This window comes from Eretmochelys imbricata, chromosome 1 (assembly GCF_965152235.1).
Source record: "Eretmochelys imbricata isolate rEreImb1 chromosome 1, rEreImb1.hap1, whole genome shotgun sequence".
NCBI classification, from domain to species: Eukaryota; Metazoa; Chordata; order Testudines; family Cheloniidae; genus Eretmochelys; species Eretmochelys imbricata.
The window spans coordinates 276386540-276530718 of NC_135572.1; the positions used below are offsets into that span (position 1 = coordinate 276386540).

General features: G+C 43.1%; 3 protein-coding genes across 3 annotated transcripts; 1 reads left to right on the forward strand and 2 right to left on the reverse strand.

Annotated features, from left to right (window-relative positions):
* Positions 1–1864: 1864 nt before the first annotated feature.
* Positions 1865–25436, reverse strand: AMDHD1 (amidohydrolase domain containing 1). Its single transcript, XM_077807685.1, has 9 exons — positions 25300–25436; positions 15075–15181; positions 13187–13251; positions 10522–10799; positions 6470–6695; positions 5168–5292; positions 3207–3300; positions 2398–2558; positions 1865–1970 (listed from the first exon to the last, which is right to left on the reverse strand). The coding sequence occupies exons 1-9, from the start codon at positions 25434–25436 to the stop codon at positions 1865–1867; spliced, it is 1299 nt and encodes a 432-aa protein (XP_077663811.1).
* A 5172-nt stretch (positions 25437–30608) lies between these two features.
* On the forward strand, positions 30609–64105 carry CCDC38 (coiled-coil domain containing 38). Its single transcript, XM_077807686.1, has 14 exons — positions 30609–30675; positions 30960–31054; positions 33702–33876; positions 34866–34933; positions 35912–36252; positions 44530–44798; positions 45836–45961; positions 46789–46900; positions 48154–48217; positions 48588–48739; positions 50780–50915; positions 56150–56355; positions 61362–61455; positions 63995–64105. Exons 1-14 carry the CDS (start codon positions 30609–30611, stop codon positions 64103–64105), a joined length of 2016 nt encoding a protein of 671 aa, XP_077663812.1.
* Positions 64106–64846: 741 nt separating this feature from the next.
* On the reverse strand, positions 64847–67070 carry SNRPF (small nuclear ribonucleoprotein polypeptide F). The gene is made up of 4 exons (XM_077807687.1): positions 66943–67070; positions 66649–66774; positions 65793–65857; positions 64847–64957 (listed from the first exon to the last, which is right to left on the reverse strand). Exons 1-4 carry the CDS (start codon positions 66943–66945, stop codon positions 64891–64893), a joined length of 261 nt encoding a protein of 86 aa, XP_077663813.1. The 5' UTR covers positions 66946–67070; the 3' UTR covers positions 64847–64890.
* Positions 67071–144179: the final 77109 nt, after the last annotated feature.

Consider the following 144179-nt stretch of genomic DNA (forward strand, 5'->3'; position numbering starts at 1 on the left):
ACAAGAACGTCTGTGGGCGGGGGGGGGGAGGAAAAAACAAGGGGAAATAGGTTACCTTGCATAATGACTTAGCCACTCCCAGTCTCTATTCAAGCCTAAGTTAATTGTATCCAATTTGCAGATGAATTCCAATTCAACAGTCTCTCACTGGAGTCTGCTTTTGAAGTTTTTTTGTTGTAATATCGCAACTTTCATGTCTGTAATTCCTACCTAAATGCCTCCAGCTTTCACCCTGACCACACCACACGATCCATTGTCTACAGCCAAGCGCTGCGATACAACCGCATTTGCTCCAACCCCTCAGACAGAGACAAACACCTACAGTATCTCTATCAAGCATTCTCACAACTACAATACCCACCTGCGGAAGTGAAGAAACAGATTGATAGAGCCAGAAGTCACCTACTACAGGACAGGCCTAACAAAGGAAATAACAGAACACCACTAGCCATCACCTTCAGCCCCCAACTAAAACCCCTCCAACGCATTATTAAGGATCTACAACCTATCCTGAAGGATGACCCAACACTCTCACAAATCTTGGGAGACAGGCCAGTCCTTGCCTACAGACAGCCCCCCATCCTGAAGCAAATACTCACCAGCAACCACATACCACACAACAGAACCACTAACCCAGGAACCTATCCTTGCAACAAAGCCCGTTGCCAACTGTGCCCACATATCTATTCAGGGGACACCATCACAGGGCCTAATAACATCAGCCACACTATCAGAGGCTCGTTCACCTGCACATCCACCAACGTGATATATGCCATCATGTGCCAGCAATGCCCCTCTGCCATGTACATTGGTCAAACTGGACAGTCTCTACGTAAAAGAATAAATGGACACAAATCAGATGTCAAGAATTATAACATTCATAAACCAGTTGGAGAACACTTCAATCTCTCTGGTCACGCAATCACAGACATGAAAGTTGCGATATTACAACAAAAAAACTTCAAAACCAGACTCCAGCGAGAGACTGTTGAATTGGAATTCATCTGCAAATTGGATACAATTAACTTTGGCTTGAATAGAGACTGGGAGTGGCTAAGTCATTATGCAAGGTAACCTATTTCCCCTTGTTTTTTCCTCCCCACCTCCCCCCCTCACAGACGTTTTTGTTAAACCCTGGATTTGTGCTGGAAATGGCCCACCTTGATTATCATACACATTGTAAGGAGAGTGATCACTTTAGATAAGCTATTACCAACAGGAGAGTGGGTTTGTGTGTGTGTGTGTGTGGGGGGGTGTGTGGAAGAAAACCTGGATTTGTGCTGGAAATGGCCCAACTTGATTATCATACGCATTGTAAGGAGAGTGATCGCTTTAGATAAGCTATTACCAGCAGGAGAGTGGGGTGGGGGGAGAGAAAACCTTTTGTAGTGGTAAACACCCATTTTTTCATGCTTTGTGTGTATAAAAAGATCTTCTATACTTTCCACAGTATGCATCTGATGAAGTGAGCTGTAGCTCACGAAAGCTTACGCTCAAATAAGTTGGTTAGTCTCTAAGGTGCCACAAGTACTCCTTTTCTTTTTACTCTAGTCTATAAATCTGACCTGAATCTGAACACTAGCTCATTGCCTTTGTAGGGTATTTTTGTTCTCTTTGTTTCATGTCTCTATTTCAAGAATGCCTTATGTTAAAGGTATAAATAATAGGTTTGCATTTGCTATGAACGAGGGTTCAGTGGAAATGCTTAGTAAACTTTATTTCAATATAGAGCAAGTAAGCTGAGCATACAAATAATGTACCAGTAAAATAGAAATCCAAGTTGTCTGTTGCTCTTGGGTAACTGAATCAGTATCATTTTGATGTTAATATCCTTCTAAATTATCACCCATCTTTCAGTAAGAACTTAGTAGCCCATAATTCCTTCGTTTTTGTAGATAACTTTTCCTTTAACAATAACATACTCAATCAATTCTTGATGTCCCCCAAACTGGTAAATCAAGTGCTCCCATCTAAAAAGACAGTAAAACATTTATGTAATATTAATATTTTCACAAAAGCAGATCACATACAGAGCATATATTGAACAAATGGGCCAGCCTGAATCACGAGAAGCAAGTATTATGTTTTGAACCTTTGTCTCAGTATTAAAGTAAGACAGTAAGCTGCAGATGCACAAATCAGTATAGAATTCCTTGTACTGTTTCCATGTAATAAGTGCTTTCAAAATAGTTGTGGTATTAGGGTTTATGAGTAGATAATCTTAAAAATCTTGGTCCTATTCTCTACTGGAGTTATTTATACCTACTGAAAATGAGTGCAAAGTCAGTGTAAAATGCTACTAAAGTACAGGTGTAAGTGACTCCACAAGGTGCAACGCAGTGGAAAATCAGGCCCCTTATGTTAAATTAGGTTTTAAACAACAATTTAAGTACATACCTTGATGAATTAATGATAACGAGATCTCCCTGTTTGCCATTCTCTATAGAGCCATGCATATGGGATCTTCCAAGAGCATAAGCTGCATTAATGGTGGCAGCTGCTAAAGCCTCTTTCATTGACATTTTCATGTTTACACAGGCCAAGTGCATTACCATGGGCTAATACAAAAATAAAGGGGAAAAGAGGAGTTACCAATAATGAAATAGGCTATCTGCCCATTCTGTAACGCTGGGAGGCCCAAAGCCCCCAGGCAGGCTGACACAGGTAACTGGTCTCCTGCATCTTGTCCATTCTAAAACAAGAACTGGGAACACAGGATGCTCCTTCCTCCTCTGTAACTGGCCAAGCCTCCCAAAGCAGATGTGAAAAACGTGAGCCTCTTGGCTTTAGAGGTGGTTCTGGAGAAAATACTCTGAGTCAGATCCTCATCTGGTGTAATTCGTCTAAGCCAGTGGCTCTCAAACCTTTGTTCTGTTGACCCCTCTCACATAGCAAGCCTCTGAGTGTGACTCCCCTTATAAATTAAAAACACTTTTTTATATATGTAACAACATTATAAATTCTGGATGCAAAGCAGGGCTTGTGGTTGAGGCTGACAGCTCATGACTCCCCCCATGTAATAACTGCGCGACCCTCTCGGGGGTCCCGACCCGCAGTTTGAGAACCCTGATCTAAGCTGAAGATCTGACCCTCTGTCTCGTTATTAAGAAGACTCCCTTTAAGTGAGCAAGAACTACCCATGCGTTGTGACAGTAGAAGACTGTTAACCATTTCGTGTGCAATAATATGCATTAAGAATGGCTTACCATTGAATAACAGTATGCATTAGGGTTAAAATCACTGCCAAGAGCAACTATAACTCCTTCTTTTAACATTTTCCTAGCTTGAGGTTGCTTCAGTCTAGGAAAAAGAACAGATTTGTCAATACAGTACATTTAGCTATTAAGCTTTGAAGTACACCAGGAAAAAATCCATGTATTATTGGGTTTGTATACAGGGTGTAACCAGATTAGCTTATCACGTTGGAAACCAGAAGCAAAATTCTGCTCTCAGCTACCCACCTGCAACCCCACTGATTTTATAGCTGGAATCTGGTACCTTGTGCTTTTGAAGCTGCTGTAATTTTGGTGGCAGACACTCTCAAATTAGTGCAGTGATATAAAAGACCTGACTCATTGTTTAGGTGCTGGTGCTCCCTTTTTTCACTTCCCCTGCCCCTTCCATATTTCTTAGATACACAGATCTGCAGGAGTAAAGAGCTGCTAACAAAGGTCAAACTGATCTTGTTGTCCTATACTTTAGCTGCACAGCTTGGACTCTTTAGACCAAACCCTGTGAAGTACTGAACAACTACAATCCTCAGTGCAGCCAGTGAGAGCTATGGGGGCCTGATCCTGTGAGGTGCTAAGTACTCCCAGCTACCCTACCAATGAAGTCAAAAGGAGGTGAAGATGTTCAGCACATTATTGGAGGTACTCCCCACTTCTCTCAGTATCAGATCCTTCTTCTGGTGCTAAGTGCCTCTAGCCCTGTATTAGCTAGTCAAATGACGTCCTCAATCCTGAATTTGGCTTCTTGGCAGAATCACAGAGAGTTTTTGTATGAGAATGAAAAGGTGATATACAAACAACAATCCAATTCAAATGGTTCTCTGACACAACAATGGAGATATTGTTTGGTTTTGATTTTCAGTTTTTTGCTGGTTAATTTAGGATACGTCCACACTGCAATGGGGAGGTTCAGCTGCAGCACGTTTAGGCAAAGATGCGCTACCTTTGATCTAGCCAGCTCAAATAACAATAGCAGGGAAGCTGTGGCAGCCTGGGCTTGTTGCTTAAGTACACCCTCAGGGTCTCAGGGGGCTAGCCCAAAGCACCACCCATGCTGCTGCAGCTTCATTGCTATTTTTAGTGCATTAGCTCAATCAAAAGCTAGCTTGGACTTGCCTACCACGCTGCAGTCATGCCTCCTCGGTGCAGTCACACCCAGGACCAGCTCAAGGCACCAGCAAAGCAAGCACATGCTTGGGGTGGCACAATTCTAGCTTATCTTCTTTTTTTTTTTTTTTTTTTGCTTGGACAGTTGCGCTCTCGGAGCTTGGGAGAGCAAATTTTTTGCTTGGGGTGGCAAAAAACCTAGAGCCGGCCCTGGTCACACCTCCCGATTGCAGTGTAGACATACGCTTGTGGACACACAGGTTGCCCATTTAATTGGTGTTTATAGATCTGTATGTTAAATATCTGTCAAAAGCAACTAGAGCTTTTGAGAAAGTACCTGATGTTGCCTGGGTAAAAATTAAACAAAATTGCTAAAATTTTACACACACCCTTTTCAGCTTGTTAGGCGATTAGTCATCCATTTCCTTAAGTCAGATATAGAAGAAATTTTTGCAAATGAGCAAATGTATATACTCCAAATAAAATTTGGATTACTGAAAACAAATCCAGTTTGCAAGGTGACATCTTCAGTTAATGCCTAGCTGCTTTAGTTAATGCATCAGATAGGTTAAGACCAATTGTAGATTGGGTTGCTGGGGACCGATGTGAGTGCATCTCAGAAATAGGGCATTGACTAGATTTTATGGGACCCCATAGTAAGTAAGATGTATGGAGGCCCATCTAGCCTTCTTTACGGGCGTGGCCATTTTCCGTGGTCCCTGACTGAGTTAAGGATGATAGAACCTTCTGAAATATGAGAATCTTGAGCCAAAAGAATGCTCCTGCTGTTAGTTTTGACTGTAATTTCCAATCTGTCAAAATGGCATTACCTCAGTATGTAGGCAGTGGTTGGTAAAAGGACAGCCGCACACTTTGCACTTGCCATTGCAGCGATGCCTTCATCACTAATTTCTTCCAGGTGACTTATAGCCTGGGCTCCTAGTTCAGCTCCAAGCTAAGTGGATTATCACGAAAGATTTAACAGAAAAATTACTAACAGATACCAATGAATCACTGAAGCTACATTCTTACTATCAATCTGCTTGGACAGGCAATTCATTAGGATGCTACCTAAGGCCTATTTACAAAACCCTTGTTTAAAAAATTCAAAGAGTGATCTCTGAAGAATAAGTAATTTTAAGACAAATTTTACTGCAGTAAAACTTTCATGAAGTTATTTATGTAAAGTTAAAGCTATTAATCCTTTTTAAAATGTAATCAAAAGAATCTGGTCAGACTGATGCCCTGAACAGAGTTTTTTACTGTCTCCATGAATATAAACAATTGTACAATTATGAATAAAATTATAAACAGGTTTTGTGCAGAATAGAGTTGGTGGAAACTGATATTCTTAAGGAAATGGAGCAACTGACCTATGCAGTTCTAGAGGTACCCACTGTAAAGAATTCTATATTGGTCCAGACCGATCCTCTCCAAATACAACAAAAATAAGCGTTGACAGACTAATGAGGGAGGATTAGAAGGAGGCCCTGCTCAAATGATGATGAAGTATGGACCCTGACACCCCTTTACAGAATTGCTGTTATTTGCTGCTGCCAGCGGGAATGTCTGTACTGTTGGGAAGATATGAACTGCATGACTGAGGAAAAAATAAATATTTTTTAAAATAGTGTATCAAAATCTATACTTTGTACCAGGAATGAACAGGGTCACAGATAGATATCCATCTTTCCTATTGACCTCGCTACCAGAGGATAAGCTAAGTCAATATTTGAAAAGCCAGTAGACAAGTTACCAATAAAGGTCAAGGTTCCACATCTTTAACTCATCAACTTTGCACATTGGTGGTACTTGCGATTTATTTCACGAACTACTTATCATACTTTTCTAGAACAACATATTGATTTGGAATATTGCAAATCTCTCAGAGCATCAGTTCTCCCAAAGGCAAGTCAAAAGCAAAAATGGCTTAAAGAAAAGGAGTCCTTGTGGCACCTTAGAGACTAACCAATTTATTTGAGCATGAGCTTTCGTGAGCTACAGCTCACTTCATCAGATGCATACCGTGGAAACTGCAGCAGACTTTATATATACACAGAGAATATGAAACAATACCTCCTCCCACCCCACTGTCCTGCTGGTAATAGCATGCATACAGAATGAAGAAGTACCTCTGCAGATTTCATTGGATGGAGTTCATCACCATGGAAGTTAATCTGTAACCCTATCCCTTTTCCAGCCTGAAGAATTCTTCTGGTACAATTCAGATCAAAGACACCTTTCTCACAAAACACATCTATGTTATTAACATGTATTTCACCATTTAGGTTCAGCTCCTTCAGTTTAGGGAGATGGTTACTGATAATGTCATCTGTGGCTTCAGTAGCATTTTTCCCTCTAATGAAAAGAAAATGTTATAAAGACACAGAATGATTTAGTCTTTGAACCTTGGAGTACTCTAAATTCATGTATGTAATAACTATATTAGTTAAAAAAGGTGTATATACAAAAAAACCTCAGACATTTAGCATATGACAAAAATACAGTTGACCATATATTTTTATCTTTGTTGCTAATGTGTCTGAACATTTCTACACCACTGAATTTTACTTCAATTGCTGCCTTGTTTTTAAGACTAGTGTATTATTTAAATTTTAAAAACAACAATGCAAGAGGAAAAATATTGTAATTCATATAACACAAACATGACTTAATTCTAATATCCTTTTTAAAGGATTATGCTATATCCTCTTATTTGTAAGTCAGATTTCTTTAGATGCCAAACAATTTTTTTTGCCCTTTAAAAAAACATTCCTCTACTTTTCTATTTATACATTCTGAACGGCTTACATTTTATCCTTAAAAGTGACTTGCAGACACTTAAAAAAAAAATCATAACTCAAGTGGTAGAGACCAGAAATATCAAAGCTAACAGGGGCATTCAGCAAAAAACTGAGTTTAAATTTACTTTTTTTTTTCTTTTCTTTTTTTCAGTCCTTCACAGTCACAGAGAGCTGGTTTTGTCTTATCGAGGCATTCCAGCAAGGGACTATGCTGCTGTGACTGTCACAACCACTTTGGAATGCCATTGATACATGAAGATTGCCTATAGGAGATCAGTAATGGCCTTTTTAAAAAAAGCTATATAGGGCTTTTTATTTCTTTGTACCTTTGAGACAGAAAAATAATAATTATAGCACTGAGGCTAAAGATCTGCAATGACATCTCTGCCCTTAATTCAGCCACTGTAAAACAAACAAAAACAACACTGCACCAGCCCTGTACACATGCTATATATGTTTGACGTCTGGAGTTGTCTGTTGGAGTTTTACAATGGCAATAATGTCAAGGAGTCAAATTCTGCTCACATTTACAAATGAGGTTGCATGGCTGTGAACCAGAACAGAATCTAGCCAATTGCCTTTCTTTTGTTCACTTGTTGAAACAGTTGTTGGGGTTGATTTGGCTTTTGCCTTGTCCAGCCTTCTCTCTTTTCCTCCTTTGGCTCAGCAGTTTGTGGAGGAAGGTGGATTAAAGATTAACTCTAAAGAGCCTTTAGAAAAGAGAGAAAAGACAGGTACGATTCTACTCTTTTTGTTCTACTTGCTGTAATGCCTGCAAACAGATACACTGAAAGACTGCCATCGTTCTAATAAACGGCATTGGAATTCACTTTCAAAATGTCTGCCCAGTGTAGAAAATATTGCTGACACTAAGTATTCATAAATCATGAGCCAGGGATCCCAAAAATCATGAGATTGAGTTAAAAATCATGATTAAAATAATATGGTGGATTTTTGTTTGCCTTCTGGGTTTTGAGCCTTTACGGTTTTCCAACTTTTTTCCATGAAGGCTGGAAACTTAATAAAAAGCAAAAAGCTGAGATTCTCATGATTCTGGGACCTGGAAAATACCAAATATTGCAAGACTCGCTATAAAATCACAACAGTTGACTACACTTGTTGGTGCAAAGAACCTCTGGTGATGTTTCTGCCATTAGTGGTCATAATTTGTGATGTGATACTACCTTGACACAAATGTAGAAACTGGCAAGAACATGACTTAACAGGATATTACACAATTGCATTGTAACAGCTACTGTGACAGCTCTAGGTTTTAATGAGCATTTCTAACTGTAACTAGGTGACATTATGCCATGGTTTTACTCTGGATTAAGGGAAATTATTTTGAAATGGTTTAAGATCATAAGATTTAAGATCATAAGATTTTGCTTTGGTTACGTTAGCCTAAGGAGTATTATAGGAGTGGTCTATTTTACATCTGTATAATTAAGAATGATCAAGGAGTGCCTAGAGCAAAGGATAAGTGCTGTTTTATAACAGATGTGTATAAAAGTGTAAGGCTTTAAACAGAGACAGTGGTTTTGAGGTTAGTTCTTTATCTTTGTTTAAAAGTTTCTATAATTTATACATAACTGCACCTTTTTTGTGTGGAATATACGGATGAAAGAAACATGGCATGAACTGAGATAGAGGTCTTGGAAGACAACAGTTTAACAGCCATTATGGTGTAAAGCATTTGAGGTCTGGACCTCAGACCTGCAGAATTCAGGAACTGGAAACTTCTAGAGACAGGAATTGTAAACAGAACTGAGGAAACTCTTAAGAAGCCCAAACTGGGTCACCATAGACTATGCCATGTACTGATTTGGCTTCAGGCAATTAAAAGTTGATTTTCTGAAACCCAGGACTTGATTGATACACTGCTGTAAACCAGAAGAGAATCTTCACTGACTTTGTTGAAGTTAGACCTGATTTACATCATCAGAGTGCAGAATCAGGCCCTGAGGCTTGAAACTATACCCATGTTGACAATGAGAGTTTGTAGCTGCATAACACCTGGGCTATTCTGAGATAAACTACTGCTATCTGGAATGCCAACTGATTAATTTTTAGAGCAGCTTGAAATGATTTTGTTAAAAAAATGTTTTTGACAAAAAATGGCTTTTTGACCATTTTGGTCAAAATTCTCCAGGTTTAAAAAACAAACAACAAAAAACCCATTGAAGAGAAACTGAAAAAATTTTGTTTAAAAATTCTGATTAAAAAATAAAATTACCAAAAAAATCCACCCTTAAAAACTTCTTACGAGAAGTTTAAGAACATACTAAATCTAGGCGAAATAGGTTAATAATTGATTAAAGCAGGAGAAGCTGACATGAATGTAATGGGAGATGGGTAGGTGCCGTTGTGCAGTGACCTCTTGGAGGTGCATCATTTTAGGGCATTGTTGTATGTGATTTCTACATTTTTATGCATTCTTCTGTTACGTCTGTTTTTCACCAGGCCCACTTCTCAGTTTGTCAAAATGTGCTACTTTTATTTGTCCAAGACCATTTGTCCAGGACATCTGCTGTCATTCTTTATGACATTTAACTGTAATTTAGTGAAGTCTCATAAACCCAAGTAGTTATCTTTTTCACTGGAAATAAAAATAAATTAAATAAAAACTATTAAAGGAGAAATAGTGGGTTGTTTTGACCAACCAGAATGTGTGCTAATAATCCAATTATTTAGATAACCAGACTGTGCTTCCTGTTGGCAGTAATACCTAAACCCCGGGCTCACACTCACTCACAGGATACAGTGATTAACTGGTCGAATGGAAGCACATCAAGTTGTTGTTATACTAAAACTTCTGATGATTAAGTATTATAATATTGTTTTCTCTTAGCTAGTTAAAATGAAAAACAGACAGTTTACGGTCTGATGGCAGTAGCAGATCCAAGCAGAAAGACTTTCTGAAAAGGAGTTCCTGAAAACTTCCATACAGCTTGGAGCTGGTAACCGCAAAGGATGGCTACATGCCTATTGGCTGAATCCAGTTGATTTCTGTTTAAAACCTAATAGTCTGGCTTTTTTCATAACTGACCACCACCACACCAGGATGCTCCCTCACTTACTTCTACGTTCAGTTTAGGAAAGCATTACTTTGTTGAACGCTGTTATTTCTAATATTGTACACTTTGTTGCCATTTTGGGGAGAACAAAAAACGAACCCTCAAAGCCACCAAACAAACTGTGTGAGGAGGCCAAATTCTGCTGCAGATTCACCCCACACCTGGCGCTGTTGTGCCTCATTTATTTCTGTATAATCTGCCACCAATTTGTAGTTTATTCACTCAGGAGCTGCACTCATGTTTTATGAAATAATATGAGAGTATTATTGTTTAAAAGAACAAGAAAAAAATAAATCACATTACTTAGGCACAGAATGAGCTCCACAGTATGTAGAGGAAATGTTGCTATCCAGTAACCGTCTAGCCTGTTCAATCACCCTGAGCATTTTAAGCTCAGTTTCTAGGTTTAAACCATATCCACTCTTGCATTCGACCAAAGTGGTTCCTGTTCTGAGCATACGCAGCAGTCGGTGTTTGAAAGTATTGAACAGCTCCTCTTCTGAGGCTTTCTGGGTATGTTCCACAGTAAAATGTATTCCCCCTCCAGCTTGGTGAATATCCATGTAGGAAGCACCTGCCAGCTAAAAACAAAATTCTCATGAGTGTTCTATTCACCTTTGTCAAGGGATTCTGTGAGGTGCATGTGGCCTAATCCACAGTAGAGAGGGGACAGAAAAAACATCCCAGTGATGGAACTAGGAGGGGGAAACTTCATAAAGGGATCTTCCTGAAGATTTCCTTCCCCTGAGTCTGGAAGAGGTTATCAGCTCTAGTCTGGCCTGCCATCACAGATTCATTTTCATGGGAAAAAAGGAACTGAAGTGGAGATGAAGTTGATGAGAAAAGGTAACATGGAAATTCCCCCCTGGGCCGTGGCCCCTTTGCGCCAGCCAAAGCAATGAAAAGGAATACCTCCATGGCAGGAAACTCTCTGGGAGCTTCAGAGACAGCTCTATGGACAATTGCACCTCTCTGGAGCAGCTGGTGTTTTGGGGTGGGCTAGTGACATAGAAATTCTGCCTCACTGCCATTGCACAAGGCACAAGTAAGGGCAGCACTCGGGGTTGCCTCAGATCATATAGGGGACTACATAGGGAGACACGTTCCCTGCACCAGTGCTGAATCTGGCCCCCAAAAGACTCTGGCAGTGATGTCATGCTGCAAAAACAAACAAAACAAAAATCTATTTCAGTGCTGAAGTAAGTATTTAACACAGCCTCTTCCAGTAAAACTGGACAAGAGTGTCCATTGTAGGAGGGCAGGACTGTGTCTGATGCTTAGGTTGCACAGAACCATCTCCAGAGATAGAAGAGTTGCAGAAAGGAGTGATGTCATTTAGAACTGTGTTTCTCAGCAACTGGTCTGTGGACCAGTGCCAGTCCTTGAGATCTCCCTGATGCAGTTTAGCAAGTGAGCAAGCTGGTCCCTACTACCAAAAAGGCTGAGAAACACTGCTTTAGAACATCAAATCCCCTTTCTTAAAGCAGATTTAAAGGCAAACCCTAGAATTCATATCTGCTTGTAACTTCGGTGGTTTTAAAACAGGGGACGTGGGAAAGGGAGGAAGAAAGAACCAAGACACAATGAACTGGACTTTGGCCTACCCAAAGTAGTTATTACTATTGGTTTTGTTGTCTATTTTACCGTTGACATGGTTTTACCCAGCAGTTGTATTACTTGAACATTATCATTTTTTAGCAGGACCAGCTTTAGGATTTTGGAGGGGACTCAAGTTAGGATAAAGTCATAGGAGGCCCTTTCACCATATTGTGATGCCATGATTAAATTGTATCATGATTAAATTATCCCTCCCTGTCTTTCCCTCTCATGGAATCAATTACACAGCAGCTCTTATCGCTCTAACAGCATCACATGACACCCCTATTCATCTTGATCGATTGGTCCTTCAACCCTCACGGAGAGAGCGCCCAATCATGTCATTTGTGTTCTAGCCAGTCCCTCGGCCACCCGCTGGCCAGGCTGTCGGTGGTGCCAGATGCCCGATTGGCGTAGCGCACCGCAGCCCAGAACCCCTGAGTGATCCGCCAGCCTCAGCTTCCCAAGCAGCTGGGATTACAGGTGCTTGCCACCACACCCGGTGTGACACCCCTATTATTAAATATTAATCATGTTTATTACACTGTTGCCTGTAGGCCAACAGAGAATGCAGCTGCACTGTGCTAGACCCTGTACAAACAGAGTAAGGAACAGTTCCTGCCCTGAAGACCATACAATCTCAGTAACATATAAACAGCCATAAATTAATCACCCCCACCCCCAATTTGAAATCATACCCTGATATTCCAAAAACAAAACATGCCACAGAAAAAACAAGCACTGCAGAGCTGGAAACATTTTATTCCAAAGCTATTAAGGTGCTTGCATTTCCTCCTTCCCTCCATCCTATATAGACTTGACATGTCCACTTGGGCTTTCCAACCTCCCCATCCATAATGCAAACTTCTGGCAATCCATCGTAGGCCCTCATCTCCATCTTATACCCCCATTTGGGTTACATCAGAAACAAATTCTAGGTGTATGAGTAAATAAAATAATTTTCATTTTTTATATTATAAGGTTTTCATTTCTTTAATCCCTTCTTTTTTCATTTCCCAATTTCATTCTCATTTTCCTCACTATCGTTTTATCTCCCTTTTATAAGTTTTGTTCTCTTACTTCTGTCTCCCCTATTTCATATCCCCTCCGCCACTGGATTGCTCTCTCTTTCCTTCTTCCTCTTGGTCCTTGTTTCCCCATCTCTTTTCCTTTGGCTTCAACCCTCTCTCTTTCTCTGTTCTTGCTCTCCAAAAGCCGTTGCTCCCTCTCCCATCCTAAATTACATATGATATAACTGATCTTACTTTCCAGAGATGAGAAATAGAAGTGTAGAGAAAGCAGAGATTGTTGTGTATGAAAGCAAATATGATGAGAAAAAAAAAACAACAATTCTGTAATTATGTGAAATTACCTTCATTGCAAACTCATGAACCCTGTCACCAGCCCACACTGGATGGGTATGTGCATCTACCAAACCTAAAAAAACCCAACAACAATAAAATAAATACATATTGCAAGATTTCATTGTTTGGGAAAAGGAAAAACTTGAGAAAGGGCAAACAAATTAAAGGGACAGTATCAACTGAAGAAAAAAACCATACTACACCATACTTCTGTTTGAAAAATGTTTTTACCTTATATTATTGCAAAAAACACCTATGATTACTATAATGAAGATATTCAAGAAAAAAAGTCTTTTTTTTTTTTTTCAGGGTGTTTTCGTCTATCTGGCAGCACTCGGTGTAGAGTTAAACTGTTTCTCCTGTATAGTAAGTCTGTCAGTCATGCTCCCATTTTGTTTGTCTGGGTCATTTGCACAGTAACAGGAGAGAGAGAAACATTTCTTAAAAACAGGAAAATTGGCAAGAGGATTTACAAGGAGGTGTATACCTGAAATAATTTCAACTAACTTCAAAACAACTGACTAGATTTCATGCTGATGTCCCTTTAAAAGTGCAAGCTGCATATATTGGGCTTGATCCTGTGGCACTTATCCTAGCAATAGACCACTGACTTCAGTGGGAGCTTTCCTTGTGTTAAGATTGTGAAATTAGTCTGGGTGAGTGCCAGAGTCCGTGTCAGAGAACACAGATGTCCAGCAGCTTAAATGCCAGTTCATAAATACAAGACACTTGATTTACTTTACACTGTGTAAAATGTTCAGAAGCACCTATGTAATTTATGAGCCTAAATCCCATTGACTTTGACCCAAATCACCAGTCTGTGTGCAGGGTGGGGAGAGTAGGCTCCACAAGTAGACAGGGAGGGGAACGAAAAGGGTGGGGAATTTGTGGAGCTTTGACTCTGCCACTCCAACATGCCAACTAGCTCACCTGAGCTAGCATGGAGTGGGAAGTAACTTGTTATTGGAACAGGAGAGTAGTGGATAATTAACCATTGGAACAATTTACCAAGAGCTGTGGTGGACTCTCCATCACTGGCAATTTTAAAATCCAGACTGGGTGTTTTTCTAAAAGATATGTTCTAGTTCAAACAGGAATTCATTCAGGAAAGTTCTATGGCCTGTGTTACACAAAAGGTCAGACTGGATGATCACAATGGTTCCTTTTGCCCTTATAATCTATGGATCCTCATCAGATTCCTTTCCCTCAGAGCAAAAGGGAAGCCAGGAATAGCCCTGTGTGACCCTTTATAGTCACAATTACCTGCTTGGACTGTTCCAGAACAGGGTGAGGGGTGGAAATAGCTACATACTGCCCCTTACTCAGGTCTCCAGTGAAGTGCCAATCTAGGCCTTACATATTACATAAAAGAGACGTTCATAGTATTTTATATCTGGGCACTTTACAAAAGTTAAAATAACAGTGAAAACAAATAGGTGGCTGTGAGAGAGCCAGTCACTCGGCCAAACCAAAAATGGGCCAACAGAAAAATAAATAACCCAAGGAGAAAGAACAGCTGAAAATGACAAAAGTAAACAGGCCCAAGTGAATAGACTTTGCAACAAGCATTGTAGATGGCCAGAGGAGTAGTCCAAGGGGCGTTCACAGAGTTGCATAGAATTGGTCTCTGAACCAAGAAGGCCCTGCCCTTCATCTGATTCAAGCTGAATCTCCAGAAGGAGAGCAAAGGCACTGTTAATGGTCTCAACTGCCTGGGGATGATGTGAGGGGAGGAGTTAGTTGCTCAAATACCAGGGGCCTAACTTATGTATGGCTTGACCTCTACAAAGAAAAGAAGTTTGGGGAGCGTTTGATTAACTGAGGAATCTGTGCTTTGTCTATACACACGGTCAGCCACTCTGATTTGCACTATTAACGTTAAGAAAATACACCAACCTGGCAATATGCATTTCCCAGAACAGTCAATTATTTTTTCAAATGATGCTTCTGAAAATTGCTGGCGAATAACATCTGCATGGCCTACAGCTTTTACACAGCCATCTCTGCAAAAAAACAAAAAAACAAAAAAAAAACAATGCACAAACAAGCCTGAGTGAATTTGTTTAAAAAGCAAACTCAGCAAGTTGTATTTAGGAGCTCCTGAGGCATCACCCTTTCAGAGAGGTGATGGGGTCATTGTCTTCAGGACTCTGAAAATGGACAGGGAAGATTGTTTGCTAATCATGTGGATGCCTTGAGATCTATGAGGAAATCCTATGGACCTCAAGGTGTCTGCAAAGCCTGGGTCATCCCCATGCCCTGCTAGCGTGGTTCCCGTAGGATGATAAGTTGCGGGCCCTTTCTGTTTGTGAAGTAATATCTGTATGTATCCTGTAACTCAAAAGGCAAATGCCAATGTATTCATTAGCCCAGTATATTCTTATTACCAAATCAACAGCATCCTCAAGTTGTTATGTTACTGAAATAAGAATGTAAGAAGAAAAAAATGGCCATGCCCCGTCAGACCAATAGACCATCATCTATCCCAGTATCCTGTCTTCCATATATATGTATATTATAACAGAGAAAGAGAAAATATATTTTAAAGATGACCAAAAAATTGATTTTCTTTTTGCCACAAGAGAAATCATTAACTGATGCTTTTCATTTGGCAACAAAATGATATATTACATATAAGATTTAAGGCCTTGGTCTAATGTCATTTTCCATTATTGATATTTTAGTATAATTACATATCACATAGCAGCTCCCTTATTTCAATCTCCATGCATGAATTTAGTGGTATTCTTGCCTTGAAAATGCTGTGACCATGACAGGAATCTTACCAAGTGTACCAAGACACGGTGCGCATTCCCAAAAGTGAGAGAAGAAAAAACAGCAACAGTAGAGAATATGTAGTTTCCCCTCTGTACATTTGGTGCATACGCTGCAGTTCTGCTCAGGCAGCTTTAATTTGCTGAGCTGGCAGCTCTGACGCACATTACCTGAGGGCTTATGCAACTTGGCCCATTACAAAGGTTACATTTTTCACTTGGATGAGCTATTTTATACCAATACATTTTTCTTCCTCATCAGACATTCAGGTCTTTGCTATTTTCCACTCAATCTGTCAAACATACTAATTTTGACCATTGCAAGACCCCCTCCCCCATCTCACTCAATAATTGAACTTTCCATTTTTCTGGCAGAATTTCATGGCCATAAGAACATAAGAATGGCAATACTGGGTCAGACTAATGGTCCATCTAGCCTAATATCCTGTCTTCTGACAGTTGCCGGTGACAGATGCTTCAGGGGAAATAAACAGAACAGGACAGTTTATCGAGTGCTCCATCCCCTATCGTCCAGCCCCAGCTTCTAGCAGTCAGAGGTTTAGGGACACCCAGAGCATGAGGTTGCGTCTCTGACCGCCTTGGCTAATAGCCATGGACAGACCTATCCTCCACAAATTTATTTAATTCTTCTCTAAGCCCAGTTATAATTTTGACCTTCGCAACATACACTGGCAATGAGTTCCACAGGTTGACTGTGCATTGTATGAAAAAGTACTTCCTTATGTTTGTTTTAAACCTGCTTCCTATTAATTTCATTGGGTGACTCCTAATTCTTGTGTTATTTGAAGGGGTAAATAACACTTCCCTATTCACTTTCTCCACACCATTCATGATTTTATAGACTTCTATCATATCCCCCCCTTAGTTGTCTCTTTTCTAAGCTGAAAAGTCCCAGTCTTTTTCATCTCTTCTCCATATGGAAGCTGTTTCATACCCCCAGTCATTTTGTTGCCCTTCTCTGTTCCTTTTCCATTTCTAATATAGCTTTTTTGAGATGAGAAGACCAGAACTGCACACAGTATTCAAGGTTTGAGCATACCATGGATTTATATAGTGGCTCTATGATACTTTTTTTCTTATCTTCTATCCCATTCTTAATGATTCCCAACATTCTGTTTGCTTTTTTGACTGCCGCTGCACACTGAATGGATGTTTTCAGAGAACTATCCAAGATGACTCCAAGATCGCTTTGGTGAGTGATAACAGCTAATTTAGACCCCATCATTTTGTGTAGGTATAGTTGGGATTATGGTTTCCAATGTGCATTACTTTGCATTTATCAACTTTGAATTTCGTCTGCCATTTTGTTGCCTGGTCACCCAGTTTTCTGAGCTTTTTAACTCTTTGCAGTCAGCTTTGGACTTAACGATCTTGAGTGATTTTGTATTGTCTGCAAACTTTGCCACCTCACTGTTTACTCCTTTTTTCAGATCATGTATGAATATGTTGAACAGTACTGTTCCCATGGGGGACCCTGCTCTTTTACCTCTCTCCACTGTGAAAACTGATCATTTATTCCTATCTTTTGTTTCCACTCTATTAACCAGTTACTGATACATGAGAGGACCTTCCCTCTTGTCCCATGAGTGCTTACTTTCCTTAAGAGCCTTTGGTGAGGGACAGTGTCAAAAGCTTTCTGAAAGTCCAAGTACACTATATTAACTCGATTACTCTTGTTCACATCTTTGTTGACCCTCCTTAGATAGTTCTAATAGATTTGTGAGGCATGATTTCCCTTTACAAAAACTGTTGACTTTTCCCCAACATACTGTGTTCATCTACCAAGTATGTGTCTGATAATTCTGTTCTTTACTATAGTTTCAACCAATTTGCCTAGAACAGAAGTTAGGCCTACCAGCCTGTAATTGTCAGGATCACCTCTGGAGCCTTTTTTAAAAATCAGCATGACATTAGCTATCTGCTAGTCATCTGGTGCAGAAGCTGATTTAAGCAATAGATTACATATCACGGTTAGTAGTTCTGCAATTTCATATTCGAGTTCCTTCAGAACTCTTGGGTGAATCCCATCTGGATCTTGTCACTTATTACTGTTTAATTTATCAATTTGTTCCAAAACCTCCTCTACTGACACCTCAATCTGGGACGATTCCTCTGATCTCTCATCTAAAAAGAATGGGTCAGGTGCGGGAATTTCCCTCACATCCTCTCCAGGATGTGAAGACTGATGCGAAGATACTGATATGAAGACTGATGGAGGATGAAGACTGATGCAAAAAATGAATTTAGCTTCTCCACAACAGTCTTGTCTTCCTTGAATGCTTCTTTAGCACTTCGATCCTCCAGTGCGTCCGCTCATTGTTTGGCAGGCTCCTGCTTTTGCCGTACTTAAAAACATTTTGCTTTTAATGTTTGTGTCTTTTGCTAGTTGCTCCTCAAATTCTTTTTTTGGCCTGCTGATTACACTTTCATAGAATCATAGAATCATAGAAAATCAGGGTTGGAAGGGACCTCAGGAGGTCATCTAGTCCAACCCCCTGCTCAAAGCAGGACCAATCCCCAATTAAATCATCCCAGCCAGGGCTTTGTCAAGCCTGACCTTAAAAATTTCTAAGGAAGGAAATTCTACCACCTCCCTAGGTAACGCATTCCAGTGTTTCACCACCCTCCTAGTGAAAACGTTTTTCCTAATATCCAACCTAAACCTCCCCCACTGCAACTTGAGACCATTACTCCTTGTCCTGTCCTCTTCTACCACTGAGAATAGTCTAGAACCATCCTCTCTGGAACCACCTCTCAGGTAGTTGAAAGCAGCTATCAAATCCCCCCTCATTCTTCTCTTCTGCAGACTAAACAATTCCAGTTTCGTCAGCCTCTCCTCATAAGTCATGTGTTCCAGACCCCTAATCATTTTTGTTGCCCTTCGCTGGACTCTCTCCAATTTATCCACATCCTTCTTGTAGTGTGGGGCCCAAAACTGGACACAGTACTCCAGATGAGGCCTCACCAATGTCGAATAGAGGGGGACGATCACGTCCCTCGATCTGCTCACTATGCCCCTACTTATACATCCCAAAATGCCATTGGCCTTCTTGGCAACAAGGGCACTCTGCTGATTCATATTCAGCTTCTCGTCCACTGTCACCCCTAGGTCCTTTTCCGCAGAACTGCTGCCTAGCCATTCGGTCCCTAGTCTGTAGCTGTGCATTGGGTTCTTCCGTCCTAAGTGCAGGACTCTGCACTTATCCTTATTGAACCTTGTCAGATTTCTTTTGGCCCAATCCTCCAATTTGTCTAGGTCCCTCTGTATCCTATCCCTGCCCTCCAGCGTATCTACCACTCCTCCCAGTTTAGTATCATCCGCAAATTTGCTGAGGGTGCAATCCACACCATCCTCCAAATCATTTATGAAGATATTTAACAAAACCGGCCCCAGGACCGACCCCTGGGGCACTCTACTTGACACCGGCTGCCAACTAGACATGGAGCCATTGATCACTACCCATTGAACCCAACAATCTAGCCAACTTTCTACCCACCTTATAGAGCATTCATCCAGCCCATACTTCTTTAACTTCCTGACAAGAATACTGTGGGAGATCGTGTCAAAAGCTTTGCTAAAGTCAAGAAACAATACATCCACTGCTTTCTCTTCATCCACAGAACCAGTAATCTCTTCATAGAAGGCGATTAGATTAGTCAGGCATGACCTTCCCTTGGTGAATCCATGCTGACTGTTCCTGATCACTTTCCTCTCATGTAAGTGCTTCAGGATTGATTCTTTGAGGACCTGCTCCATGATTTTTCCGGGGACTAAGGTGAGGCTGACTGGCCTGTAGTTCCCAGGATCCTCCTTCTTCCCTTTTTTAAAGATTGGCAATACATTAGCCTTTTTCCAGTCATCCGGGACTTCCCCTGTTCGCCACGAGTTTTTAAAGATAATGACCAATGGCTCTGCAATCACATCCGCCAACTCCTTTAGCACTCTCATCCGGCCCCATGGACTTGTGCACGTCCAGCTTTTCTAAATAGTCCCTAACCACCTCTTTCTCCACAGAGGGCTGGCCATCTATTCCCCATGTTGTGATGCCCAGCGCAGCAGTCTGGGAGCTGACCTTGTTAGTGAAGACAGAGGCAAAAAAAGCATTAAGTACATTAGCTTTTTCCACATCCTCTGTCACTAGGTTGCCTCCCTCATTCATTAAGGGGCCCACACTTTCCTTGGCTTTCTTCTTGTTGCCAACATACCTGAAGAAACCCTTCTTGTTACTCTTGACATCTCTCGCTAGCTGCAGCTCCGGGTGCGATTTGGCCCTCCTGATTTCATTCCTACATGCCCGAGCAATATTTTTATACTCTTCCCTGGTCATATGTCCAACCTTCCACTTCTTGTAAGCTTCTTTTTATGTTTAAGATTCGCTAGGATTTCACCGTTAAGTCAAGTGGTCGCCTGCCATATTTACTATTCTTTCGACACATCGGGATGGTTTGTCCCTGTAACCTCAACAGGGATTCCTTGAAATACAGCCAGCTCTCCTGGACTCCTTTCCCCTTCATGTTAGTCCCCCAGGGGATCCTACCCATCCGTTCCCTGAGGGAGTCGAAGTCTGCTTTCCTGAAGTCCAGGGTCCGTATTCACACTTGACTATCCGGAGTTTATGCTCCTTTCTATTTTCCTCAGTAGGATTTGACTTTCAATTTTTAAAGGATGTCTTTTTGTCTATGATTGCCTCTTTTACTCTGTTTGGCCACGATTGAGGGGTGGGTTTTTTTGTTCTTTTACTTTTTTTTTTTTTTAATTTGGGGTATACATCTAGTTTGAGCCTTTATTACAGTGTTTTTAAAATTTTCCATCCAGTTTTCAGGCATTTAACTCTTGTGACTGTTCCTTTTAATTTCTTTTTAACTAGCTTCCTCATTTTTGTGTAGTTCCCCATTTTGAAATTGAATGCTCCTAGGGTGGGCTTCTTTGGTATTCTCTCCCTCCTCCCCCTGATGTTAAATTTAATTACATTATAGTCACTATTACCGAGTGGTTCAGCTATATTCATCTCTTGGACCTGTCCTGTGTGCCACTTAGCACTAAATCAAGAATTGCATCTCCCCTTGTGGGTTCCAGGACTAGCTGCTCCAAGAAGTAGTAATGAACAGTGTCCAGAAATTTTATCTTTGAACCCCTTCCTGAGGTGACATGTTCCCAGTTGTTACGGGGGTAGTTGAAATCCCCAATTATTGTTGGGTTTTTTGTTTTTATAGCCTCTCTAATTTATCTGAGCATTTCACAAGCACCATCATCATCCTCGTCAGGTGGTCAATAGTATATTCTACTATACTCTTTTTATTGAAGCATGGAATTTCCAGCCAAAGAGATTCTATGGTACTCTTTGATTCATTTAAGATTTTTAGTATATTTGACTCTATGTTTTCTTTCATATATAGTGCTACTCCCCCACCATTGCAAACTACAGTGTCATTCCTATATATTTTGTACTCTGATATTACCATGTTCTATTGATCATCATCATTCCACCAAGTTTCTGAGACGCCTATTCTGTCACTATCCTCATTTACTACCAGGCACTCACGTTCACCCATATTAGTATTTAGACTTCTCACATTTGTATACAAGCATTATAAAATTTGTCAATATTTAGTTATCTGCCTTCATGTGATATAATTGAACCGGACTCTCTTTCGTTTGACTGTTTCTCTTCAGTTCCTATCTGTACTTTATCAACTTCTATCCTCTCCCCTTTACTAGGACATAGAATATCCCCTTCAATAAATCCTCCCTTAAGGGATGTGTCTGTTCCAACAGTGTGCTCCTCCGCACCTGTCAGCTTTCCCCCAGCCCTCAGTTTAAAAACTCCTCTACTACCTTTTTAGTTTTACATGCCAGCAATCTGATTTTGTTTTGGTTTATGTGGATCCCATCCTTCCTGTATTCGCTCCTCCTTTTCCAAAACATCCCCCAGTGCCTAATAAACATAAATCCCTCCTTTGAACACCATCATCTCATCCATACATTGAAACCCTGAAGTTCTGCCTATCTAACTACCCCTGCATGAGGAACTGAGCATTTCAGAGAAACTGTGGTCCTGAACTTTAATCTGTTTTCTGGCATCCTAAATTTGGCCTCCAGGCCTTTCCCTATGTCATGGGTGCCTACATATACTATGACCACCGACTTCTCCTCAGTACTGCCCATAAGTCTATCTACATGTCTCGAGAGGTTTGCTCCCAGCAGGCAATTTACCATGTGGTTTTGCCAGTCTCAGAAATCCAACTACCTATATTTCTAATAATCAAATCCCCCAATAGTCTTACCTGTCTCTTCCCAATACAAGGGGTTCCCTCCCTCAGAGGGGTATACTCAGTTTGAGCGGATACCATAACATTATCTGGAAGGAGAGTCCAACTATGGGATTAATTATGCTTAATGATCAACAGTAGTTTTTATTTTCTTTTAGCTAACTAAAACTATTGCACTGTTGTGGGTTAGCAAATGTACAGCATCCCTTCAGTCAGTAACTGCAGAGCATTCTTGTCCTCCAGAAGACTCTTGCTGCCATTGTCTCCCTGCCTACACCTGAAGGGTACACTTGCCCCCTTGGAGGATGTAAATAGCATGACGTGGAATCTGCAAGAGTTGGTGTATTTAAGGTTAGCTTTCACTCCCACAGGGATGATACCCGGAAGAATAGACTTTCCTTGGCCAAACACTGGCCATGGAACTTCACTCCCCCATAATCGTGTGGTACTTTAGAGGAGGGGCTTCCAGGGGCTTTGGAGGTGGTGGGGCAATTCTGCATAAGGTTGCCAACTTTCTACTCGCACAAAATGGAAAACCCCTGCCCCACCCTCGGCCCCACCCTCCTTCGAGGCCCCGCCCTTTCTCTGAGGCCCTGCTCCCATTTACTCCATCCCCCCTCCCTCTGTCGCTCACTCTCCCCACCCTCACTCACTCATTTTCACCAGGCTGGGGCAGGGAGTTGGGGTGTGGGAGGGGGTGAGGGTTCCGGCTGTGGGTGCGGGCTCTGGGGTGGGGCCAGGGATATGGAGGTTGGGGTGCAGGAGGGGGCTCCGGGCTGGGATTGAGGGATTTGGAGTGCAGGAGGGGGTTCTGGGCTGGGACAGGAGGTTGGCGTGTGAGGGGGTCTGAGGGCTCTGGCTGGGGGTGCGGGCTCTGGGGTGGGGCTTGGAATGAGGGGTTTAGGGGGAAGGAGGGTGCTCTGGACTGGGACCGAGGGGTTCAGAGGGTGGGAGGGGGATCAGGGCTGGGGCAGGGGGTTGAGATGCAGGAGGGGGACCAGGGGTGCAGGCTCTCAGCAATGCTTACCTCAAGCAGCTCCTGGAATCTGCATCATTTCCCACCTCTGGCTCCTATGCAGAGCCGCGGCCAGGCGGCTCTGTGCACTGCCCCGTCTGCAGGCTGCCCCATCTGTAGGTGCTGCCCCCACAGCTCCCATTGGCTGCGGTTCTTGGCCAACGGGAGCTGCAGAGCCAGGACTTCGGGCTTGGGGCAGGGCAGTGCGTGGAGCCCCCTTGCTGCCCCTACGTGTAGGAGCTGGAGCGGGGGATAAGCCGCTGCTTCTGGGAGGCACGCAGCGCGCGGAATGATGGCAGGCAGGGAGCCTGCCTGAGCCCTGCTGCGCTACTGACCGGACTTTTAATAATAATTATTCCAGAATTTACCTTACTTTTCAGCATACTCGTTTAAAAAGAGTTTGTGTGTCCTGTCTCACCTTCAGCACTCCGACACTGAAGTTTTGGGCATAGCAACTTAAGGCACAAGTGTGTTGGCACACTTAAGCCAACGGCTGTCTTTTAAAAACAACAAAGTAACCTTCAGAGTAACAGCCGTGTTAGTCTGTATTCGCAAAAAACAAAGGAGTACTTCTGGCACCTTAGAGACTAACCAATGTATTTGAGCATAAGCTTTCATGAGCTACAGCTCACTTCATCGGATGCATACTGTGGAAAATACAGGAGATGTTTTTATACACACAAACCATGAAAAAATGGGTGTTTATCATTACAAAAGGTTTTCTCTCCCCGCACCCCACTCTCCTGCTGGTAATAGCTTATCTAAAGTGATCACTCTCCTTGTATGATAATCAAGGTGGGCCATTTCCAGCACAAATCCAGGTTTTCTCCCCACCCTCCCCAACAAAGCCACTCTCCTATTGGTAATAGCTTATCTAAAGGTTTCAGAGTAACAGTTAGTGTTAGTCTGTCTTTGCAAAAAGAAAAGAAGTACTTGTGGCACCTTAGAGACTAACCAATTTATTTGAGCATGAGCTTTCGTGAGCTACAGCTCACTTATAGCTTATCTAAAGTGATCGCTCTCCTTACAATGTGTATGATAATCAAGGTGGGCCATTTCCAGCACAAATCCAGGGTTTAACAAGAACGTCTGAGGAAGGGGGGGGGTAGGACAAAACAAGGGGAAATAGGTTACTGGAAATGGCCCACCTTGATTATCATACACATTGTAAGGAGAGCGATCACTTTAGATAAGCTATTACCAACAGGAGAGTGGCTTTGTTGGGGAGGGTGGGGAGAAAACCTGGATTTGTGCTGGAAATGGCCCACCTTGATTACCATACACCTTGTAAGGAGAGTGATCACTTTAGATAAGCTATTACCAGCAGGAGAGTGGGGTGCGGGGAGAGAAAACCTTTTGTAGTGATAAACACCCATTTTTTCATGGTTTGTGTGTATAAAAACATCTCCTGTATTTTCCACAGTATGCATCCGATGAAGTGAGCTGTAGCTCACGAAAGCTTATGCTCCAATACATTGGTTAGTCTCTAAGGTACCACAAGTACTCCTTTTCTTTTTTCAAAGTAACTTTGTTTCTCAACTGGAATCCCCCTTGATTAAAAAGCTAAGACTCTGGATTCCAGTCCGCAGTTTTTCTTCTCGTCAGAGTTAATCCACAACACGAAGAATAACATTTTTCCCCCTTATTTTCAGCAACAAGCAATGAGTAAAATTTTATTGTGGAGTCAGATAAAAAGCCTCCTTTTCAGTGGAATCGCAGTAATTCTAACGCACTTGTGGCACCTGATCACACCAAAATGCCGGGTCGCTGTCTGAATTGAAGGCGAGCCTGCAGAACTGAAGAATTTGCCTTTTCAAAAGAGGTACGGAAGAACTTTATGCACCAGACTTTATTTTCTGAACCCGAGGGCTCCCAGGACAACGGAGAGCAGATCTGGCTGCATCAGGCCAGGTGCCTGCTCAGGTCCGAGCCTGGCCGGGGGCTCAGGGGACACGCGCACAGAGCTTATGCTCAAATAAATTGGTTCCTCTCTAAGGTGCCACAAGTCCTCCTTTTCTTTTTGCTCACAGAGCCGACTTACGTGCCGATCACCACGCTGGCATTGTCCAGCACGGCCAGGTCTTGCATGCCCGCCTGCAGCAGGTACTTCTCGCCTTTGGTGCAGACGAGCACCAGCTGTTGGGCGTTGTCCAGCAAGAGCCTGTGCTCGCCAGCCATGTCGGGGCAGAGACAGGGGCGGCGACAGCCCCCGCAGACCCTGGACCTGCACAGCAGCCGCAGCCAGAGGCAACCAAGGCCAGGAGCAGCCCAGCGGACGGGAGCGGGGGTGAAGCCCGCGCTCAGCTCCAAGTCTCCTGGGCAGCGGCCGAGCGCGGGGCAGCGCTGGCAATGGAGTCCCTTGGCTGGCTTCTTGCCACCCGGAGCGCTGCCACCCTGCGGGCGGAGGGGCCGGGGCTGGAAGCTCCTGGACTGCGCGGGGCCAGAGAAGGGTCCAGCCCCCGGGTCTGCAAAGCCCCTGGCCGCTGGCTTGAGGGCGCGCGGGCTCCTCCCGGCCCCCGGGGCGCGGGACGGGCGCGGAGGGGGAGGGAAGCTGAGGCACGCGGGGGCGGGGGCGTTTCTCGTTCTGCTCAACAGTCTCCAGGCGGGGCCCCGTCCCCGTCCCCGCGGGTGCCCCTGTGCTCGGCTGCGCCCCTCCTGGCCCCGTCGCCCGGTGAGGGAGCTGCGGCTGGGGGGGCGGGGCGCGTGTGTGTCTAGGCTCTGGCGGGAGCTGAGGTTTGCGGGGGGAGCTTCCCCGCCTTCCCTTTGGTGCTCTGTGTCCTGCTCCCGCCCGGCCTCCCCCTCTGCCAGCCCGTCGTTAGCTACACGTCCCTTTTCCCTTTGAAGCGCGTAACTGCAGAGAGGCGAGACTAAATGCGCCCCCACTGTCGTCAGCAAGCCCGGGTTGAGGCCTCAGGAGTGGCTGGGGCCGGGCTCTGCTGAAGAGTGGGGGTGAGGATGGCTTAGGTGGCTTGATTGTCAATGGTGCTGCCCAGGGTGTACTTGTGTGTCTCTTTGTGTCAGGCCTGGGTTTGGGTAGGGGTTCCTCTACTGCAATTCAGAGCACCACCAGAAGGGCTGTTGCAAATGGTGCTGGCTTGTAATATCCCCAGTGGGGCCCATTGGCCGGTTGGGATTTGCTAGAGTGGAAGTGCGGGTTCTGGCCACATGTCCTACACCGGCTCTGTGTCAGCTGGAGATTTGCCCTTGTTAGGCAAATCCCACAAGTGGCCGGTTAATCCGGCTTTGTGGTGTGAATGGAAATGCAGATATCACCGGCTTATTTTCATGTTACAGTTAGACTGAGGCACCGGGAATGTTTTGATTCTTAATTTGGAATGTTCACCCTTAAAGTTCCTGGCCTGCCCAGAGTCACAGGAACCAGCCCCATGTGCGCCTGATGCCCCTTGCCACACTTGGTTAAGGAATTATCATTTATCTGATTTCCACCAAGATTAAAAAGAAATGTTCTATTTTACTGCCCCCTATAGAGCTGGAGACGGGAGAATTTTAGCAGGAATTTTTATTCACAAAATGAACATTTTAGGTTTTCTCCTCTCTTCAAAGAAAAGAGAACAATATAATGCTGTGGACAAAATCTTCTAATTTAGGTGTCTAAAGTTAGGTTTCTAATTCCACATTTAGACCGAAATGAAAATGGCCTTATTTCCAGAAGAGTTGAGCACTTACAAATTCCACTGAGGTCAATTGGAGCTCTGCGGGTGCTCAACACCTCCGGAAATCGGGCAATTTTTATTTAAGCGCCAAAATCTAACTTTAAGTACTTAAGTTTAAAACCTTTCGCCATGTTCTCCTTGTGCTATTGGTGGGCACAGACCTTCTTAAATGATTACCACCAACCATGTCACGTATAGCTATCATTCGCTCTTGTTCAGGGCAACATGAATGGGATGGCAAGGAATTCAGCAGATAATGGAGAGGGCCATCAGCAAAGGCCTCAGGTCAATATAAATGTACCTTCTTGCCAGCCAATCATCTTCCAGGATTCTACAACATTCTCAAAACTTAGAGGTGGACGAGGTTTATTAGATCATCCACCCCATCTCCCTGTTAATGCAGGATTGTTCCATGCCATCCATATACTAGTGCTTTGTCCAGTCTACTTTTAGAAGTCCAGAATAATTGGGCTTTCCCAGCTTCCCCAGATATAATAATTTTATTAAGATAATGTTGAAGTAAAAAGAAAACGGTACAGAGTTTAAGCATAGAAGTTTCTGGTTATCAGGGAATAAGGTACAGCTTATCAAGGGGTGTGAAATTCGGTTTAGGAAGGGGTGGCGTAAGGAATACGTAATCTGCAATCTCCCCGATTGGGGGTAAAAGTTTAACCGGTCAAAGTACAGACATTGTGATATGGGGGTATGTTGTCCATATAATGGCTATGTTCAGGTGTGGAGTATAATGAGTGGATACGATGATGGGGATGGATCTACCCTCATTTGGTGGGATTTAATGTTCAGTGAGTTTATGGTTCCAGTTCATATGGTCCAATGGAAAAAGTCTCTCAGTCCCTTTCCCATAGTTGATGCACGATGTTGTACCGGCTCACACCTCCTGGTACTGTCGGTGGCCGGTGATGTGTTCAGTGTAAATGTCCCTGGACCATCGGATGGTGTCCGAGACCATGATGCGCCGCATGAGCCATGCGTAGCGTTGACCGATCCCACAGGTCCGCAGCACACGCTCGTTGCAGGGGTCCCAAGCGCCCAGGGCTCCGACGATCAGGGCATCCATCTGCACCTCGTAGCCCTTTGCTCTCAGGGTGTCGGCCAGAGGGGCGTATTTTTCCAGTTTACGAGCTCGGGCTTCGCGGAAGGCCAGGGTCCTGTTCTCAAAGGAGACCGTGATGTCGATGAGGATGATCTTTTTCTGGGCCTCGTCGGTGACTACCACGTCAGGTCGCAACTGGCTGTCAGTACCGGGGATGGCACAGTTCATGGCGACCTCCCTCAGGCGCAGTGCGATGGCTTTCACTGGGTGGTTCACAGCCTAACACATCTCACCGGCAGGAAGATTTTCTTGGTATTCATCCTAAATTTTCCACTTCTGTGTTTCAACTTTTTGCTTTTAGGCAGACCCCTGTAGATCACAGTACATCATTTCTTCCTTAATTTGTATGCCCATAAAATATTTGTAGACTACAGTTGCATTCTCCTGTTTAGTCATTGCTTCGTTCTTTTACGTTTTTTTCATATAAAGGTCCTGAGTATTTTTGTTGCTTTTCTCTAGACTCCCCCCAGTTTGTCAATATTTTTCTTGTAACATGTAAATTAAAATATAATAATATCAACACATTTTTATGTATATAAACTTATATGTTTATATACACAAAAAGGGGCAGGTGTGCTAGGCTTCTTGGATGTGCCTTATTGAGCTAACCCTTCTTCAGGTGAGACAAACTGTGAGGTAGGGACAAATATTTTGAAGGTAGTTTAAATTCTTTAGCAATTGACAGTGTTTGGAAATCTTTTGTGATGTGGCATCATTCTCCCCAGTGGTGAGCCTGGGTAGTGATGCAGAGGCAGGGCTTCCTTATAAACATTTTTCCCCTTGAAGCAGACAGCGGATTAGCTGCTGGGTTGGTTGAGGATTAAAGGAGTGTGGGCTAGATTCACAAAGGGGCTTGGGCATTATGATGCTCAGGGTCATAAGACCTAACTTTTAGGTGCCTAGAAAATCACAGGAACAACACTGTGGTTTACAAAGCCTGAGTTAGGCACCTAGGCTCCCTATACAATAAATGGGGAGAGATAGGTGCCTTAGAATGTGATCCAGAAAAGCCAGAATACTTAGTAGGAAGCTGTCTAAACTAGCCAATGGGAGATGTCAACAACGGGTGTGTGCAAAGCCCTGTCCCTCTCTCTCAAAGGTAGGCACCTCCCCCAGCTTGGACTTGTGCACCTATCTTTGCTAGCAATTCACAAACTGGGAACCCCTCTCCTGGAGTCAGGAGGCTTTTTATGGCATTTTCTTGTGAGAATGAGTTAGGCAGGTGCCTAACTATACACAAATGGCTAGAGGAGGAGGTGCTGCTGCTGCAGCCTGCTTTATAACTTTTGGCCCAGTGGTTAGAGAACTCACCTGGGATGTGGGTGATCCATTTTCAATTTCCTTGTTTGTCTGATGAGGCGAAAGGATTGGAAAAGGGTTCTCCCACTTCTCAGGAGAGTGGTCAAACCATTGAGCTCTGGGATATTCTCATGGGGGCTCCCCAAATCAAATCCTGTAGAAGCTGTTCTACTGTAGATTAAATAATTAAAGAGTCATTGGACCAGAGAGAGACAGACTAACTCTGTAGCCTAGTGGTTAGGGCACCCACATGGGAGACCCAGGGTTCTGTCTCGCTGCTCGGCTCCAGTGACTCTGTTTATTCACAGGGAAATTGCATCAGCAGGAGAGATTGAGGGTGTTCCACTTCAGACTATCCCATAGCTCAGTGATTAGAACACTCTTGAGACATGGGAGAACCCCATTTAAATCCTTTCTTTCCCTCAGGCAGAGGGGAGAGTTGAATATGGGTCTCCCCCACCCTGGGTGAATTCTCTAGTCACTTAGCCAAAAGTTTGAAAGTGGGTGGTGTCAGCAGCATCACCTTCTTCTCTGGCCAGATTTGGAATGTGACCTGAGCAGGTAGGCAGCATCTGAGCACAGCTACCACCTTGGGCCCCTCACACGAGACAGATGGGCGAATGCCGTTAGTGAATCCCTCTGGGGCTTAGGCGGGAGATAGGCACCTGGACACTTTAGAGTGAGGCAGCAGTGCTCATGCTCAGAGGTAGAAACATAGGTGCCCCGTGAGGTTAGGTCCCTACAGAATAGGGGTGGGAGTTTTGTGAATCACAGTGGAGCCTAACCTGGGATTTAGGTGCCTAAGATTTAGGCACCTAAGTGTGGGGTTTAGGCACCTGAGTAACTTTGTGAATCCCACCCTATGTCTCTGAGCTGTTCCAGGAGTTCTCGCTGGATATTCTGGCAGTCTCGGGTGACACTATTTTATGCATTAAAATAGAAATTGATGAGAGACCCCACAGTGGTATGTACTGCTAAAACTGCTTCAATTGGTCCACAGATATTTTGGGTCCAGTGTTCAACAGGCCTCCATACTGTGCTCACAGAAACTTGCAAGTACATCCATGTATGTGCATAAAACCCAAATCTGTGTTTGTGTGTGTTCGTATTTAATCATGTGCCTTACTACTCAATTTGTGTCTATGCATAGACCGAAAGACAAGCTGGCCTCAAGCCTTTATCAGATTTACTATTCTAATGCTCATGCTTTTTTTCCCACTTTGTCTATTTCAGCAGTTCCGGAAGGAATTTCAGAAAGTAGGGATGGCATCAGTAGCCTTATTTCCACCGTCCCAGTCCCAGACTCCGAGATTTCAGAGCGTTAGTTTTGGTAAAAAAATGTTTTGATTAAATAAACACCATACGTGAATTTTGTGTAATGCTTAACAACTGCGAGAAGGGGCTTGTTGTGCACTAAGGGTGAGATTCGCTGTATGTATACGCAAGAGGATAGGGTGACGGGTGCCAAAGGATAGCACACTCTAATTTCCTGAGTTTGACGGGTTTGAATCACAAGCTTTATGTTCCACTAAAACAGCTTTTTGGACTGAATTTTACATGGTGGTGTTTTAAAAGGTATCAGAATATAATTTTTTTCCCTTTCATCTTTTATAGACTACGACACTGATAATCAAAAGAAGACTCCTTTTACAATTGTGGACTGCAAGCCATTTCTTTACAGAGACATTGAATGTAGGGCCAAAGAAGAGGTATGCGTTTGTGTCAGTTTTAATTGCCAGAGCTTATGCTAAGTCTACGTATGTTATTAATTTAATGTACTTTACCTGTAACTGTCAAGTCCCACTGTTTAGGGGGAAAGGAACTCATTTCACCAAACAAAGCAATTAAAGTGGTGAAAAGTCTGCAAATACATACTCTTCCACACCCCACCCCCTCCAAATTAGGAATAATGTGAGGGAAAATCAGTTTAGTACAATGTGTTAAAATCTTTTGTGGAGGTAAATACTGCATTTTAAATTTCTTTTTGCTGATGATGGATGTGTATATGTAGTATTCCTGCAATAGTTTCTCAAAGGAAGTACATGCTTTCAAAAGAGTGGAAAAATCAGGCTGCCCCAGATATAGTCATCCAGTAGCATATTTCTAGAACAGTCAGCCTAAGAACTGAAGTATGGTTTCATGGGTAAGGCACAGAACTCAGGGTAGAGTGTTCTGAGTTGTAGTCCAGACATTGCCATGGACTTTCTGTGTGACTTTGAGTAAGTCACATAATAGCTCTGTGCCTCAGTTTCCTCATCTGTAAATGGGGTTCATAATGTTTTATTTCCATACTACTTTATTGTATGGCTAAATTTATTAATATTTGCAAAATGATCTGAAGTTCACTCGTACAGGAGGAGACTATGGGAGTCCTGAGAATTGTTTTTTGTTTGTGAGTTTTGTTGAATGGTCTTTAAGCTTGTGTCCTAACTGTAAAAGTATTGTAGGTCACTGACCCATCAGGGCTGACCACAGCCTTTGGGCTGGTCTGAATTCAGAAATTGCATTGATTTAACTAAACTGGTTTCTAAATTTCTGGAACCAATCCAGAATTTGTTATATACACTCTTGGACTTAACATTATTTCAGACCAGTTGGGTTTTGTGTAAAATTTACTTTCTCAGTGTAAAATATTTTTGTCATAACTTCACAAAAGTAAAACTGATGGAACTCTGTGCCCCATTCCCATTGTGCCCAGAAACTTTGAGTGCCTCAGACCCAGGAGAATAGAAAAAGAAACATTCTCCCTCAGGCCAGCGTTCCAAAGCCACCCCTCATCGTCAAGTTGTCTTGTTCAATTTTTTTGTAGGTCCCCCTGCTCCCTACTGATTTAGATCCCAATTCAGAAAGGAACTTAAGCATGTGCCTAACTTGAAACATGTGATTAGTCATAAGAACAACCATACTGAGTCAGACCAATGGTCCATCTAGCCCAGGATCCTGTCTTCCGACTGTGGCCAAGGCCAGGTGCTTCAGAGGGAATGAATAGAACAGGTAATCATCAAGTGATCCATCCCGTCGCTCATTCCCAGCTTCTGGCAAATAGCGGCTAGGGACACTTTAGTTTAGATCATGTTTTTGCATGTCTCAGGGCATGTCTATACTGCCCCGCAGTTTGGACTAAGGGAGTGCAAACGGCAGTACGCACCAAAGTGCTGTGCTGTAACTCCCCTGTGTGGACACTGCAGGTGCAAACTTCCTGCATTAGTGTGAACTCAGGACCTATAAGTTTGTATTTGCACAGTCCACACAGGGGAGTTGAGTTACAGTGCAGCACGTTGTTGCACACTGCTATTCACATCCCTTTAGTTAGACCTGTGTGGCAGTGTAGTCATGCCCTCAGTGAAGTCAATGGGCGTACTTATGTGCTTAAGTATCTTGTTGAATCGGGGCTTTTGTGGTGTCCTGGGTGCCAGCGGTCTGCCCAGCATAGAATTATAGTTCAACCTGTTATAACTCCCAGCAACAGCTGATGCTTTAGTTGCTTCTCAGCTAGACTTTATAGCCTTTTCTGACTGTTGTTCTTAAGAATATGAGGGCTTCAAAAGATTAAAAAAATCCAAATCCAAAAGCTGACCCTAAATAACTAACACAGAAAACAAAGAAACACACACAACTCTTGTGTTGTTTTCCTGTGTATTAGCTATATAACTTTCTAATCAAAGATCAAAAGACTTGTTAGGAGTACATGCTACATAATGTATGTACTGTAGTGCATAATCTTGCACTGGTGAAATGACCAGTTCTTCATCTCTAATTTCTATGTTTCTAATAATAAATAAATTAAATAACTTAAATAAATTTATGAAAACTTATTCTTTTAGTGACTTTTATGCAATGTACTTTAAAGATGAATTCACATAGCATCTTAAGTTAAATATCTAATATGACTATATGTGTATGAATATTCATAGACACTCTGTTCTTCTGAACTGTTTCAGCAAATGGAAAGAGTACTTATATATTAAGGGCCATTACTGTGTACAAGCTAAGGGCCAGATTCTACCACGCTTACTCACACTGAGTATCTTACTCTAACTGTATTGTAGTTCCATTAAGACCAATGGGACTACTTACAGACTAAGACCACAGGCCTGCAGACTTACACACATGCTAGACTTTACCACCGTGAGTGGTTCCATTGGAATCAATGGAGCTGCTCATTAGTAAAGTTAAACACATGCATAAATCTTTACAGGACTTGGTAATAAATGGAATATGGGTGACAGAATAGGGCCCTGAGTTATTATTTATACAGTGCTGTAGATGTATGGTATTTTACAGAAAGATAAGTCCCTACCCAAGAGCTCATAGTATCATTAATAAACACATTTATCTGAAAATCTATAAATGCAGGATAAAAAGGCTCAACAGAATTTGAAGGTCCATGAAAAGAGCACATTTTCATCAAGAGCAAAGTCTCGAGACTCTGTGAAAAAGATGGACTCAGTCATTGAAAGAGAGACCCGGGCTACAATAGATAAAGGGTATATTACTTCTGGTCCCAACTGGGCTCTTACTTTTGCAAAATGTGAGTACGTTCTTTTAGTTTTACATTTTGTTATACACATGTCAGAGTTGCTTACCTTGGCATAGATTTTCATGTATCATACACCTAAAATCTGTCATTTAGGACCAGGTTTTGTAACTGGATCCCTGTCACTGGACCCCTGCACCTGCATAGAAACCCATTGATTTCAGTGTAGCTCCATATAGGCAAAGGGATTTGGTTGCAAGATCTGATTGTTGGGCACGCAGGTCAGTTTTCAGGATTCTGGACAAGGATTTAGACTTGCATCCAAATTTTGAAGAGAGTGAAAATGTTGCATCCCCATCTCACCACCACCACCACAGTCTGTAACTAATACAGTGGTGCCCAAACTTTTCCTGTCATGCCCCCACTTACCAGTAATGGAATCTGTTTGTGTCCCCCCTTCCATTACTGCACAGCCATGGCTTCCTCAGCAGAGAGCTTGGGCTGAAGGCAGAGCTGAAGGCAGAACTGGGGATGGGGGAGGAGCTGGCGCTAAAGGCGGAGCTGGCCTGGGGACAGAGAAGGAATGTGGGAAGGGCTGGATTGGGGGCAGAGCAGGAGGCAGAGTGGAGCTGTGGCTGGGTTGGAGCTGGGCTGGGGGCAGAGCGGGGCTGGGTGGCACTCCCTCCCCACCCCCTTTGGGAGCTGACCTGAGCCCCACCATGTCCCCCCCTCCAATATTCCCCTGAGCCCCTTGGGGGGGCACACCCCACAGTTTGGGGGCCACTGTACTAAGAATTAGTCTGCTGCAAAATGTTGTTCCTTTATGTGATGTGCTGTTTTCAAAATTAGAGCATTGGGAAGTCTAGTCAATTAATTCTTTGAAACTAATCCCAGTAAGACTTCTTATAATGCCATTTTTTGCTTATCAAACTAAATAAGATATAAACATGTATTGTAATTCTTTGAATGCAAATGTAATTTATGGGAAGAATAATAGTAACATCATCTGATTAATTTTAACAACATTTAAATTCTCTTAAAAGGTTGCCAAAGTGACAAACAGTCTTTAGCAGATTATATCAAGGAACAGAAGGAGTTGTTTCTGCTGCAGGTACCCTAAAATGTTGTTGTTCTTATGGTTGGTGCTCTCTGAAAAATGTAGTTATAAAAGCACACTACATGAAATAAAAATAGTGCAAGTAACTAGATTAGAATATTTCTGTTTATCTCTAAGTCTGAATTTTTGTGATGGTAAGAGGCACCTTGACCTGAGGTTCCACATTAGTGTGCATGTCTAACCCTGCAAACACAGTAAGATTACTCAATGTCATCTAAGTCACTGGAACTACTCATGTGAGTAAAACTAACTCACATATTTAAGTATTTAAAGGACTTGGCCCTGAATTTGGTAAAAAAGTTGAGTAAGGCTCACATTCATCATAATAAAAGTGTTTGGATGGGCTGCTTTTTTTCTACAATTACCAATTCAGTGACAAGTCAGACCTTACTTGGAAGTTTTGCCAAACTGATATCACTGGAGACAGAAATTCTCAGTATAGAAGAGCAGCTACATCACAAACTACAGTGCAGGTTTTTCCATACCATTAACTTTTAACTGCTGTTCAGGCTGCATGCCTCCAGCAGCACTGCAGCTCTGCCCCCTGGACAGGGTACCAGCACAGGGTCATTTTGCCAGCTCTGTACTGCCCAAGGAACTCTCTTACACTGAGGATAGTCCCAGGGGAAAGCTCTGCTACCTCTAAGGTCTCGTTCTGTTGCCAAAACTGCATGAAGGGGCCTTAGGACAATGGAGAATCAGGCTTGGTATATGTAGTGAAAAATATAACTATTGGATTCTTGATTTTGTATTTCTTTACACTGTGTTTAAATCTGTACATTGAAATACGGTAATATATTTTGGACATTACTTCATGCTGTATTTCCTTGTCTGAATTAGAGCAGCTATTCCTATCTCTCTGAGCATGTCTTGCTGAGTTTACTTTGCTCCCCGAAATAATGAAATACAGATACAAAATACATTTGGACAGCATTTTGTACATAACATTTCCCCACTCTCTTGTTTTCCTAGTACGCATTAAAAGTAAAAGAACAAACTATAAAGAAGCTGGAGAAATTAGCAATGCAAGCCGAGAAAGAGGCCACTTCTGCCGAAGCAAAGCTAGAAGAGGATACAATTGCATTTGAGGAATTTCTGAAAGAAAATGACCGAAGTTCTGCAGATGCACTTAACATGTTAGAATTGCTATTACAGTTAATGTTTGTTTCAATTTTTGATCTACCGAAAACCATACACCTATGTCTCTGTAATATTTCCATGTTACTTTTTAGTGCAGCCCAAGAAACTAAATCCAAAATGGAAATGGTTGCAGATGTAAAGTCTGCTATTAATGAACTCTTCGCTATTAAAAGGTGAGACTTTTATGTTATAAATGTACTTCTCTTTTTATGGTAACAGTGGTGCAGATTCTCCTCTTTTGAAGAACACTCTGGGGGGAGCAAATCTTTGAGGTTCACCCACTGCCACATTGAGCTGTTCTGTAGGTGTACAGTTTGGGCCTGTCCCTCACACCTGTTGATCCCCATGAAGTGAGTTAAGGGCAGCAGAGAGTTTCACAGACCTAACTGTTTTACAGCAGTACAGAGTATGATACTGTATCTTCATTTTAACAGACCAAACTCCTTTAAATGGATAACCAAAGATAGTAATGGGGACAAGAGAGGAGCTGGGAAACTGTACCTTCAGGCCTGTAGGTTTGCAAAGAGGCAGTAGGCAGTGCCAGGATTTGACCTGGTCAGGTCTGTGAGGGGTGATGGTGTTCACTGCCACCCCAATGTCAGGTGCTATTTTGCTAGATTGGATTTCTGTGTGTGTGTGTTTGGTGTGTTTTTTTAAATATTTTCTTTGTGTGAACTGTGTATTCAGTAGAGTATGTGTGTGTGTATGTATGTATGTATAAGGATAATATTAGGGATTCTCTCAGCTTGGGACATGCACAAGTTAAGAGGGTGGGGACATAGTGTTGCTAGCAAAGCTGTTAAGCTGGTAAAAAGGACAGTCTGCCCTGGATCTAGTTTGTGAATGTTTTCTGCTTACTATGTAAACTTTAGGTTTTAGTATGAAAATTGTCTGAAGCAAAAATTGAGAATGGGTTCATAGTTCTTTTTAACAATGGCTCACCAGAGTTGAGATCTGTACACAGAATAATGTATGGGAATTTAGTTCCTGTTAAATAACCCATCATTAACATAATACCATTCACTTTCGTGGGGTTAAAGTAGGAATGAATTTGTCTCTCAGTGCTTCATTTTAAGTCAGTCAAAATATCAGTCATTTTGTATAGCTGATGATAAAAGCTGGAAGATGAAACCACGTGTCAAAATACTTAAGTATAACTTAGTTTTATAGAGTTCTTCATTTCACACTCTAACGCTTTTTGAGAGAACTTTACAAGAAGAGAGGCACCTGAGGATTCCACTCCCCAGGAAGCTGAACCTTCATGGGATGATAAAGGAGAAAGTGAGAAATCCATTCTCATGTTAAAAATGACTCCTGTTTACCGAGTAAAGGCCCAAGTGGTCCTTGTTTGTCCTTTCACTACTCACTTGGGTACAGACTCCCAGGGATCTCAGTCAAGCTACTTCCACAGTGAGGTACTTTTAGCCAGACCCCTCTTTGGTTGTGTGGTCCCCACGCCAGGATGAATAGCATGTTACTTCCTCCCTGGAAACAGCCAGCAGTAACACCAAGCATGCATAACAAAAATTAAAAAAAAAAACAACAAGGAAATCTCATTCATTGATATAGGCAAATGTATGTTTCTGATGTGAGAGGAAAGAGGAAAAATGTTTGTATTGTACCCAGCACAGTGGGTCCCTGACCTGTAGATGCTACTGTAATACAAGTGTAACCCTTCTGCACATCAGAGTTGGCAGCAACAAGGGCCAGGTTCAGTATCTAGGGGTTCCATTCCAATAACACAATGGAAAACTGGCTTGAGCCCCCACCCAGTGACCTGGGACAAATATATACCACCCCCGCTGGGCGCCTCTAAGAGGCAATACTTCCCCTCTCGCAAGCACAGAGTCTGAGTGTAGCAAAAGTCTTTTAATAACAGAGAAACTGGGGATCCCACAGCAGCCAAAGTGACCATTTGGGCAGCTATGGGCTCATGCTAGGCGGGATGGGTGTGCCTATGCAAATGAGATCAGCCCCTGAAGTTCTTTTCCACAACTTGCCACAACTCACCACCAGATGTCAGGGTGGAGCTCATCCTGACTGTGCTTACACAAGTATAATGACAATCACAAAGTTCTGGTAGTCTCAGCTATACTAGAGATTCTCCAGGATGCTTGGTTGGAGTTGTACAACTAAGCACCATAGAAACATGAGTACTGGCCATAGAGGCATTCTGTGGGGAGGCACACTGGCTTCTCCATTTGGGTATCATCAGATGCCAAGATTAATCAGAACGACAGGTTAGACAAACCAATGGCTGGCCTTTCTAGGCACGCTCAGAAAAGCAGGTTTTTTAATTGGTTCCCCTGTATGAAAACCACAGCGCTGTTGTTGAGGAAAAGGCTATTCTTATAGCTCCAGAAATCTTTCTGTTCAAGATGAATTTCTCTTTCCACAATTCCTTGGTCATAGTTCTTCCATCATTTTGTTCTAACCTTTAGCGCTCCTATGGAAAGTTGTGCCATAAATGGGCATTTCTAGTGCTCTAAAGATATATCTCAAGCATATATGGAGTACACATGCCACTTGTACCCTGTTCATCTCATTCTATCCAAAATCCCTTCAGAGAAGGCCGGATTAAGGCATAAAATAACTAAGCTACAGTTTAGGGCCTCGCAGTATGAGGGGCCTCTAAAAAAGAAAAAACTGACTCCATTTCAAATTTTATCAACATTGGTTGATAAATAAAGGAGATATGGGAAAAGAAGATTCTTTCTAAATATAGTCATTTTTGTTCAAATATGACAAAAATATACACATCTGGCTACACAAATACCTTTACCATACCATTACGCTTCACAAATTGTTCATTATTGACAGGCAGGAGGCCAGGGCTTAGAAAAAAAAGATAACTGCACTTGTAAAATTAGTAGTTCTGCAAGTAAGTCTCCTATCAGCCTCCTAAGGCAGCGGTTTGTTGGTCAGCTGCTACTGGTAAAATTCTGACCGTGCCTTCATAATTTTTTAAAATAAATAAATAATCTAACTGCCGATAAAATCAGGGAAAATGTGATGTCGGAGATGGCAGTGTCGTGAAGCAATCCTGCCAAGCTCATACTCCTATGGGACTCGTCCTTGGAGTGATGTCATGTATAGCATCCCCTTTGGCTGGTAATAGCCAGAAGGCCACCGTCTTTTGTTTACGGTCCAGCACACTCGGTCATAGAGTGCCTTCGTTCCTGTTTTTCTTCATTTTCTTAAGTGTTAGTGTGTTCTTTCTTCTTTTGATCTGTACATACGTACAATTGTATATTTTAGCGTGCACACCACTTTCTGCTTCACGCGCTATCCATGCTTCACATGATTGAGTTTGCAGGTGATCATCTTATGGATTTGGGTCTAGTGGATCTTGAGGAGGATACATTTGTGTTGGCTTCCTTCTGTCAGTTTCGGGAACCTTCACAGTAAATATCAGAGAGTGCTGACGAAAGGATAAATAGAGGGTTTTGAGAGAAGTGAAGGAAGATATACATATATTTCAAAATATTCTGAGTACTTGGTGAGCAAGTTATTTCAAACTATGTGCATTTATGATTAATAGGCTATTAAAGCCTATAATATTCATTATATTTGCTTGAATATGGGCTAGTTTTTCTCACTTTCTCAATGCCTGTCTAGAGATTACCTGTCTTTTTTCTGGTAAATTCTTTCTCTCTTTCGCGCATATAGCTTGTTGTGACTCTGTGTGTCCGAGATGTTTACTCGAGATTAATTAGTGGTCCTGGGGGAGACAGAGGATAGAGAAGCAAACATGAATAGAGATGTCTGCCTAGAAAATTCTGCAAGAAAAGCTATCTGCCCTAAGCATTCTGTGCATCGAAAGTGACACACTCCATAGCTTATCATTTGCTCACCAAAAATCACAGAAGAAAATGTTTTAAATTTCAGTGTTAAAATGAATGTGATGTGCAAACAGACATACTGCAGGCTGTACTGCTTCCGTTAGGTAAGCTGGTCTGTGTAACTGTAACTGCTTTTGTGTTGATGTAGATATAAAGTTTTCATATCTACTAATTAAGAGATCATAGTCGAAAATATGTTAATTTGAAACTATTTTATAATGCAAACAGGCATATTGCAAGATGCGTTTTAGTTAATTATTATTCTATTTTTACAACTTTGCCTTTGTATATATGCAAGTATAAAGATTTTGTGTTTATATATTCAATGTCCTCTCTGTGAAAATAATAAATTATTTTTTTTTATGGTATGGGGCTTGTTACACTTGACATAGCTTAGGGCCTCAGAATGTCATAATCTGGCCCTGTCTTCAGATCTCAAAGTTGCTACAGGCAACATGTTAAAATCCTGCACCAGTTGGCATGCTAGGCATCTGGGAAGCTATTCACAGAAGTCCCTAGTGGCACTGGGGGAAAAGTATCTGCACCTCATCTGAGGAAGATTTGCAAAGTAAGTTTCCATTCCTTTGCAGAGGCATCTTTCAGTAGGAAGTTGCTACTGGGCTGGTTCCCACCTAATTCCTTGCTTTATATGAGAGTAACTTCCTTTCCTGCCTATTATTCTACTATAATAATAATAATTAAGACACTACTTATCTTCCTACACTTCTGTGATTCAATTCTTGCTACTTCCCATTGTTGATGAATTAGGAGAGAAGCTTTGCAAGAGAATGAGAAATTTCTTATCCTGATAGGTTTCAGAGTAGCAGCTGTGTTAGTCTGTATCTGCAAAAAGAACAGGAGTATTTGTGGCTCCTTAGAGACTAACAATTTTATATGAGCATAAGCTTTCGTGGGCTACAGCCCACTTCATCAGATGCGTAGAATGGAACATATAGTAAGAAGATTCATATACATACTGTGACAAAGTTCCTGCTCTACCTTGGTGGGTCTTGCGCTTATTGGCGGATTTGCTCGCCTTGGAGCTTCACGGCAGCCCTCAGCTTGGCCATTTTTCTGAACCCACAGTCCCGGTCGACTCCTCCTGTGTCTGACCAGTTGAGAGGATTTGGGGGGAACGCAGGCCCGCCCTCTACTCCGGGTTCCAGCCCATGGCTCTGTGGAATGCAGCTGTCTAGAGTGCCTCCTGGAACAGCTGTGCAACAGCTACAACTCCCTGGGCTACTTCCCCATGGCCTCCTCCCAACCTCTTCTTTATCGTCACCATAGGACCTTCCTCCTGGTGTCTGATAATGCTTGTACACCTCAGTCCTCCAACAGTCTGCGTTCTCACTCTCAGCTCCTAGTACCTCTTGCTCCCAGCTCCTCACACGTACACCACAAACTGAAGTGAGCTCCTTTTTAAAACCCAGGTGCCCTGATTAGCCTGCCTTAATTGATTCTAGCAGCTTCTTGATCGGCTGCAGGTGTTCTAATCAGCCTGTCTTAATTGTCTCCAGAAGGTTCCTGATTGTTCTGGAACCTTCCCTGTTACCTTACCCAGGGAAAAGGGACCTACTTAGCCTGAGGCTAATATATCTGCCTTCTGTTACTCTCCTATAGCCATCTGGCCCGATCCTTTCAGAATACAGAGAGCATGAAAAGGTGGAAGTTGCCATACCAACTCTAAGAGGCTAATTAATTAAGACGAGTTATTAGCAACAGGAGAAAAAAACATTTGTAGTGATAATCAAGATGGCCCATTTCAGACAGTTGACAAGAAGGTGTGAGGATACTTAACATGGGGAAATAGATTCAATTTGTGTAATGACCCAGCCACTCCCAGTCTCTATTCAAGCCCAAGTTAATGGTATCTAGTTTGCAAATTAATTCTTGTTCAGCAGTTTCTCATTGGAGTCTGGTTTTGAAGCTTTTCTGTTGCAAAATTGCCACCCTTAAGTCTGTTACTGAGTGACCAGAGAGGTTTAAGTGTTCTCCTACTGTTTTTTGAATGTTATGATTCCTGATGTCAGATTTGTGTCCATTTATTCTTTTACGTAGAGACTGTCTGGTTTGTGATATATGCCATCATGTGCCAGCAATGCCCCTCTGCCATGTACATTGGCCAAACTGAACAGATCCCTTTCTGCAGTACTCCTTCCTAGGCAGTCATTTCCCATTTTGTATGTGTGCAACTGATTGTTCCTTCCTAAATAGAGTACTTTGCATTTGTCCTTATTGAATTTCATCCAGTTTACTTCAGACCATTTCTCCAATTTGTCCAGATCATTTTGAATTTTAATCCTATCCTCCAAAGCACTTGCAACCCCCTCCCAGCTTGGTATCGTCCTCAAACTTTACAAGTGTACTCTGTATGCCATTATGTAAATCATTGACAAAGATATTGAATAGAACTGGACCCAAAACTGATCCCTGCAGGACCCTACTTGTTATGCCCTTCCAGTATGATTCTGAACCACTGATAACTACTCTCTGGGACAGTTTTCCAACCAGTTTTGCACCCACCTTATAGTAGCTCCATCTAGGTTGCATTTTCCTAGTTTGTTTAGGAAACTTGCATGATAAGGTCATGCAAGACAGTATCAAAAGCTTTACTAAAGTCAAGATATACCACCTCTACCACTTCCCCCCTTTCCATAAGGCTTGTTATCCTGTCAAAGAAAGCTATCAGGTTGGTTTGACATGATTTGTTTTTGACAAATCCATGCTGACTGTTACTTATCACCTTATTATCTTTTAGATGTTTGCAAATTGATTATTTATTTGTTCCATTATCTTTCCGGGTACAGAAGTTAAGCTGACTGGTCTGTAATTCCCCAGGTTGTCCGTATTTCCCTTTTTATAGGTTGGCACTAGATTTGCCTTTTTTCCAGTCTTCTGGAATCTCTCCTTTCTTCCATGACTTTTCAAAGATAATTGCTAATGGCTCAGATATCTGCTCTGTCAGCTCCTTGAGTATTCTAGGAGTCACTTCATCAGTCCCTGGTGACTTGAAGACCTCTAATTTGTCCAAGTAATTTTTAACTTGTTTTCTCCCTATTTTAGCCTCCTCTGAGCCTACCTCATTTTCATTGGCATTCACTACGTTAGTGTCCAATCACCACCAACCTTCTTGGTGAAAACCGAAACAAATAAGTTATTAAGCACCTCTGCCATTTCCACATTTTCTGATATTATTTTTTCCCCCTCATTGAGTAACGGACCTACCCTGTCCTTTGTCTTCCTCTTGCTTCTCATATATTTGTAAAATGTTTTCTTGTTACCCTTTATGTCTCTAGCTAGTTTGATCTTGTTTTGTGCCTTGGCCTTTCTAATTTTGTCCCTGCATACTTGTGTTATTTGTTTATATTCATCCTTTGTCCTAGTTTCCACTTTTTGTAGGACTCTTTTTTGATTTTTAGATCATTGAAGGTCTCCTGGTTAAGCCAGGGCAATCTCTTGCCATACTTCCTATCTTTCCTACACAGTGAGATAGTTTGCTCTTGTGCCCTTAATAATGTCTCTTTAAAAAGCTGCCAACTATTGTTTTTCCCCTTAGACTTGCTTCTCATGGGATCTTACCTACCAACTCCCTGAGTTTGCTAAAGTCTGCCTTCTTGGAATCCATTGTCTTTATTTTGCTGTTCTCCCTCCTATCATTGCTTAGAATCATGAACTCTTACCATTTCATGATCACTTTCACCCAAACTGCCTTCCACTTTCAAATTCTCAACCAATTCCTCCCTATTTGTCAATATCAAATCTAGAACATCCTCTCCCCTGATAGCTGTCTTCACCTTCTGAAATAAAAAATTGTCTCCAATATATTCCAAGAATTTATTGGATAATCTGTGCCCTGCTGTGTTATTTTCCCAACAGATGTCTGAGTAGTTGAAGTCCCCCATCACCACCAAGTCCTGTGCTTTGGATGATTTTATTAGTTGTTTTTAAAAAGCCACATCCATCTCTTCTTCCTGGTTAGGTGGTCTGTAGTAGATCCCTACTATGACATAACCCTAGTTTTTACCCCTTTTATAATTTTATTGGGGTTAATTAATATATCAGGTAGTTCTCTAAATACTAATAAATCAGTTGCTGGAGTGTTTCTTTTGCTTTGGAAGAACTGTTCTGATGGCTTGGTGGCCTGAGCTGAAGGGTGGTACTTAGTCCTGCAGTATCCAGCAACAAGACTGGACCACTCCAAATTCCTTGGAGTTGGGGGACATTAACCCATTAGGGATAAATGAGGAGAGAGATGGCTAGCAGAAAGAAAATGATCAGGTAAGAAATTTCTCATTCACTTTCCTTAGAGATCAGCAGAAAGAACTTGTGTTTAGTGTTTCATTGAAAGGCTGTCATCTTAATAGTTCAACACACCTTTTTAGCTCTCACCATAGTATCTATAATAAGTTTGAGCCCATATGCTGAGGAGGAACTTTGAAGTCACCTCCTGACCCAGATGTGAGGGTTTCTCAGTAACCCACATTTTGAAAAATGCCAGTCTAATGTGCGACTAAGATAATGTCATTTTAAGTTGATATAATTTAAACTTTAAATTTTTTTTGTATATCTGCTTGTATATTAACTGTATACTGTAACGTATTTTTGTAGTGAAATTGCAAATGCCGAATTCCTTCTCATGGAGAGTTTATATTATGAAGATTTTTTGATGAAACTTTCTCCTAAAGAATGGCAAGAAGAACAGAGAACAAAAAAGTTGAAAGCAAGAATAGACAAACAGAGAGAAAGAGAGTGCATGCAGAGAGAAATGATTACGTGTACTTTCACTCCACACCAAGAAAAAGAAAGTGTACGCAAAGAGAAGATAATTTCTTCAGTTTCACGCCAACCACGCCACTGTTCTATTTTTTTAAAGCCAAGTATGTGTCTGAAAATATAAAGTACAATCTATATAAATGTGGTTAAGGCTGAAAATTTAAGCACACACAAGTCAGAACTTTAAAAAATGAAGTGATCAGATGCTGATTTCATTTCAGTGTTGCAAACTCTCATTATTTTACCACAAGTCTCACAATTTTGGTGGGGTTTTTTTCATGAAACCCCAGTTTCTGGAATCCACAGATTGTATGAGAGCTCAGCTTTCAGTTTTTTAAAAAGTAAGCTTCTAGCCCTTTTGGTTACAGAGAAAAGCTTAAAAAAATGAAGCAAGTACACCTTTACGACTTAGAAACCAGAAGACAAATGAAGAGAACCCCAAATTTATTACTTTTTTTTTTAAAAAGTCATGATTGTAAAGCCACTCTCATGATTTTGGGGTCTTGACTCATGGTTTTTTTAACATGTAGGTTTGGAATTCGGGGTAAATAATGTGGCTCACATAAGCCCCCGTTAGTGGGTTGTGTCTTTTGAAGCTTGATGTTTAGGCTAGCAATGTTTATTTTTTTCTAGATTCCTCACTTAGGCATTGTTTTTATTAAAAGTTTAATTAAAGGTGTATTTTTAAATTGATTTAGTTGAAACAGTGCAAACCTCTGTGTGGATACTCAAATTAATTTAAACCTGTCTTGCATTGATTTAGCTTAATCTGGTAAGGAATCCGCTAAATCAGGTTTAAATCCATATAAGACATGTCTACAGAGGAGTTTGCAGTTAAGCTAAATCAAATTAAAAACTGATTTTAGCTTAACTAGCGCAAGTTTCTTGTGCAGACAAGACCTTACTGTTAAAGGCCTGTTCCCATATTACCATTTGTTTTTCCCAGTTGCAGTTGGAAAAGCTTTCTTGGTTTAGCTGTACCTCAGATAAAAAGTTCCTTTACGTTATTCTTTATTTAGATCCCATTATATTTTCCACTTGCTTTTACAGTAAATCAGAGCAGTAACTTTGTTGTTGTTGTCAGTCAAGACACATTTCTTTTAGGAAAGCTCTTCAGTTATAGTTCTCTTTATATTTTTAGATAGACTCTATGTATCAAATACAGACAGGCGCTTCAGTTCCTTTGAGAAAAGTGCTGGATACAATAGGAAAACATCAGCTGTAAGTGAGAGTTGTCACCAGAGAACAGCAGTGCATGGTAACAAAGGTATGAGGTCTATGCAGTAGGGTGGTGAAGGTATTCCTGTTCACTGATGGTAAAATTCACACAGTCATGGAGGGTTTGTTCCCCTTGGTAGGATTGTCTCTGTGAGGAGCAGGGGCAGAGGGTGCATAGATGAAGCAGCCGGAGACATGAGTGCACACTACAAAATTAAGTTGACTTAAGTGAGGTTGACATACAGCCATCACAGTGATTACTGCGGTGGTTCCTGTCCACACTATGCCCCCTTTGTCAGTGGTGTGCATCTTCACCAGGAGTACTTCCACCAACTTAACTGTGTGGGGCACTGACAGCTGGATCCCCCACCCCTGCCCCGCGAGGGGGGGGGCAGCTGTGAGCCTCAAGTGGGACTGACAGCTCAGACTGTCAGCCCCAGGGTGTGTGGGGGTGGCTCCAGCTTTGAGCCCTGCGTGGGGCTGACAGCCAAAACAGGCAAAGTAACAGTGTCTACACAGACACTGTCACCCTGACTACCTCCACCTAACGGCGATGCTGCTTGCAAAGGTGGAGTTATGAGGTCAGTGTAGCGGGCAATTTACATGGGTGGGATCAATGTCTACCTTACATCTTACGACTGCTTTATATTTGTATTTATCTAATATATATTTACAAAGAAACTGTATGATAGTTATAGACGAACTGGTAAAATACACCTCCTTAACATATGGAGACCACTGCTGGTAACATTCCAAGGAGCAAGATAAGAATATACCCCTTAATGTGTAAGTTCATGTTCCTATAGATGAATAATAATATAATTTGGATACGTATTTACTTTCAAATTTATCCTTTTATTGCTTCACATTTTGAAGAAAATGAACGCAGGTCTTCTAGAAAGCTCACAAAAGCAGACTTGAATGAAGAAGTGAAAATGTTAAGTGAGTGCAAATCCATCTTGACTGATAAAAAAAAGACATCACCAAGGTAATAGTATCAGACAAACTTTGCTTTCTCCATTCTCAGTTTGCTTTCTCCATCTTCCTGTGTACAATAAGAAGAAAATATATCAAGTAAGAGAGCAAATGAAAATAAGAAATGCAATTATATACCACAGTAAGGAAGTTTATCAATAATTCTCCCACCTCCATAGTGGTAGTGATTTGATAGTGGTACCAATAGCCAAAGCCAGCTAGAAGGATCCACATTTATGTGTTCCTCCGCCCCCAGGTCAGCCTCTGTTCTGAGCATTGACATCTGGTAGATAGAAGGATTTAACAATCATTGGTGCTAGCAACTTTAAATCAACAACTTAGTATTAAGGTGACTTGAGGATGAAGGCCCAAGAATTTGTTGTGATTATTCACACCAGGAGAAGTATGATGACTGAATGAAAATTTTGTCAGTGAACCTCTGGAGCCAGACCAGTATCAGGTGAAGGTGCCTGCGATGGGACAGCTAAATTAACTGTCTTGTGGCTGAAGGCTCACAGTTAGGCTTGGCTGTGGGGCTCCCACAGGAGGTGCAGCACTGGTTACAGAGCAGTGGAGTAGAAAGACAAGAGGACTGGGAGAAACAAGGGAGCAGAGTAGGAGGGAATTGAGAACTGTAATTTAGCATCGTATAGTTAACTGTCCTTTTTCATCCTCTTTTAGTTAATGTTGTTTTTCTTTGCAGATAGACGTGTCTGTTTTGCCCATCCATTCTGCCATATTTCTGCCCTTGATTATGTGCTGGAACCTGCTGAAGGCTGTCACAATTTAAAAAATAGATATATCCAAGGCAACGTGTGGGCTATTGAGCTATATTGAGCTCACAATGATTGCTTGGTTTGTCTACACAGTCATTAATACCTGTATATAACACACAACTTTGTGAAGCACTTATAAAGCAGCTATTATTGAAAAGGGCAGAAAATATTCTTGTAGGTTCAATAGAGTCCTGGAGAATCTATAAGTACAGGACAGTGCATTGAAAGAGTTCCTTTGCAGGAATGGGTGTGAGAGTTCCTTTATAAAATCAAATTTAATCCTGTTGGTTAAAGCTTCAATTCCTCCCTTCTCTCCACTGTATGCATATGTGGAGAAGACTAAGGCCTAAGTCTTCAAAGAGCTGAAAACATCTTTTGCAATGATGGGAGTTCCCTTTCCACACACTGAAATCAGAAAGCTCTTGTAGGATTGGGATTTTAGGCTTAGAAACCAGGAACTGACTCCTTTTCTCCTTCCCTTTTATATCAGGTGGGAAAGCGAAAGTGATTGTGCAATTCATGAAGATTCCTTGAAAGACCTGGACACTGATATGGTAATTAAACTAGGCTTCTCGATTGAACATGTGACCTCTGGAAAATTAGATTTTTTTTTTCTTTTAATGACTTGATTTTTCTTATGCAAAAATTGCAGAAATTCTGGGCCAGATTGTGTACTTGGGTGCACATGTTCAACCCATTGGCCAGGTTCTCAGCTCTGCTTCAGCAGCTTTGCATCACTACAACTCAAATCAGCCACAGACCTTTCTTAATCAGCTCCTTAAGATTCCCCCCATACATGATATTAACATTTTTTTGTTGTTTTAAATTTTAGAAAGAATTATTTGCAGCAAAACTGAAGTTACCTAACATACGTGTACCTCTTCTTCCAGTAAATGCTATGTATCTTTCTTTCCTCTATCTTAGGTGCCAGAAATATATTTCACAGACCCAAAACAGTTACTTCAGATCTTCACAGAGCTAGAGGAACAAAATCTTGCATTGATCCAAAATAACCAAGACTTAGATGAAACTATGGATGAAATTGAGCAGATGGCAAAAACTATAAAGGCAAAACTGTAAGTTATTGAACTAGAGAGAGCAATATGTAAAGCTAGTTGGTACCTCTTCACTGCTGGATATTTAAATTACCTGACCTATTCCTTGAACAGCAAAGCAGAGACATTTTCAGCATAGTCATGCTTTAAGTATGGCTCATAAGGTATTTTGAAGGAGCACAATTTGTGAATAAGGTAGATACATAACAGAAAATACCAGTTTTACTACACAAGCTTGGCATTTTTGGGTTGCAAATAGGTAGACTGGGGAGACGAATATCCTCCATGTTGTGTATGTCCCATTTGTAATTAGTAAGGACCATATAGTCCCTGGCCCTCGTGTGACAGAGTGGAGGAGAAGGCGCTGGGATTATTACCGTGACATTCATTTAACCATAAATTCTTTATGAAATACAAAGGCCAAATGGTATTTATACAATTGCTCTAAACATGCCTAAAAAGCCTAACTAATAAGCAGTATACTACGTCCAAGCTCTAACAGAACACTTACAAGTGTTTGATCAAGATACTTACAAATGGACTATACCCAAGGCTGATTAGACACATATTGGTCAGCTCCAACATGGTCAGGCAGGGATTAGCAATTAACCCTTTCAGAGTTTATTTTTTGTATACCTCCTTTAACAAACAAGTGATGTCATTGCCAATTCTCAGACTTTAGCTAAGGCCAGATGAAGCAGTTTCTTATGTAACCAATTATTTAATGCACCTGGTACCCAGTTAACCATGTTTTATTTCTATTACTTCATCCCAAACCTTAAATAAGATAACACAGGTATTTTGAAGTTTCACTACAAGTTTAACACAACAACTCTTCTTTTTTCATGATCTCATTCTTTTTGGTCACATGCTCTGGGCCTATTGTGCATGCTAATATCCCAACTCAATTTAAAACCATAGTTCACTCAGATCTAATGAGGGCCTATATTCCTAAAGAATGGCACAAGGAGGCTCTTTTCCTCCTCCTCCTCCCTCCCCCATTCAAGAGCCTCTGGGGATACTCCACAACCTACAGGGGGAGCAGAAGGAGACAGGGCTGCCCCAATCCCTTTTGCAATCAAGATCCACTTTGGACAATGTGGTGGTTATGGCACTTTTGCTAAATTTCAACGTGGGTAATTAAATTTACTTTACTTACATTTCCATTTTGAGCTGGATAAGAGATACTTCTTCACTTCCTGCCCCACAGGGTTGTGTAATGTGTCTGAGTGCTGTTAAATAGCTGTTGTGTTCCAACCCCCAGCAAGGTGAAGTGACCCCAATATATTATTTTGTATGCACTGTGGGAGTAAAGCTACGTTATGAGCTGCAGATATTACTTCACAGATGCCTTATGGCCTTTTGTCTAATAATATCCTTTCACAAATGCACAGCTTATTTGTGTTTTATTTTTTAATTAATTTCAAAGTTTTTAAAATCAATTTTTTGTTCATTTTCTCTATTTAATTGCCTAACTTCTATAGTGCATGATGCTTATTTATTATAGTATCAATTGATAATGACAAAAAGAACAGGAGGACTTGTGGCACCTTAGAGACTAACAAATTTATTTGAGCATAAGCTTTCGTGAGCTACAGTTCACTTCAAGTGAGCTGTAGCTCACAAAGGCTTATGCGTGAGCTGTAGCTCACGAAAGCTTATGCTCAAATAAATTTGTTAGTCTCTAAGGTGCCACAAGTACTCCTTTTCTTTTTACGGATACAGACTAACACGGCTGCTACTCTGAAACTTGATAATGACAGTCACTGTAGTGAAGTCTAAATAATCCCAAGATTTGTTCTAGCTGCCTAGAATGTTTTTGAAATTGTTACCTTATATGAAAAAAAAATTCCTGTCATTTTCTTTCCCCCTCTAAGGGATAAACTGATTTACTGTTTAGACTTTGAAGCTCTGAAGTCTACCTTTGCCTAAAATAGCCAGTTTCTAAGATTTTAGCGGTTGTCTAAAAAGAACATTTTAAACTGCTGAGTGATGCTTACTGCACAACCAAATGAATCCACAGAATATATGGCTATGACACAGATCTCTTTTTACCCACAGAAATGAAAAATTAAGTGTTGTTATAGGACATAAAGAAATTCTTAAAGTTTCCTGCATCAGTGAAGAGGAAAAACTCACAGATCTGGCACTAAGAGCTAAAATGTTTTCTTTTGGAGAGTTTAATCCAGAAATCCAGGTAACTCTTCTGTAAAACATGTTTTATATCAAGAAAACAAATTTTACAATTACAGCTTTAAAAAAAATCTTATTCTTATCATAGAGGAAAAAGCTGCTGGAATGGGGATTTTCTTATGCCTTGAAATAAATAGTAGTGTGAAGTATTCCATGTGGTTCCTCCCCTCTCTCCTAATCTGTTCCTGTTCAGATAACAGCATCAATTGTGCAGTGTCTAATACTTTATTATTATTATTATTATTATTATTATTACTTCATTTACCATCTGCAGCTATTCAAGTTGCTGATGTAGAAGTCAGTAAATTCTTCTTTCTAGCTATGGTACAGTAGATCTGACTAGGTAACGTTGTGCGAGGGGAAAGGGATAATATGAGGTTATATTTTTTTCCCTTAGACTATGTATTTCAAGTGTTTGAGCACAAAGATAGATAAATGTAACATGCATGTTATGCAAATGTGCAATTACTTCATATAAATGTGAGCGAGCCATAGTCTCTGGGCCTGGGGTCTGAGTCTGCAAGAAAAATATCACACAGGCTGTGCTAGAGGAAGCTATGCAGAGATCAAGAAGATTCAGTAACAGTAACGTAAACCTTTGCTTTATTCTCTGTGCAAACCTGAATTGTGATACCTGGCTTCCAAAATCCATTCTGTTCACAGCCTTATTTTCAGGACTTGAACATATTTAAATAAATGTGTGTTTGGAAAATAATAATAATGCAAGTTCACTGACAAAAAACTTAGTTAATACAGAGTTAAAGAGGTCTGGTGATATATCGTACTCTTCCAGAAAGTTGAATTCAACAAGCAAAATTCAAACTTCTGAAAACCAGTAAATGAAGTGTTAAATTACAGGCCCTTGTGACCTTAACTCTGCCTCCCTGAAGCTGGTAATAGACGCGAGGAATTAACTGCCTGCACTCCCGCTGCATTCCCTGTGTTAGCTGTATTGAATTTTGGAGAGATTAGCTGGAGCAGCTTGGAAGAGCTGTGACTGTGATAAACTGAAATCTGGAGGGTATGCCGCTGGGAGGGTGATCCCTTCTACCTGGCCCGCATGTGTGTGATCAAAGAAAAAAGGTGCATCTGTACATTTGAGAGATCCAACATGCCTCATTTCAGCACTGTGTTGTGTAGGTTGTGTCACTAGTGGGACACAGGGATCTTCTTGCCAGGGGGCTTGTCAGTAGTTAGGATGGTTTGATGATGGGTAAGTGAAAGTACAGTGTTGGCATCATGTGCATAAGGGTTTCCACCTGAGCAGCCCCTGCTCCAGCCTGCATCTGCTCCTGCCTCAGCCGACCACCCAGCAACTCTGACAAAGAGCATGAGATATCACCAGGAAGTCTTCACTCTGTGTTTTCACAAAGTTTTGTCCGTGAATTTCCTAGGTTTTTTATTAACAGAAAGGAAGGAAGAAAGATTTGTTGTAGGAGTTAGTGGGGATTTAGGCAGTTGTAGTTCTTGCGTAGCTTTGCGGTTGATATGCTGTTGCGCTTTGGTAATAACAAAAAGAGCTAGCCATTACATAGTATTTTTGAATCAGTAGATCTCAAAGAACTTTGTATCATTCTCCCCATTTTACAGCTAGGAAACTGAGGAACAGAAAGGTGAAGTGACTGGCCCAAGGTCACCCAGCTGGTGGATTGTAGCTGTCCCTAACCCCACCGCCTTCCCTCACCTGAGGCCCCTCTATCCCCAAAATCCTCTCCTTTCCCTTGCTGCAACTCCGGACACCTCTCCCTGCCACTCTTCCACCCCGCAATATTACTTCCCTCCTAGCAAGCATTCTCATATTTCATTACATTGTCCCAAAATAACACACACTGTAATAAATGAAGGGGGGGTAGCCCCCCTTTAAGAACAGCCAGCCAGTTAGCTGTAAAATCCCTCTTGGCATCTGTTCTCTGCTTGCTTTACTTGTAAAGGGTTAACAAGCCTACAGGTAAAAGAAAAGGAATGGGCACCTGACGGAAAGAGACAATGGGAGGGCTTGAACTTTTAAATTTGGGAAAGAAACATTCCCTTTGTCTGTTCTCTCTGGGCTGGAGGGACAGAGCAGCAATGCTGTAAGCAGCTTAAGCCAGGTGTGATCATAAATCATCAGATCATGTCTAGAATTACTTATCTGAACTCCAAATGTATAAGTAGATCATAATGTTTAGCTAGACGCAATCAGGTTTATTTCTCATCTTGGCTTGTGGATCTCCTTTGTGCTAACCCCAGATGCTTTTGTTCAATATTGTCATTAATGATCTGGAGGATGGCGTGGACTGCACCCTCAGCAAGTTTGCAGATGACACTAAACTGGGAGGAGAGGTAGATATGCTGGAGGGTAGGGATAGGATACAGAGGGCCCTAGACAAATTAGAGGATTGGGCCAAAAGAAATCTGGTGAGGTTCAACAAGGACAAGTGCAGAGTCCTGCACTTAGGAAGAAAGAATCCCATGCACGGCTACAGACTAGGGACTGAGTGGCTAGGCAGCAGTTCTGCAGAAAAGGACCTAAGGGTTACAGTGGATGAGAAGCTAGATATGAGTCAACAGTGTGCCCTTGTTGCCAAGAAGGCTAACGGCATTTTGGGCTGTATAAGTAGGAGCATTGCCAGCAGATAGAGGGATCATTCCCCTCTACTTGGCATTGGTGAGGCCTCATCTGGAGTACTGTGTCCAGTTTTGGGCCCCACACTACATGAAGGATGTGGAAAAACTGGAAGGAGTCCAGTGGAGGGCAACAAAAATTATTAGGGGGCTGGAGCCAAGGCCGTCCTCACCCATATGCAAAGTACACAGTTGAGTAGGGCACCAGGAAAGGTACCCTACACAGCTGCATGCTGCTCCAGCCCCTGCTCCGCCCGAGCCCTGCCTCTTCCCACCCCTGCTCTGCCCCAGCCCCGCCTCCACTCCCCTGAGGACTGCAGCAGGGCCAGGCCTGCACTCACTGGCGGTGAGAAGTGCAGACTGGCCCCAGCTATGCCGCCGGTGAGTGCTGGGGGGGGGTTTCCCCCGTCCCCCAAGCCAGCCCCCCCCACTGGAGGCCTGCCCCCACCCCCTCTGGGGGGGCTGCGTAGGACCCCAGAATAGCTAGGGACGGCCCTGGCTGGACCACATGACTTACGAGGAGAGGCTGAGGGAACTGGGATTATTTAGTCTGCAAAAGAGAAGAATGATGGGGGATTTGATAGTAGCCTTCAACTACCTGAAAGGGGGTTCCTGAGAGGATGGATCTAGGGGTACCAGGTGATAGAACAAGGAGTAATGGTCTCAAGTTGCAGTGGGGGACGTTTAGGTTGGATATTAGGAAAAACTTTTTCACTAGGAGGGTGGTGAAGCACTGGAATGGGTTACATAGGGAGGTGGTGGAATCTCCTTCCTTTTTAAGGTCAGGCTTGAAAAAGCCCTGGCTGGGATGATTTAGTTGGGGATTAGGTCCTGCTTTGAGCAGGGAGTTGGACTAGATGACCTCCTGAGGTCCCTTCCAACCCTGATAGTCTATGATTCTAACCTTTAAGCTGAACCCCCAAGAAAGCTGTTTTGGGTGCTTAATTTTTGTAATTGTTTCTTTTAAGATCTAGCAAAAAGCCTAAGTTCCAGATGTATTTTTCCCTTTTTTGTTTTTAATAAAATTTACCTTTTTTAAGAACGGGATTGGATTTTTGGTGTCCTAAGAGGTTTGTGCATGTTGGTTGATTAGTTGATAGCCACAGCTAATTTCCTTTGTTTTCTTTCTCAGCTCTTCCCTGGAGGGGGCGTGAAAGAGCTTGAGGGTACCCCACAGGGAGGAATTCCCAAGTGCTCCTTCCTGGGTTTAGAAGGGTTTTTTTTCATTTGGGTGGTGGTGGCAGCGTTTACCAAGCCAAGGTCAGAGAAAAGCCGTAACCTTGGGAGTTTAATACAAGCCTCGAGTGGCAACTATTAATTTTTAAAATCCTTGTGGGTCCCCACTTCCTGCACTCAGAGTGACAGAGTGAGGATTCAGCCCTCACACACACACACACACAACAAAGCTACATCTGAAGGCACGGTGCTAAATTCTTTCTTAGATTTCTGCCCGAGGTTGGGCTCAAACTGACACTGGCTGGAAGTCAGGTTCACTGGGTGCTGTAGATCCTATTGAGGGACCCACCTGCAGTGAAAACAGACACGCTAGAAACCCTGTTGGTTATTATGTTCATGCATGCTCCAAGTAATCCATTTAGTTCCCGCGCATTAGGCATGTGCCTAACTTGAAACTTAACTATCTTGACACTACTGTTTTCAATTTTGCTAACAAAGGTTAGTGGATGCCATGCACCAGCTGACATAAATGTCCGGGCTTGAGATCATTTTGGCCAGGCTCAGAGCCATGGTTTAATCTCTCAGACTGGGCAAAAAAACAAAAAAAGTTGGTAAAAGATGTCAACCTTAAGAAAAGCTGTTGTGTTTTTTGTGGGGGGAGGGAGGAGGGCACTATGTCTCAGGAAGCCCTTGGTCCAGTGACCCTAAATTTGGATCACTAACCCATGCCCCCATAAGGCACATCATATTTCAGGGCAATCTGAGTAACTGCGGATTTTAGAGTCTGCCTTTAAACAGAAAGCTGGTCTGAACCTTAACTGTACCAGAGCTGGTATTCCACTATGACGCTGTCACTGCTTATCTCTTGTGAAAGAAACCCACGTCTTGGGTCCAAGGCCATGTCTACACCAGAAAAAAAGACAGGTGTTTGTAATGAGGTAGATTTCACCTGATAGATAACAAGTTATAAAATCCTTGTGTAAACAGGATAAATTATAGTTTACCTTACTGTAGCTGCTGCAGGTGATCCCTGGGCTGCCCCTTAGGGGCCACAGTTCAGCCAGGGACTTAAACACGTGCCCAGCTGTAAGCATGTGAAAAGTCCCATTGACACACATGTATGCATGTACGTAAGTACTTTGCTGAATTAGGGCCGTAGCTCAGGAAAGAATAGACTGAGGTATTTATCACCAAAACGCTAAGATGGAATTTCCTTGAATTCCATGGCTGCATATTTGTTGTTTTTCATAAGGTTAAACTGCTTCTGTTTTTTCACCATTCACATAACACAAACATCGTCCTCCTATTGATGTGATTACATGTGACTGTCACATTGATAGTAAATACATGTGTATATTGTCTGTTGCTTTAAGGAATTTACAGAAATGCTATTATATTCAAATATCACTCATGCAATATTTTATAGGCTCTTACAGATTTGTTTGTGTTTAATCTAAGGACAAAATGCTACATTCACTTACTAAAAAGGTTGCAGAAGTGTACAGAGTTAGTGTTGGAGAAGTAGATGCATCAAGCATTAGCTCCATTCAGATGTTGAGGAGAATAGAGAATCGAATTGAAGAACTGTGTGAATTGTTGGAGTCAGTTCCAAAAGAAAATATTGAAGCAATTGAGAAAATTAAGATGAAAGAAAGAAGGCAAAGGTAAAGTGAATGTTCAATACAGTAACTCCTCACTTAACATTGTCCCAGTTAATGTTGTTGTTTCGTTGTTACGTCGCTGATCTATGAGGGAACTAGCTTGTTTAAAGTTGTGCAGTGCTCCCTTATAAAGTTGTTTGGCAGTTGCCTGCTTTGTCCACTGCCTGCAGGATTCTCTGGAAGAGCAGCCCCTCCTGGTGGAGATTAGAACCGGGGGGGGGGGGGGGCAGGAGCCCTCCCCCCTCATCAGCTCCCCTAAATCCCCTGTCAGGTCCTGTGACTCAGCAGCTGCCCAGCAGCAGTTCAGCTATCCCTCCCCCAACTGTCATGTGCTGCTCCTGCCCTGCCCTTTGCCTTGGAGCTGCTCCCTGGAGCTTCCAGCTTGCTGGGAGTTGGCGGGGGGGGGGTGGGGGGTGGAGAGGGGTGCTGATATCAGGATGTCCCCCTCCTCCTGCCCCCCCACCCCGCTCCGTACCCCCTCTCCATAAAGCAGAGGAGGGGGACAGGGCTCAGGGACAGAACAGAGGGAGCTTGCTGGAAGCTGTTGCTTCCTGTCTGAACTGACTTATGCTTAAAAGGGCAACGTACTTAAAGTGCAGTCCGCGTACTTAAAGGGGAAATGCACATCTCTCTCTCTCACTCATGCATGCACCCCCCCCCCCCCAACACTTTGGAAAGTCAGCACCTGCGGAGCGTGCATGTGCTATTAGGAGAAGGGAGTGGTGTGCTCCAGCTGGATAGTGTGGGCTCATCATCATGTTCCATTTTTGCCCCCCACTTGCTCTGGCCCAGAGCCCCCGGAAACCTTAATGCACCTCTGAGCATGGGATATGAAGGACTCGTATGGTGTCTAATCTCAACCAGTGGTTATTGGGTTTAGCAAACTGAGATGTTTTTACTTTTATTAAATGGACAAAAACGTATGACTTGATGGGCAGTCTAGTCCTAGAACAATAGAGAGAAACAACCAGGGAATGAGGTCAATGGGAGTAGGGAGCCAGACCCTAACCCATGTGTTATAGTGATAATATGACAGAGGAACACCATCAGGTTATAGTCACTAACAATCCACTATAGTTCAACTTTTTGCCCTATTGTACATGGGAGTGTCTGGTTGGTCCTCAGTAGCCTATTATTTGTTATCTGGAGGTACTATATTTGTACAGCTATGTTCCAATGGAAACAAATGGATTGGGCAATTTTTTCTTCCTGTTTTTCCTGTTACTTTTTTTTAAAGAGATAGTGCCAGTGAGATAGTATGAGTTGGAGTTCTCAGGGGAGCAAACATCTTGCCAAATGCTCCTTCTTTGGATGTCACTATATTTCAAAGCTGGGTTTACCACAGGTCAGAAAAACAGTTCATTTAATGTGATATCACACACAAGTTTTTCAAAAAACATAAAAGAAACTGTTTAATATACAAAAACCCTCAGAAATTTGAATACAACAGTGATCTCATAAAAGGCCCCAATTATATTTTTATGTTCTAAGCGTTTCTGGAATTATTTTTTCTACTTTTGGTGCAGAAACAGATCTACACTTGTTTTGTTATATAATAAAAATGCTTTTGTTTTATGTTAGGAAAGTTCAATCATGAGTTAAATATTTATACTGTGGTATATTGGAATATCATAGTTGACATTTTGTATGAATATTACAATAAAAATACAAGTAGCTAAAAGGTTTTTCTTTTCTGTCAGTACACCAGATGTATCTGTTGAAACAAGGACACATTTAAATGTTTCAGGTCTAGGAGTTGCTTTTAGTTGATCTATTACAAAAACAACAAAGCGGAGATATGGCTACTCCCCAGCTGCACGGTGCTGGATATCTATTCTGGGACATCAACAGCTCATTTAAAATTAGGGCATGTCAACCATGTTCAAAACATCACACATAAAAGCAAAGTTTGGCTTTTCCAAATAACAGCAGATTTTTCTTTGCAGCTGGAAGCATCCTTCAAGTCCCAAAGCTCTGACTTGTTCTAAACTGCCATAGGGTCCCTGGTGCACTAATTTTTCTTCTAGTAGAAGAAGGTGGCAGTTTCTACCTTTAGCATGCATCAGACCTCTCAGCACAAGAGGAAGGGATTCGGAGGAGATATGCTCCTTGCCATGAATCAGCAGGAAAGCTGGCTTTGTAAGGCAGAGATTCCTTTCCTGATGAGAGGGGCTGAGCATGTTACCTTTGCTGCACTACTTTCACAAAAGCAAGGGACTAAGGCCCTGCTGATCCTGCCAACACACACGAGTGGTCCCATTTTGTTGAGAAACTAGCCATGTAGATTCCAAGCCCAGAAGGGACTATTGTGATCATCTAGTTTGACCTCCTATAACACAAGCCATAGAACTTCCCCAAAATAATTCCTAGAGCAGATCTTTTAGAAAAACATCGAATTTTGATTTTAAAATTGTCAGTGATAGAGACTCCACCATGACCCTTGGTAAGTTGTTCCAATTGTAAATTACTCTCATTGTTAAAAATGTAATCTTATTTCCAGTCTGCATTTGTCTAGCTTCCACTTCCAGCCATTGGATCATGTTATACCTTTCTCTGCTAGACTGAAGAGCTCATTATTAACTATTTGTTTTCCATTCAGATACATATACCAAGTAATCAAATCACCCCTTAACCTTCTCTTTGTTAAGCTAAATAGATTGAGCTCCTTGAGTCTATTGCTGTAAGGCATGATTTTTAATCCTTTAAGCATTCTCAGGGCTCTTCTCTGAACCCTCTCCAATTTTTCAACATCCTTCTTTAAATGTGTACACCAAAACAAGACACAGTATTTGTGCAGTGATCACAGCAGTGCCAGTTGCACTGATTTGGGTTGTGGGAGCATAGATAATATGACAATTAATAAAGCTACTGCTATTGTGTGATTCCACAAGGTGCCATAAAGCAGTAGCTATCTGGGAAAAGAAACTGGCATCTGTTTTAGCTGAATTCCAAAGTTAAATAAATGTCAAGGCAGTTACAGCATGCTTTGTCCTTGTGTTAAATTACCCAGCAAAAACAGAGATAAAACACCTGGCAGGCGTATTATGTTCCAACCTTGACAGTCATGTCTAGTCACCAAAAAATTATTACAAATTTAAGGAGTTTTGTATGAAAATTCAGAACAAACGTATCTGATGTAATGCAGGTAGTTTACCTCCAGTAGCTCATTTTGTTACTGTGGTAATTTTTTCAAATGGTTTCAATTTTTTCAAAAGTTGGTTTGCTCTTTTGAGGAGAGAGGTTGCCTGACCATTCCTGGTAACTTAAGAACTTCTTCATGGACATGAATAGGGGTTTGCAGGATCAGAGCCTAAATGTGGGGCTTGAGCTTTGATTCTCTCTACATGGCAGCCTGTTGTGAAGTGAGTTGGGTTCATTAGGTTTGTTTGTTTTTGGTTTTTTTTAGCAATAATTAAGGATTCCACTGCATTGTTGCAAAGCCACCATGTTTTTAATTGACACTTTTACATTAACACTATGATGTAATGTCTAATATAGTGAATAGTTATACTGTACTGCCCCCTTATGGGTTTTATCAGTATATGAGCTACTTAAATAGTATACAAAACTTTTTATGCATTAGCTACATTAGTGTGACCAGAATTTTGTAAAGCCTCTTTGTTTTTTCCTCATATCGTACATTTGGTAACTTACAGTTTGCAGTCTATTGTACACCCACCACAGAAAAGAATAAATAAAGCATACAGCATCAAAAAAGTATGCCTGAAAAAAACAGGACAGTAATGTAGCTGGAAGGCCATTCTTTATTCTGAGTGATTACTAAATTCACACCCCAGCATGATGTGAAGGGACAGATTGTACTTTTGGATGGATGTGCCATCTTTCAAAGAAGACATAAAACCCCACACCTGAGCACATGTGATAAAGATTTTGTACCCCGTTATGAAAGATGTGAAAGAAAGTTAGCTAGTTCTGACCAAAGCCCAATTTGGTTAACTGTATTGTATCTGCCTACTGCCTTCCCATCCCCTTCCGACATACCTCGCAGTTTCAAGAGGATATGTTAGTATATGCTTCCTGTTCAACCTAAATAATGTCACTGTGCACTGTGAAACTGCTACCATGTTCCACCCTAGAACTGGATAAAATGATTTCAGCAATAGTTCCTAAAGTGTTTGGGACCTATTAGTTATACATATGTATAGTCATTTCTGGGGTAGAATATGGCAACTATCTAACAGTGCACTACTTTTGGAATGTCAGTGTGATTATCCAAGCTCGGCTTTGGCTAGGTCAGTGTTTGGCTAATTTCTGTTTTTCAAAAAAGTGCCATGAGAATTTGAAGGTGCTCACCACTTGTCTCCAAAAGCAACAATTCCAGCAGCACAATACCGCTTCTCACCAGTCTGTGGCATTAGTTCGATTTATATGGAGAGAGAGGAGAGTCTCGTCCTGTCAAAACACTTTCTATATCATAGAGTTGTTTAGAAGTATCCCATCTGAATGCTGATTAGGACCAACATCGTATAGCTTGTGAGAGCTGATGTAATCATAGTACAAGAGTATGGTTTAAAAAAAAGTCTTAAAGAGGACAAAAAATTTAAAGGCAATGACTGCCTTATGTGGAAATAACATCATGATACCCTTTCCTTCTCCCCTGCTCTGCAAGTTAGATAAGATGCTCTTTTATAAGAAATAAACTTTGCTTCCATCAAATTCCTGAACAGATCATCCCATGTGACATCTAAAACAGTAATATTACTCTAGTAAAAAAAACAAGCAGCTATATAGGATCCCAGATTATTTTTAAAAATTCTAATCTGCAAACCTGCCCCACTTCATTCTCCTTAGTCATTTTGCTCGTAGTTCAGGAAAACACCTTCCTTGAACCAAGATAATTAACTACTATTTCAAAACTACTGTTTGTTGCCTCCAAAATTAAATTTAAAGAAGCAAAAAGAGTTTGTGTTAAAGTTTCAGTTTTAAAGTTTTTTGTTCCTATCAATACCTTAGGAGTCACTAGCAAATTTTATTTTTCGCCACTGCAGATTACGTGAAGAAAAAAAGAGACAAGAAATGAAACTTCAGGAAGAACGACTGCAGTGTTCTCTGAAAAGAGCAACTGCAGCACCAAAGAGGAAGGTTTGCATTTAGTTTATTTTTTCTGAAAAGTCTGAGACCACGTGTATTTTTCTTAAGAAAAATCCTGTCCCCTTATAGCACTTTTAAAGTTAAATATTAGTATTAGCTTTACTTTTCCTATGCAGGAGAGAAATTTGCATGTAGTTATGACTAAAACATAAAACACTACTGATCATTAGTCTATTCAGTAAATAAATTTACAAAATTTGCAGTAGTAGTAGATCACTAAAAATAATTAATCCACTATAACTTATTTGACATCAGACAGGCCTTTTAGAATAAGAGCTAACTAGTATTTGGTGAAAACTCAATTATAAAGCACTAAAATATGCCAGCAACCAATTAGTGGAGTAACTGAAAATATCTAGCCCTTATTTTGAATAGTAACTAATTGAATATTTCAGTAAAATACTACTTGAAGCTGGTTGAGGGAAATTTAAAGTATAATCCAGTTCAAGGTCCTTTTATTTAATTAAGAGTTCACATCATTAGCAGTTAGAAATCAGCAGAGAATTCACATTTCAAGAGCATACTTGAACTGTTTCCATGGCCTCAACTACAATATATAAAATGTACAATACTATCTGCTTCATATTTTCTGGATGCTAGTACTACTCTGCATTCTGCTAGCATCATTATTCAAACTGAGTAGGCCTGTAAATGTAGAATGAATTATGCAACTGTTCAATTACAGCCAAAAAACAGGGTAAAATCAGAAAACTGAGTGAACATTATCACCTCAACCTTATTTCTTCCCTCTGACTGTATATGTTAAGGTACATCTTAATTATATAATGAAGTAAATGCAGTAACACTAATTACACATCTAAGATTATATAAGTAATTAATTTTCACTGTGTTATACAGTTTTATGTTGTCAGGGTTGTGTGAGAATTTAATGTGGCCCTCTATTAATAAATATGTAAAAACTTGTGCAGTTTCCAGATTGTCTGATTTTATCTCAACCTCAGAGAGACACAATTTGAAGCATAGTCTTGTTTTTCAAATTAGGCAGGTGAAATAGCTGTGAGTGCTCTACTTATGCATGTTTTTCTATTTTGAAAAATGAGTTTCATGGGGCAAGCTAAGGTACTGCAAATGCTCGTGTACATGGGTAACACCCACAAGTAAAATGATTCATATATTTGTTTGTAAGCTCCAGTCTTAATTGATTGACTGTGCCAGAAGCAGTGCAAGTTATTAGAGTAAACTGAAGAACAGGTAATTTCTAATGTTTCAGTGAGTTGTTTTAGGTGGCATATAACAAAAGCAGGTAAAACTTTCAGACACACATAATATTGTTAAAGCTGGGTGTCTTTAGTCTTTTGCAGAGTGTAGATTAATACAAGTTTTGAAAAGTGATGGTGGTAGATTCCAATTTCTCTCTGTTCTCTACCTCTAATCTTGGCAACAGCAGTATTGTCAGGCCTGCTAACAAACTAGAATTGGGAGGTTTCAGAGTAACAGCCATGTTAGTCTGTATTCGCAAAAAGAAAAGGAGTACTTGTGCCACCTTAGAGACTAACCAGTTTATTTGAGCATAAGCTTTCGTGAGCTATAGCTCACTTCATCAGAGGTGCTTCTTCCAGAGTGGGGAAGGGAGCCTTTCCATAGCCTCAGGCTGGGATCCAGGCTAGGAAATGATTCATTAACTCATGTATAAATGGTAGAATAAAAGGCAGCATACTGCCACAACAAAGAGAAGGCAGTAAGTGCCACATACTGATGCTAGTGCCATGGGAAGGAGCCATCCCAGCCCCAAGCCACTCAAGATTCTCATTCCTGCAAGTAGCTGATGCTTATAGCCTCTTATGTGCTCCAGTTTCTGACAGTCGTGCATTCACACACCCTTCTCTCCTCTACTAATTCTTGTTCATACACCCCTAACACCTCCAGCTGTTTAGTTCTGGTTTGTACTTCGCCTTTCTGAACTAAATCCATAGGGGTTTAAACTCTTAGATGTAACGTGCCATCACAGCCTCAGAAGGGTCATGGTCTTCAGCTGGTGATAACAGCAAAGCAGCTGTGAACTTCAGCCCAGATGTGCAGGCAAGGGTTGAAGACTTTTTTTTTTTTAAATAAACTAATCAACTAATATAGTTTTATTCTTTTTAAATTTTAAAGTCCAGTTATATTCTTAAGCAAGAATCTGCACGTTATAAACCAGACTAAGGCTATGACCTACACATAGCAAGAGACCTTGGGACGGATCCTCACCTAGTGTAAATTGCCATAGCTCCATTGACTTCAATGGAACTATGCAAATGTACAACAGCTGAGGATTATCTCCATTGTGTCACCCATCCAGCCACTGAGGCCATATTTTCTCTATAGGTAATACAGCAGTCATACTTCAGGCAGCTTTGACTATTTCAGGGCAAAATGACTCTTGGAATCATTGGGGCATAATGCAACTCTTCCCCCAACATGGAACTGTGAAAGTATTTTACAATGCAGTCCTACATAGACTGAATAGAAAATATGAGTCTCCATAGATGTAAGTGTTTGTGTTCAACATTTTCCTTTTCCAACATTTCAGATGGGAAGAAAACTGGTATTTCGCTCACAGCCTCCAGAGATTAGACGGAAGGAGGTGTGCCCGAAAGAGAACAACACAAAAACGCAAGACGACTTGTTATTTTTCACTTGAGTTTAAAAAGTAGTTGTACCTCCTTAAAGGTAGTTTTACAGTGCTGTAGCTTTTTCTTCCTACTTAGTTCATCTAGAGCAAAAATTAATATTCTGTACTGTAGTTTAACAGAACTTACTAACAAAAAGGAGTTATTAAGGGATCCTTACTATAAGTAGAAAACCTACTTTGTATATCTAATGTGAAAAAGCCCAGAATCTCTTCACTGCTTGTTCTGTAACACCTATTACCACTATCAACAGAGAAAAATGCCATTCCCACAACTTCTTCAGTATACTCCAGTGTAGTTAGCTTAGAAAGACAAGCTGTTTGCAACAGTAAAAAAATCCTCACTAACTTTTGAGCTGCTCTATAATATGACTGCAGTGCAACGAAAGAGATAGGACACCCGTTGCTACATAAAGTGATATATCACGATCCGGTTGATATGCACAACTTTAAAAATAAAATTTACCATGGGAAGCCACTTAGATGCAAGAGTTCACCTTTAAGAATAAAATAAAGTAGTACACGTATTAGTACTTTAAAATGTCATTTCATCCCATCAGCTACGTAATCTTATTTCTATTTCAGACTGAAAGATTTCCTCTAGCATTAATCTTGCAACAACCTTTAAAAAGTTTGACTTTAAATTAGATGGTTTTATACAGTTAAAAGTTTCCGTCCATACGAGAATACACTAAACAAACAAGTAACAAATTTTATATAAATTTGTACAGTAAAACTTCAGACTCCTTAACAAAAGTTGTGAAAAACTGATCTTTATTTTCCAGAAATATACAAACTTATTCTCTCATTTCTCCATCTTCTTCTTCTTCTTCTACTCCTCTGATGTACAGGACATTGTTACATCTGTAAACAGAACCAGAAGTTCTCTTAATTTTAAAGATGTTATTGTTCTGGCTTTCCCCAGATGAACACTAGCTTTTAACTAAGTTATGTGTTTTCCAAATTGAACTTGGACCAGCTACTTAAAAAACCCTCCAAATATCAAGTTTAGCAGGCCAACCTATTAACATATGTTGATTGTGATCCCACAATCCAAGAGCTTTCCAGATGGTTCATTTTGTAACTGTCCATTATAACAGAGAAAATAAGTTATTTAAAGAATGACAGATTCATTGTACATTAAGCTAATTTATTTTTAGGCCCAGAGCCTATAAACTTATGCTCATGCTTAACTTCAAGCACAAGAGTGTTTGCAGGAGCCGGACCTTAATACATATGTAATAGTTTATTAGTACTCTGTTGAAATTCCTCCCTGCCACACACGCACTCTGGAGTCTCTGCCACCTGCTGATTGCTGTGAAACTGTTCAGTGCCTATTTAACTTCCTGATATTAGTAGTGAGATTTTCCTCAGCTATTGACAAAAGATTCTTATAAATATCCAACAAGAACCCAGAGAACCAATGAAAGACATCATTACAAAAGGAGAAATTATGAAACATTTGTGAGTTTTAGTGTTACTTCCCCCACCCCCGATAATATAGTTTTTTAGTGTAATCCTTTAATTGTAGTATCTATTTCTGTGCTAAACAGTCCCTGACAACGCTTTGTTAATGTCTTTAACATTGCACATTTTCAGATTGCTTTAGGTTGAGTATTAGGAGTTGAACAGTTATGTCCATCTACAAATGTAATATGTCTACTATGTAATTTACAAAATACTCCAATTTGATAATTACCTTATCAAAACTTCACCAAGGTGTCCCGACAATGCACCATCTATGTATTCTTCTGTGTTTGCAAGCTTTTAGAAAAGAAAGAAAATATTAGCACAATTGTTTGAAAAAAATTCTCAGCCAGCAAGTAGTAAACTATTGTAAGGCTAAAGTCATTCTACAAGGGTTAATGGGACCTTTTGGAGACTGGGTCTGTTCAATAGTAACTTGTACCTCATTAGAACACTTCATTTTATTATGCATGTAGCTTATTATGTTTTGCTTTTCATTTAGAAATGTGACCAGAAGTATGTAATATATAGCCAAGTATTGCCTATTGCTTTAGAACTAGTCTACAAACTAAACTTCCTGTAAGTGTACTTTTGAGGAAATTAAAACATATGTTTGCCATCAGGCTTCAAAGAAGTAATTACTGCTACTACTTATCAGTTCTTGTATAGCCCTTTTCATAAATTCTCAATCCAATCATACCTTCATCTTGGACAAGGCTGCTGCGCTGCCCTGCACTGCAGGAGTGGGTAGCTCCTCACAGGGCTAAGCAGAACAGGAGCAGTGGGCTCCCTACCTACCTGTCAGATGATTTATTTGATACCAGACAAGTCACTCCCCTGAATAATCCTGACCCGCCCGCACCTGTGGGACCCGCCATCCCCTCTGAACCACCGTGATACACAGACAGACGCACACACCACCCACCTCTGGGCCCCTCTGAGCCCTGACACGCACCCAGCTTTGACCCAGCCCCCTCCAGCTCTGGGGCCCCCCGTCCCTCCTGAACAGCCCAGGCTGCCCGAGGGGAGCGGATCTCCCCCAGCCCTTGGGGCCTCCCCGGGGCCGCCGCGTCCCGGCTCCCACTGACCTGCATGTTCATGTAGCCGTCAACGGACACCAGGTAGCCCTTGTACTCCATCCCCCACTTCAGCTTCACCATCACCGGCTTCCCCGTCAGCCCGTTCAGGAAGGGCTTGGGGTTCAGGGGCAAGCTCTGCGGGGCGCAAGTCACCACACCAGCGGGGTCAGGGCGAGCGGCCCGGATCCCGCACGGCCCCCCCCCCCCCCGTTACCTACCGCCCCGCCCCTCCTCCGCCCCAGGGCGCCCCCGTCGCCGCCACCCCCCAACCCCTCCCCGTCGCGGCGGCGGCGCCCCCCTCACCATGGTAACGCGGCCTGGCGCAAGGCAGCGGTAAAAACAAAAATTACTCGCAGGGCCGCACGTGCACCCGCTGGAGTCTAAGAGAAAGGCAGGAAGTGACGCCCGCGCCTCCACTTCCGGGAGGGCGCCCTGACCTTTCGCCTTTTCCCCGCCCACGAAAGCCTGAGTCCCATTGGGCAGGGGGGGCTGGCGCGCGAACGGCAAAGCCGGGCGCTGAGTGGCGGGACCGAGTTGGCGGGCGACGCGGTTCTTCGCGGAGACTGAAGCGAGAATGGCCACGCCCCTTCCCGTGCGGTAGCGGCAACCTGTGGCCGTTGGTTCCGTACCGTAATCCTCTGTGTGTGTGTGTGTGTGCGGAGGCTGGAATTTGAATCTGCGCTTTCTTAGCGGTTTTATGATGGCGGTGGCGGGAGACAGACTGTCCCCAAGGCCCGGGGGGAGCCAAAGCACCTGGAGCCCATTGCAGGGTCCGGGCCTTTCCCTGCAGCTACTTCCCGTGGCCTGGCCCAGTGACTGCTCCGTGCAGTGCTGTGAATTTGATTATTTAATTCATAGGCTTTTCCGTGCCCCATTATTTCTCCAGTTCCCCCGTGGCCAGAGCAGCCAAGTGCCTCACAAACTTGAAGAACTTAGTTCTCGCTCTTCGTTTTTGAAAACTACTCAACCGTTTCGCCTAAAAATATTTCCAAATGATCAATTCATTCCTGAGCTGAGAAAGAACCTGCTAAAGTAGAGCAAAAAAGTTTTGTTTTTTTTTTTAAATAAAAAAAAGAAGAAAGCTCATTGCAGGGTTGGAGTTAACGGGGTTGTTGCCACCTACTGTACTTAAAAGGAGGACTTGTGGCACCTTAGAGACTAACAAATTTATTTGAGCATAAGCTTTCGTGAGCTACAGCTCACTGATGAAGTGATCTAGGCAGTAAAAGATACTCCCCTCATCCCCATTGTCTCTGTAATAACCTGGGAACAACAGGGTTAGAAATCTGCAAACTAGATTCAGTCTCATCCCAGAATTGAATGTCCTGTGAGTGTATATATTTATCCACAAGGCGGCAGTGCTTAACCTGCATTAGGCCTGTCTGGTGGAGCCTTCTGGTAAGAAACGCTGTTATACTCTCTTTTCATGTAAAGCCAGCTTTTTCCAGTTCCATGTTTCTTGCAATATGTTGAGGTGGAGCAAAGCGTAGTGAACTGGATTTCTTTTCAGAAGAGTAATGTATACGGTAGGATATTTTAATTAATATGGACATGGAATTATCAAAACTAAAACTGGAAAAAAATACTTAGCTCTTCTAGTCTATGTCCCTGCCAGTGCAGGATTGGAAGCTGCAGTATAGTTTTAAACCTCAAGCAGTAGAACTACTACTATTTCTCTTGGCACTAGAATGCCCAAAATGCCCTTCCTGGCTTGCTTACACTTAATGAATTTTAGCTGTGTTGCTGTAGTTATAACTCCTAACTCCCTTAAGCCCTAATAAATATTGTCTTTGTAACATTTAGTAATCCGTGTGTTAGCATCACAGTCTCATAGCAGTTGATCAGACAAGAACTTGCCCCAATATATATAGGTCCTTTTGAGACTGAGGCTACTGAACACAGTAAGTATGATTTTATTTTTTCTGCTTAATGCTTAATATATTCAATGAACAACTATACTTCCAAGCAGTGTCCACTCCTCTACGTATTTATATCCCCCCAAATCATTGGCAAATTCCTTCTGTCTCCATACTGTTCAAAGAAATAGTACTATCTCTGATTGAATTATTACTGGACCAAATCATGTACCCTTCTCTGAGGCCACAGAAATCAAACTAAGAACGGCCATCCTGGATCAGACCAAAGGTCCGTCATGCCCAGCATCCTGTCCTCCCACAGTGGCCAACTCCAGGTGCCCCAGAGGAAACAAACAGAACAGGCAACATCAAGTGATCCGTCCCCCACCGCCCACTCCCAGCTTCCGGCAAACAGAGATTAGGGACACCATCCCTGCTCATCCTGGTTAATAGCCATTGATGGACCTGTCCTCCATGAATTTATATAGTTCTTTTTTGAACCCTGTTGTAGTCTTGGCCTTCACAACGTCCTCTGACAAGGAGTTCCACAGGTTGACTGCGTGTTGTGTGAAAAAATACTTCCTTTTGTTTGTTTTAAACCTGCTGCCTATTAATTTCATTTGGTGGCCCCTAGGACTGGTGTAATGAGAAGGAGTAAATAACACTTCCTTATTTACTTTCTCCACACCAGTCATGATTTTATAGACCTCTATCATATCCACCCTTAGTCATCTCTTTTCCAAGCTGAAAAGTCCCAGTCTTATTAATCTCTCCTCATATGGAAGCCGTTCCATACCCCTAATCATTTTTGTTGCTCTTTTCTGAACCTTTTTCAAGTCCAATATGTCTTTTTTTGAGATAGGGCAACACATCTACATACAGTATTCAAGATGTGGGCGTACCATGGATTTATATAGAGGCAATATGATATTTTCTGTCTTATTATCTGCCCCTTTCTTAATAATTCCCAATATTGTTTGCTTTTTCGACTGCCGCTGCACATTGAGTGGATGTTTTCAGAGAACTATCCACAATGACTCCAAGATCTCTTTCTTGAGTGGTAACAGCTAATTGAGACCCCATCTTTTTATATGTATAGTTGGGATTATGTTTTCCAATGTACATTACTTTGCATTTATCAACACTGAATTTCATCTGCCATTTTGTCCCCAGTCACGCAGTTTTGTGAGATCCCTTTGTAACTCTTTACAATCTGCCTGGGACTTAACTATCTTGAGTAGTTTTGTATCATCTGCAAATTTTGCCACCTCACTGTTTACCCCTTTTTCTAGATCATTTATGAATATGTTGAATAGGACTGGTCCCTGTACAGACCCCTGGGGGACACCACTATTTACCTCTCTCCATTCTGAAAACTGACCATTTATTCCTGCCCTTCGTTTCCTATCTTTTAACTAGTTACCAATCACTGAGAGAACCTTCCCTCTTATCCCATGATAGCTTACTTTGCTTAAGAGCCTTTGGTGAAGGACCTTGTCAAAGGCTTTCTAAAAATCTAAATACACTATATCCATTGGATCCCCCTTGTCTACATGTTTGCTGACCCCCCTCAAAGAATTCTAGTAGATTGGCAAGGCATGATTTCCCTTTACAAAAACCATGTTGACTATTTCCCAACAAATTACGTTCATCTGTGTGTCTGACAATTTTGTTCTTTACTATAGTTTCAACCAGTTTGCCCAGTACTGAAGTCAGGCTTACCGGCCTGTAATTGCCGGGGTCACCTCTGGAGCCCTTTTTAAAAACTGATGTCACATTAGTTATCCTCCAGTCATTTGGTACAGAAGCTGATTAAAATGAAAGGTTACAAACCACAGTTAGTTGTTCTGCAATTTCACATTTGAGTTCCTTCAGAACTCTTGGGTGAATACCATCTGGTCCTGGTGACTTATTACTGTTTAGTTTATCAGTTTGTTCCAAAACCTCCTCTAATGACACCACAATCTGGGACAGTTCCTCAGATTTGTCACCTAAAAAGAATGGCTCTGGTTTGGGAATCTCCCTCACATCCTCAGCAGTGAAGACCAATGCAAAGAATTCATTTAGTTTCTCTGCAATGGCCTTTTTGTCTTGAGTGCTCCTTTAGCATCCCAATCATCCAGTGGCCCCACTGTTTGTTTAGCAGGCTTCCTGCTTCTGATGTACTTAAAAATTTTTTTTTGCTACTCCTTTTTGAGTCTTTGGCTAGCTTTTTTCAGATTCTTTTTTGGCCTTCCTAATTGTATTCGACTCTTCATTTGCCAGTGTTTATGCTCCTTTATATTTTCCTCATTAGGATTTAACTTCCCCTTTTTAAAGGGTGCCTTTTTGCCTCTCACTGCTTCTTTTACTTTGTTGTTTAGCCATGGTGGCTCTTTTTTGGCTCTCTTACTATGTTTTTTAATTTGGCGTATACGTTTAAGTTGAGCCTCTATTATGGTGTCTAAAAAGTTTCCATGCGGCTTGCAGAAATTTTACTTTTGGTGCTGTACTTTTTAATTTCTGTTTAACTAGCTTCGTCATTTTTGTGTAGTTCCCCTTTCTGAAATTAAATGCTACAGTGTTGGGCTGCTGTGCTATTTTCTCCACTACAGGGATGTTAAATTTAATTATATTATGGTCACTATTACCAAGCGATCCAGCTATATTCACCTCTTGGACCTGATCCTGTGCTCCACTTAGGACTAAATCAAGAATCGCCTCTGCTCTTGTGGGTTCCAGGACTAGCTGCTCCCAGAAGCAGTCATTTAAGGTGTCAAGAACCTTTATCTCTGCATCCCTTCCTGAGGTGATATGTACCCAGTTAATATGGGGATAGTTGAAATCCCCCATTGTTACTGAAGGTTTTTTTAAATAGTGTCTCTAATCTCCCTGAGTATTTCACAGTCACTATCACCATCCTGGTTAGGTGGTTGGTAATAGATCCCTACAGCTATATTCTTATTATTCAAGCATGGAATTACTATCCATAGAGATTCTATGGTACAATTTGGTTCATTTAAGATTTTTACTTCATTTGATTCTATGCTTTCTTTTACGTATAGTGCCACTCCCCCACCAGCACGACCTGTTCTGTCCTTCCGATATATTTTGTACCCTGGTATTACTGTGTCCCATTGATTATCCTCATTCCACCAAGTTTCTGTGATGCCTTTTTTATCAATATCCTCATTTAATATGAGACCCTCTAGGTCACCAATCTTATTATTTAGACTTCTAGCATTGGTATATAAGCACTTAAAAAACTTGTCACCTTTTAGCTGTCTGCCATTACATGATGTAATTGAATGGAACTTTTTTTCTTTTGACTGTGTCTCATCAGATCTTACCTGTATTTTGTCATCTTCCATCCTCTCCTCCTTATTAGAACATAGGAAATCTCCATTTATAGATCCTCCCCAGAGGGATGTCTCTGTCCAAACCAAATACTCCTCTGCACCTGTCGGCTTTCCCCAAGCCCTTAGTTTAAAAACTGCTCTATGACCTTTTTAATTTTAAGCACCAGCAAGCTGGTTCCATTTTGGTTTAGGTGGAGCCCATCTTTCCTGTATAGGCTCCCCCTTTCCCAAAAGTTTCCCAGTTCCTAATAAATCTAAACCCCTCCTCCATACACCATCGTCTCATCCACGCATTGAGACCCTGCAGTTCTGCCTGACTGGCCCTGCACATGGAACTGGAAGCATTTCAGAGAATGCTACCATGGAGCATTCATTTTCTTACTTAGCAGCCTAAATTTGGCCTCTAGGGCCCCTCTCTTATCCTTCCCTATGTCACTAGACCTACATGTACCACGACCACTTGCTCCTCTCCAGCACTACATGTAAGTCTATCTAGATGTCTTGAGAGATCTGCAACCTTCGCACCAGGCAAGCAAATCACCATGCGGTTCTCCCGGTCATTGTATACCCAGTTATCTATGTTTTTAATAATCGAATCGCCCATTACTAATACCTGTCTCTTCACAATAACTGGAGTTCCCTCCCGCGGAGAGGTATCCTCAGTGCAAGAGGATACCACAACATCTGAAAGGAGAGTCCCAACTACAGGATCATTTCCCTCTGCTCCAGTTGGATGTTCTCCTTCCCTGTGGCTTTTATCCTCCTCAACAGCACAGAGGCTGTCAGACTGGGGGGACCGTTCTACTGTGTCCCAGAAAGTCTCATCGATATACCTTTCTGTCTCCCTTAGCTCCTCCAGCTCAGCCACCCTGGTCTCCAAAACCCGTACATGGTCTCTGCGGGCCAGGAGCTCCTTTCACCAAATGCATACGTACGCTACCAGCCCATAGGGCAGGTAATCATACATGCTGCATTGGGTGCAATAAACTGGGTAGCCCCCACTGTGTTGCGGGACTTCTGCCTGCATTCTCTTTTTACTCCAGAAGTTTGTTCCTTTGTTGTTGTTTTGTTTTTATCAGGGGGTGTTTTGGGCTTTAAGTTTAAAGAAGTTTAAGGAGTGTTAAGTGTATCTAGTCCTCTGGTTCAGACTCCCCTGGAGACGTCCTCGCAGAGCTCCCCTGTTAGTTGCTCCTGTTCACTAGCTCCTCTGGTTGCTTAGGAGGGGGCTTTTTAAAGCCCTGGTCTTCCTGGGTACCCATATTTTGGTAATATTACATAGCCAAACATTTCAGATTACCTGAAGTCAGAGAATTTGCCACACAGTATGTTGTGGCAAAGCATTTGCAAGATTAGGGTCAGTCGCTTAGGAAGATTTTCTTTGTGGAAGCTACTTTAGTTCTTTCCTGATACGATTGCTAACGATAAATATGTATCTATTAATACTAGTATAATAATTAACACTTATATAGCATTTCTCATCTGCAGACATTGGGGCCCAATACGACCATACAGTAGAACCTCAGAGTTATGAACACCTTGGGAATGGACATTGTTCTTAACTCTGAACAAAACATTATAGTTGTTCTTCTAAAAGTTTACAACTGAACATTGACTTAATACAGCTTTGAAACTTTACTATGCAGAAGAAAAATGCTGCTTTCCCTTTATTTTTTTAATAGTTTAACAGAGTACGTTTAACACAGTAGTGTAGCATATTTGCCCTTTTTATTGATTTATTTATTTAGTCTCTGCTGCTGCCTGTTTGCGTACTTCCGGTTCCAAATGAGGTGTGTGGTTGACTGGTCTGTTCATAACTCTGGTTGTTCGTAACTCTGAGGTTCTACTGTATTTGAGCACCCATGTCTCCCATTGACTTCATTAAGAGTTTTGGGGGTCAGGTGCAGGATCAGGTTCCTTCCCATTTAAGCCTCACAATACCTCTGAGAGGTAGGTAATTATTATTAGCTCCATTTTACCGAGGATGAAGCCAAACCAGAAAAAATTAGGTGAGTTGCCCATGGTCATAGAAGGAGTCAGCGTCGGTAGGCTCCCAGTCTCATAATCAGAGCACTAAACCACACTTCAGTAGTATCACTAACTGTACTTTTGAGTCTATTGCCATTTTGTGTGGTGCTGTTGATAAGAACACTGATGGAAAGAGATGTTTGGCCGAAAGTATAGAATGCATCATTGTATACAATGTCCTACATTGTACTCTTCTGAGTACTTCATAGCTTGGTTGATCTGGAAATGGACTCATTTTTCTCAGTGAGCAATTTGCTGTTTACTGAGTGGATAAAATCATTCTGAGTTGGGCCTTGCTCTGTCCCTCTACACAGGGGTGAATTTCACCCTTTGTCCTCTGTAATTTCCCTGGTTTGGTAACAACTTGCATTCTTCTCTGCCTTTAGGTCAGGATATTTAGGCAAACACTCAACAGGAAATGATCAGGAAAGAGCTTTTGTTTTAGATTAATACAACCCTTGAACCTTATGTGTATGGATGATATTTTATTTCTATGCACAGTGATGGGAAACTAACCCAACTGCCTACATTTTGTTCCTAAGGAAACACATTAAGCAGCAGGACATCCGATGGCAGTGACACTTCAATGCAGAAATACGTTATACTGTGTTATCTATGCAAGTGCAAACCCTGACTGACATCACTCACACACCATCACCCTATAATATCAGCCAGAGAGAGCTAGTTCCTGTTGAGCTCAGCTTTCTCACAACAGTGAGAGCTGTCCAGTATTATTTCCTGGTTGAAGCTGAATTTGCTGAGAAAGAACTACCAGCAATAATCCCATTCTGCCAGCTATAGACTCACTTCCGAGCCACCCAAGTTCCTTTTTCAACTCTTGATCTGAAACTTTATTGTTCAAACAACCCTCCACCTTCCCCAAATGGGGCATCGGTGTAAATAGTAATTTTAACTGCTGCACCTTACTTTCATTTCGAGCGCGTCACTTTTTACACCTGTACAATGCATCTACCCGAGGGGGTTGCAACCGTGGTGCAAATACTTTGGTTTAGCTGCACTGGTACAGAAAACCCAGAGTAGATAAGCGCCTGTGGCAATCAAAGGAAAGTAACAGACATGAAGGCACACAGACCTGATTAAAGGGTGGTGCAAAGTTGTGTCATCAGAAGGGGAGCTCCAGCAGGGTACTGGGCCCTCCCAGCATTCATTTACATCAGTGTAAATCCAAAGTAGCTTCACTGACTTCAGTAGAGTTCATCCTGATTTTTACTGGTGTAACTGAGAGCAGAATTTGGCCTTTTAGCTTCATTGGTCATTTTGATTTTGTAACCAAGAATGCAAGGCTTGGGACCTTACTACTTGAGAGACTGCCTCTCTCTCTCCCCATGCCATCCTGCCACAGTTGCAGTCAGCTCTCCCCATGCCATCCTGCCACAGTTGCAGTCAGCAGAAGCCCTTGGACTGAGTCTCCGTGGATTTAAAAGAGAGTTGTCTGGTGATAAAGCATTCTCCATGAGGGGCCCTCAGTTCTGGAACAAGGTCCCCACCCTGGCCCAAAATAACTCCGGTCCCTTGACCCTCAGGGCAGACTGCAAGGTGCATCTATCTATGTGGGCTGCTCTGGCAGGTGGGATTTGATGCAGTTGGGTGTGGGAGGAGAGTTTGTAAGAGCTGAGTTCTATTTAATTTTATTTTTGTCACTAACTTGTGTTTGGGCTTTTTTAAAATTAAATACATAGAATTAATAAATACTTTTTAATCAGGGTATATTTCTGGGTTATTCCGATAGGCACAGTATAAATGTATTGCTTGGAATGCCCTCTGTAGGCAGACTTTTCTTTGAATAACCCAATCCAAGCATTTGTACAAGGAGAGCAAAAAGACCCCTAGGCATCAGATTTGAAAGAGATCAGGTTGGTGGATGGAAACACTGGCTGGAGTACTAAAGCCTGTCACAAGTGCGGGCTATGAACTGTGTAAGTTTAGTTAGCTGATCTCATTCTCAGAAGGAGCATTAATTCAATTTAGTGTTTCAACTTCATCTGAACATTTCCCTTTCAGAGAATAAGGCCAAAGTTATTACGGGATTTGTTGCCCAGCTAACAGACAGCGCTACAAACAGCCAGAGAGAGTGACATGGAGGAGAAGGAAGAAAAAGGCTGCAAAGACCAATGGAAAATATGAAGACGGGGAATATTGAGTGGCTGGGCAAAAATAAGAGACTAAAAGGTGAAGTGGAGGAGCATTAGAATATGTGGATGGGGGAAATTCTTTCCCACAATTCTCCCTCTTCCATCAGCCTCTCAGTGCACACCAAGTGGAGTCCCAGTCAATACAATCAGAGCGTGGTAGGCTCTCTAGTCTCCCATTAAATTTAGGAGAGGGCCACAGATTGGGAATACTGCCTCTGCCAGGTCTCCACACCTGCATCTTGAAAATAACTGGGCAAGGGGACATTTTGTGAAGGAACCCAAGCAGTGTCAGTTAGGAGTGTGGTGGTTATTTTTTGTTGTTGTTGGTTTGGTTTTGTTTTGCAACATTTCTATACCAGCAAAAGCTGTGGTATAGATGAAGTTATACCACCATAAAAGTTTTTGCCATTATAGCTTATTTTGCTCACCAAACTGATATAAGCTAAATTGGCAAAAACACTGTTTTGTTGCTATAAGCTGTGTCACCCACAACTCGCCTAGTGGAATTGCTATATCACCAAATTTTAGGCCTAAATTAGGTCTATATTGCAATCAAAGGTTAGATTGCAGCTTGTGTATGCATACCTGTGTGAGCTTTAATCTAACTGGCATGGCTAAAGGTACCAGTGAAGACATGGTGGCATGGACCCTATCGTGGGCTAGCAACATGAGTATGTACCCAGGGGTCCAGGCAGGCTTGTACAGTTCATGCAGGGGTCGGTGCTGCTGTGTCTTCACTGCTACTTTCAGCTGCTGAGGTGTGATGAAGTGTTTAAACCCTGCACTGGTGACGAAGGGGTTAAAAGTTGCCATGGTCCTGCCCTCTGGGCCTATCAATCATGTCAAGGGCGGACTAAGGCTTTAAAAGCAGGAAGTTCCAGACAGTTGCTGGGCAGCTCTGGGAGAGAGCATAGTAGCTCTACAGCTCCCAAGAGGGACTCTGAAAAGCATCAGGGTAACTGTCCTCAAGAAGATCACCCACTCACTGATCTCCCCCACACCTACAAGGAGATGCTAGACTCTGGTATACCAGCCAGGCAGGATAGGTTCACCAAGCCCCAAGGTGAGACGTTAGGCCGTCGGTACTGTTATCCTCTGCCTCTCATGGGGTTAGGGAACCTGAGACTATACTGAAAGGACTTGAGAAGTGGGAGCCAGGAGTCCCCATGCCTTTCAAATGCAGTCAGACCATTTGGCTCAATTTTGTATCACAGAGACTCCTGTTGGTGAGAGAGACAAGCTGTTGAGCTTACACAGAGCTCTTCTTCAGGCCTAGGAAAGGAACTCCCAGCATCACAGCAAAATGCAAGGTGGAAAAGATTGTTTAGCTTAAGTAGTTAGCACACTCTACTTTGAATGGTCCCTTATAATGTGTGCTAACTGTGGCTCAAAAGCTTGTCTTGCTTACTGTCAAGGTTCCTTCCCCTCTCTGAACTCTAGGGTACAGATGAGGAGACCTGCATGAAAACCTCCTAAGCTTACTTTTACCAGCTTAAGTTAAAACTTCCCCAAGGTACAAACTATTTTACCCTTTGCCCTTGGACTTCCACCACCAAACGTTTATCTGGGTTTATTTTTATTAGGAAAGCATTGTTTGGAAACGTCTTTCCCCCCAAAATTCTCCCAACTTGCACCCCACTTCCTGGGGAAGGTTTGGTAAAAATCCTCACCAATTTGCATAGGTGACCACAGACCCAAACCCTTGGATCTTAAGAACAATGAAAAAGCATTCAGTTTCTGAAAAGAAGGATTTTAATAGAAGTAAAAAAGAATCACCTCTGTAAAATCAGGATGGTAAATACCTTACAGGGTAATTAAATTCAAAACATAGAGAATCCCTCTAGGCAAAACCTTAAGTTACAAAAAGACACACAGACAGGAATATCCATTCTATTCAGCACAGCTTAATTTCTCAGCCATTTAAAGAAATCATAATCTAACACATATCTAGCTAGATTACTTACTAAATTCTAAGACTCCATTCCTGTTCTGTTCCCAGCAAAAGCATCACACAGACACCCTTTGTTTTTCTCCCCCCTCCCAGCTTTTGAAAGTATCTTGTCTCCTCATTGGTCATTTTGGGCAGGTGCCAGCGAGGTTATCCTAGCTTCTTAACCCTTTACAGGTGAGAGGATTTTTCCTCTGGCCAGGAGGGATTTTAAAGGTGTTTACCCTTCCCTTTATATTTATGACACTCACCAACAAAAGTTGGTCCAATAAAAGATAGTACCTTACCCACCTTGTCTCTAATATCCTGGGACCAACAGGCTATAACAATACTCAAAACAGAGTAGGCAAGCTGAACGAGGGAAGCTTTCACTGATATGTTTCTACACAAGCATGTATGAGCGTATGTGTGTGTGTGTAGTGGTAGAAAAGAAAAAACTCTTACAACTGGTGAGTTTTGGACACCATATATGCTTAAATATGAAATCAATGTTTTATAACCTTCATTTGCATGTGCAAATGATGTACACGCAAATTATGCAGCTGCACTAAAGGAAGGCCCTTTAAAAAGTCTCTGAAACACTGGATACTGTGCCAAGTTATAATAGGACTTCCTTAATTATCAGCTATTGTCTTTTGCCTCTGGAAAAGTTTTTTTGTGTTACGTGCTGTTGTTTCTGTTAAGTTTTGACATTAAAGATTTGGAACTGATATTATGTAGTGGTGAAAACAAAATCATCTGTATGAAAAGTAAAACGGAATTCTTGTGCTAGTCAAAGAAGAAGGAGAAATCAAGCATTGTACAGAAGGAATTTGGAAGTTGCACTTCCACACAAATGTTTTCTCAACAGAAACTCGGAGCTGGCTTCATGCCAAGAGAGCACCAAACAGGATTTTATTAGCATAGGGAATCTAGGTTAGGATAATTCCAAATCTTACAGACATTGGCTTGGTATGATATGTTGGATTATAATTATCTTTTTCTAAAAGGCAGACTAAATAGTTTCAAAAGTCACTGCTCTTTCAGAACTACTGAAAATGAGGTTGGCAAAGTATCCATTAAAATATCAGAGACAATTGTCAGTCAAACTGACAATCACTGTCACATACAAGCTGGTTTTACATACTGTTGTTGGTTACTCATTTCTAGCTGAAGTAATACTTAAATTGCTCTTTTTTTTTTTTTTAACTTCCATGATATTTTTAACCTATATGGTTGATAACTTTTCATTTCAGTTTCAAAGGGCAATCTCCAATGTTAAACAATTGATAAAGCAGACATTTGCTCTTGCTAAAATCACTAAGAATAGGATCTGGCTGCTTCTCCTTAACAAGTGATTCCTTTGGAGGTATAATTTGATGTATTGCCCCTTGAGTAGTATGAATATGGGTCATTTCAAGCATCACATCAGTCCAGAAGTGCCACTCTCCAGGAGAGCTGGATTTGCTGGTAGACTTTCCTCACAAAGCCTGAGGTCTCCCTGTTGTAAATGAGCTGCACTAGAAATTCAGAGTGGGGCTGTATAGTAGTGTTTTGACTCTAGATACAACCAGCATTACATTTGGGTCACATCTTATAATATATTTAAATTTAAACTATATTTATTACAAATCTGTCATTTCATCAGTCACTTTCAGGGTTCCAGCTATATAAGATTTTTGTTAAAGTTACACTTTCTTTTAACAGTGCTGCTGAACAGATTTTTAAAACTACACCACGCGGCGTGGCAATATATCACAAACATTAGTGTAGTTAAACAAAATTGCAGAACTTTTAAAAATATAAGCACAATTTGAAGTGAGGATTTTTGTTAATTTGTATGAAAAAATTAAGAATTTTGAGGGTCTGTTAGTAATTAAAGGGCTGGGTCCTCTGGTGCTGCAGCTCTGTTGGAGCCAATGGAGTTATGCCCGTTTACATTAGCTGAGGATCTTGCACAATACACACACACACACAATATGTTAAAAAGAACTTTGATATTACAAAGTCAAGCACTCAAAATTTAGGAAATGCCAGAATTAAGGTTGCCTGGGCCTCCAGTTCCCTTGTTCCCCTGCCTCCCCATATTCCCCATCCCCACTGGCTCCTACTCCCAATCTGCTTTTAAAAGCTTCTTGACCAATTTCAGTGTCCGTCCCCCTTTCCCCTCAGTCCCTTGTCCCAGTCTCCACCCCTGACTCCCAGTCCCAGTTTCCCTCTCCCCCCTCACCAGCCCCTAGTCCCAGTCTCCTGACATACCAGGCTCCTTGTCTCAATCTATTCCACCTTCCCTGTGCCCTGCAGGTGCAGCTCTTGTCCTCTCTCCATTTGAATCAGACAGCTTCCTCCTTCATGCTGCCTTGGCCCAGCCAGGGGGGTATTGAAAACAAAGGAAACAGGCTCCCTGCTCTCAGTTCAGGTGCCTGGATCCAGACCCAGCACAGTCCAGTTGCAAGGAAAGACCTACTCACCCCCAGACTAGAGTCATCCTTCCACAAATTTAGCTAAAATCTGAGAAGTATCCACTGAGCACTTGCAAACTATGGTTTTTCAGAGGCTTATAACTTGGCCAAATTTGGGTGGATTTTCCCAGTGATGGTAAAAGTCATGTCTTTGCCACATCTCAATCCCTGCTCCAAATAATTGGGGCTTTAGAGCTTTTAAAATAAAAGGCCACCTGAATTGTTTCACATGGGCAAAACAATGCATTTTTCTCTAGCCTTGTTCTCGGAAATGACTACGCTTTCTTTCCCTCATGAAATTTTCCAAAAGAGGTCAGCCTGACAGACCCCCTGCTATGGAAAATTTCAGCCCAAACTGTTACAGTTTGGCAAAAGTTATAAGCAACTAAAAACAGGTCTAATAATAGTGTGATGATTTGGGGAATCTGACACTGTGCAATTAAGGAATTCTGTGTGAGGTTATGAACTCTGTATATATCTTTAACAAAATATAAATTCCATTTTGATTGTAAGGCTAGTCTGCCCTCTCTGCAGTCTGTTTTATCTCCATCTTACAAGGAAATTCCAAAGGGTGGTGACACAAGGCTAACAATAGAGGGATGTTAAATCTTGATAGTCTTCTATTCAGATTCACCTTTGGAGAAATATGGTGGACACACCAAGACAGCTGGTTCCACCAGGTGAGCTAGTAACTAGGCAATGGATCATCTAGTTAGGTAGTTTGAACACCTGAGGGTGTCACATAACAGCGTAAACTGTAGTCATATAAAATGAGAACTCTTTCACCAACCAGTTTAGAGAGAAGAGACCAGAAGCAGAAAGCAAGGCTGTGAATGGCACGTGAACCGCCGGCTGGGGGAGGCTAGCCCCCAGCCCGCTCCTTCTGTGCCTCCCACCAGACCCCCCTTCCTCCCCAGCGTAGCCACTGGCTCCCACCCCGGGCTAGCTCTCCCGAGCCCCAGAGCACCGGGAGGGCAGGTGGCGTAGCCTGAGCCGGGGCCACCCCACAGGGAGACTGGACTCCAGCTATGTGAAGTGGGAAGTAGGAGCGGGGAGTCTAGGGCGGAGAATGAGCAGAGCCATGTCTAGCTGTCTGGGGAGGCACAGCCTACCCCAGCCTATGATACCCATCGCCTATGAGTGCAGCAGGAGGGTGCTGGACATCCCAGAGGACTCTGACCTAAGCCAAAGAACTCTCCAGCATGGTGAGAAAACTGAAATAAGGAAAGGTGGGCAAATGTTTTACGGTTTTGCCTGGATCTGCGTGTCTCTTGTGCTGTCGAAAGTAAAGAGCAATTGTGTTAGCATGCAGACTTTGCAAAAGGAATTCTATGACCTTCCACTATCATGTGGGGAGGTCAGCTATAATCCTGAGTGCCCACAAGGTTGGAGCTGTGGGAATGGATGTGTTTATGCAACTTGGGAGGCTGGGCAATCAGCATTAATCCTGGGGGGTCTAAGGCAGATGGCCTGGGAGGTCCCACTTCCATGAAGGGATGACAGACAGAGCATCTGCACCCAGGAAGTGTGCCATAGGGAGCAAGAAAAGAGACCGTGCTGTAGCCTACCCAGATGTGGGGAATCTTAAAAGTACATGGGCCCAGCGTGGACCCAAACACAGCAGCCAGTTGAGTGCTCAGTAGAGAGAGCTCAACTAAGGCTGTGATGTATGGGAAGTGTCAGGAAACCTTAATAACAGGTAATGCTACCAGCCCAACTTATATCTTTATCTCTCTATCTACATCTAATATCTATCTATATCTCAGTTTGGATCTGAAGCCGCTGTAGCACGTTTGCTAAATGATCAATAGCCACTTAAAATATCTGTACACAATTCTGAGCACTACTAGGCAAAGATTTTACATTTTAGGAATCAGCATTATCTGTTGTTTTTTGATCAATGTGGATTACAATGAAAATAAAAATAACTAACTGATGTGATATTACTCTGATATGATCACTTTGCAGAAGGCAAGTGACTACTTGCTTTGACAGAATGCTTCAGGTATGTAATTAGAAGCGGGGGAAACTAGTTCATACCTGTGACACTCTATAGATTTACATGCATACGTGGATCAGGTTTAAAACACGTCAGCTCATATTGTGGTTTTGTGGGGAAAGGATTCTTGCCATAAATGTACAAAGAAGAGCTCCTATTCAATCATTCTGCTGGGGAAGGAGATTTAGAGGGTTAAATGATACAATTAAAGATGTAGGTAATAGTAGATGTCAAATCTGAGGATAAACAATCCTGTTTTAATCAGCTGTACTGTTGTGTGGAGACCCAAAGAATTTTAATGGCTGAATAATCTCACTTTAAGTAACCTGTCAGACAATTCATTATAAAGTCAGCAGCATAGTAGTTAACATTAAAAAAAATGGTGTGTCAAAGGAATAGTACTGCACTTTAGCTGTACATGACATGAAATGTTAATTAGCTAACATGCATTTAAAAAGCAGGGCTCTTCTCTTATCCATCAATACTGAGTCATCCTCATCCTCCTCTGTCAAGTTACTCCTGCTCCAGACATACTCAGGAGTCATTGCTAATCTATATATATCTGTCTTCCTGTATGTCACTTACCTAGCCACTTAAGGTCTAATTCTGCAGCCCTTACTTCAGCTGAATAGCAGTGACTGAAGCAAATACTGTCACTGAGTCATTGGCTCTGTCTTCCCTGAACTGGCCCACAGAGCTAGCCTGAAATGCTTAAAGAAGCAGGGTGCACTATCCCAAAGGACGGCGCAGGGTGTTTCCTCCCCTGCATCCCAGGAAACTGAGGGAGAGATTGTACCTCTTGAAGTAACATCTAAGGTGACGTGGCTTTGTATCCCCTTGTGCACCCCCATATAAGGTGGTTATGTCTTTTTCTATTTGCACAACATATGGGGACAGGGAGTAGGAATGGGTGAATATAAGGAACCTCGGATTGAGGGGCAGGGGTGTGAATGGGAGACACTGGCACGGTGGGAAGGGAGGACATGGGGGGAAATAGGTGGGCATGGAGGACACACAGACCCTCTGGCGTGGAGGAAGGGAGAATGGGAGACATGCCAGGATCTGTGTTCCCCCATGGCCCCCTATTCTCTTACCTTCTCCATACCAGGGTCCCATATTCCCCCATATGGGGGGAGGAAGTCATGGGGGACACACACAGACCCTGGCATTTAGCAGAGAGGGGAATGGGGGTACACACAGCCTCTGGCATAATGGAGGTGAGGATGAGGGACCCCGGTATGGGGAGAAGGGACAATGGGGGGCACACAGAACCTCTGCCATGGTGGGGAAGAGGGGAATTTGGGGAAACAGAACCTCTGGCAGTGGAGAATGGGACCCTCTAGGGGGGAAGGAAGTGGGGGGAGAACAGGCAACATGGGGGCATACAGTCCCCCTCATGTGGGGGGAGAACGGGAGGCAATTGTATGGAGGGAAGAAGATATGGGGGCATGCAGAGCCTCTGGCATGAGAGAAGAGGTGAAGAGATGCAGGGAATCCCTTAAATAGAGGGAGAGGGGAGGTGTAGAGATATGTTGATAGAAGATTATAATTTAGAGATGCTCCCTCATAAGGGACAGTATTGTGAACATAGGAAGTTAGAGCTGAGCCCTGGCAGGGGTGGGGAACACTGGGTGGCTGTGTGCAGCAGTTCACCATAGAAACTCTCCACACTGTTTTATTAAAAGTTTTTATTCCTTTCTCATTCATTTGGTTTGTTTAACGAACCCCAAGATAGTTACAGGAGGGTGGCACAGAGGGAGCTTGTGGGAGGAGTGGAGTGATATAAGGAGCCCCTCGTGGGTGCAAGGAAGCCACAAAGTGTGTAACCCTCTAGTCTTTAAGGTCCTCAGTCAGTTGACTTCAGTTACACTGGTGCTGTCCTCCATTCATGACCCTCAGAAACAAATAGGGTTGCCAACTGTAATCCCACAAACCCAAACACCCTTGCCCCGAGGCCACACCCCTGTCCTCTCCCCATGCCCCCAGCCCCACTCATTCCACCCCCTTTCCCTCCGTTGCTTGCTCCCCCCCACTCACTTTCAACAGGCTAGGACAGGGGTTTGGGGTGTAGGAGGGGGTGAGGGGTGCAGACTCTGGGAGGGAGTTTGGGTGCAGGCTCTAGGCTGGGGCTTGCGATTGGAGTGCAGGAGAGGGTGCACGGTGTGGGCTCTGGGAGGAAGTTTGGGTGCAGGGGGGGATGAGCGTTGCGGGCTCTGGGCTGGGGTGCAGGAGAGGTGAGGGGTGCAGGCTCCGGCCGGGCGGCGCTTACCTCAGGTGGCTCCCAGAAGTGACTGACACATCCCTCTGTCAGTGGCTCCTGGGCGGGGGGGGTGGGGCGCCTAGGGGGTCTCTGTATGCTGCCCCTGCCTGCAAGCACCGCCCCCGCAGCTCCCATTGGCTGCAGTTCCCAATGGGAGCCGTGGAATCAGCACTCGGAGCAGGGCCAGCATGCAGAGACCCCCTGCACTTACCCTAGGAGCCACAGGGATGTACTGGTCGCTTCCGGGAGTATCGTGTAGCCAGGGCAGGCAGGGAGTCTGCCTTTAGCCCTGCTGCGCCGCCAGACTTTTAGCATCTAAAATTGCCTGGTTTCGATTCAGTAGCCTCTGGGAGAGAGAGCCTGATTCCGGGAAGCTCCCGGCAAAACCGGGAGGGTTGGCAACTCTAGAAACAAAGTAGGTGACAGTGACCAAAGGGAAATTTTAGAAAGCTGGATAGAGACAGAGGAGAATGAGTCCCAGCCTACCCATTGTCAGGGAATGCTTATCTCTTTGCAAATAGCCAATGAGAGAAGATTAGAATTACTAAAACTGCAGCTACCAAAACAACCCAGAGTACCTCTCTCAGGTTTGGAAGTCTTCGGTGAAAGAAGAGAGTTACTGTAGTGATGGGCCCTGTGGGTACACCTAAGACAAATATTGCTTTTATCAACTCACGTTGGGAACATCAACAGTTTCTGTTATATTTCAGCCACCCTAATCTTTCATTACACCTGATGCAAAAATGAAGAGGGAAAGGTGAGCCCTGTTTACAAGGAACAGCAGTGACTTGGGGTGCCTCCCACAAGGACAAGGTGATAACCCAAGATATGAAAAGTGTCTTTCCCCTTTTATAAAATCAACTTTAGACACCCTACAGTGGCTGATGTTAATTAAGCCCTATTAAAGATCTATCAAGTTTCTCAAGTAGCTTCCCAAAATCACTATTCAAACGTAGGGTTTACTCTCTAAATCAAAGGTAACCTCTGTACCTATTATGCCTTTATTATTCCTGTATGTTTGCTTTTAGTATTGCTCCCTCTTGTGACTGTTTAAGCTGTTTCATCTTTTGAGTACCAGGCATCCCGGGGAAATATGGTACCGGGAAAATAAAAGGAGGAAGCCAGGATGTAGGAGCAGCTAGAGATTAAGCTGAGGCAGAATGTGTTTGGGTTTTAGCATATGTAAAGGGTTGTTTTCTAGTTGAAAAAATACCCTAGTGTTTTTAAAGTCTGTCAGTGTTCATTGACTGTGCATTTGTTCTGAGAGCCCATATTTCTGGAGCATGAACCCACAAATGTAGGCCTTTTAGCCCAAGACTCTCTGCAGCAAGCCGGCTGTATCTCCTGTGGCAAGGTCCCCAGAGTCTGTGCCTATCTGGCACAGCAGACTGGGAAGTCTGTGACAGCTTCATGTAATGAATTAAATATGAAAGTAATACTATTGGTCCTTTAGCCCCTGGGTTGTTTATTTTGCTATATGCTGTCCTGACAGTGCCGCAGTTTTTATATGCCACTGATATTTTTGTAGCACCAACAACAGGTGTGGGAAGCAGGCTGAGATTATGGGATAAGCACTTCGCTGGAAGTCTCTGCTCAAATGTACAGCTGTGAAATAGTTAATCATCTGGGCATTTCAATTCTTGGGCTAGATTCTGAACTGCACCTCATGAAAGGTAAACTAAGGGAGGTGCAGCCTGGGGAAAAGGGAAGGAAAGTTGGCTTTAAGCCACATTTGCAACCTCCAGATTCAAGGCTGCTGTGGGGCCAGAACCACCTTCTGTATAAGTTACAGTAAGTCCAGGAGTTTCTTTCAGTTACAGCAGACTCCCCAGTGCTACCAAAGGCTGCACCTCCTTTAATTTACCTTTCAGGAGACACAGCTCAGAATTTAGCCCTATTTTTTTCCTCCCTGCTTTTTTTGGAAGCTGTGAGTAGCAATCATTCATCACACTCACATAGCTTTTTCCCACATGGTAAGTCTCCATGGTAGATCTTGATGGACCTCAATGTCACAGTATCAGGGTAACTGCTCCTGTATTCACCCCTCCGTGGTCCACTCCAAGAGTGCTCAGTCAAGTCTCAGGTGTCCCAGTCTTTAAGAGTGCCCAGTCAAGACCAGCCATCACCTGTCTCTGGGGAGGAACCCTTGGCCCATTCCCTTCTGATCAAGGGTTTTAAAGCTGCACAGCTCCCTGTCTTACACTGTGATATCCTCAGCAAATCCTCAGCAAAAGTCTGCCTAAAGGCCAATGCCTGCTCTTTGCGTTCTCTCCAGGCACTATGAGCAGTGTATTGCCTACAGATTACTACACAGCGCTTTCTAAGCAAGCACCTTTATTCTTAATGTAAAAGAATTATAGAAAAAACACTCAGTTCTTCCAACCTGCTACTTATACAGTATATTTTCATCATAGCAATTAATACTATTGGTGATCCTACATTTAATGGAGTCTCAAAGGGCACTCCTTCATGGCCAAAAAATAATTTCAAGAGCAACTAACAAACGACACAAAAAATAACAGCAAAAAAGATTTTGAAGGACATTCGACGCAGGAAGCCTGCCAAACATCAGTGGAGGCCACTGGATGATTGAGGTGCTAAAGGGGCACTCAAGGATGATAAGGCCGTTGGTGAGAAGCTAAATTCTTTCTTTGTGTTGGTCTTCACTGCACAGGATGCGAGGGAGATTCCCACACCTGAGTCAGTCCTTTTAGGTGACAAATCTGAGACACTGTCCCAGACTGAGGTGTTAATAGAGGAGGTTTTGGAACAAATCAAGAAATTAAACAGTAATAAGTCACCAGGACCAATGTATTTACCTTCTGAAAGAACTCTAATATGAATTTGCCAAACTATTAATTATGGTATGTAACCTATCATAGAATCATAGAATATCAGGGTTGGAACGGACCTCAGGAGGTCATCTAGACCAACCCCCTGCTCAAAGCAGGACCGATCCCCAATTAAATCATCCCAGCCAGGGCTTTGTCAAGCCTGACCTTAAAAACTTCTAAGGAAGGAGATTCCACCACCTCCCTAGGTAACGCATTCCAGTGTTTCACCACCCTGCTAGTGAAAAAGTTTTTCCTAATATCCAACCTAAATCTCCCGCACTGCAACTTGAGACCATTACTCCTTGTTCTGTCATCAGCTACCACTGAGAACAGTCTAGATCCATCCTCTTTGGAACCCCCTTTCAGGTAGCTGAAAGCAGCTATCAAATCCCCCTTCATTCTTCTCTTCCGTAGACTAAACATCCCCAGTTCCCTCAGCCTCTCCTCATAAGTCATGGGTTCCAGTCCCCTAATCATTTTTGTTGCCCTCCGCTGGACTCTTTCCAGTTTTTCCACATCCTTCTTGTAGTGTGGGGCCCAAAACTGGACACAGTACTACAGATGAGGCCTCACCAGTGTCAAATAGAGGGGAATGATCATGTCCCTCGATCTGCTGGCAGTGCCCCTACTTATACATCCCAAAATGCCATTGGCCTTCTTGGCAACAAGGGCACACTGTTCACTCATATCCAGCTTCTCGTCCACTGTAACCCCAGGTCCTTTTCTGCAGAACTGCTGCCTAGCCATTCAGTCCCTAGTCTGTAGAGGTGCATTGGATTCTTCCGTCCTAAGTGCAGGACTCTGCACTTGTCCTTGTTGAAGCTCATCAGATTTCTTTTTGCCCAATCCTCCAATTTGTCTAGGTCCCTCTGTATCCTATCCCTACCCTCCAGTGTATCTACCTCTCCTCCCAGTTTAGTGTCATCTGCAAACTTGCTGAGGGTGCATTCCACACCATCCTCCAGATCATTTATGAAGATATTGAACAAAACCAGCCCGAGGACGGACCCTTGGGGCACTCCACTTGATACCAGCTGCCAACTAGACATGGAGCCATTTGATCACTACCCGTTGAGCCTGACAATCTAGCCAGCTTTCTATCCACCTTATAGTCCATTCATCCAGCCCATACTTCTTTAACTTGCTGGCAAGAATACTGTGGGAGACAGTGTCAAAAGCTTGGCTAAAGTCAATGAACAACACGTCCACTGCTTTCCCTTCATCCACAGAAGCAGTTATCTCGTCATAGAAGGCAATTAGATTAGTCAGGCATGACTTGCCCTTGGTGAATCCATGCTGACTGTTCCTGATTACTTTCCTCTCCTCTAAGTGCTTCAGAATTGATTCCTTGAGGACCTGCTCCATGATTTTTCCAGGAACTGAGGTGAGGCTGACTGGCCTGTAGTTCCCAGGATCCTCCTTCTTCCCTTTTTTAAAGGTGGGCACTACATAAGCCTTTTCCTAGTGGTCCGGGACTTCCCCTGATCGCCATGAGTTTTCAAAGATAATGGCCAGTGGCTCTGCAATCACATCCGCCAACTCCTTTTATAACTCTCGGATGCAGCACATCCAGCCCCATGGACTTGTACACGTTCAGCTTTTCCAAATAGTCTCGAACCACTTCTTTCTCCACAGAGGGCTGGTCACCTCCTCCCCATGCTGTGCTGCCCAGTGCAGTAGTCTGGGAGCTGACCTTGTTCATGAAGACAGAGGCAAAAAAAGCATTGAGTACATTAGCTTTTTCCACATGCTCCGTCACTAGGTTGCCTCCCTCATTCAGTAAGGGGCCCACACTTTCCTTGGCTTTCTTCTTGTTGCTAACATACCTGAAGAAACCCTTCTTGTTACTCTTAACATCTCTTGCTAGCTGCAACTCCAGGTGTGATTTGGCCCTCCTGATTTCATTCCTGCATGCCCGAGCAATATTTTTATACTCATCCCTGGTCATTTGTCCAATCTTTCACTTCTTGTAAGCTTCTTTTTTGTATTTAAGATCAGCAAGGATTTCACTGTTAAGCCAAGCTGGTCACCTGCCATATTTACTATTCTTTCTACACATCGGGATGGTTTGTCCCTGTAACCTCAATAAGGATTCTTTAAAATACAGCCAGCTCTCCTGGACTCCTTTCCCCTTCATGTTATTCTCCCAGGGGATCTTGCCCATCAGTTCCCTGAGGGAGTCAAAGTCTGCTTTTCTGAAGTCCAGGGTCCGTATTCTGCTGCTTTCCTTTCTTCCTTGTGTCAGGATCCTGAACTCGACCATCTCATGGTCACTGCCTCCCAGGTTCCCATCCACTTTTGCTTCCCCTACTAATTCTTCCCGGTTTGTGAGCAGCAGGTCAAGAAGTGCTCTGCCCCTAGTTGGTTCCTCCAGCACTTGCACCAGGAAATTGTCCCCTACATTTTCCAAAAACTTCCTGGATTGTCTGTGCACCGCTGTATTGCTCTCCAGCAGATATCAGGGTGATTGAAGTCTCCCATGAGAACCAGTGCGTGCGATCTAGTAACTTCTGCGAGTTGCCGGAAGAAAGCCTCGTCCACCTCATCCCCCTGGTCCGGTGGTCTATAGTAGACTCCCACCACGACATCACCCTTGTTGCTCACACTTCTAAACTTAATCCAGAGACACTCAGGTTTTTCTGCAGTTTCATACTTGAGCTCTGAGCAGTCATACTGCTCTCTTACATACAGTGTAACTCCCCTACCTTTTCTGCCCTGCGTGTCCTTCCTGTACAGCTTATATCCATCCATGACAGTACTCCAGTCATGTGAGTTATCCCACCAAGTCTCTGTTATTCCAATCACATCATAATTCCTTGACTTTGCCAGGACTTCCAGTTCTCCCTGCTTGTTTCCCAGGCTTCGTGCATTTGTGTATAGGCACTTGAGATAACCCGCTGATCACCCCTCTTTCTCAGTACGAGGCAGGAGCCCTCCCCTCTCATGCACTCCTGCTCGTGCTTCCTCCCGGTATCCCACTTCCCCACTTACCTCAGGGCTTTGGTCTCCTTCCCCTGATGAACCTAGTTTAAAGCCCTCCTCACTAGGATAGCCAGCCTGCTTGTGAAGATGCTCTTCCCTCACTTAAGTCAGCCTCTGTACCAGATGACCAGAGGCAGCCCTGGCAATTAAAGGCCAATAAGCTTAACTTCAGTACCAGACAAATTGGTTGAAAGTTGGTTGAACGTATAGAATTATCAGACACACAGATGAACATGATATGTTGGGGAAGAGTCAACACGACTTTTGTAAAGGGAAATCCTGCCTCACCAATCTATTGGAATTATCTGGTGGAGTCAACAAGCATGTGGACAAGGGTGATCCAGTTAGTATAGTGTACTTGGCAGGGATGGGTGGACTGGATGACCGCCCAGGGTGCGCCTTGCTGAGCGGGGCACCTCTGGAGCTGGGGTGTCCTGTCCCGCCTCCCGACTCCTGCTCTGCAACCATTTGCAGCCACCGCTGCTCCTGCTCCCCCCCACACCTTGGAGCCACCTATGGCCAAGCTGCTCCTGGGAGCCTCCTGTCTGCTGTGCAGGGTGGGGCACTGATGTCGGGGTGTCCCCATCCCCCTCCACACCCATGGACCCAGTCTCCTGCTGCTGCCTCTGGGTCAGGAATGGGGGCTGCTGCTGCTGGACTGAACAAACCTTCAGTGAGTGGTATGCTTAAAGTGACAGCATGCAGTCTCTCACACTCCCCCCAACACACACTCTTTGTCTCTCTCACACACATGCATACACACACATACATTCTGTCTCTCTCACACTCCCCCAACATACACTGTCTCTCTCTCTCACACACAGTGCCCCACCACACGCACTCTCTTTGACTCCCCCAACACATACACTCAGTCCCCAATACACACACTTGTGTTATTGTTGTTGTTATTACTTCTTGATACTTCCTGTTGAAATTCGCAATGCACATATATTCTCTGTAATGTTATTCTTTCAAAGTTTGTTAAGGATTATAGTACTGTTGTTTTAGTTTTTTGACTGGTCTGTGCTTTCATAATTTTATTTCTCTCATGTTTAAATTTAATTCTTTGATTAGTGAGTTCTAAAATGCCTAACCTGTGCTGGCTGGAGTAATTACCATTATTACTTTTACTACCATATTGTGCTTTGTCATTCATTATTCAAAATGGAACAATCAAATAATAGTATCCTTCTAGAATAGAGGTGTGCAAACTATGGCCTGTGGGCCACAGCCGGCCCACGGGACCATCCTGCCCAGCCCCTGAGCTCCTGGCTGGGGAGGCTAGCCCAGGCCTCTCCCCTGCTGTCCCCCCTCCCCTGCAGCCTCAGCACGACGTGATGCCAGCACTCTGGCTCGCCACTCCTCTCGGACAGCATGGCAGCGGCATGGCTGGCTCTGGCCAGGTCGCAGGGCTTTGCTGCTCTGAGCAGCATGGTAAGGGGCGGGGGTTTGGATAAGGGGCAGGAGGTTCCAGGGGGCAGTCAGGGGACAGGGAGCAGGGGGCGGTTGGATGGGGCAGAGGTTCGAGGGGGCAGTCAGGGGACAGGGAACAGGGGTGTTGGATAGGCGTGGGAATCCCAGGGGGGCCTGTCTGGGGGCAGGGGTGTGGATGGGGGTTGGGGCAGTCAGGAGACAGGGAGCAGGAGGGATTGGACGGGGGTGGGGTTCCGGCGGGCAGTTGGGGCGGGGGTCCCAGGAGGGGGTGGTCAAGGGAAAAGGAGAGTTGGATGGGTCAGTGGTTCTGAGGGGAGCAGGAAGTGGGAAGGAGCGGATAGAGGACAAGGGCCAGGCCTTTGGGGTAGCACAGCCTTCCCTACCCGGCCCTCCATACAGTTTCGCAACACCGATGTGGCCCTGGGGCCAAGAAGTTTGCCCACCCCTGTTCTAGAATGTAAATTTAGATTATACTCACCTTAGCAATGCCAGTTTAAAAACAATTGACTAAACACATAACTTTAGGTGTTGTAATAAATTGTCAGTTTTCACAATGGAGAGAAGTAAATAATGGGGTCTTCAAAGGATCTGTACTGGGACCTCTGCTGTTCAACATATCCATAAATGATCTGGAAAAGGGGGTGAGCAGTGAGGTGGCAAAATTTGCAGATGATACAAAATTACTCAAGGTAAATTGTCCAAAGCTGACTGCAGAGTTACAAACGGATCTCACAAAACTGGGTGACGGGGCAACAAAATGGCAGATGAAATTGAATGATGACAAGTGCAGTAATGCACATTCAAAAACATAATCCCAGCTATACATACAAAATGACGGGGTCCAAATTAGCTGTTACCACTCAAGAACGAGATCTTGGAGTCATTGTGGATAGTTCTCTGAAAACATCCACTCAGTGTGCAGTGACAGTCAAAAAGGCTTTCACATAACACAAGAACCAGAGGTCACCCAATGAAATCAATATGTAGCAAGTTTAAAACAAACATAAGGAAGTACTTTTTCATACAACGCACAGTCAACCTGTGGAACTTGTTGCCAATGGATGTTGTGAAGGCCAAAAGTATAACTGGGCTGGAGAAAAGAATGAGAAGTTCATGGAGGATAGGTTCATCAACAGCTATTAACTAAAATGGTCAAGGACATAATCCCATGCTCTGGGTGTCCCTAAACATGACTGCCAGAAGCTGGCACTGGATGACAGGGGATGGAGCACTTGATAAATTGCCCTGTTCTGGTCATTCACGCTGAAGTATCTGCAACCAGCTACTGTCGGAAGACAGGATATTGGACTATATGGACCATTAGTCTGACCCAGTATTGCCATTCTTATGGCCATGAAATACTGTCAGAAAAATGGAAAGTTCAGTTATTGAGTGAGATTTGGGTATATGGGGGGGGGGTGTCTTGCAATGGTCAAAATTAGTATGTTTGACAGGTTGAGTGGAAAAAAGCGAAGACCTGAATGTCTGATGCGGAAGAAAAATGTATTGGTATAAAATAGCTCATCCAAGTGAAAAATGTAACCTTTGTAATGGGCCAAGTTGCATAAGCCCTCAGGTAATGTGCGTCAGAGCTGCCGGCTCAGCAAATTAAAGCTGCCTGAGCAGAGCTGTAGTGTATGCACCAAATGTACAGAGGGGGAAACTAACTACATACCCTCTACTGTTGCTGTTTTTTCTTCTCTCACTTTTGGGAATGCGCACCGTGTCTTGGTACACTTGGTAAGATTCCTGTCATGGTCACAGCATTTTCAAGGCAAGAATACCACTAAATTCATTCATGGAGATTGGAATAAGGGAGCTGCAATGTCCCATTCAATTATACTAAAAAATCCATAATGGAACAGTGACATCAGACCAAGGCCTTAAATCTTACATGTAATATATCATTTTGGCAAAAAGAAAATCAATTTTTGGTCATCTTTAAAATATATTTTCTCTCTGTTATATATACATATATAATGTATGTTACTAAACCATTCATTTCAGACTCCAAAAACTCTGGAATTCTATTGTCTCAGACCACTGATTACATTCACAATGGTGAACAGATTAACCATTTAGTTACAGGTATCAGGGTTGTCACTCAAACTGGCAGCACCTCAGAATAACTAAAGCTATTAAAAATTGTCTGGATTGGAAATGACAGCTATACATGCATGAATGCATTTGTACAGCTGGAAGACTGTTGAAGTGTGAAGCGAAGAATTTCACTTGAGTTTATTTTTTAATCATAATCACTGTATATTTCATCAGGGAACATTGACTTGCTACATGATAAATACAAGGAGAAACAGAAATGTCATTCTCTTATCTTTGTCTTCTAAAGGTCAACACATATGAACAAAGCCTATTTACTTAATTCCTCATGCATTTTATATAGCTGTTTACTGTACTCCGCATAAGTGAAGCAGAATAATTTTTTGAGGGCCTAATTAAAAATTGTATGGTAGCAAAACCTTCTGTGATCACACCACCATAACAAAATGAGCTCTCTTTACCAATGTGTGTTGCATTTACTTGGTTTTTAAAAACGTATTTCCCACATTACCAGTGGGGTCTTTTTAAAAGAATTTTTGCATTCCAGATGATCCTTAAATGAAAAATATTTTGGGCAAATCATGGATCATTTACCTGGTCCTTGTTTTATCTATTTTAGGCTTTTATACTGCTGCCCATCACTGTAATATCTGAGTGCAATAAAATCGCAGATTGTAAAACCAATAGCAATTAAAACTTTGTGGATAAGGAAAGTACATGTTACTGGCGTGTTGTGTGAATGCAAGCAGCATTATATGCCATACAGTCTCCTTTGGTCCCAGAACAAAGTGCTAACCAGCCCAATTTGGCATACTCTACATTTCTTATCTGGTGTGGAATTCACTATTAATGAGTGATGAAGAAGGCTTTGAAGAAGCATAAAATGTAGCTAAATGATTTTATAATATCAGCTGTTTGAGACGAGCAATTTACTGAGAGAGCTTCAAGGGCAGCAGCATAAAAAGTAGACCTAAGTAAACACAAAGTGAAAATTGCCCAAGCTAGCACAAAGCACTCCCGGAGGGAGGATTGCTTCTTTCCACATGTAAAGTGACTGTACTCGATTTTGTTGTTGACATTCTTGATGTTGTTACATTGAGAAGGAAGACTGACAGCTTGATGTGTAATTCGAATTGTGTTCCAACGTAGTTATGAGGTTCTTCGCTGAGAAGTTCTGGATGTTAACTATTTTATCTGGGTGATACGTGCCTGCTTTCTAATGGAAGAGTCAATAGTACTGATTTTATGCATGCTCCAGCAGCTATATCTGTGTGAGCTAGCAGGCGGCCATGCTGTTTTATGATAAAGGATGGCTGAACTGTCCCCCAACATAAAATCAACCAATGCAGAATAAAAAGCCATAACTGTTTACACTACAGTCTAGCATATTAAGCATGGGATTGGGAGTTGAGAGACTTGGTTACTAGTCCCAGGCTTGTCAGATGGCTTCGAGCAAGCCTGGTAGTCTCTGGTTTTAGCATCTCCATCTGTAAAACAGCATTGTTGTTATTATTTTATTGGCATTATGGTAGTGTCTAGAGGCCCCCAAACCAGGTCAGGACTTCAGTGTGCTAGGCCCTGTACAAACACATAGCAAGAGACAGTGTCTGCCCTGAAGAGATAATAAGATAAAAAGTGGGAGAAAGGGAGCATTATTATCCCCATTTTACAGATGGGGATTGATGGCACAGAGGGATAACACACTAACTGATCTACCTGCTGCATGGGGGTGAGGTGAGGATTAATTTGTTTATGTCTGTAAAACTCTTTGAACATGCGAAGCACCATGGTCCAGATCTTCAAAGGTATTTAAGCACCCAACTCCCATTGATCCTTTGAGGATCTAGGCTCATGTAAATACAAAATCTTCTTCTTCTGTAAGTGGCTGAGTGTCAGTGGAATACAGCATCCCCCATGATTCAAAACGTGTCAGTAGGGGCGAGAGATGGATAGATATGCAACTGTCAACTCCAATTAGTTATGACCTACTGTACTTCTGTTCTATAGGTATTAGAAAAGCTGTTCCGCCCATGAATTAGGCCTTGGTGAGAAGCTGAATTTAAGCCTACTATTGTACGAGAATGTCCACTCTGCTTTACCACACTAAAGACATACAGGCAGGCAGAACACCCTCCTAAGGCTCATTAGGGCATACATTAGAGGAAATCTCACTGAGTTTTCCATGAACCCATAGAGCTCTCTTAAATGGTAGTCCTGGTGGATGCTTGCATGGTAGGCATGTTCCCACAGCTCCCTGCTGATCCCATGTGAACAGAGTCTCAGCTCCCTGCTGACTAGAGAATGTACTGCTCACCCCATCCTCACCCGCCTCTGACAGCCTTCATAATAATAACCTGCCTGGAAGACGAGTGACATTGCAGAAAGTCTGACAACTCATTAGACTGGGATATAGTCAATTCCTGCCAAATGTCGCCATTGTGATTTTAAAATAATATAGGAAAACAAGGTTTGATGCTGCGGAAGGATGAATGGCAGAACAGTACAGAGAACCAGTGCTGCTTGATAAAACTATCCTTTTCCCTTGGAGAAGAGTTATTGAACACAGTGACTCAGTGAAGAATATTGAGGTTTATATATATATATATAGCCATTCTAAGAAATGCACAGGAGAAAAAAATGAGGCCAGTAGGGGGTTGTATGAAACTATGATAAAACCATAGTTATTCACTAGGATGTAAGGACAGTGGGTGCTTACATACACACACACACGTGCACGCACACACATACTTTTTAAGGTTCTGGGTCTACTTTTATTGTGTGTTTTCTCTCTCTCTCTCTCTTGCTCTCTCCTTTCCTTCTTTTTGTTGTTTGATCAGGAAAACAAGGTCAGAATGTTAGTCTACAAAAGAAATACAAACAAGCTGATAGCCCACTGATGATATGGCATTAGCCTAGTCTTACAGACCATGTTTTGTCTTTTAAAATAAATATCGTGTTGGGCTAGATTGTGATTTTAGGCCAGCCCAGAACAATAGGTAAGGTGGCTTTTAAGCCCCATCCCCTCAGGAGTGGTGCTGGGAGAAAGGCTCACCTCCTCTGATTCCCAATTCCCCCCCGCCTCCCCGCTTCCCTCCTTGCTCCGGGGGCTGGGGTAGACGTTTTCCACTGGCCCATAGCAGTGGCAAATTATGGCACTATTTGGCTGGTTCAGCTGCACTGGCAAGCAAATAGGGAAGGTGAAGTCAAGGCTTCACTCATTTCTTGCCCTCTTCATGCACTCTCCACCCACCTGCTCTGTGCGATTAGCTAGGAACACAGCGTGTGCTCACTCCTGGGCACGCAGACAGAAGATTCAGGTAGCTCACACAAATGTGTACAGGCATAAGGTTGACTTCTATAATGGGTGGGGGAGGGAAGCAAGGGGCTTAATACTATTAATAATAAGTATAGGTCCAACTTCTGGTTTTGCCAGTTGTTAGTGGTATTTAAATTACAGTGCACTTGCAATCACAAGTACAGTTTATGTTCATTATTTAATCATCCTCAATTTTTTGTTGTAACTTAATTATTTGCCATGTTTACCAGCTACCACTTAAAAATCAACATTGGCATAAAAGCAAATTCTTGTCTAAACCGAACCGAGCACTTTCATGTAGTTCTGAATCATGTCTCCCTAGTTTCAGAGATGCATAAACATGCAATGCACGCAGCAAACAAATCCATCGCGAGAGCCTGCCCCTTTGCCCAGCTGCCTAAGCCCATTTCACTCAGCTCTAACCTTCCCTGGTCGCTGTCACTCCCGGGGCTTGACACAGCCAGTGCTGTAACTACACAGGCGCTTGGGGAAGCAGCTCAGAGCTTAAGTTCACTTGCTACAATGTTACCGGTGCTGATTAGAATGTGGCCCCTGTGTCTCCATGTCTGTGTTTCTGGGGCAAGTCTCTTATTTTATAGGCTAGTAAAATTGAAATGGCCCCGAGCCGGAGCCCTGCTATGAGGTGTCAGGAGCTGCTCTCCTGCCCTCCTCTTAGGCACCCCACATGGGGAAACTGACCTGGACCCACAGCGCTCCCGGCATCAACACTTGCCCCCCCGAACATTCCTGCACGGGAAGGAAGCAGGGCCAAATAAAGAGAGAAACCTGGGTGCCCCCCCCATGTTACCTGTGTGACATATCCAGTTTGGGAGGCAACGCCCCCTCGTGATCCTCCTAACCTTTGCCCATGGGTAGGGAGTGTTCTTACTCCCACGTGCAGGCCTGGTCTACACTTAATGTTTAGGTCAACATAGCTGTGTCAGTCAGTGGTGTGAAAAATCCTGCCAATGACTACAGCCCCTGAAATTCTTTTATTGTTTATAATTTTATAGCTTTTTGTGTGTGTGTGGGGGGGGATTTCTTGGCATTTCATTGTCTCGACTCTCCTCCCTCCCGGGGGTCAGGTCCTTCGCCCAACAGGTGTGGGAGGCCTGGGGGAATGCAGAACAAGTCTGTCTCGCACTTCATCCCATAGCAGCAGCTCCACACTTTAAAGATTCAGTCTAATTTTGAATTGTGAGTGCGACAATGTGGATGGATAATTCACGTGACGTCAGACATACGAGGTCAGAAGGGCCTGTGGTAAACAGTGGATCATTGCTAGAGCCCCATGTTTTTTGCTAATGTGAAATAACATTAACATGCAATAAAATGAAAAACAAAATAAAACTAAAACCTCATCCCACATGGCAGCAGCTGTAGCTCCTGTCCCACAGGGTCGTAGCACTGCTCAGGTTTGGCCCAGCGGCTGCTCATCATGATGACAGAGGGGGTGGGGGGCCAAATTTGAGTGGGTGGCGCTGCAATCCCATCCACCAGGTTACAGGAGCACTCACTCAAGTTTGGCCTGTCTACTCTCTGCATCATCAGGAGCTACAGAAGTTGCTGGGATGAAGTTTTAGTTTTATTTTGTTTTGTTTTTCATTTTATTGCATGTTAATGTTATTTCACATTAGCAAAAAACACAGGGCTCTAGAAATGATCCACTGTTTACTAGGGGCCCTTCTGACCTCATACATCTGATGGCAGGTGACCTTGTCTATCTACATTATCACACCCAAAGTTCAAAATTAAAGATTCAGTCTTAAGTGTGAAAAAAAATTGCCACGTGGAGCTGCATACTTATTACCTCTGTAACATCCGTATAAACCGTGCTTGATTCACAAGTCAGAAGACGATTGACCTAAGTGATAGCATGTCACTGCAATCTGCGACGGAAGTCTGATAGATTGTGCTCCATCATTTGCGTCATCACCAGTAATTCTGATTCTTCAATCAGAACTTAGCTGATGATTTTGCTGATGAAGCATGAGGCAGAATAGAATCCCAATGTTCTCTTTCCCAACTGTGCTGTTTGTAATGTGAATGAGTAAAACCTGGCTTTTGTCAGTAACAGGTGATACGATACAACAGGAGCAGGTAAGCCGGAAGTGGTCATTTTTAAACAGCCAGTTTTCTGACTATAACTGTATTTTAACTTTAAGCTACTGATTCACAAACCTTTAAAGTAGGGGAGAGGAAGGAATTTGCACAGGAGTGAATTTCACCCTAGGAATCCAACAAGAATACTGCAAAGTAAAATATTCATTATATATGAGAAAGATGTTTTTGCTTCTAATCCACTGTGAACAGTTACGTGAGACATCAGTAATGGTCACATGCGGTCTTTGTCACATATTGGACTCTCTTGATGTCAATACAAGTTTGGTGCACAGACTGAGGGCCTGAAATATGATACCTGTCACTGATTTAGAAGCTGGTAACAGAGAAGATGGATATTTAATCTGAGTTTGCAGAGTGCAAACTTTGTGGTTATTGAGTACTCTCTCTGGCTCCCTATTTACTCATCACTGGTGGGTAATTAAGGTCTGATGACCTACATCTTGTTTCCTACCAATTCTAACACATACATACACAGTGAAATGGCTTCACTTTTAAGAAAAGCTTTTCTCTTTCTTATACTGTAAAACATTCAATATATAAAAAGAAAAGGAGTACTTGTGGCACCTTAGAAACTAACCAATTTATTTGAGCATAAGCTTTTGTGAGCTACAGCTCACTTCATCGGATGCATCCAATGAAGTGAGCTGTAGCTCACGAAAGCTTATGCTCAAATAAATTGGTTAGTCTCTAAGGTGCCACAAGTCCTCCTTTTCTTTTTGCAAATACAGACTAACACGGCTGTTACTCTGAAACCATTCATAATATAGTGTACATATGCCAGTGAAAGTCACTAGCCCTTTTCAGCAGTGCAACCACGCTGAAATTAGCAGCAGCAGGAACATCTGCTGCTGTTCCTCTCCTCAGAAATATAGACTACTTTTCATGTAGGAGGATAAACATGGATTTAAGTGCTTAACTTTAGGCTCCCAAATTTGAAAATGTTGGCCTATACTTGTAGAGAAATGTCAAACCATTCTCGGAAGTATCTTCATTCATTTCCATATCTTCATTACATTACATGCTGTATTGCAAAATTGACAACCCATTAAGAAAACCAGCTTTAGATGCATATCAAAGAAGAGAATTGGACTCTCCTTTGTGACCAAAGAAATCCTTTGGTTTTTGGATACAATAGCCTTCCTCGGGTTGATTTTCAGTAGTGTTACCACTAACCTAGATCACAGGAAAATGATCAAAGTTTGCTGTAACTCTGTTAAAAACATCTCTGAAAGTGGCCGGTGGCTGTAATTGAGAATTTCTGTCTTGTCAAAGGTAAATAACCCATGTCTATACATGATTTAAATTAACAGCCTGGGATCAAACCAGGCTTATTAGGCTGACTTTAAAGAAGATAGGAAGGGCGAGAGAGGCAGCTTTTGCTTACTGTTACTCCACCTGTATAAACTTACAACCACTAAAATAATACAGCAGATAGAGGTGTTCTGCAACAGAAAATGTATTAGAACTTAAATATTTTTGTGATGAGTATCTATATATGAAAGGAATGGGATAGTAAGAACAAGAAAAATTATTGATAGTAGTAATTATGGCTTAGCGCAAAACTTTTCAGAATTATTTTGTCTTTTGATGGGTATGATCTATAGAGGACAGATAGGAAGGAAAGAAGAGAGTGAGGGATGGCAGTACAATAGAACCTCAGAGTTATGGGCACCTCAGGAATGGAGGTTGTCTGTAACTCTGAAATGGTTCGTAACTGAACACGATGGAGTTGGGGCTGCAGTCACTCGGGAGGGTGGGGGAGGGTGGAGTGGTCAGGATTCCAGGTAGAGTTGCCAGTTTTGGTTGGTTGTATTCCTGGAGGTTTCATCAAATCTTTAATTCAAGATTAGTCTTTAATTCTTGGAGACTCCAGGACAATCCTGGAAGCTTGGCAACCCTAACTCCAGACAGGATTCTGACCCTAGGGGCTGCCAGGACTCCCAGAGGGGGTCCCAAGGCTTTAGACCTGGGGGGAGCTTGGGGCTTCAGCCCCATGGCTCCGTTCCCAGTTTCAGCCTCGTAGGGGGTGCCGGGGCTCAGGGCTTCAGCCCTGCGGGTCCGTCCCTGGCTTCAGCCCCATGGAGGGCACTGGGAATCGAGGCTTCAGCCTGTGGCTTCACTCCCAGTTTCAGCCGTGAGTGGGGAGGGCGCCAGGGCTTGTGCCTTTAGCTATGCGGGGGGGGGGGGGGGAAGCAATGGGGCTGACACCAGCACTCCCCTTGCAGCTAAAACCCCGAGCCCCAGTGACCCCTGCAGGGCTGAAGCCAGGAATGGAGCTGCGGGGCTGAAGCCCTGAGCACAGGCACCCCACATGGGGCTGAAGCCCCGAGCCTCAGTGCTTCCCCCCTGTCTAAAGCCCTCAGACCCGGTGCTCCCAAGGGTCAGAAGCCCCCAGACCCCTCCTGCCTGGACCCCAGACCCCCCCCACCCCTGTAGCTGCAGCCCCAGCCCCCTGTGGCTGAAGACGTGAGCCCCAGAGCTAAACCCCTGAGGCAGTACAGTATTTGCTGGTTTGTTTGGTTTTTTGCATTCTCTTTTTTTTTTGTCTCCGCTGGTAGCTGATTGATGACTTTCAGTTTCACAGGATGTCCAGTTGACCGGTAAGTCTGTAACTCGGTGTTTGTATCTTTGAGGTTCTACTGTACATGATAAATGTCATAAATGCCAGTGAAATACAACTTGACAGTGGTGATGCCAAAGGGGAAATACTTTAGGCTAAGAATGGGGGGGGAGAAGGAAAAGGAGGAGGGTCGAAAGTGAACTAAAGTGGGCCTTTGCTACAGATCAGCTGTATTGGAGGTAATAATGAATCATTCCTCAATCACACTTCCTGAAGTAATCTAAACCACAAAACACTGCAATCATGAGGAACTCATGTTCCTTGAGATGTGCAATCACGAGGAAGAATGACAGGTTTCAGAGTAGCAGCTGTGTTAGTCTGGCCTCTCTCTCTAGGTATTTACAGTCTGTGCACAGTTGTTCAAAATCACAGTGTAAAGAGCTCAGATAAAAGGAACAGGTCGTCAGTGCCTGGATGGGAGCAGATGGGCAAGGAAGGATGCTCCTCTCTGGCCAAGGGCACTTGAGACAAAACCAGAGTCTGGTCCTAGCTGCATTTGCTTAAGCTAGGAGAGAGAGGACCTGAGAACTTTAATCCTGAGCTAAGGGTGAAGATAAAGAGGCCAGGTGGGAAGAGGTCCAGGGCAGTAGCAGCAATGAATTGACTTGAGCAGTATATGGCTGCTGTTTATAGGGTCCCTGGGTTGGAACCCAGAGGAGTGGGCAGGCCCAGATTCCCCCACTAGTGAAATGGTGTAAACCGCAAGAAGGGAACAAGGCTTGCTAGGAAGGAAATTAAAGGATCCAGAGCTGGGGCTGAAGACCCTAGTGAGGGCAGATAGATGGTATTTGTTGGACTCTTTGCTACCCACATTTTGACTGTGTGACATGACCAGAGGGCTACGCCACTGAAGACCCACCAAGCAAGGTTGATAACCTACAGGGGTGCCAGGAGAAGGAAAAGGACTGCAGTACCACACACAGTTGCAGGAGGCGCTCAAGAGGTGAGTGCCCCTGTTGTCACATCAAAACTGAAACAGAAGCTAATATTCAAAGGTTTCTGTGCAATAGACCCCACCATTCTTGGTGCCTTATTTTGTTTGGATAAGGAAATATAAAGCAGCAGTATTAGTCTCTTGCATAAATAGCTTTGCAGAAAGAATTGATATAAATGGTGAATTCAGTGAGAGGTTCTGGCTTTCCTTGTCTCAAGCAGCCAATCTGTATTGAAACGTTCCAGATTCTTTTCATAGTTATAATCCAGCCTAGAAATGTACAAACCTTATGGGCCAAATTTTTGTTCTGAGCTCTTTTCAGGTGCTTCCCAGTATATGTTATTATTTTGTTCTTCTGACATTAGTGTCTCCCTTGTGACACCAGTATTATCCCTCCGCCAAGTGGTAGCAGAATTCTAGGTCCTTGCAGATCGACTTCCCTGTGAAAGAAATCAGTGATATGGAGTCTGGGTGTATTCTAAGTCAAATTTACTTTATTTACACAAACACACCAGTCCCAGAACTGAGACACTCACAAACAGCATGCGGACAATCCCCTCTTTTCCAGAAATCTCAGCCCAGGCACCAATATCCAGTTCCCAAGGAGTACTCTGTTCCAGGAATGAGAAACCAGTTTGGATATAATCATCTCCCGGCTTTTTGAGGCTTCCTCTAAGAAGGAAATCATTCATTTTCCTAAAGATTCTTGAAAGTTACTCATATTGCTATCAGTCAGGTTTAGAAGGCCATCAGCCTCTGGTTTCGAGAGGCATTGGATTGTTACTACAAACTATCATTTGAAATTGATTTCTGCGCTCTCAGATAGATGAGTTTTACTTGGTGGTGCAGCACCTTACAGTACTACAGCCCTAACGAGAAAACAAACTTCATTTCAAAGTGTCTTGTTCATTTTGTACCATCAAAACTGAAATGGAGTCAAAGTGACTGACAAAATATAAAGCTCAACCAGGCCAAAAACAACCCAAAGAAAAAGATCCAAAGAACAAAGATTGTAGAGTTGCATCTCTGAGCAACTAATGTTAGTGTCTTAGGTGCAACCACCAGGGACACTATTATTTTATAATTTCAAATCAAATGATCTGCACCAATAGCCACCTCATTGTGCTTCAGACCAAGGATTTGCAAGTGAGATGGAAATAAGATCAGAAGCCAAAAGGATGTGGTCAGCACAAAGCCACAAGACAAAGGGTCAATGCAAGACCAGTACTAATGGTCACCTTTCCAAATGAGACCAACACTGAATCGCCTGATGAGCCTTGGGAAACTATTGATAGAGAGAAGCAGATGTTATGTCTATTGGTATATGCACAATTACAGTTACTGGGTGTTCATGTGCTTTAGCACGGAAAGACCAATTTCTGGGGAAGGACTCCTCCCCACCACCACCACTTTACGAGATGGTGGCTCTACAGAAAAACTTTTAATTACTTATGAAAAGTCTCTACAGACAACCACTTGAATGTGCTCCTGTGAAAGTACTTTTCAATAGGGAAAAAAATCTTAAAAGGAGGGTGGGTTTTAAACTCTCTAAGAGATGTTTTTAGCTTTTGTGCACTTTCTTCCAAGACCATTAAACACTCCTTACAGAAATTAAAGCATTTCTTTCATTGTAACTGTCTGAATGAGTTTCAAGAAAATGGGACAGCCCTAAGTTCTCATTGTCATTTCTAACCCCTTTTATAACATTTTAGATACCTTTCAGGATTAAGATATTTCTCTGTTAATCTGTCTGAGGCAAGAACTGCAAAATCACATCTGTAGTCTGTAGAGATCTTTACACACACAAAAAATCCCTGCTCATTATATATAGGGGGAGAATACTTTTCAGACCGCTCTTTATAAGTACATAGCAAATAATTCTCACTAGAACAATGAAAACAGTGTGTGAGTCTTTTAGCCTTAATGATCCGATTTTGCAACAAAAGTCTGGATAGTTTTGAGTGGAGTGGATAGCTCAAATGTAACTAAATCAAATCTTGTCTCTTGTTCATCAGTTGGAATGTTCATTCCCAAGCCCATTCCCCAAACATCTTCAGATAAGTTAGCAAAGGAAAAGAGGATAAAATAAGAGAGAGCGGAGATTCACCTCATTCTAAAAAGGAAATACTGATTAGGGAATTCAAGTAAACTCAGAGTTCTCACTAAGGGTGATAATTGCTGGAACTGATGGTCATTGGAAAGGGGGCCATATTGGCATACATTTCAAGCAGTACTTGTGGCACCTTAGAGACTAACCAATTTATTTGAGCATGAGCTTTCGTGAGCTACAGCTCACTTCATCGGATGCATACCGTGGAAACTGCAGCAGACTTTATATATACACAGAGAATATGAAACAATACCTCCTCCCACCCCACTGTCCTGCTGGTAATAGCTTATCTAAAGTGATCATCAGGTTAGGCCATTTCCAGCACAAATCCAGGTTTTCTCACCCTCCACCCCCCCACACAAATTCACTCTCCTGCTGGTGATAGCCCATCCAAAGTGACAACTCTTTACACAATGTGCATAATAATCAAGTTGGGCCATTTCCTGCACAAATCCAGGTTCTCTCACTTCCTCACCCCCCTCCAAAAACCCACCCCCATACACACACAAACTCACTCTCCTGCTGGTAATAGCTCATCCAAACTGACCACTTTCCAAGTTTAAATCCAAGTTAAACCAGAACATCTGGGGGGGGGGGGTAGGAGGTATTGTTTCATATTCTCTGTGTATATATAAAGTCTGCTGCAGTTCCCACGGTATGCATCCGATGAAGTGAGCTGTAGCTCACGAAAGCTCATGCTCAAATAAATTGGTTAGTCTCTAAGGTGCCACAAGTACTCCTTTTCTTTTTGCGAATACAGACTAACACGGCTGTTACTCTGAAACATTTCAAGCAGTGTGTTTGTTGCACAGAGTTGCAGAATCCTGGTTTTTAGGACATCCATGGCTTTCTCATGCAGCTATGACTAAAGACACTGCAACCTCTGGAACTTAATACCCCTGTCAGCGTATAGTTTGTGTTTGATTAGGAGCTGATGTCTAAGCTTGTAATCTGACATATTTTACAGAAAGTAATTAATCATTTTTTTAAAAGTTCCTCTCTAACTTACAAAAAGCTTTCGCATCTACTGTATGTTCCCCCATTCTTTTCTCTAACCTTATCATAAAGAAAAGATCAAGTTTTTGCAAGCAAAGTCTAAGTCAGTTAACATACTGCTTTTACATTCTGGGCTATGCATGTATCATTGCTTCCAAATTTGGACTCACACTAAGCAATAGTGATAATTCAACCTCAGGCTTTTGCTCCTCTTTGCTCAGATCTTACAAGTAAAGCATGTTCAGCCCTGGTCAGTGGTTGGGTGGGAAGTACTGGAAAACCCCATGGTGCTCTGGGGAGTGGTCTGGGAAATTCAATTTGTGATTCTTTTCCCCTAAATCAATATTGAATTAATGCCCCAGTCTAATTTGACAGCTCTAAAGGGCAGGAACAGCACCCAGCCACCTCTTTTATTTGTCTGTGTGGCACCTAGCACACTTCTAGGTGCTGAGGGTGAAATCCATCCCTACGGAGAGGGCCAGCACAAGGCCTGGTCACCATTTAAGTACCACGTAAATCCTCAAGCTAGGATTTAGGAGGAATTTAAGTGGCACAGGCCTGTGCTGGCTCTCTGCACAGGGGTGGATTTCAGTGTCCCCCTCTGTGAATAAATAATAACAATGGTGTGAGCAGATGCTGTGCAGCTGAAGATGATCTTTTGAATGAGATGGAAAAATAAGGTCCTGTTCACTTATGGTCATTAATAGCTAGAGAAGGGATGCTAACCACAGTGCCCTGGTTAAATTCCAGTGTGGAGTCATTCTGTTTACCTAAATTCCCCTTGCACTCCTGCTCAAATATGAAATCCTTAGATTCACTTAATTGTGCTACCATTATCCACTTTCTGTGGTGTGGATGACTCACCTTTCTGTAAAAGGCCAGCCTGAGACCTTTCCATCACTTAAATATGGCTTCAGTGGAACTGATGGAATTACGCTGGATTTACAGCAGTGTAACAGAGAATAGAATTTGGCCCTCTGTGGGTTTTGCAAACAGCTTAGTGTTGTAAAGAAACACCAACCACAAGAGGTACTCTCATTGAAGACTAATGCTCTGCAACTAGAGGAGAAGTTAGAACATGTTTATTTAAAAGCTATGGAGCAAAACATTTGTTACAAAGCCCCAAAGCATATGAAACTCAGCTCAGATGTGACCAAACATTTACTAGGGTTCATGAACCTCTTCAGAAAATCTGAGTCCGGTTTCCAGGAAGCTTGGGCCACTTCATGGTTTTGTGTTGAAACCTCAATTAGCTCATGGTTTCAACTAAGTTCCATTTTGGGTTCACTGAAACTCAAAGCAAAGGTGGGGGGGAGGGGTCAAACTTACCAATATAAACCAAAGAAAAGTGTTCATGCAAACTCCAGCACACCAAAATGAGCACAATTCTATCTTTTAACTCTTTGCAAAGAGAAAAAATCATCAGTCATTTTTACTGTGTCAACTTTTTGGCTCTTCACCAGTTGGGAATTAGCAAAAGCCATTAGAATTATTTGCTAAAGACCACAAAATAAAAATCAAGTTTTTGCAAGCAAAGTCTAATTCTGTTTATATAATACTTGTCAGACCTCACAATATCAGTATGCTCCTTACAGCCAAGTCCTGATACTAGATAGGCAGAAACTTTCATGTTACCATTTTAACACTAAAAGAAGCCATCTCTTCTTTGTGAGTAATGTACAGAATTATCAGAGCTTAGCTTATGTTTTTCGTCGTTTACTATAATTTCTAGAATATTTGATTGAACGTGGCAGCGCACCAGCATAATGTTAGTAAATTGTAATGACAGGTTCACCGGATATGCAATGCTCTAATATTTATTTATTATTTCCACTTCTACTTCTCTACAATATATGAGCACCCATCCAAAACTGGGCACCCATGGCAATCTTAAAAGTACACTAATAAATACATTCTGTCAATCATCATAATCCTATGAATAAAGGGACTTTTTCTCTTTCTGAAATGAGGAATATTCTTAAACACAGAATAAAAAGAAAAAACATAATATGAAAATATAATATCTTAGTAGTACTCAGAGCTTGACACCATCATTATAAACTAGCTTTGCTATTATACTAGGTAACCAGGATTTCAGCAATAATCCTAGCTGAGCCAAAGTATGTTTGGGAAAGTATGTATTCCTCAGAATGAGGATGTTTTTGGGTGGAACATGTATCTTGCTACCTGAATCCTTCCAAACAGAGGCTTTAGCAAGTTCCTGATACCATTTCTCCAAGTATCACCCTTGAAAGAGGGGTTTTTTTGTTTGTTTTGTTTTTGGCATGAGCTTTCGATTCTATTTTTGCTGTTCAAACTGACTCTGTTGCACGTCATATCAAAAGCAGTTGCTTAATGAAACAGTATGTTATGGCACTTCCAACAAACACCACCAGGCAGGTATACTGCATGCTGCTCCTATTACAGCTGCACATGGGCATTTTGCTACCATTACCACTAAGAACATAAGAATGGCCATACTGGGTCAGACCAAAGGTCCATCCAGCCCAGTATCCTGTCTACCGACAGCGGCCAATGGCAGGTGGTGCCCCAGAAGCAGTGAGCCTAACAGGTAATGATCAGTGATCTCTCTCCTGCCATCCATCTCCACCCTCTGACAAACAGAGGCTAGGGACACCATTCCTTACCCATCCTGGCTAATACCCATTCATGGACTCAACCTCCATGAATTTATCCAGTTCTCTTTTAAACCCTGTTATAGTCCTAGCCTTCACAACCTCCTCAGGCAAGGAATTCCACAGGTTGACTGTGCACTGAGTGAAGAAGAATTTCCTTTTGTTTTAAACCTGCTGCCCATTAATTTCATTTGGTGGCCCCTGGTTCTTATATTTATGGGAACAAGTATATAATTTTTCCTTATTCACTTTCTCCATACCACTCATGATTTTATATACCTCTATCATATCCCCCTTAATCTCCTCTTTTCCAAGCTGAAAAGTCCTAGCCTCTTTAAGCTCTCCTCATATGGGACCCATTCCAAACCCCTAACCACTGAAACCTAACCATTTTAGTTGCCCTTTTCTGAACCTTTTCTAATGCCAGTATATTTTTTTTAAGATGAGTGGACCACATCTGTACGCAGTGTTCAAGATGTGGGCGTACCATGGATTTATATAAGGGCAATAAGATATTCTCCATCTTATTCTCTATCTCTTTTAAAATAATTCCTAACATCCCGTTTGCTTTTTTGACTGCCGCTGCACACTGCGTGGACATCTTCAGAGAACTATCCACAATGACTCCAAGATCTTTCTGATTTGTTGTAGTTAAATCAGCCCCCATCATATTGTATGTATAGTTGGGGTTATTTTTTCCAATGTGCACTACTTTACATTTATCCACATTAAATATCATTTGCCATTTTGTTGCCCAATCACTTAGTTTTGTGAGATCTTTTTGAAGTTCTTCACAGTCTGCTTTGGTCTTAACTATCTTGAGCAGTTTAGTATCATCTACAAACTTTGCCACCTCACCGTTTACCCCTGTCTCCAGATCATTTATGAATAAGTTGCATAGGATTGGTCCTAGGACTGACCCTTGGGGACCACCACTAGTTACCCCTCTCCATTCTGAAAATTTACCATTTATTCCCATTCTTTGTTCCTTGTCTTTTATCCAGTTCTCAGTCCATGAAAGGATCTTCCCTCTTATCCCATGACAATTTAATTTACATAAGAGCCTTTGGTGAGGGACCTTGTCAAAGGCTTTCTGGAAATCTAAGTACACTGTGTCCACTGGATCCCCCTTGTCCGCATGTTTGTTTACCCCTTCAAAGAACTCTAATAGATTAGTAAGACATGATTTTCATTTACAGAAACCATGTTGACTTTTGTGCAACAATTTATGTTCTTCTATGTGTCTGACAATTTTATTCTTTACTATTGTTTCAACTAATTTGCTTGGTACTGACGTTAGACTTACTGGTCTGTAATTGCCAGGAGAGCCCTTTTTAAATATTGGCGTTACTTTAGCTATCTTCCAGTCACTGGGTACAGAAGCTGATTTAAAGGACAGGTTACAAACCATAGTTAATAGTTTCACAATTTCACATTTGAGTTCTTTCAGAACTCTTGGGTGAATGTCATCTGGTCCCGGTGACTTGTTACTGTTAAGTTTCTCAATTAATTCCAAAACCTCCTCTAGTGACACTTCAATCTGTGACAATTCCTCAGATTTGTCACCTACAAAAGACAGCTCAGATTTGGGAATATCCCTAACATCCTCAGCCATGAAGACTGAAGCAAAGAATTAATTTAGTTTCTCTGCAATTACTTTATCGTCTTTAAGTGCTCCTTTTGTATCTTGATCGTCCAGTGGCCGCACTGGTTGTTTAGCAGGCTTCCTGCTTCTGATGTACTTAAAAACATTTTGTTATTACCTTTTGAGTTTTTGGCTAGCTGTTCTTCAAACTCCTTTTTGGCTTTTCTTATTACATTTTTACACTTAATTTGGCAGTGTTTATGCTCCTTTCTATTTACCTCACTAGGTTTTGACTTCCACTTTTTAAAAGATGCCTTTTCATCTCTCACTGCTTCTTTTACATGGTTGTTAAGCCATGGTGGTTCTGTTTTAGTTCTTTTACTGTGTTTTTTAATTTGGGGTATACATTTAAGTTGAGCCTCTATTATGGTGTGTTTGAAAAGTGTCCATGCAGCTTGCAGGGATTTCACTTTAGTCACTGTACCTTTTCATTTCTGTTTAACTAACCTCCTCATTTTTGCATAGTTTCCCTTTCTGGAATTAAATGCCACAGTGTTGGGCTGTTGAGGTGTTCTTCCCACCACGGGAATGTTAAATGTTATTATATTATGGTCACTATTTCCAAGCAGTACTGTTACAGTTACCTCTTGGACCAGATCCTGCGCTCCTCTCAGAACTAAATCGAGAGTTGCCTCTCCCCTTGTGGGTTCCTGTACCAGCTGCTCCAAGAAGCAGTCATTTAAAGTATCGAGAAATTTTGTCTCTGCATTTCGTCCTGACGTGACATGGGAGTGACTCAGCCAGGTCATTTCCCTTTTAAGTTTCGTCTCATGGAGATTGAGTCCTACCGACAGTGCACTGTCTTTTAATCTGCAGCCAGCAGAAGACGATGGCTAGCAGTCATACTGCACCGTCTTCTGCCGAGCACCCAGGAGATGATGATGGCTAGCGGTCGTACTGCACAGTCTGCTGCCAGCAAGATGTATAAAGATAGATGAAGTGGCTGATATCTGCTGGGAGAGCAGTACAGCGGTGCATAGACAATCCAGGAAGTTTTTGGAAAGCATAGGGGACAATTTCCTGGTGCAAGTGCTAGAAGAGTCAACTAGGGGGGGAGCTTTTCTTGACCTGCTGCTCACAAACCGGGAAGAATTAGTAGGGGAAGCAAAAGTGGATGGGAATCTGGGAGGCAGTGACCATGAGTTGGTTGAGTTCAGGATCCTGACACAGGGAAGAAAGGTAAACAGCAGGATACGGACCCTGGACTTCAGGAAAGCAGACTTCGACTCCCTCAGGGAACGGATGGGTAGGATCCCCTGGGGGACTAACATGAAGGCGAAAGGAGTCCAGGAGAGCTGGCTGTATTTCAAGGAATCCCTGTTGAGGTTACAGGGACAAACCATCCCAATGTGTAGAAAGAATAGTAAATATGGCAGGCGACCAGCTTGGCTTAACGGTGAAATCCTAGCGGATCTTAAGCATAAAAAAGAAGCTTACAAGAAGTGGAAGGTTGGACATATGACCAGGGAAGAGTATAAAAATATTGCTCGGGCATGTAGGAATGAAATTAGGAGGGCCAAATCGCACCTGGAGCTGCAGCTAGCGAGAGATGTTAAGAGTAACAAGAAGGGTTTCTTCAGGTATGTTGGCAACAAGAAGAAAGCCAAGGAAAGTGTGGGCCCCTTAATGAATGAGGGAGGCAACCTAGTGACGGAGGATGTGGAAAAAGCTAATGTACTCAATGCTTTTTTTGCCTCTGTCTTCACGAACAAGGTCAGCTCCCAGACTGCTGTGCTGGGCATCACAACATGGGGAATAGATGGCCAGCCCTCTGTGGAGAAAGAGGTGGTTAGGGACTATTTAGAAAAACTGGACGTGCACAAGTCCATGGGGCCGGATGAGTTGCATCCGAGAGTGCTAAAGGAACTGGCGGCTGTGATTGCAGAGCCATTGGCCATTATCTTTGAAAACTCGTGGCGAACGGGGGAAGTCCCGGATGACTGGAAAAAGGCTAATGTAGTGCCAATCTTTAAAAAAGGGAAGAAGGAGGATCCTGGGAACTACAGGCCAGTCAGCCTCACTTCAGTCCCCGGAAAAATCATGGAGCAGGTCCTCAAAGAATCAATCCTGAAGCACTTACATGAGAGGAAAGTGATCAGGAACAGTCAGCATGGATTCACCAAGGGAAGGTCATGCCTGACTAATCTAATCGTCTTCTATGATGAGATTACTGGTTCTGTGGATGAAGGGAAAGCAGTGGATGTATTGTATTTTGACTTTAGCAAAGCTTTTGACACGGTCTCCCACAGTATTCTTGTCAGCAAGTTAAGGAAGTATGGGCTGGATGAATGCACCATAAGGTGGGTAGAAAGTTGGCTAGATTGTCGGGCTCAACGGGTAGTGATCAATGGTTCCATGTCTAGTTGGCAGCCGGTGTCAAGTGGAGTGCCCCAGGGGTCGGTCCTGGGGCTGGTTTTGTTCAATATCTTCATAAATGATCTGGAGGATGGTGTGGATTGCACTCTCAGCAAATTTGCAGATGATACTAAACTGGGAGGAGTGGTAGATACGCTGGAGGCAGGGATAGGATACAGAGGGACCTAGACAAATTGGAGGATTGGGCCAAAAGAAATCTGATGAGGTTCAATAAGGATAAGTGCAGGGTCCTGCACTTAGGACGGAAGAACCCAATGCACAGCTACAGACTAGGGACCGAATGGCTAGGCAGCAGTTCTGCGGAAAAGGACCTAGGGGTGACAGTGAACGAGAAGCTGGATATGAGCCAGCAGTGTGCCCTTGTTGCCAAGAAGACCAATGGCATTTTGGGATGTATAAGTAGGGGCATAGCGAGCAGATCGAGGGACGTGATCGTCCCCCTCTATTCGACATTGGTGAGGCCTCATCTGGAGTACTGTGTCCAGTTTTGGGCCCCACACTACAAGAAGGATGTGGATAAATTGGAGAGAGTCCAGCGAAGGGCAACAAAAATGATTAGGGGTCTGGAACACATGAGTTATGAGGAGAGGCTGAGGGAACTGGGGATGTTTAGTCTACGGAAGAGAAGAATGAAGGGGGATTTGATAGCTGCTTTCAACTACCTGAGAGGTAGTTCCAGAGAGGATGGTTCTAGACTATTCTCAGTGGTAGAAGAGGACAGGACAAGGAGTAATGGTCTCAAGTTGCAGTGGGGGAGGTTCAGGTTGGATATTAGGAAAAACTTTTTCACTAGCAGGGTGGTGAAACACTGGAATGCGTTGCCTAGGGAGGTGGTGGAATCTCCTTCCTTAGAAGTTTATAAGGTCAGGCTTGACAAAGCCCTGGCTGGGATGATTTAATTGGGTATGGGTCCTGCTTTTGAGCAGGGGGTTGGACTAGATGACCTCCTGAGGTCCCTACCAACCCTGAGATTCTATGATTCTATGGCTCAAAACAAGAAATAGACCAGATTTGTTTTGTATTCATTTTCTCCTCCCTCCCTCCGTGAAATCAACGGTCTGCTAAACCCAGTTTTTAGTTCTATCCTTGAGGTTTTGAGTTCTATCCTTGAAGGGGCCATTCAGTTTCTCACAAAGCCACCCCCTTTGTTGATTTTAATTCCCTGTAAGCCAACCCTGTAAGCCATGTCGTCAGTCGCCCCTCCCTCCGTCAGAGCAACGGCAGACAATCGTTCCGCGCCTTTTTTCTGTGCAGACGCCATACCACAGCAAGCATGGAGGCCGCTCAGATCACTTTGGCAATTAGGAGCACATTAAACACCACACGCATTATCCAGCAGTATATGCAGCACCTGAACCTAGCAAAGCAAAACCGGGCAAGTCGGCGATGTCAGCGCGGTGACAAGAGTGATGAGGACATGGACACAGACTTCTCTCAAAGCACGGGCCCTGGCAATGTGGGCATCATGGTGCTAATGGGGCAGGTTCATGCGGTGGAACACCGATTCTGGGCTCGGGAAAGAAGCACAGACTGGTGGGACCGCATAGTGTTGCAGGTCTGGGACGATTCCCAGTGGCTGCAAAACTTTCGCATGAGTAAGGGCACTTTCATGGAACTTTGTGACTTGCTTTCCCCTGCCCTGAGGTGCAATAATACCAAGATGAGAGCAGCCCTCACAGTTGAGAAGCGAGTGGCAATAGCACTGTGGAAGCTTGAAACGCCAGACAGCTACCGGTCAGTTGGGAATCAATCTGGAGTGGGCAAATCTACTGTGGGGGCTGCTGTGATGCAAGTAGCCAATGCAATCAAAGATCTGCTGATATCAAGGGTAGTGACCCTGGGAAATGTGCAGGTCATAGTGGATGGCTTTGTTGCATTGGGATTCCCTACTGTGGTGGGGCCATAGACGGAACCCATATCCCTATCTTGGCACCGGAGCACGGCGAGTACATAAACCGCAAGGGGTACTTTTCAATAGTGCTGCAAGCACTGGTGGATCACAAGGGACGTTTCACCAACATCAACGTGGGATGGCCGGGAAAGGTACATGACACTAGCATCTTCAGGAACTCTGGTCTGTTTCAAAAGCTGCAGGAAGGGACTTTATTCCCAGACCAGAAAATAACCGTTGGGGATGTTGAAATGCCTATAGTTATCCTTGGGGACGCAGCCTACCCCTTAATGCCATGGCTCATGAAGCCATACACAGGCAGCCTGGACAGCAGTCAGGAGCTGTTCAGCTACAGGCTGAGCAAATGCAGAATGGTGGTAGAATGTGCATTTGGACGTTTAGAAGTGCGCTGGCGCAGTTTACTGACTCGGTTAGACCTCCGCGAAACCAATATTCCCACTGTTATTACTGCTTGCTGTGCGCTCCACAATATCTGTGAGAGTAAGGGGGAGATATTTATGGCGGGGTGGGAGGTTGAGGCAAATTGCCTGGCTGCTGGTTACACACAGCCAGACACCAGGGCGGTTAGAAGAGCACAGGAGGGCGCAATGCGCATCAGAGAAGCTTTGAAAACCAGTTTCATGACTGTCCAGGCTACGGTGTGAAAGTTCTGTTTGTTTCTCCTTGATGAAACCCCCCGCCCCTTGGTTCACTCTACTTCCCTGTAAGCTAACCACCCTTCCCTCCTCCCTTCGATCACTGCTTGCAGAGGCAATAAAGTCATTGTTGCTTCACATTCACACATTCTTTATTAATTCATCACACAAATAGGGGGATAACTACCAAGGTAGCCCAGGAGGGGTGGTGGAGGAGAGAAGCACCAGGAGAGGTGGTGGAGTAGGGAAGGACAAGGCCACACAGCACTTTAAAAGTTTAAAACTTTAAAACTTATTGAATGCCATTCAATACTTATTGTTGCTTGGGCAATCCTCTGGGGTGGAGTGGCTGGGTGGCCGGAGGCCCAGCCACCGTGTTCTTGGGCATCTGGGTGAGGAGGCTATGGAACTTGGGGAGGAGGGCGGTTGGTTACACAGGGCGGTCTGTGCTCCTGCTGCCTTTCCTGCAGCTAAACCATACATTGGAGCATATTAGTTTGATTGTCCAGCAGCCTCAGCATTGAATCCTGCCTCCTCTCATCACGCTGCTGCCACCTTTTAGCTTCAGACCTCTCTTCAGCCCGCCACTTACTCTCTTCAGCCCGCCACCTCTCCTCCTGGTCATTTTGTGCTTTCCTGCACTCTGACATTGTCTGCCTCCATGCATTCATCTGTTCTCTGTCAGTGTGGGAGGACAGCATGAGCTCTGAGAACATTTCATCGCGAGTGCGTTTTTTTCGCCTTCTAATCTTTGCTAGCCTCTGGGAAGGAGAAGATCCTGTGATCCTTGAAACAGCTGGTGGAGAAAAAAAAAAAGGGACAGTGGTATTTAAAAAGACACATTTTATAGAACAATGGGTACACTCTTTCATGGTAAACCTTGCTGTTAATATTACATACATAGCACATGTGCTTTCGTTCCAAGGTCACATTTTGCCTCCCCCCAGCACCTGGCTAGCCCCTCCCCCCTCTCCCCTCCCCGTAGCTAACAGCGGGGAACATTTCTGTTCAGACACAGGCAAACAGCCCAGCAGGAACGGGCATCTCTGAATGTCCCCTTAAGAAAAGCACCCTATTTCAACCAGGTGACCATGAATGATATCACTCTCCTGAGGATAACACAGAGAGATAAAGAACGGACGTTGTTTGAACAACAAACATACACTGCAATGCTTTGTTCTACAATGATTCCCAAGTACGTGCTACTGGCCTGGAGTGGTAAAGTGTCCTACCGTGGTGGATGGAATAACGCTGCCCTCCCCAGAAACCTTTTGCAAAGGTTTTGGGAGTACATCCAGGAGAGCCCCGAATGCCAGGTCAAATTAATCATTAAACATGCTTGCTTTTAAATCATGTATACTATTTTAAAAGGTACACTCACCAGAGGTCCCTTCTCCACCTGGCAGGTCCGAGAGGCAGCCTTGGGTGGGTTCGGGGGGTACTGGCTCCAGGGTGAGAAACAGTTCCTGGCTGTTGGTTTCTCTGCTTGCTTGCTGTGAGCTACCTACAACCTCATCATCATCATCTTCCTTGTTCCCAAAACCTACTTCCTTGTTGCCTCCATCTCCATTGAAGGAGTCAAACAACACAGCTGGGGTAGTGGTGGCTGAACGCCCTAAAATGGCATGCAGCTCATCATAGAAGCTGCATGTTTTGGGCTCTGACCCGGAGCGGCCGTTCACCTGTCTGGTTTTCTGTTAAGCTTGCCTCAGCTCCTTAAGTTTCACGTGGCACTGCTTTGGGTCCCTGTTATGGACTCTGTCCTTCATGCCCTGGGAGATTTTGAGAAATGTTTTGGCATTTTGAAAACTGGAACATAGTTCTGATAGCACGGATTCCTCTCCCCATACAGCGATCAGATCCCGTACCTCCCATTCAGTTCATGCTGGAGCTCTTTTGTGATTCTGGGACTCCATCATGGTCACCTCTGCTGATGAGCTCTGCCTGGTCACCTGCAGCTTGGCACGCTGGCCAAACAGGAAATTGAAATTCAAAAGTTCGCGGGCCTTTTCCTGTCTACCTCGCCAGTGCATCTGAGTTGAGAGTGCTGTCCAGAGCAGTCACAATGGAGCACTCTGGGATAGCTCACGGAGGCCAATACCATCTAATTGTGTCCACAGTAAAACAAATTCGATCTAGCAAGGCTGATTTCAGTGCTAATCCCCTTGTCAGGGGGTGGAGTAAGGAAATCGATTTTAAGAGCCCTTTAAGTCGAAAAAAAGGGCTTCGACTTGTGGACGGGTGCAGGGTTAAATCGATTTAACGCTGCTAAATTTGACCTCAACTCTAGTGTAGACCAGGGCTGAGTCTGTGCTGAGAGCAAACTTAATCCTCCTACTGCCCCACCAGGAGCCATCCAACATATAGGGGGAAATTTAAGGCACAAATAGGACCCATAAAAATACTACCGAAAATTCCCACTTCATCACACTTCCATCCATCCCAAGTCAGGAAAGTACGTAAATTCATGCTTAACTTTAAATACGTGTTGAACTGTGCTCCTGTGCAGGGAGCCTATATTATTACATCACACTGTTTATTATAATTAAATAATACAATTATTCTATTATAGTTGTCACTTTGATTTATAAAATGCAGAGAAATGTACAATCACATCTATTACAGCCTAAGGTGTGTCAGATTAATACAAACAACCCTCCCCAAGCCATTGCAGGCACTCAGTCTCCCCTCAATAGGCAAAAACGATTTGCTTGATCCAAATTTTGCAGCTTGCACCCCACTCTGATTATTAGCTAATACACTGTAACAATAATTCTAGAGAGAGTGGAGATCTCAACCCTCAGTCTTGGGCCTAAAAAAAGCATATACACAGACAGAGCCTCTTGTGTGTTAAGGTCAGATCATCCCCTCTGCTCCCCATTGAAAAACCCACTGGAGGGAACTGAAAAGGAAGAACCCTTCCCAAGGTGTCCCTCACAGAATTTCTTCAGTGGTTGTCCTCCCTGAACCTACAAGTCTTAGAGGCTCATGTACTAGAGGCCAGTCTCTCAGACGCTGTCAAGGTTCCTTCCCCACTCTGAACGCTAGGGTACAGATGTGGGGACCTGCATGAAAAACCTCCTAAGCTTATCTTTACCAGCTTAGGTCAAAACTTCCCCAAGGTACAAAATATTCCACCCTTTGTCCTTGGATTGGCCACTACCACCACCAAACAAATACTGGTTACTGGGGAAGAGCTGTTTGGAAACGTCTTTCCCCGCAAAATACTTCCCAAAACCTTGCACCCCACTTCCTGGACAAGGTTTGGTAAAAAGCCTCACCAATTTGCCTAGGTGACTACAGACCCAGACCCTTGGATCTTAAGAACAATGAACAATCCTCCCAACACTTGCACCCCCCCGTTTCCTGGGAAATGTTGGACAAAAAGCCTCACCAATTTGCATAGGTGACTACAGACCCAAACCCTTGGATCTGAGAACAATGAAAAAGCATTCAGTTTTCTTACAAGAAGACTTTTAATAGAAATAGAAGTCAATAGAAGTAAAGAAATCACCTCTGTAAAATCAGGATGGTAGATACCTTACAGGGTAATTAGATTCAAAACATAGAGAACCCCTCTAGGCAAAACCTTAAGTTACAAAAAAGATACACAGACTGAAATAGTTATTCTATTCAGCACAATTCTTTTCTCAGCCATTTAAAGAAATCATAATCTAACACATACCTAGCTAGATTACTTACTAAAAGTTCTAAGACTCCATTCCTGGTCTATCCCCGGCAAAGACAGCATAAAGACAGACACACAGACCCTTTGTTTCTCTCCCTCCTCCCAGCTTTTGAAAGTATCTTGTCTCCTCATTGGTCATTTTGGTCAGGTGCCAGCAAGGTTACCTTTAGCTTCTTAACCCTTTACAGGTGAGAGGAGTTTTACTCTGGTCAGAAGGGATTTTAAAGGGGTTTACCCTTCCCTTTATATTTATGACAGAGGCCCAGTTCCTCTGCACTAGCTCTGGGAAAACCTGCCATCCCTTCAAGTCCCTAACAGTGTAACTCTAATAGAGATGAGCTGCCAGTGACTCTTCTGCCCACCGATATCACCAGAAACGCCGCCTCCTGCTCAAAGGGGCGGTTTCCATAGTGTGGAGAGAGGCCATGCAAAAATGAACACAGCCTTAGGCTGCAGGGTTGGTGAAGAGATGACTGGCAGAGCATAGGAATTGGACAGCATCCCTTTAAATGGTTTGGAAGCTCTCTAATAGGCCTCCATCTTCTGTTCCTGGTGCCTGCAGAACTCTAACAGAGCAGCAGCGTATACACATGTAACTAGGCCATGTATGTGTGTATATAGTTAGCAAGTGGGGTTATTTGGCACCCCGCTGTGACAGTGCGGTTTCCTCATGCCTAATACCAGGTAAAAAGCAAAGATGCTGCAATGATGTGTGGTTCTCTGAAACCATGCCCTCCCACACCTGCCTACTGCCACCCTGAAAGCCACCGATCCCAACCTCCCAGAGAGCTCTCAGCAGTGTCCAGGTGAAGTGGGGATACAATATCATGGGAAGCATCTTGGTACCTTTTCTATACCAGCAAGGAAGTTGTGGGCCTAGAGCCCCTGCGCTCAGACCCCCGAGGCCTCCCTTTTTAAACCGGTGGATTCCATTGGTCTTTGAATCTATAGCACACACAGTACCCATGTCTAAATGTGTCAGTCAGGATAACTTCCTTGGCCAGGCAACACATAACCACTTTTTAGCTGGAAACAATACTAATGCTGCAATGTGTTATTGTGCACAAAGTGGATTACACAAGCAGGGCTGTCTGGCTGGCATGATAGTATTATATCAAAAGAATTTCTCTTTCTCCTGAAAAACTTAAGCTCTGTCATCCTTTGACAAAGAAACCTAATGCCAAGCTGCTGCCAGCAGGCACTTCTAGCTAAATGCTGCTGGTTTTCTTGGAAAACACTTACAACTATGGCTTGTTCATGACAAAAACATCAGGGGCTCTGTCATGAGGTGCCTACCCCACACAGGCATAGAAATGGTTAACTATGCCTGTCTCAGAAGGAGCTGGGGAGGCAAGTGCTCCAAGCAGCCCAGAGAGGCTGCATAAGGCACAGCCAATCAGGGAGCGGATACAAGGAGCAACCAATCAGGGCCCAGTGGGCTCACATAAAAGGAGTTGCAGGGCCAGAGTGGGTCAGTTGCTGCTGACAGCTCATGGAGTAAGGACTATGCCCCTAGAGGGCTGAAAGACCTTTAAGCACCTTGGACAGAGCAGCTGCTGGCAGGAACTGGGGGAGCAAGAGGAAGCTCTTGGCTGAGCGGAGTGCCCTGAGGTCCCTTGTGGGCCTTGGTACCCCCCACTTGCCTCTGGGGAAGTGGCTGGACAATAAGACTGTGATATGTCCTTCCTCTCACCACTCCCAGAAGGAGGGGAACACAGATGGTGGCAAGGGCTGAGTCATGAAGAAGATGTGGCAGTTCCTGAGGCTGAGGGAGGGGCCACAGACTGGATGGATAGTCAGAGCAACAGTATGCAAACTGCAGATGGGGGTGTTGGCCTTGAGGTAATCCCCAAAGTGACCAGGAAGAGGCACCAGTCTGGCAGTGTGGGATGCACCCCATGACAGGCTCCATTGTGGGGAGAGAGATTTATCATCTGTTGGGATTTATTTTTCCAAATCCTAGTGATAAAAAATGGGTCATGTGACCAAATACAGGGCCTGATCCAAAGTCCAGGGAAGTCAATGAAAAGACTCCCGTTGGGTTCAAGGAACTTTAGATCAGGCCCATATATCATACTATTGTCCTCCAAAGAATCAATTCTGAAGCACTTAGAGGAGAGGAAAGTGATCAGGAACAGTCAGCATGGATTCACCAAGGGCAAGTCATGCCTGACTAATCTAATTGCCTTCTATGACGAGATAACTGGCTCTGTGGATGAGGGGAAAGCAGTGGACATGTTGTTCCTTGACTTTAGCAAAGCTTTTGACACTGTCTCCCACAGTATTCTTGCCAGCAAGTTAAAGAAGGATGGGCTGGATGAATGGACTATAAGGTGGATAGAAAGTTGGCTAGATTGTTGGGCTGAATGGGTAGTGATCAATGGCTCCTTGTCTAGTTGGCAGCCGGTATCAAGTGGAGTGCCCCAAGGGTCGGTCCTCGGGCCGGTTTTATTCAATAACTTCATAAATGATCTGGAGGATGGTGTGGATTGCACCCTCAGCAAGTTTGCAGATGACACTAAACTGGGAGGAGAGGTAGATACACTGGAGGGTAGGGATAGGATACAGAGGGCCCTAGAGAAATTAGAGGATTGGGCCAAAAGAAATCTGATGATCAACAACGACAAGTGCAGAGTCTTGCACTTAGGATGAAAGAATCCCATGCACCGCTACAGACTAGGGACTGAATGGCTTGGCAGATGTTCTGCAGAAAAGGACCTAGGGGTTACAGTGGACGAGAAGTTGGATATGAGTGAACAGCATGCCCTTGTTCCCAAGACGGCCAATGGCATTTTGGGATATATACGTAGGGGCATTGCCAGCAGATCGAGGGACGTGATCGTTCCCCTCTATTCGACATTGGTGAGGCCTCATCTGGAGTACTGTGTCCAGTTTTGGGCCCCACACTACAAGAAGGATGTGGAAAAATTGGAAAGAGTCCAGCGGAGGGCAACAAAAATGATTAGGGGACTGGAACACATGACTTATGAGGAGAGGCTGAGGGAACTGGGATTGTTTAGTCTGTGGAAGAGAAGAATGAGGGGGGATTTGATAGCTGCTTTCCCCTACCTGAAAGGGGGTTCCAAAGAGGATGGATCTAGACTGTTCTCAGTGGTAGCAGATGACAGAACAAGGAGTAATGGTCTCAAGTTGCAGTGGGGGAGGTTTAGGTTGGATATTAGGAAAAACTTTTTCACTAGCAGGGTGGTGAAACACTGGAATGCGTTACCTAGGGAGGTGGTGGAATCTCCTTCCTTAGATATTTTTAAGGTCAGGCTTGACAAAGCCCTGGCTGGGATGATTTAATTGGGGATTGGCCCTGCTTTGAGCAGGGGGTTGGACTAGATGACCTCCTGAGGTCCCTTCCAACCCTGATATTCTATGATTCTAAAGTAAGTAACAGCACACACAGCTGGGCAATGCTGTTAGATGAATATTACCACCACTGATGTCTTCTAATGTTGCACCTGGAAGAGGCCAACACCTGCAGCAGCATTAAAATGACACTTGCCAAGCAAATTCTTTTGCTATTTTAGGCCTGCAGCTCCCTTCCCCCAGATATCTTGGTGGCCTGAGCTGGCCCCATCTGTAGCCAAGGAGTGAGCCAGCTGGCATTAGGGAGAGGAGCAGAGCAAGCATAGGCATCTTCAGCCACAGAGCGGAAAAGCAACTGTGCTGTTGTGTCCTGCTGGGGAGGGTGTTTCATGAAGCATGCCCACCCCCCACACTTGAGAGAAAATTCCCCAACATTTACACACACCCCCAAGCCCCACTCCCCAAGTCTGCCCCTGCCTGACTTCTGTTTCTGAGGAGAGCCCAAGAACCTCATCAGCTCCACCCCTTTCATTAAGGATGCCCCAAGCTGCTCTAATAATGGACAGAAGGCTGGAGAACCTGCCCCATCCCTCTAGCTTTTGAAGATTGCTCCAGCCAGTGGCCTTCCCCCAACGGGGCTGGGGAAGGGAAAAAATTATATTGACTGACTGTGAGGTCAACAGCAGACATAATAATTTCTGTGTTTGAGTTAATTTCTCTCAGCCTTTGGCTTTACTGTATTCCACAGCCTCTGGAACTATGATTTTTTCCCCTTATGCAATAGTTTACTGCAATTGTCCTGCACTATTCGTTATCTCTGTTTCTGTCTCAGTTATTTATTTCTCATGATGTAATGCTAGTCAAGCTACCGAGAGCGTGAGTCCTGAAGAGCAACATATAAAGGCTAGAGCTGTTGGGCCTACTGCGTGCAGAATAAAACAAACAAGATTCCATCTGGCAGTTTTCCTCTTTTTTTAGTTTAGTGCATTAGTTTAATCCTTTTATCATTTAAAAAAAATTAAGAAACAGATGGGATGTCCCAGCAGAAGTAGAGTTCAGGTGGATGTAAGGCCCCCATGCATCTCTGCACAAGAAAACCTGTAGGCAGTATTCCTAGCCCCATGCTGCATGGAATTCTCACACATGCCTTGTTAAAATGCGTGTCATTCCTCTACTTTCACGGGGTAGTGTGGCACATAAGCTGGATGTGCAGAAACAGACCTTTGCTAACATGGAAGGAAACTCCTATTTTTAATTACGCTGGTACAAATCTGGGCTCATTCTTCTGAAATCAATAGAGTTACACTGGTGTAAATCTAGCATAAGCATAAGAATCTGGCCTTAAGGTAATATTTTCAAAATCACCTAAAGGCTTGTTTGTACATGCAAGGTAATCCAGAATTAGGTAGGGTGTGAACTTGAAGTGGATTAAGCTAATTGGAATAAGAGCATCCGCACATTGAGTTATTCAGGAGTTACTCAGGCATTGCTATTCCATAATAACTCCCTATAAAGACAAGCTGTTAGCCCCATTTTCAAGGGTGATTCAGGAGCTTAAATCTCATTGAAAGTCAAGGGGACTGAGGAGCCTAAATGGCTAATTCACAGTTGAAAATGGTGCGTTGGCTCCTAAATCTCTTGGGCATATTTGGAAAACTCCCTCTTAACCTAGAAAAGATTTCACAAAACCTACATTTTTTTAAAATCAGAATAAGAATTTATTTGGAGGGGAAGTTTAGGGGAGAGAAGCTAAAATTAACATCCCCCTCCTTATTTGAAATCTAAACTCTGCAGCATTTTGCTAGCACCTGAGCATTAGAAGGCAAAACCAATCCTGGGGAAAATCCTGCTTCCTTTACTTACAGGAGTAGATCCATAGAAATCAGTCGGGCTTCTTGTACGAATGAAGTGAACAGGATGCAGCCCTGCATCAAATCAGCCTAGCGTCACTTCCCCAGCTGATTGATACTCCAGATAAATCCCTCCTTTCCCAAACAGCCAACTGCTAGATGGCAAAAAAGTAAACTAAATTCTTTCAGTTTTAAACAGTACAGATGTTAATACAAGAGCCTGACTTAAAATACACGGTCACAGGACAGTATATTCAGTGTTTCTTGCCAAGCCTAAAAATATAGAATACCCTTTTTAGATGCATCTTGCCTCACTAAGACACCGAAACACAAGGCCTCAGCTGATACAACATTCTGGCTGGGCTTCTTCCATTATGATGCTTGTTGTAGCTGACATTACTGTTGCTAGTGTCTAATGATTGAGTGCTGCACATGGGAGGCACAGGAAGAAATGGGGTTTCAACTTGCTGATCGCCATTGTGAGTACTAGTCAATGGTCAAACGAGTGCTCACCCTCGCCTTTCTGCTACCACAGCTCAGTGGCCTATGGACCACCTAGTGAAGCTACTGAACACTACCATCCAAGGATGCATTAGGGGAGAGAGAGGGATCTATCTTGGAAACACTTCACCAACATTGATTGGGATGAGAAAAAAAGAAAGGGAGAGCGAGAACTTCCCCAAACACAGTGGGGAATGGAGAATGAGTGAGTAAGATACTTATCCTCGAAATCAGTTCAAGAGTAGTGAACAATACAGATTAAAAATTTTAGTGTAAGTATAGGAGAGCCTCACTGATTCATATTATGACTTGGAGTTCTACTGAGAATTACTGAATTTTTCAAATTAGCAAGTAGCTGTATGTTAGAAAATACAGTTTCAGGAAAATATATAGGTGAATAAACAATTCAGATTAAATTCCCTCCTAAGTATGGTGGCAAACTCATCAGTATTTGCAAATATTTGGGTAACTGCCAGAATTCTTCAGAATATTTGTGAATCCCAAAAGTGTCAAGGATTCATACCAGGTGTTCATTAGTCACTATTCACCGTCTGTCATTCTCATGTTAGAAAGTTTAGTTATTCAGAGAGTGATCAAAAGCAATACCATGTCAGCATTCACGCATCATGAATTGCAAATAATGATTAGTCGGTGCTTGTAGTGAACAGTTTGTGAGCCACCCAGAGTTTGAGAATAATTTGCCCAGCTAGTCAGCAAATATTTACAAATAAGTGCACAGAAATCAAGATTGGTTCACAAATGATTCACAAACAAAAATGGCTTAAATCCATTATACAGTATTCTACGAGCTCTGAGAGGGTGTAATTCACTCCTCTGCAGAGGGCCAGCATAAGGTCTATACACATCACTTAATTCCCCCCTAAAAGCCATCTTCAGTTCTTAAACGGAACTTCAGTGGTACATCAGGCCTAAGGTCCCAATTCAGCACAGTGCTTAAATACTTTGCGGAATAGGGATAGACTGATGAAGCAGGGCCATTGTAGACAAACACAATGAAAAGCAATGATTATACATCACAAGATGTCATTTATTTTTCCAGTTGTAGTTTACTTTTAACTGACGATAATACGTTGGTATTCTGGTAAATGTAGTATAATATATTTGAGCAAAATACTCTTAGTAATATAGGTTTTCACTACAGCTTTTGCTCTTAAATCTCTGTTCAGGATGGGAGAGAGACCACCACATTTTTGTGCAGCTAATAAGATGTGTGGTTTAGCATGGAAAAGGAACAGAATGGAAAATTGCTCATCTGTGAATGCTATTGTAGAGACCTCTGGACCTGACAAGTCCAAAGGAGAATGCTGATGCTCATTTTTCCCCGAAGACTTAGCTGTTATTGAGTTCTTAAAATATGACTCAACTGCAGAAATGCATTCTCCCACTGGTGAAAAATGTGTTTGCTCCCCAATGTTTCGAGGCCAACATAAACTTGAAAAATGGCAGCTGTTGTTTTATAAGCAAGAAATATTAGCCCCCAAGACTCTCTCCCCCTCCTCTCTCCCACCCCCCTGGTAATTGTTGGGTAAACTGTCATGGCAATGCTCACATTTTTTATTTGATATGGAACAGCAAGCTGCATTTATTATAATCTAGTCAAACCAGATGCAAGTTGACTTCTCATGTGTTTCTACTGTGGAGAATATGTTGGAGATTTCTACATCTGATGGACTCATTAATGTATTGATTTCATATTTTGAAATTGGAATGTACTGTACCTTAGCGCTCTCTGGGAATAATAAGGTACTGATCTTAACTGATTGTTTATTATAGTCAATTATTTGCTTAGGCTGAAAAACCTCTGGGTTGATACTGTTTCTAGTACATCTCCCTTGCTGAGATCCAGGAGGAGTTTGGTGGGGCGGGGGGGCACAGACAAACTCCCTATCAAGTTGGCCTGTGTTCGTTTTGGCTAGTTAAAGCCAGACTAATTAGGCTTCCACGTAAACTGGGCTGGAGGCTGCCACAGTTGCAAAATATAGTTGCTCTTTTGCACTGAAGCAGGGAAATGTGTCATTCCATCCTAGGGATGCCAATTTTGATTGGACATATTCCTGGAGGTTTCATCATATGACAATGTTTAATTAAAGAATAATCTTTAATTCCTGGAGATTCCATGACAATCTCGAGGGTTTGCAACCCTAATATTCCTACTTTCCCAGACTTGCATTGGCTATCAATATGCCACAGAATCAAACATGGAGTCTTAGTTTTGTTATAAAAAGTAGGATTGCCAACTTTCTAATTGCACAAAAGTGAACACCCTAGCCCCTCCCCTTCCCTGAGGCCCTGCCCCCCACTCACTATATTCCCCCCCTCCCTCGGTGGCTCGCTCTCTCCCACCCTCACTCATTTTCACTGGGTTGGGGCAGGGAATTGGTGTGTGGGAGGGGGTGAGGGTTCTAACTGGGGGTGCGAGCTCTGGGGTGGGGCCATAAATGACTGATTTAGGGTGTGGGAGGGGGCTCTGGGCTGGGACAGGGAGTTGGGGTGCAGGAGGTGATGAGGGCTCTGGCTAGGGGTGTGGGCTCTGGGGTGCGGGTGGGGCTGGGGATGAGGGGTTTGGGATGCAGGAGGGGACTCCAGGCTGGGGGATGATTTGGAATGTGGGAGGGGCTGCAGGTTGAGGCAGGGGTTTGGGAGGGGGTGAGGGCTGTGGGCTGGGGGTGCAGGCTCTGGGATGGGGCTGGGGAGGAGGGGTTTGGGGAGCAGGAGGGGGCTCAGGGTTGGGGCACAGGTTTACCTCAGGTGGCTCCTGGTCAGCAGCACAAAGGCAGGCTCCCTGCCTGTCCTGGCACTGCGCTGCACCCCAGAAGTGGCCAGTAGGTCTGGCTCCTAGGTGTTGGGGCCAGGAGGCTCTACGCGCTGCTCGCACCCGCAGGCACAGCCCCCCAACTCCCATTGGCCGCAGTTCCCGGCCAATGGGAGTGCGGAGCTGGTGCTTGGGGAGGGGGCAGCATGCAGAGCCTAGTGCCTCCTCCAGCTAGGAGCCGGACATGCTGGCCACTTCCAGGGTGCAGTGCAGAGCCAGGACAGGTAGGGACTAGCCTGCCTTAGACCTGCAGCACCGCTGACCAGACCTTTAATGGCCCGGTCGATGGTGCTGACTGAAGCTGCAAGGGTCCCTTTTTGACCAGGCGTTCTGATAAAAAAACAGACACCTGGCAAGCCTAATAAAAAGCCCTTTGTGATTTAGGATCTTGTAACATGGTGGCTTGCCGTTAAGGGCTGGAGCTAGCCAACCATAGTTACATAATAAGTCACAGTTGGGAGAGATCAGGATGATTGCCATATAAAGTGCGGCAGGAGGCTGTAATAAAGGAGGGAAGTACAGGAAATTGTGAAATGCTTCTGCAGGGACGACTCTGAAGCTAAGGGAATTGTAACAGAGAAGAGCTCCTCCTACAGACGGTCGCTGAGAGAAAGGTTTGGGCCTGGAAGCCAGAACCGGAAGGCTGAGCTTCAGCTCAGTAAGTACTAGTCCCAGCTCCGACTAAAGATACTGATTAGCAGAAGGGTTTGAAGGCTTAGAAGTCAGGGCTGAACTCCACAAAGGTAAAGCCAGACAGACTATGAGTTGGGGCCCAGCTTTGGGAAGAAGGGCTAGGGATTGCCTTACCTAAAGGGAGAGATTGAATGAACTCAGGTTGGGGACCTGGAGAGACAGTGTGTAAGGACTAAATAAATGGGACCCCAGGAGGGGAATGTTTTAAATTACCTGTAAACTGTGAGTTAAGGGGCTCTGAATAGGGGAGAAATTGGTAGTATGGCACAATAGGCAGGCCACGTGGGGCTGCTTAGGAGGTGGCTGGTCCTATGTACAGCCATAAACACTTAAGCAATTGCCTTTTGCTTTATGTCATTGCCTAGCAGTTATGGTCCTCTGAAACAAATCTGTGTTTGGTCCCCAGCTTCAGTTCAAAGTAGGGCTTTCCTGGCTGGGGTCCTCCAGTATGGACTTCCTCCCAAAGGGAGTCCTCTCAGTGGCTTCCTTTTGGACATGCTGCATGTCTCATTTATTTTGGTTGGCCTCCATTCGATCATTATAGACTGAACTCTGCAACCCTTACATCAGTGAGCATGCCCAGGGCCTACTTGGGTGAGTAAGCTCTCCCCAGCATGAGGGTTGCACAGTCTAGTTCTTTCTCCTTGGTTTTGTGCAGATGTTACTTTTTTCTCTGTCCTTTGTGTCAGAAAGATGGTGGTTTCTTTCTTGGTGCTATTAGAGAATGTAGGAATGAGTCTGATCCCCATGAATTATCCTCACTCTAGGGGAATCTGCAAGTAGCAGGTCACACCAACTTCAGCAACATTTGGGGATGTTTGGCTCTGTAATGTTGGTATAAGTCATTGTTGTAGAGCCACAAAGTTTGGCTTCAAATCTGGATTGAGATTCAGGTGTGAATCCAGATGTTCAGTGGAAGCCTATCTTTGATTCGTAAGTGCTGCTTTGACAGCTGAAATGTGGAATGATTGGAAGTGTTCAAATTTTAAATGGGGCCTCAAGTATTAAAACTCTTGTGCAGATGTTGGGAAATTGTCCCATTACCAAGCGATAGAGAAGACACAAACATGGATTTGAACTAAATATTTGATTTTTCTCTAGTCATTCAAAAGGAAAAGCTCTAACTTCCCCGAAAGGGAAGAAAGAAAGAAAAAAGCATAGCCCAAGGGAAGGGAGGAAAAAAAGACATTAAAGAACATAAGAGTCAGTATTTCCCATTATGAAAGGGGCTTTTTGGAGACATAAAACCCAGAACTACATTATTACAAGATTTCTTGTGATTTATAACAAATCTCGTAGCTGACAGAAAATGCTTGACATAATTCAGTTAATATTACACCAGGTCTTGGGACAAGCTAGCACAAGCTTTTAACTCATATAAATTAAAATTCTTACACCAAGAACCTATGATAATGTAAAGAAACCCCAAGTCCCAATATTGTTTCTATGGAAACTCTAAGGTGTTTCTTTATGGCTTTATTTTCCTTCTTTAAAGAAATCTTGAATTTATTATACTTAAATAAACCCCAAAGCATATTTCATACACACAGAGCCAGTTGCAGTAGCTAATTTTACAAGGTACTGCTTTATGCAGTCCAGTTGTGAATTTGCAATAAATGTTGCTTTTACAAGGTACAGCACCCCTCAGTATCAGAGGTCAGAATCAAACTCACATTTTTCTTTGGAAGATGTATACACAGGGTGTAAGCATTATTCACTGAAATAATCAATCCAGAGATTGGAAATGTGAGGACTTCTATGCTTTCGTAATGCTTTTGCCCGTCAGAGTTTGGAGCAACAGGGGCCAGGTTCAGTATCTAGGGGTTCCGTTTCAATAACACAATGCAAAACTGGCTTGAGCCCCCACCCAGTGACCTGGGACAATTACATACCACTCCCCTGGCGGCCTCTAAGAGGCATTACTTCCCCTCTCGCAAGCACAGACTCTGGGTGTAGCCAAAGCCTTTTAATAAAGAAGTGAAACAATGCAGCATTATGTTGGGGAAACACAACAAACAAGATCCATAACACCAACCATGAGCAAAAGACCCACCCCCAAGTAAGTTGGGCAGTGTCCTTTCCCTCAGGGTCTTAAGTCCAGCAACCCAATAGTTACCCCCCCACCCGCCCAGTTTCTTTCCTTGGTCAGTGCAGCCCCCCCAGAGTTCAGACGTTCATCTGCAGAGTTTACCTCCCAGCCTGGGTGGAAGTGGGGGGAGGTATGGGGGGCATCTTACATGCTCCACTGCTCGGGTCGACAGCCAAGTGCCACACCTCTCCATGGGGTTTGGCTGCAGTCTTCACCACCAGCTGCACCTCTCCTCCAGCCATCCTGCTATCCACTCCGCTCCACTCTCTGCACCTCTCCACCAGGCTATCCACTCTGCTCCACTCTCTTTAGTGATTTCAGCACTCAGTGATTTTTAGCTGGTAGTAGGGGAGCCTAAGTGCTGGTGCACCACTAGCCCAAAGTAGGTCTAATGCTTAGACCTAGGTATTAGTGATTTCAGCTCTGCAGCATGTAACAAGACTCCTAACGGAGCCAAAATTAGTTCTATTACATAGTGGGGAGGGGGGGAAAATAGTGTTTCATACCCACACTACTAGGTACATATACTTGTGTCCAACCTCTCACAATTCACTGGCCTTTGGAACCCATGTCCTTTGCCTTGCGAGTGCTACTTAGTTGAGGGCGAGTCCCTCCATCATAAAATGCCAAGTACAGTTCTACTGTCCTTGATTTACATAACCAGAATAACAACCATTTATTTCTTGTGCCCCAATAACAAAGAGACTGGGGATCCCACAACAGCCAAAGTGACCATTTGGGGAAGCAGTCCATCATGCTAGGCAGGGTGGGTGTGCCCATGCAAACAAGATCAGCCCCTGAAGTCCTTTTCCACAGGTCACCACCAGATGTCAGGGTAGAGCTCATTCTGACTCTGCTTACATTTTGAGATAAAGAGTAATGGCACTTGAGAGTGCACAGAAAGGGGCATTTTATTATAAATATAATCTAACAAATCCCACATAAAGTATCACAATTATTTTTTCCCCTAACTTCTGTTCTGCATCTGTAATCCTGGCTCTGCTATTGACTTGCTGTGTACTCCTGGGTAGTTCAATGAATTTCTCTCTATTTCCCCATTTTTACAATACATACAGCACTTACCTGCTTCCTACCCTGTTGTGAGGATTAATGCTATGCAGTGATATGAAGATGCAAACAGCTAGATAAGTCCTAAATGTTCTGCTTGAAAAATTGAGAACAAAATAAACAATTTATTTTGGTCGAAACATTCGGTTGAAATTGGTTCAGAATGGGAAAATGTAGTTTCAAGTCAATCCAAATGAAGAAAATTCACTTCAATTAAAGGTCTCAAAGATGCTGCCAACACTATGGGGTTGAATGCCTTATGGCACAAGACCAAGGTCCAGAACCTCAGAGCTAGGATACCAGAACCCCTGGTGCACATGTGACCAAATGCCATGGAGAGCATTGATGAGTTAAATTTACCTAGGCTGCAAGCAGAGTTCAAATGGTAGAAGCAAACAGGACGTTCTTTGAGAAACAGGTCTCGCTGCCTCCTGCTTGAAGTCTCTGTCTTGCTTATCGACACATAAATGTCTTCACAGTGAGACAAATTTCAGGATCTAAGAAACCTGCATATTACCTGTATTGCTAGTCAGGTCAGAAACCTAAGCCCTCTTACAGTCAGACTCTGAGCTGCTAGGCACATTCCTTATGTGCTGTCAGCGCCAAATCCTTAGCATTAACTGGCTTGACTTTGTAAAAGTAATAATCCTTCCTTTGGTTGATCATTGTACTGAAAACTGGCACTGCGTGCTCATCTGCCATGTCACTGGGATGGACAAAAACACCCCAGCACATCATGGTCTAACTCTTCATCGACATGTGAATGGGCACACTCCCTGACCCAATCTGGTGTTGCCCTGGGGAGGACCTCCCCCTGCCAGAGTTTTGTGAATTCACAGGACTGAGCCATATCTGAGAACTTCACTACACAATGTCTGGTGTGATATCATCTACCGTGGCCTCTCTGGCTGGTGCAACACTTCTTAAGTAGCCTAAATGTGTTTTGATGATGCAGAACCTCAGTGTGTGCTCAGGGTAAGATTAAGGCAACTGAGGCATAACCTCACCTAAATCCACTTTGGCCCTGCCCTGGTGTCCTGACCAGGCTTCCTCCAGCATGGCCCTAATCCTCCCAGGGATGGTAGCAGTAGGGACTACTCAAGCAAGAGCTGTCTTATTGGGTTGATGGGAGCCAACCAAAGCTGTATGAGCAGGTGAGCCTCTGCACTACCTGGACCTCTGGTCCATCTCTTCAGGCAGGCTGGGATATGTCCTGGAGGAGGGAGAACTCAGCCCTTATTCACTCCTCTGAATATGGGGGCCCCTTCTGACAATGCCCTGCAGAGACATGAGGGGCTAGTTACAGTAAGGGCACTACACACATAGAGCCCTCTGTTAGGGTATTGTTGGCACAGGGTTTCAGAGTTAACAGCCCAATAAAATGAGGCAGGCAGTTGACACTTCTCAGAGCTATTGTTTCAGGCTCTCTGCAGACTCTGGCAGATGCCAGAGCTATTGTTTCAGGCTCTCTGCAGACTCTGGCAGATGCCTCTGTTCATTATTTCCAGATTAGTTCTGCAACTATGAGAGTTAGAAACAATTTTCAATCAAAACTGAGATTTGATTTTTTTTTTTTTGGTAAATTATCACAGGACTCCAGGAGTTAGTACCCTAGGAATGGGTCCATAGTGGCAGTGTTTTAATCCAGTCCTGGATGCTCTCAGCATTGTGCAGCATTGGTCCTTTTGTTAAATTTCTAACTTATCTTAAACTACCATGACTCTGCACTCAGTTACCAAATCAGTTCCATATCCATTGAAAAATGATGCCCTACGAGTGCAGCTTGAGTGTTCTAGTCTACTTTGTAACTGAGTCAATCTGTTTTTAGCAATCCATTGCTTCACCCTATCTGACTTCTGTGGCTTTTGCTTAAAACATATCACTAGATTTCTAAATTTATCCTTACACCACAGTGACTAGTTTCTAATCAGCTCACTTCTCTCCAGAAGTTTTGTGATTTCATCCCTTAGGCAAAATCATAAATACATTCATATCACCAAGATTACAAGCCTATAAGAAATTTGTAAGCCTAATAAATTCCTGGATCATTCCTAATTTCTTCTTAAACCCTGGGTAAAACTTCCTTCTCTTCAATGTTCTGGTGCCTTCCTTCTTGGAACTATTAAAGAACATAAGAATTGTCATGCAGAATCAGAAAGTCAGTCCATCTAGGCCAGTATCTTGTCTCTGACTCTTGCCAGCACCGGATGAAGGTGTAACTCTAAACCAAGGGGAGAGAGCTCTCTTGTCGGCTTACTTAATTCACCTCCCTGAGAGGCAGTAGGTATGTCGGCAGGAGACGCTCTCCTGCTGACATAATGCTGTCTACATGGGGCGGGTTAGGTTGGTGTAATTATGTTGTTCAGAGGTGTGGATTTTTCATCCCCCCCCCCCCCGAGCAACATAGTTATACCAATACAGGTCTGTAGTGTAGACCAGACCTTAGTTTCAAAGCCTTGAAAGCTTGCTCCACCTCTTCACTAAGGAGCCACTCTATCTCAAGTGGCAGATTATCAGGATTGATAAACATTGTTGATACAGAGAACAGTTTGTAAACTATGTTCCCCACTTTCAGATTAGGTGTTCCTGACTTCTTCTGCCCTACCCCAGGTATGGTCTTTAGAGTAGTGGCTTCTGTGTAACATGATACACCAACAATTGGCCTTCTCTAGTCCTGTGTTGCTAGCACATACACTTTGGACTTTATTTGTCTCACTCACTCTGAGGTAAAGCAGAAATGACTTCATTAAAATCTGTGGAGCAACAACCATGTAAAACTGTTGAAAGGCGAATCCAGCCTGGTGCCCTTAAAAGAATTCTGCCCTTCAGTGGTGTAAATTCTTATATGCCTATAGTTCATTTGTATTCCAAATGATTTTACAACACCAGAAACAATTGGAGCTTTCTGGGCAGCTCTCAACAGTTCATGCCAATTAATGCATGGGCCTATTTGTATTCTACTCAAGGTCTCATACTATGCCCTTCGCTTCGGTATGTGAGGGCCTTCTCAAAGTGCATTAATTGATGAGACTAGCATCTGTAATATAGAGTTCATTCTTTCTCCCAGGAGGGAAAATTGTGTGTGGAACTCTCTCGCGAACAGGAGTGGCTAACTGAGGAGTTTTGCAAGGGAGTTCTCCAGGTGAAGGAAGAATGATTACGTGACCCTTGGGGTAAGTTTGTTGTCTGTAGCATGTGTGTTCGTGGTGTACTTGCTGCTTCACTGAAATATGCCATGTTGTCATGTTTTCTAGACCTTTAATCATTTTTTGTTGCTCTTCTCTGGACTTTCTCCAATTTGTCCACATCTTTCCTGAAATGTGGTGCCCAGAACTGGACACAATACTCCAGCTGAGGCCTAATCAGCACGGAGTAGAGCGGAAGAATTACTTCTCGTGTCTTGCTTACAACACTCCTGATAATACATTCCAGAATGATGTTAGCTTTTTTTGCAATAGTGTTACACTGTTCACTCATATTTATCTTGTGGTCCACTATGACCCCCAGATCCCTTTCCGCAGTACTCCTTCCTAGGCAGTCATTTCCTATTTTGTATGTGTGCAACTGATTGTTCCTTCCTAACTGAAGTATTTTGCATTTGTCCTTATTGAATTTTATTCTATTTATTTCAGACCATTTCTCCAGTTTGTCCAGATCATTTTGAATTTTAATCCTATCCTCCAAAGCACTTGTAACCCCTCCCAGCTTGGTATCACCCACAAACTTTCAAAGTGTACTCTCTATGACATTATCTGAATCACTGATGAACATATTGAACAGTACCCCGAACTTGTTACAATGTATCAATGTGGGGGAAGAAATTAAGGATGTTATGGACCCCTGCTAAGAAGTCACAGGTACAGCTGTCTCTGAATTAGGATATATCACCTTATTGATCTCAGTGCAAATAAGGATAAGGGACAAGAAAAGGTACTTTTCTCTTTTTGAAAAATAAAAAGGTGCTTTATTTAACATAAGGTAAGTAAATGGACAAAATATCTCAGTGACTTGCATGGGCATGAAGCCCAGAACCCTCTCCCTCTACAAATGACAGACAAAGGTATTTATACTTTACAGATCAAAGTTTATCTGATCGTCTGCCTCGGCCTTGAGATGTTGGATCCAGACCTACCACTGCACTTGGGGATGACAGGTGGCACAGGAGGAACTTTGAACTTTGATTGCTGAACCAGGATTAGGATCAGGATCACTTCTCAGGTAAGTAGCTGTGGTGGTATCTCTGAGATCTTCCGGTGGTTCTTGATCCGATGATGTGAGTGCGGGCTGCTGCTAGGCAGGACAGTACCCTAGAGCCTGTGTGTGGGGCTTTTATATCCTCTAGTCAGATTAGTGACCACCTGACCAGTCCTTTTCCCACCTTTCCACAAAAGAGCACCAAACTCAAACAAAAGGGTGCCAAAGTTCCAAAGAGAAGGGTAGCCAACACAACTACTAAACAGCTACTAGCCACCGTTCAAAATGGTGATTTTTAACATTACCATTTCCCAGGTAAATAATACAAGACATCACAGACATAAATCAGAGCATGCATATTAAAACATAAATACATGCATAATGCTTTACAAACTGATCCCTGTGGGACCCCATTTGTTATGCCCTTCCAGCATGACTGTGAACCACTTACAACTACTCCTAGGAACGGTTTTCCAACCAATTATGCACCCACCTTATAGTAGCTCCATCTAGGTTGCATTTCCCTAGTTTGTTTATGAGAAGGTCATGCAAGACAGTATCAAAAGCTATACTAAGTCCAAGATATACCACGTCGACCACTTTCCCCCATCCACAAGTCTTGTTACGCTGTCGAAGAAAGCTATCGGGTTGGTTTGACATGATTTGTTTTTGACAAATCCATGCTGATTGTTACTTATTATCTTCTAGATGCTTGCAAATAGCTTAATTATTTGCTCCATTATCTTTCTGGGTACAGAAGTTAAGTCTGTAATACCCCGGGTTGTCCTTATTTCCCTTTTTATAGATTGACACTATATTTGCCCTTTTCCAGTCTTCTGGAATCTCTCCTTTCTTCCATGACTTTTCAAAGATAATGGCTAAGGGCTCAGATATCTCCTCAGTCAGCTCCTTGAGTATTCTAGGATGCATTTCTTCAGGCCCAGGTGACCTGAAGACCTCTAACTTGTCTAAGTAATTTTTAACTTGTTGTTTTTCCCTATTTTAGCCTTTGATTCTACCTCATTTTCACTGGTATTAACGATGTTAGATGTCCAATCGCTACCAACTTTCTTGGTGAAAACTGAAACAAAGAAGTCATTAAGCACCTCTGCCATTTCCACATTTTCTGTTATTATTCCCCACCCACCCACCATTGAGTAACGGGCCTACCCTGTCCTTGGTCTTCCTCTTGCTTTTAATGTATTTGTAGAATGTTTTCTTGTTACCCTTTATGTCTCTAGCTAGTTTGATCTCGTTTTGTGCCTTGGCCTTTCTAATTTTGTCCCTACATACTTGTGTTTGTTTATATTCATCATTTGTCATTTGACCTAGTTTCCACTTTTTGTAGGACTCTGTCTCTCTCTTTTTTTTTTTTTTTAATTCTTATTTTTAGATCATTGAAGGTCTCCTGGTTAAATCAGCGTGGTCTCTTGCCATACTTCCTATCTTTCCTAAGCAGTGGGATAGTTTGCTCTTGTGCCCTTAATAATGTCTCTTTTTGAAAAACTACCATAATTAAATTTAACATCCCTGTGGCAGGGAAAACACTACAGCAGCCCAATACTGTAGCATTTAATTTCAGAAAGGGGGACTACACAAAAATGAGGAAGTTAGTTAAACAGAAATTTAAAGGTACAGGGCCAAAAGTGAAATCCCTGTAAGTTGCATGGAAATGTTTAAGACACCATAATAAAGGCTCAACTTAAATGTATACCCCAAATTAAAAAACAGAGAGAACCAAAAAAGTACTACCATGGCTAAACAACAAAGTAAAAAAAACTAGGAGAGACAAAAAGGCACCCTTTAAAAAGTGGAAGTCAAATCCTAGTGAGGAAAATAGAAAGAAGCATAAACTCTGGCAAATGAAGAGTAAAAATATAATTAGAAAGGCCAAAAAAGAATTTGAATAACAGCTAGCCAAAGACTCAAAGTAATAGCAAAAATAAATTTTAAGTTCATCAGAAGCAGGAAGCCTGCTAAGCAACCAGTGGGACACCCATTTTTTCATGGTCTGTGTGTATAAAAACATCTTCTGTATTTTCCACGATAAAATGGCAGATGAAATTCAATGTTGATAAATACAAAGTAATGCTCATTGTAAAACACAATCCCGACTATACATATAAAATGATGGGGTCTAAATTAGCTGTTATCACTCAAAGAATGAGATCATGGAGTCATTATGGATAGTGCTTTGAAAACATCCACTCAATGTGCAGCGGCAGTCAAAAAAGTGAACAGAATGCTGGGGAATCATTAAGTAAGGGATGGATAATAAGACAGAAAATATCTTATTGCCTCTACATAAATCCATGGTATGCCTACATCTTGAATACTGCATGCAGATCTGGTCACCCCATCTCAAAAAAAGATATATTGGAATTGGAAAAGGTTCTGAAAAGGGCAACAAAAATTATTAGGGGTATGGAACGGCTTCTGTATGAAGAGAGAGATTAATAAGACTGGGACTTTTCATCTTTGACATCTCTTTTCAAAGGGGGGATATGATAGAGGTCTATAAAATCATGACCAGTGTGGAGAAAGTCAATAAGGAAGTGTTATTTACTCCTTCTCATAACACAAGAACTAGGAGCCACCAAATGAAATTAATAGGCAGCAGGTTTAAAACAACCAAAGGAAGGTTTTTCTCACACAATGCACAGTCAACCTGTGGAACTCCTTGCCAGAGGATGTTATGAAGGCCAAGACTATAACAGGGTTCAAAAAAGAGCTAGATAAATTAACAGAGCATAGGTCCATCAATGGCTATTAGCCAGGATGGGCAGGGATGGTGTCCCTAGCTTCTGTTTGCCAGAAGCTGGGAATGGGTGCTAGGGGATGGATCACTTGATGATTGCCTGTTCTGTTCTTTCCTTCTGGGGCACCTGGCATTGGCCACTGTAGGAAGACAGGATACTGGGCTAGATGGACCTTTGGTCTGACCCAGTATGGCTGTACTTGTGTTCTTATTATTTACACATGGTGTCCATTTTTCTTTATGATAGAGCTTTTAAGGTGAAAACATACTAGTACACTAATTGGCTCAGCATTTTGCGCTTAACTGGGCGTGAAGACTTAGAATCCAGTAATACTTATGCATGTGCTTATCTTTAGCCCACAATGATAGGCCCATTGGCTTCAATGGGACTCCTCACCGTGCCTAAAGTTAAGCATGAGCATAACTCTTTGTGAGATTGGGAGCTAAACTACCCTCTTGTCCTTAGAAGTGGTCCTTGCAGAAGTGACTTGAGGGTGAGGCACTATATGGGATACTTGCTCTACCACTATCACAGCTGTCCCAGTTGTGAGGATAGGGGATTTCAGGGCTGTCACAGGGCACTTTTCACTAGCTCTAAATTCCTTTTTTAAAAAGGGCGTGGGGGAGGAATAGTATTCTCTTTTCTTGTGAACCTAAAGTGATTTGACTTTTGGACTCGTGCCTTATACCACAAAACGAGATATGTAATAATTGCCCAGAAAAGTATAGTCTGTCATGCTTTAATGTCTCTCTTATTACTTAATTGTCTTGTATTCTTTGGCAATAATTTCTCCAACACAATCTCCTAACATAATTTGGCAAAAGAAATGTGGAGGAGGGGAACCCAGGGAAGGGAAAGAGAGAAAGGGAGGGAAAGAATTAGTGCCAGCCCAGGGATACAGAGGGGGAGAGAGACCAGGTGGGGAGCTAGATGATGAGGGAAAATATACAGACCATGGTGGGAGGAAAATAGATGGGGGATCTGGGGAGAGACATAGAAGACGAAGGAAAGACTGGGACCCAGGAAAATAGTGACAATGATGAGAAAAAGACACCGATATGAAGGCTTGCTCACTTCTACTCTCCCACCCACACAGACTGTTTTGGTAGAGGTAGTATATAGATGATACTCTTTAATATGTCTGAGTTTATCTCTAGATTAACCCATCCTATGTACTATTATGTGCAACTGTTGTAGGATGTTAGAACTGTCATGCCTAAAAATGAAGTAGCATCCTGCTATGTATTTTCGGGTCACTCCTAATTACTGTCTGATGTGCTCTTTCTCTTCTCTCTAGTCCCGCTCGCAACCCATAAATGTATGTACAATGAAAATGGTCTGAAGTAACAGTCTAAAGGATCAGAAAAGTCAGTTGTCCAGTAGAGGCAGCCTTTAAGTACAAGTGGACAAAATTATTCTGAAAACACTGGATTTACTTTAAAGTGGTCACTTAGAACATAAGGAAAGGGTTGCCTAATGGAAGTGGTCCTGTGTGGGGGTTTCATCATAGAAAATCTCCATGTATTTAAGCAGGCATATTCTCTATGTATAATGGCATTCAATCTGAAGTCTTGATCTAACTCCCATTACTGTCTTTCACCACAGAAGTGGCTGCATTTCAGTCATGGATGAAATGATCTCTGCACTTGATGCCCAATCCTGAATCCCTTACTCAATCACATCTTCCCTTGACTTTCCTAGGAGATTGGATGGGTCAGGAATTCAGGATCAGGCAGGCCTTCCACATGGGAAATGTGGAGCAACGTAAGCAAGGTGCATGAATGAGACTGGTAAACCTCTAATCTATACCACATTATATTCTTCATTCTGCTTAAAGTCATGACTGAAAATCGCTCTCAGAAAAACGTCAGATGCATCATACCATTTCAGGGGGAAATGTTTCCCCTCTCCTGTTTCCCCTCTCCTGATAGAATCAGCCAAGCAGCCTCCCTTTGATGCAGCTATCAGTGTAATATATTCAGAGAAGAACATTTTCCTGCCTGTGTCAATTCAAGTAGGATTGAATGAGATCAGGCTGAATGGGTTTCTTCAGAGTTCAAACTTTTCCAAATGTGGTAGGTTCCAAAAACCTGACTATGTCTGGCTGTATGGGGCCTGGCACTTAGCCTCTTTGCCTAAGTAGCCTTTGTGAGTTACCACCTTTGTTGAAAAAGTAAATTTTTAAGGGGCTCAGAGCTTCCAGCCTACCTGCTCATCTATGGAATATGCTCTGATAGGGGCTTGATTCCCCATCGTGTTGGAGCTGCTTTTGGACAAAGTGGAGGAAGTGGGGACACAGGGAGCGGTTGCAGTTCTGGTTCTGGGGAAAATTAGGCCTAGTCATGATTAAGCCTAATTTAAGCCACTGGAGAATCAAGTGGTGGAACTCTGTTCTGCAATGCTGCTCCACGCTCTGGGATGCACTTTCGTCGCCCCCAGCAACCCCTTTTTTCCCCTTATGCTGGGTGTGAGGAGGGCAGCTACCATGGGTGGCAACTCGGCTGTCACCAGCAGCATTGTCCTGATTGATGGGAGTCCTCCACTGGCTTTTTCCAGCTACAGAAAGGCCACATGACCTTAGTGAGCAGAGAAACTGGCCCGGATGTGCTCCTGCCCACTGTCTTCCAAAAGAGGAGCTTTATTTACAAGTTGTTGAAAAGCTTTCAGCGCTGTGAACAGCATGACACGCAGCCCTGTCCAAGGTTGAGAAGGGACCTCGCAGATCAACACTCTGGTTGCTGGCAGACAAGTACTTTCCCAGGGAAGTATGAACTTTCATCACATGTAGATACAGACTTTATATATTTCACTGATATCCTCACCAAAACAGGAGGGTACTAGGAGGTGGTTTTAGAGAATTTGCAGTAAAACATTTTAGGTCTGGCTGGTTGCAAGGAACAGAGCTGTGACAATGGAACTAAGATGGCTGCAGTATACAAAAGTGTTCAAAATTGAATGCAGCAGGTAAATCAATAGGCATCTATTGTCCCATGCGCTGCCCACTCACTGCATCTTTTTGGTCAAGCTACTGCCTCGTTTCAAGTTCTATTTTTTGGAATTGTTCAAAGATTGTATACCTTGTCTTCTGCTTCTACTAGTTGTTGGGATGTGTTGAAAAAGCATATTAGCATTACACTGAAATGCCCAAGCATGACAAGATGGTTAATAAATGGTAGAGTCAATCTGTCCATTATGAAATCAGGTTGAGGGTGTTCTTGATGCGTTAGATAAGATCAACGTTTCACACAATCTTATGCCAGAACTTCAGTTGGAAGGTGATAGCATACAAACAAATGTTTCAGAGTTTTTGTTTCGTGCTTTGGCCGAGATGTGGTATACTATCTTATAGAAAATTTACATTTTGAGCAAAAAATTGCGGAGTCCTGATCTTGATGCTAAAATGGCTTGTGGTTTACTTGGCAGCCTTTGAAATGTTTTATCAGAATTACTACCTTTTTTTACTTATTGCCTGTAAGAAAGCTGCTGATTCACAGGCTGAAATATTAGGAATAACCATGCTGTGCAGAGAGAAACTGTCTTGAAGGAAAGTAATGTCAAGTGGAATTGTAGAAGATGAAAGGTCATCAGATCCTGGAACAGTTCTTGAATATGAGGGTTTTCAACCCTATTTTAGACACAATATTAATACAGTTGGACACTAGGATGTGTATGTACAGTGGAGTCAGAGAAAGGATTGCTTTATTGACTGCTGAGAACCTGAAAAGCCTCAGCAGTGAAGACCTAAAGAGGCACACCTGAAATTTAGCAAGCAGCTACCCTGAGGATCTAAACTCAGTTTTGAGAACAACACTGAGCTCTTTGGCTTGCAAAAACTGGCAATCTTTGAGCATGACTTGGTGCAAAGGCATCAGTTGATCTCCTTAACTACGTTCACAAAAGGTCTTTCAGATGCAAGTTTCCCTAACGCAGAAATGGCACTATATATAGTGCTGTCTTCCTCTAACTGGCTGCTAATGAAAGGAGTTTCATCAAGCTAAATTTAATCAGACTTGTCCAAGAACATCCATGGGGCATGAAAGATTAAACAATCTGGCAGTTATTTCTGCAGGTAGACTGGGATGGGCTAATTAATGAGACTGCTTCAGAGAAGGCTAGGAAGTATTTAGTGGTGACTGCAGGGTTTTCTCTCCAGTGTGGAGAAGGGGGGCCCAGATCTGAGTCTTCACAGCGTGCCTGGAATGCCCTGGGCATGGCACAGACATGGGGAGTAAAAGGGTGGGGGCATCTAAAGTTAAGGGGGAATTATGGCAGAATGAGGCTCTGCTCCATCCAACACTCTACTGGCATAAAGTTCCAGAGGCCCCCTTGAGCCTTCATTTATGCTAGGTCAGGACAACTGAGAATCAGGGAGCCACGGCTGGCTCCCTGTCAGCCTTCCCTCTTCACTGCACCTGAGCAGAGTTGGGGCACAGTGGAGAATCAAGCCCATTGCATTTAAGTACCTATAAAATGCCATGTTTGAAAGCATCCTAATTATCCAAGGTTGAACACTATGAATGGTCACTGACTACTGTACAGGCCGCATATGTGTGTGTCTTATAACTAAGGCTGGGGAGCTGTGGGAGACACACACACCCCTGCCGCCCATGGTGGCTGGGGAGCTCCAGGGGATTCCCCGCTGTGGAGGCTGGGGAGCTGTGGGGAAGGGCCCCTCGCATCCATGGTGACTGGTGAGCTGCAGGGGACTCCTGCCACTCCGGGTGGCAGGGGAACTGTGGGGGACCCCCACCATTCCGGGCAGCAGGGGTACCCTGCAGCTTCCGGCCACCACGGGAGGTGGGAGTACCCTGCAGCTCCGAGCTGCTGTGGGCTGAAGTCACGGAGGTCTGCAGAAGTCACAGATACTGTGACTTCCGCAACCTCCATGACCAAACTGTAGCCTTACTTATAACAACAGCTATACCCCATTATGGGGTTTATAATAGTATGCTGTCAAAACAACAAAGATACAGTGCATTTTGTGAGGGTTTTTAAGCTAACACACTCTTCTAATATCATGTATGAGAAATTGAGTTGTTTGATTACATAACATACCAGAGAAATTCTTCAAATGCGTACATCAGATGCATGGGAAAAGAAATTCCCCTTGTGGGTTCTGTTATTGACCACAAACTATTCTGCTAGCCTAGTGACACTCACATTCAATAACTTGTACCATAAGATCTAACTACAGTGAGAGATCAAAATAGCTGCTACAGATTGCCTCTAATCTAAGTCTTCTAGTGCATCACAGTATCATAGTCTGTCTCCTGCTATGCAGGAAGTACCATACTGAGGGCATGTCTTTGCTACAGGGCTACATCAGTATTGCTGCAATTGATGCAGCGACATGATTTAGCGGGTCTGGTGAAGACATGCTAAGTTAGTGGGAGAGCGTCTCCTGTCGACACCGCGGTGTCTACACCATGCTGTAAGTGGATCTAGCTAGAATAACTGAACTGGTGTAACTTAAAACAATTTATCGCGATAGTGTAGACCTAGCCTTAGGTTCCTGCACCACACACATTACCCTTTACGTGACTAGAAGATAGATCAGGAAATCTTGGAATATAAAATGGGTGTCTGTTCTGTTTGTGCTAACCCATGTCTTAATAGACAGTGATAGGTGTCGATAGGTGGCCTGTGGGCCGCTAAGGCTTCCTGTGGGGCCTGCCAACTTTAAAAAAAAAAAAAAAAAAGTTTATAATTAAATTCACTGCCTGGGGCTGAACCCCAAGAAAGGGCACCAAAATACAAGTTCACCCAAAGTGCCATTTTCCCTAAGGCCAGCCCTGGACATCGCCCATTTTTTCATTAGTGATGGAAATGGAGCAAAAAATGAATGTGAGTGGGAGTAAACATTGCAAAGTCGACAGCAAAAAACAAGGTTTTAACCAAACTGGAGAGCGGATTTTCTT

Coding starts and splice junctions, on each gene's coding strand:
- SNRPF (XM_077807687.1), bottom strand. Junction 65,858..66,648: donor ACGGCTACATGAACATGCAG/GTCAGTGGGAGC, acceptor CTTTTCTAAAAG/CTTGCAAACACAGAAGAATA. Junction 64,958..65,792: donor CTTGGTGAAGTTTTGATAAG/GTAATTATCAAA, acceptor TTCTGTTTACAG/ATGTAACAATGTCCTGTACA.
- AMDHD1 (XM_077807685.1), bottom strand. CDS start 25,436: ATGGCTGGCGAGCACAGGCTCTTGCTGGACAACGCCCAACAGCTGGTG. Junction 10,800..13,186: donor TTCATGAGTTTGCAATGAAG/GTAATTTCACAT, acceptor TTTTGTTTTTAG/CTGGCAGGTGCTTCCTACAT. Junction 3,301..5,167: donor ACCACTGCCTACATACTGAG/GTAATGCCATTT, acceptor TCTTTTTCCTAG/ACTGAAGCAACCTCAAGCTA.
- CCDC38 (XM_077807686.1), top strand. CDS start 30,609: ATGGCATCAGTAGCCTTATTTCCACCGTCCCAGTCCCAGACTCCGAGA. Junction 33,877..34,865: donor GGCTCTTACTTTTGCAAAAT/GTGAGTACGTTC, acceptor TTCTCTTAAAAG/GTTGCCAAAGTGACAAACAG. Junction 46,901..48,153: donor AAAAAAAAGACATCACCAAG/GTAATAGTATCA, acceptor CTTTTATATCAG/GTGGGAAAGCGAAAGTGATT.